The sequence below is a fragment of the Paramormyrops kingsleyae genome, unplaced genomic scaffold (assembly GCF_048594095.1).
Source record: "Paramormyrops kingsleyae isolate MSU_618 unplaced genomic scaffold, PKINGS_0.4 ups93, whole genome shotgun sequence".
Lineage (NCBI taxonomy): Eukaryota > Metazoa > Chordata > Actinopteri > Osteoglossiformes > Mormyridae > Paramormyrops > Paramormyrops kingsleyae.
Genome location: NW_027326031.1, coordinates 1 through 119779, shown reverse-complemented (window position 1 = coordinate 119779; position 119779 = coordinate 1). Strand labels below are relative to the sequence as shown.

General features: G+C 50.1%; 3 protein-coding genes and 2 long non-coding RNA genes across 10 annotated transcripts; 1 reads left to right on the top strand and 4 right to left on the bottom strand.

Moving 5' to 3' along the window:
* Nucleotides 1-23843: 23843 nt before the first annotated feature.
* Nucleotides 23844-37637, bottom strand: LOC140577530 (peripheral myelin protein 22-like). Of its 2 annotated transcripts, none has more exons than XM_072708453.1 (5): nucleotides 37490-37637; nucleotides 29867-29957; nucleotides 29456-29549; nucleotides 25591-25731; nucleotides 23844-24706 (listed from the first exon to the last, which is right to left on the bottom strand). In XM_072708453.1, exons 2-5 carry the CDS (start codon nucleotides 29942-29944, stop codon nucleotides 24546-24548), a joined length of 474 nt encoding a protein of 157 aa, XP_072564554.1. In that variant the 5' UTR covers nucleotides 29945-29957; nucleotides 37490-37637; the 3' UTR covers nucleotides 23844-24545. The 2 variants fall into 2 exon arrangements, with proteins under 2 accessions (XP_072564554.1, XP_072564555.1); XM_072708454.1 differs by lacking the exon at nucleotides 37490-37637 and adding an exon at nucleotides 30935-31181.
* An 8578-nt stretch (nucleotides 37638-46215) lies between these two features.
* LOC111846597 (tektin-3) lies at nucleotides 46216-83493 on the bottom strand. 3 transcript variants are annotated; one of them, XM_072708455.1, is made up of 11 exons: nucleotides 83158-83493; nucleotides 56068-56288; nucleotides 55914-55982; nucleotides 55735-55816; nucleotides 53877-54480; nucleotides 53227-53310; nucleotides 53068-53138; nucleotides 52760-52903; nucleotides 51659-51881; nucleotides 48789-48943; nucleotides 46216-46802 (listed from the first exon to the last, which is right to left on the bottom strand). In XM_072708455.1, the coding sequence occupies exons 5-11, from the start codon at nucleotides 54450-54452 to the stop codon at nucleotides 46586-46588; spliced, it is 1470 nt and encodes a 489-aa protein (XP_072564556.1). In that variant the 5' UTR covers nucleotides 54453-54480; nucleotides 55735-55816; nucleotides 55914-55982; nucleotides 56068-56288; nucleotides 83158-83493; the 3' UTR covers nucleotides 46216-46585. The 3 variants fall into 3 exon arrangements, with proteins under 3 accessions (XP_072564556.1, XP_072564557.1, XP_023672723.2); XM_072708456.1 differs by lacking the exon at nucleotides 83158-83493 and adding an exon at nucleotides 58998-59209; XM_023816955.2 differs by lacking the exons at nucleotides 55735-55816; nucleotides 55914-55982; nucleotides 56068-56288; nucleotides 83158-83493 and adding an exon at nucleotides 55199-55291 and having other exon boundaries at nucleotides 46230-46802.
* LOC140586922 (uncharacterized) lies at nucleotides 57357-66801 on the top strand. Its single transcript, XR_011988714.1, has 4 exons — nucleotides 57357-57480; nucleotides 58025-58167; nucleotides 65977-66252; nucleotides 66657-66801. It is a non-coding gene; the product is annotated as an uncharacterized lncRNA (long non-coding RNA).
* An 8450-nt stretch (nucleotides 83494-91943) lies between the features above and the next one.
* Nucleotides 91944-95938, bottom strand: LOC140586921 (uncharacterized). Of its 2 annotated transcripts, XR_011988713.1 has the most exons (9): nucleotides 95855-95938; nucleotides 95534-95679; nucleotides 95243-95342; nucleotides 95023-95102; nucleotides 94754-94930; nucleotides 94375-94586; nucleotides 93440-93521; nucleotides 93039-93178; nucleotides 91944-92683 (listed from the first exon to the last, which is right to left on the bottom strand). It is a non-coding gene; the product is annotated as an uncharacterized lncRNA (long non-coding RNA). The 2 variants fall into 2 exon arrangements; XR_011988712.1 differs by having other exon boundaries at nucleotides 95243-95679.
* Nucleotides 95939-108233: 12295 nt separating this feature from the next.
* LOC140577528 (cdc42 effector protein 4-like) lies at nucleotides 108234-115098 on the bottom strand. 2 transcript variants are annotated; one of them, XM_072708457.1, is made up of 2 exons: nucleotides 114069-115098; nucleotides 108234-111947 (listed from the first exon to the last, which is right to left on the bottom strand). In XM_072708457.1, the coding sequence occupies exon 2, from the start codon at nucleotides 111741-111743 to the stop codon at nucleotides 110727-110729; it is 1017 nt and encodes a 338-aa protein (XP_072564558.1). In that variant the 5' UTR covers nucleotides 111744-111947; nucleotides 114069-115098; the 3' UTR covers nucleotides 108234-110726. The 2 variants fall into 2 exon arrangements, with proteins under 2 accessions (XP_072564558.1, XP_072564559.1); XM_072708458.1 differs by lacking the exon at nucleotides 114069-115098 and adding an exon at nucleotides 112416-112460.
* Nucleotides 115099-119779: the final 4681 nt, after the last annotated feature.

Below are 119779 nucleotides of genomic sequence, written 5' to 3'. Positions count from 1 at the left end.
GAGAAGACTCCACACCGTTCCCAGCCCCCCCCCCATCTATATCAACCTCGCAAGCAAAGTCAGCAAATGAAATATCACAACAGATACAGCAACGACTTTAAATGAATCAATAAAGTAATAAGTATTTATGAAGGGAGATGGCTATTTAATGTTACAGTAATGAGTCGTTATGGACAGACAGTGTACAGAATGGACTGCCCTTATCACGGTAATGAGGCATTACAGACAGACACTATGCAGAAAGGAGTGCCCACACTGTCACGGTAATGAGACATTATGAACAGGCACTGTACAGAAAGGAGTGCCCTCACTGTCACGGTAATGAGACATTATGAACAGGCACTGTACAGAAAGGAGTGCCCTCATTGTCACGGTAATGAGGCAATATGTAGAGACACTGTACAGAAAGGAGTGCCCACACTGTCACGGTAATGAGACATTATGAACAGACACTGTACAGAAAGGAGTGCCCTCACTGTCACAGTAATGAGACATTATGAACAGACACTGTACAGAAAGGAGTGCCCTCACTGTCACAGTAACGAGACATTAAGAACAGACACTGTATAGAAAGGAGTACCCTCATTGTCACAGTAATGAGGCAATATGTAGAGACACTGTACAGAAAGGAGTGCCCACACTGTCACAGTAAAGAGACATTATGAACAGACACTGTACAGAAAGGAGTGCCCACACTGTCACAGTAACGAGACATTATGAACAGACACTGTACAGAAAGGAGTGCCCACACTGTCACAGTAATGAGACATTATGAACAGACACTGTACAGAAAGGAGTGCCCTCACTGTCACAGTAACGAGACATTAAGAACAGACACTGTATAGAAAGGAGTGCCCTCACTGTCACAGTAATGAGGCAATATGTAGAGACACTGTACAGAAAGGAGTGCCCACACTGTCACGGTAATGAGGCATTATATAGAGATACTGTACAGAAAGGAGTGCCCTCACTGTCACGGTAATGAGGCATTATGAACAGGCACTGTACAGAAAGGAGTACCCTCATTGTCACGGTAATGAGGCAATATGTAGAGACACTGTATAGAAAGGAGTGCCCTCACTGTCACGGTAATGAGGCATTATATAGAGATACTGTACAGAAAGGAGTGCCCTCACTGTCACGGTAATGAGGCACTATATAGAGATACTGTACAGAAAGGAGTGCCCTCACTGTCACGGTAATGAGGCATTATGAACAGGCACTGTACAGAAAGGAGTACCCTCATTGTCATGGTAATGAGGCAATATGTAGAGACACTGTATAGAAAGGAGTGCCCTCACTGTCACGGTAATGAGGCATTATATAGAGACACTGTACAGAAAGGAGTGCCCTCACTGTCACGGTAATGAGGCATTATATAGAGACACTGTACAGAAAGGAGTGCCCTCACTACCACGGTAATGAGGCATTATGAACAGACACTCTACAGAAAGGAGTGGCCTCACTGTCACAGTAATGAGGCATTATGAACAGGCACTGTACAGATCGGAGACACTGCCCATTGTAACAGCTGCTTTTACATCCCGCAGAGGTATTTAATGAAGCATTACGGCTTCCTACCATTGTAGCCTCTGATTCTGATACCCGAGAGCCTAAACCTTGACTCTAGCCAAATCTAGGCCAGACAGACGGGTATCCCTGCCAGCCATAATCATAAACCCACCCCTACACCCCTCCATTCAGGCTGCGTGCTTGCCCGTCCCCCGTCCCCCACCCCCAATGACTGGCTCACCAAGATAAGGCAGTGGCATTTTCATCGGCAGCACTGCATCGGCAGCACTGCGAAAGGGTGGCCAATCCCCACTGTGGCTCCCGCTTCATGTTCAAAGTCCGGGATTAGCAATCCGGCCCACAAATCCCTTCAAACACGACGGCACATGATATAAGCATTCAGCAGATAACAGAGGATCGGGAGGTGGGCAGTCGGAGGTGGGGGGTGGGGCAGGGCAAATTGTAAATGTTTTTGTTGCTTCCTCCGCCCCTCATATGCGCCTGTGCAAACATGGCGGGTCCCCGTGAGCAGTGTGGAAATGCCCTGAGCTGCTCCCGTCACCCAGCTCTGTGCCCGTATCTTGCCGGGCACTGTGCCGTTTAGGTGACAACCTAAATTCAGCTCCACCCCTTTAAGGCCGAGGAAGGCTGCCTATGATTGTACTCTCCTCCGAGGCTCAAAGCCATGCACATGAGTGGCAGGTGGACAGTAGAAACATCTGACCTCATTAAAAGCACAACCACATGCCTGGAAATCAGAAGTGGCCATTTAATTTCCTCTCTGTTTACATAATTAAAGAACTATTAACAACCCTAGTTTCTTTATCCGGCTACCAAAATTCAGAACGCGCCATTATTTGTTTTTAAACAGAAGAAGGAAAGAGGCTCGGAATCGGCTGAGTGACATGGCAGAACACCCGACACCGACCGCAATCGCGACACTGGGGACACCCGGCACCGACCGCAATCGCGACACTGGGAACACCCGGCACCGACCGCAATCGCGACATTGGGGACACCCGGCACCGACCGCAATCGCGACATTGGGGACACCCGGCACCGACCGCAATCGCGACATTGGGGACACCCGGCACCGACCGCAATCGCGACATTGGGGACACCCGGCACCGACCGCAATCGCGACACTGGGAACACCCGGCACCGACCGCAATCGCGACACTGGGAACACCCGGCACCGACCGCAATCGCGACATTGGGGACACCCGGCACCGACCGCAATCGCGACACTGGGGACACCAGGCACCGACCGCAATCGCGACATTGGGGACACCCGGCACCGACCGCTATCGCGACATTGGGGACACCCGGCACCGACCGCAATCGCGACACCTGTCCACCAATTGGGGACACCTGTCCACCGACCCATAGCATTTTGTGGGGGTTCAGGCACTTAACAGGTGCAATGCAGGCTTTTTAAATAAGCAGACATGGTTTTACACAGCCTCCCCGTCTTTGCCCCTTCCCTAATAAAATGGCTGCCCCCCCGAAAGTCTTCATTTTGCTTCTTGGCTACATCTTGGCAGCCTGTCTTGTCACAGCCGCATGTGAAGCAGCGTCAGTTCAACTGAATGTTTTGCTCAAAGCAATTGGCCCATTTAAGACCCACCTCCGCATATTTTTACCCAATCATCTGCTCCACGAGAGCCACGTTGCGCTCTGAGTGCCGGCAGTCATTGGCCAGTTTGATTGATCTGTCATCCTTATTTTAAGCTGCCGTGATCACAGCCAACAAAAGAACGGCCAGAGATTAAACACCAATTTAGAAGAATAACTCCTTAATTACACCCAAAACTCTTCAGCTCATTAAATCTCTGTAAACTGAGCCTGGTAAGAGTGTTACTCTAAAGTGGAACTTGCAAAAAGACTTCAGGGATTTTCCCTCAAATAAATGATAATTACATACACACATATGCATGCGTCGCCCTGGACACATGTAGAAAATTACTGTTCTCTGCCAAGACGGGGGGGGGGGGGGGGGGTTGAAGCAGGAGTGTCCCTACAGGGAACAGAAAGTCCCTGTAGGCAGCACTGAGACACACAACGTCTACGCACTCAGAGGGACTGCCTCTGACACACACAACGTCTACGCACTCACAGGGACTGCCTCTGACACACACAATGTATCCGCACTCAGAGGGACTGCCTCTGACACACACAACGTCTACGCACTCAGAGGGACTGCCTCTGACACACACAACGTCTACGCACTCACAGGGACTGCCTCTGACACACACAACGTCTACGCACTCACAGGGACTGCCTCTGACACACACAACGTCTACGCACTCAGAGGGACTGCCTCTGACACACACAACGTCTACGCACTCAGAGGGACTGCCTCTGACACACACAACGTCTACGCACTCAGAGGGACTGCCTCTGACACACACAACGTCTACGCACTCAGAGGGACTGCCTCTGACACACACAACGTCTACGCACTCAGAGGGACTGCCTCTGACACACACAACGTCTACGCACTAAAAGGGACTGCCTCTGACACACACAACGTATCCGCACTCACAGGGACTGCCTCTGACACACACAATGTCTACGCACTCAGAGGGACTGCCTCTGACACACACAATGTCTATGCACTCACAGGGACTGCCTCTGACACACACAACGTATCCGCACTCACAGGGACTGCCTCTGACACACACAACGTCTATGCACTCAGAGGGACTGCCTCTGACACACACAACGTCTACGCACTCACAGGGACTGCCTCTGACACACACAACGTATCCGCACTCAGAAGGACTGCCTCTGACGCACACAACGTCTACGCACTCACAGGGACTGCCTCTGACACACACAACGTATCCGCACTCAGAGGGACTGCCTCTGACACACACAACGTCTACGCACTCAGAGGGACTGCCTCTGACACACACAACGCCTATGCACTCAGAGGGACTGCCTCTGACACACACAACGTCTACGCACTCAGAGGGACTGCCTCTGACACACACAACGCCTATGCACTCAGAGGGACTGCTTCTGACACACACAACGCCTATGCACTCAGAGGGACTGCCTCTGACACACACAATGTCTACGCACTCACAGGGACTGCCTCTGACACACACAATGTCTACGCACTCACAGGGACTGCCTCTGACACACACAACGTATCCGCACTCACAGGGACTGCCTCTGACACACACAACGCCTATGCACTCAGAGGGACTGCCTCTGACACACACAACGTCTACGCACTCAGAGGGACTGCCTCTGACACACACAACGCCTATGCACTCAGAGGGACTGCCTCTGACACACACAACGCCTATGCACTCAGAGGGACTGCCTCTGACACACACAACGTATCCGCACTCACAGGGACTGCCTCTGACACACACAACGTCTATGCACTCAGAGGGACTGCCTCTGACACACACAATGTCTACGCACTCACAGGGACTGCCTCTGACACACACAACGTATCCGCACTCAGAAGGACTGCCTCTGACGCACACAACGTCTACGCACTCACAGGGACTGCCTCTGACACACACAACGTATCCGCACTCAGAGGGACTGCCTCTGACACACACAACGTCTACGCACTCAGAGGGACTGCCTCTGACACACACAACGCCTATGCACTCACAGGGACTGCCTCTGACACACACAACGTCTACGCACTCAGAGGGACTGCCTCTGACACACACAACGCCTATGCACTCAGAGGGACTGCCTCTGACACACACAACGCCTATGCACTCAGAGGGACTGCCTCTGACACACACAATGTCTACGCACTCACAGGGACTGCCTCTGACACACACAATGTCTACGCACTCACAGGGACTGCCTCTGACACACACAACGTATCCGCACTCACAGGGACTGCCTCTGACACACACAACGCCTATGCACTCAGAGGGACTGCCTCTGACACACACAACGTCTACGCACTCAGAGGGACTGCCTCTGACACACACAACGCCTATGCACTCAGAGGGACTGCCTCTGACACACACAACGTCTATGCGCTCAGAGGGACTGCCTCTGACACACATAACGTATCCGCACTCAGAGGGACTGCCTCTGACACACACAACGTCTACGCGCTCAGAAGGACTGCCTCTGCGCTCTTCTCTTGCTGTTCTTCTTCTCTCCCTCTTTCTTCCACCCCTCTCTTCCCCTCCCCTTTCTCTTCTTCTCATTCTTTCATTCCCCAGTAGGTCCCTTTGGCCTGTATCTTTCTTTCACTCCTCTCTTTCTCTCCCCCTCTCCTTCGTTCATCCTCACCACTCTCTCTCTCTCTCTCTCTCTCTCAGTCCATCTCTCCATCTACACTCCCTATCCCCCGCTCTCCCCAGATGCGGCCGTCTGCCCCGGAGCTGGTATTAATCACCTGATTACCGTCATTATCAGAGACACGAGAGAGAGAGAGAGAGAGAGAGCGACTTATTGTGTGGGAAACATGTGCTCTGCTTTTTGGACCTAATTGGACCCAGATCGGCAGAGCAGGCTGGCAGATCGCGTTTCCGTAAGTCAGCGCACTTAAAAAGGCATTAACATTTTTTAAGAACAAGAGGAAACATGAGGGTGAATCGGGGAACATTCAAGGGGGCGTCTTCTTCTGCATGCTCTCCGCTTTGATTGATTCAAGGTGTTGGGGTGGGGGTATGATTCATTCTTTATTGTTTACACTCCATATCTTTTAATGTCCTTGCTCCTTTTAAGTGCCGACACAATGCAAAGTGATGCCGCTTGTTGGGGGGGGAGGGGGGGGCTGGATTAATGGTTGATTAATGCCTGCTGGGTGCCGCACGCACGCTTGTTCGCCTGCCGCCACGCTAATAGCCAGCCCGCAGGAGCGTGTGCGGACCAGGAGCGGGGAGCTGCATGCAGACAGGCTCCTTGTCTTCTCCTCCACGCTCCTTCATCACCCCATTCTTTCCATTTCTGGCAGGGCGACTCACGATGGCTGTTTATCACTTTGCAGTGAAATATGGCAACTTTTGCACAGGGACACAAAAAAAATGGCAATGGCTGGCAGTGATTGGATGATAATGATCATGTGATTGTGTCACAATAGTCATGTGATCCAGCCATTCCTAATTGGCCACTGATCCACAACACTGATAACAGTGGAGGGGAGGGGGTGGGGGAGGTCAATGGTCAGTAATCTCTCTTTGCCTGTAAATATCTGAATCCCCCACAGGAGGATCCAGGGGCTGGGATTTTCCAGCAGTTTCCTAAGCCATGACTGCTGAAACTCATCACCGTCCGGCTGCCATTGGGACCAGCCTCCGTTTGATGGCCCTCTGTTGTAGAGAAGATGTTCCCACATGGTACCAGGTCCATCAGAAGATGTTCATTTCCGTTTCACCACAGTGTTTACCCCAGACACCTCCAGTTTGACTGCCCCCCCTAAGAGAGCTCTAGCTATTGGCGACTGTCACTAGCAGGAGATCCGTCCCCGTTGCTCGCCCCGCCCCCCTCGATCACCCTGCCCCCGTGAGTTACCCTGCCTCGTGACATTAACCCCAGGCTGTCAGTCTGGATTAGTGAATGAAACGCAGTCCACCTTCACTTCCTGTGCTCACGTGAGCCCACATGCCTGCCCCCTCTCTCGTGCCTTACTTCCTGTTCCCCCCCCCCCCAAAAAAAAAGTTTAGCAGAGTCCGTCAGCACTCTGTGACACAATGGGACCCCCCCCCCATACCCCGAAATGGGGGTGTCTGTCTGCCGGTTTCTCTTTTCTTTTCTTTAAGGACTCATGATAAAACTCCTTCATTCTCTGACACAAAGCTTGGGGTGGGGGGCGGGGGGGCATTAATGTGGGCCACTTCCTTTCAGGGGCGGCCGCATAGGTGGAGGGGCGGGCTCATTGTGGACTCTGTGGGGCGCCGGCGGGCACAAAGGGACAGGAGGCGGGTTCTTAACGCTCAGAGCAAAAGGGCCTTTCTGCGTGTGCACTGAGCTGTTTGGCTCCGGACCTTCAAATGTAACTTTTTTGCCCGAGTTTGGGAGGGTTTAACCCTCAGAAGGAGTCAAAAGTGCGGGGGGAGAGTTGGAGGAGAATTAGGGGTTAAGGGGGTGGGGGGGGGGGGTGTTGGGATACTGTGGGGGCCCCCCACTCGACCTGTCCTGCCTGGTGTTAGGGGGTCTGACAGAAGGTCACCATCTCCTGTCCACCTCCATAAAGGCCCTACAAAGACCTGTCCCCTATCACCCCCCCAAACACGCTGAATCCCAAGGACCTCATCCCTCCGCTCCAGCTAATCTGCGGGGGGCACTCCGCTGCGACCTTTGACCTCACGTCGTGTGTATTTCGGAATCTGCTCACTCAGGTGTTTCATTGCTGAAGGCTCGCACCATCGGCCTGAGTGGGGCTCTGACATCATACCCACCTGCTGCAGAGACTCCATACTGCAGCCCCTCTCCTTTAAGTGACGTTCCTCTGGTAGATAAAGGAAACCCACTGGGGCAGGTGGGCAGGCAGGAGGATCCCCCCCCCCACGTGTTAGGTCATCCATGCATCCCAAGCCTGGATTTGGTTAACAGAAGCCCGGTGCCCGTTCAGGATGGGGGGGAAGCAATATCAGATCAGTCCCTTAGGCCCCCACGCTAAATGAATCCTGTATGGCAGCAAATTCAATGCTGCAAGCTCGACTGGCCCTGACTGGTTTCAAACACTTTGATGCTCCAAAAAAACAGCGGGACGTCACGTGCCGAGACAGATCCCCCGGCGAGTCTGTGGAAGTCTCACATTGAGACGCCGGGTTTCTGATCCTCTCCTTCTCCTTACGTGGGGGAGGGGTCAGTTACCGTGTTACCAGCTTTCGGTGCCACCCTACTGGGGGCTTTTTAGCTGTACCTGTAGCCGAGGCGGCGAGAGGTGGCAGCCATTACGTTTTACAGTAGAGGCAGAGACTCTCGCTGGCTTAATGCACTCACCACGGCTGCCTGCGTACTTTTCCGGAATGTTCCATGACCACGGGGTGAAAAAAAAACAGTTTATAGGGGGCATAAGGTGACACAGAAGAGCCCCCACCGAAACAAAAGCAAATTATGCGAGACATTTGGGTTGGGGTGGGGTTGGGGGGTGGGGAGTGAGTTTGCTTCATGAGGGCTGATTTATGACTCACAAAACCGCTGTCCCCACGGCATGGCAGGAGCAGAGCCAGAAAGGGGCATTAGTGAGAGAATGAGTCTATTAGCCCCCAATCAATCTCACATTATCCAATCTCTGCTTGCAGTTTGGAGAGCAAAGGCCTCTATAGGCCGTAATGACTAGGGCTACTTAATCCCTTTGTTTCCCCCCCTACAAAAGTCCCCAGCAGCTTTACACTATAGAAATTGCCATGGGGTCGGCGGTAGAAATTGCCCTTTTATCTTTAAATGGGGCAGTGGACAATCATTCCCCAGGTCACCCGACCTCACTGAGGCCCAGGCTCGTGCAGCAGGTACAGGCCTGAGCTGCTCTGCTTTCACTCCGCGGGACACTTACTAGCCAAAGAAACAAAAGCAGCCTGTTTATAGGAATTAAGATTCATGATTCTTGATTTCTCATGTGCATAGTTATACAGGTACAACACGCAGTGAAATGTATCCTAAACCGCTCTCATCCGACTGTGCAAGATATAGAAAAAAATAGATTTTTTTTTTTTTATTTAAACTTTAAAGTCTGAAACCGGTCTAGGCAGGAATTAGAGCCCCTGTTGCCCCAACCCCCACACCCGACTGTATCTGCTTCCCATTATTCGAGATGGTATGTTTCCTTTTACAGGAAGGATTTTTACGTCCCTTCAAAGGTAGGTTTCAGCTCATCATCAGGCCTCCTCGGGAACTCGCCGTGGGTTACGCGGCCGTCCCCAGGCCTCCTCGGGAACTCGCCGTGGGTTACGCGCCCGTCCCCAGGCCTCCTCGGGAACTCGCCGTGGGTTACGCGGCCGTCCCCAGGCCTCCTCGGGAACTCGCCGTGGGTTACGCGGCCGTCCCCAGTCCTCCTCGGGAACTCGCCGTGGGTTACGCGGCCGTCCCCAGGCCTCCTCGGGAACTCGCCGTGGGTTACGCGGCCGTCCCCAGGCCTCCTCGGGAACTCGCCGTGGGTTACGCGGCCGTCCCCAGTCCTCCTCGGGAACTCGCCGTGGGTTACGCGGCCGTCCCCAGGCCTCCTCGGGAACTCGCCGTGGGTTACGCGGCCGTCCCCAGTCCTCCTCGGGAACTCGCCGTGGGTTACGCGGCCGTCCCCAGGCCTCCTCGGGAACTCGCCGTGGGTTACGCGGCCGTCCCCAGGCCTCCTCGGGAACTCGCCGTGGGTTACGCGGCCGTCCCCAGGCCTCCTCGGGAACTCGCTTTGGGTTTCACTAGACTGTCAGCCTTCCTTGCAGTGTAGAGAATGGCTGCCTCAAGGCTCATACTGGGTAAGTCCTGTACTTCCAGGTGTAGGCTGCCCACTAACAGGAGACGTGCTCCTCTCTGCCCACAATCCGTCATGATAATCTGCACTACTTGTTCTCTCCTTGGTAAATTTTTATTTCTTAACCTGTCTTAGCTGAGACAGCTGTTGCTGCAAGTTTGGTGCAGTATAAGATGCTTAAACTCCATTTTAAAGGCAGAGTGACTCCCCTGCGCATTCAACTCTTTGACCACTACGCCACCAACTGCCCATAGAAGGAAGCAAGACCTGCTCAAGGACGCCGTGTCCCCGGCAACCATCAGTCGCAACCTGGGTGTGCTGAACAGCAGGGTGCTTGGACAGCTGGGGCAAGGAGAAAGGAGAGTGAGAGGCCATCCACCTGCCCCCACGCCCTCCAACAGAGGGGTGCGGTAGGAACAAAAGCCCCCCCCAACCCACCAGATTCAGCAAGCTGTTGGAAATCACATGAGGGATGACTTCATAAACAAGCTCATTAGCATGGCGGGGGGGCTGGCAACCCCCACAAAGAGAAACCAAGCCCATTCTCTGTGCTCCCCCCAAAAAAATGACCAGAGCAGGAGCACGGGGGTCCCCCAGCGCTGCTGTGTCCTGTCACTCTGACCCGCAGGCTACATTTCCTGACACGCGGCGGAGATGAAAGAAGGCTCATCTGGGACAGCCCTCCCCAGGGCCGGGGGGACGGTGGCCTTGTCAGTGTCTGTGAAGGGGTGAACGGGGGGGGCCACATGAAAGCCCTGCGGAGCATCGACAGCAGGGACGTCCTCTGTGATCCGCTTTAAACATGCCTGATTATACGGGGCAGCCGTATGTATCCTTCCGTATTCATGAGCTCTTCCTGCTCCCTGCAGTCCAGAGCGTTGTTAAAGAGCCACTCTGGGGAGTCACATGCCGATGCTGCCCCCAGGGCCTCCTGACCTGAAGGGGGCAGCGTCTGAGAGTCGGGTTCTCATGCTAGGCCGGTGCATAGCATGTGTGTGGGAGCAGCCTGAGCACAGGGGCCTTTTGGGAAGCGACTGGACAGGGGCTTAAACGGGTGCACCAGTCCTGCTCCTGCAAGAACTTCTTGTTGTACCATTCAGAAAAGTACAGACGCTCCTCTACTCACGAACGAGATACGTTCCGAATGGCCGTTCATACCTTGAAATGTTCGTAAGTCGTTATTCAACATCATTTTAAGGGTATACGCAAGTACAAAGAGCTAGGATGCTCGAGTTTGCACGCTACGCTGCTGCGCGGCGGGAGTAGCGGCAAGTCGTACTAGGCGGAATTGGTGCGCAGGAAAAAATATTGATGCTGCGGACAGGAAACGGGAGGCTAACGAACACAATCTGGACTTACAGTCCTCTCTGTTTGTATGTCTGAAAGTTCGTAAGTTGAAAGCTCGTAAGTAGAGGAGCGTCTGTATTTGTGGGAGCCATTCGTTATTTTGTTTGCGGTGGTGGTGGTTGACACTAGGTGGCAGTGTGGGCATGGGGGGGTGGCATGGGGGCGATAGGAAAAACCTTACAAAGCCACGGGGGCAGTGGCGCAGGAAGTGAGGTAGCGAGGAGATCATACGGTTTTTACCGCTAACATGCCATAAACTATAGTAACCCACAAGTTTATAATATCACTATTAAATGGGAACTTCACCCAAAGATTAACTGGATGTGGCCCTCAAGTTACTTTGCATAGTTATCGGCATAGCGAGTCATCGACAGGATCTAGCCGCCTTTGCAGTGGAGTGGACGATGCTGGATAGTCACTGCAGTATTTAAACTTCTGCTTTTGTGTAAAGTGGGTGGAATTATAAGCTGTTTCGAGTAAATCTGTTCAACCGGGGATGTGTGGTGTAGCGGGTTTGGGGCTGTCTGTGGTTGCTGGTTAAATCCCAGGGTGAGCAAAGTGATATGATCTTTGAGTCCTTAATCAAGCCCCGTAATCCCTAATTAATCCCGGGCTTCACTGACTACTCAGTGCTTTTTTAAAAAAAATTATATTGCTTTTGATAAAAGCACCTGCTACATAAATAAACGCACCAATCAGCTGATCTTCAACCTGCTCCATGCTGACATCCATCATCACAGTAACCTCTGGCCTGATCTCCACAGAGCAGTCGCCCATTAGTCGAATTAGCTGTCCATCCCACCAGGTGATGTTTCTCTGCATCGCTGTCTGTTTTCACTGCGAAACCATGCAGCCCAAATCGCCAGCGAACATGCTGTGCAATCGGCATGCAACAGGATTCCTTGGCGAGCCGTCGAGTGCGAAGGACCGGTGGCAGATTTAAAACATGCTTCTTCCATACAGATGAATCCATTTTCATCTTTAGCCAAGATGCTGATTAAGGCATGACCCTCGTTTATCAGGTTAAAGAAAAGATTTACTGGGTGATGCACTGTCTGCTCCACATACTATGTCAAATTACACAGTCACACTAAGTAAGTCACCCGTGTTATTAAATAAAGCAATTATAAATTATACTGCTGTGTCTCAGCCATTAAATTATAATTAGGGCTCTAATTAAAGGGAAAAACCAAGGGTGGAGCTGCTGTCTAACAGCCAACCCCAGTGGCTACACTCTCTGAGCACAATTAGTGGTAGATTTAGTGTCCTGCTGTGGCCACATGTGTACCTGAGATGAACAATCGTGTAATCTGTTATCAATTAGCTGGCCTGCCTGCCTGCCTCCTGCCAGACAGCCGCCGCATCCCTAGCGGCACGGAGCTGCTTCCCGCTGTCTCCTGTTGCCCTTCAGCCTGACTGCTGCTCCCGAGTTTCCGTTCTCTTCTTGTTTTGTTTTCCTAAAATGTTTCCTCGGTTCCTCAACTCCCACGTGAAAAGCTGGTCCCCGGAGGATGCTGTTTTATCGCGGCCTCACAGCAACGGGCGAAAACATGAGGAAGAAGCAGAAACAATTAGTGCCATGAGAACTTTCTGTCACGCCATTATTTGTTTTTGCTTAATGAGACACTTGCTGATTTGGCACAAAAAGCCTAATTTCTCCTTTCCTCACTTAGGTAGACTTGTTCCCCACCCACCCCCATCACCCCTGAAGTAGTTTGTTCCACATGGACAAGGCCCATTGGATGTGCCATGCTCAGAATGGTGCACCGAGAGAGAAAGGGGGGCAGTATGGAAAAATAATAAAATGTGGCATTTGAGTCATTGACTGAATTCATGACAGGCAGGCAGCACAGACCAGGTGGACGGCTGCCCACCCCCCCCCCCCCAAATTTTACAGCAGCTGTAACTCATGTTGGATCTGCATCTGGACATCATCTGGGGCCCGGGGGTTAACGGAGCAAGTGCTAAACCATGTGGAGACATGGGAAGGGGGGTGGATGTAGAGAACATGACTCTGATGGCTCAAATGCCAGTGTCCTGAGCAATCTGGATCACGGGGACATCAGTTACCCCCCAAGTCATAGCACCTCTGGCTCTTTCAAAGAGTAACGTGCAAGCACACGGATATATAAGTGTGTTTGTGTTCAGGCCTGATCACTGAAGAGTGCTTAGTGCTGTAATTCTGCTAGCTTTTCATGGCTGAATGTAATGACAAAAGAAGGAATGAATGAATACCTGCTATTAATTCCCACAAAGGCTGCAAGCCACAGCGTCATATTCCATGGGAATCCCCATCCCCTGCCCTAAGCAAGGCACCCATAGCCACCCCTCCCCCACACACAGTGACCAGCCCAAACGAGCCAACCCATGCCAGGTAAACACACTTACAGCACAGTCCTTACAAATACATTCAGGTGTGGGCCAAAGCGCTAAAGCTGCCAATGGAATCGTGAGAGTGTAGGGGAGGGCCCCAAGAGTGTGTGTGTGTGTGGGGGGGGAGGTTCCCTAGAGCATGGGGGCAGATCCAAAGAGTGTGGGGGAGGGTCCTGATTATGAAGGGGCAGGTCCTGAGAGTGTGGAGGAGGGTCTCGAGAATGTGGGGGAGGTTCCTGAGAGTGTGGGGGAGGGTCCCTAGAGTGTGGAGGAGGGTCCTTAGTGTATGGGGAGGGTCCCTAGAGTGTGGGGGAGGGTCCTGAGAGTGTGGGGGAGGGTCCTTAGTGTGTGGAGGAGGGTCTCGAGAATGTGGGGGAGGGTCCTGAGAGTGTGGAGGAGGGTCTCGAGAATGTGGGGGAGGGTCCTGAGAGTGTGGGGGAGGGTCCTGAGAGTGTGGAGGAGGGTCCCAAGAGTGTGGGGGAGGGTCCTGAGAGTGTGGGGGAGGGTCCCTAGAGTGTGGAGGAGGGTCCCAAGAGTGTGGGGTAGGGTCCTGTGAGTGTGGAGGAGGGTCCTGAGAGTGTGGGGGAGGGTCCTGAGAGTGTGGAGGAGGGTCCTGAGAGTCCAAAACGGCTCCAGACGCAGGAAGTTGTGCCTTTGAGTACATGTCCAATGCTGTAATCCCTGTTTTTTAGTAGATCTGTATCAGTGAGCATCATCTGGGTGTGAAGGGGTAGCATATGGAGCAGGTCCACTCTATGAGTGAGTGGAGCCTCCGGTGCATGCCCAGCATTCACCAACAGGGGGAGTGCTGGCATGCCTCAGAGTCAAAGCAGGCACCATCGGCTGCCCGGGGGCTGTAAATACGCCCCCCCCCCCCCCCCAATCTAAAGGGTACAGAGTGGCTGTGTTTCTGTGGCCCTGTTCATGGCTGTCCCAAGGTGCAATTTCACCACGGTAATAGAAATAAAATCTCGTTAATGGGTGGACTGTTCTCTGCATGATTTAGAACCACCCCCCCCCCCCCTAACATGCTGCCCCCCAGACACCCTGCCCCCTCGCCAGTTTGGTTAAGGAACGGCCATAAAAACGAATGAGCCGTTCCAATATGTTTGCCATATGGCCTTCGGGCGGGGGGGGCTTGGGGTGGTAAATGGAATGATATATAAAAGGAAAAACAGTTTGTATGTGTGTGCGTGAGAGAGAGAGAGAGACAATGACACGCGGGCTAGTCGTCCTATCCTGCCAAAGAAACCCAGGACTGAGCAGTGGTGACAATGGTGAGGGCACAGAGTCCCGGCTGAGCCAGGTGGTGCCATGGCTGACTGTGCCGGGCAGACAGATGCCCATCTTTCTGCCAAGCTGCCAGTCTGTTACCCAAGTCGCTCTAAAGAAGCACCTCATCTGTGCATCTACCTCTACAGCCACACTACTAGTGTCCCAGGAAGTGTTCGGTACCAGAACCAGGCTGGTGATTCTGCTGCCAGGGCTTATCCAGGCTTTGTGTCCATATCGGCCATGGCGGGCTTTGCTGAGGGGGGGGGGGCTCCTGCTCCCCGTGATTGGATAATAAGGTGTTGCGTATTAACCCTGGGATACGTCCCACAATGCTTATCCCATTAACCTCCATGGCAGCTGTCCCAGCAGAGCCGCTGTGTGATTGGACTTATATATAAAAAGGCAGCAGTTACAGAATGAGGTCCTGTAAGCGCCATTTATTAAGGGTTACTGCTGGTTTTCGGTGATGCCCTTCGGAGATGGAGAGGCCCCGGTAATTAGCTTAACAAACCACTGCTACACATGTTCAAATCCTGTCTCTGACTTGGCTGCTTTTCATCCAGATTATGTTTAATTGCGTGACAGAGTACAAAAAAATGTATAATTACTTAAAATTGCTGCTAGCCAGTTTAGGTATTAGGAGGCTGTCAGTCTATGGACCCAGAAGATTCCCCCATTGTTTTCCCGGGGTTTTCTTTAAATTATTTCTCCACATTCTTTTTCCTTGAGGGTGCACTACCATAGCCGCAGTTCCACATGCTCACCAGGATGTGTCAGTATATAAAAGTGTCCTAGTGTCATTACGCTGTACGCTGAAGTATTTCCACATAGATGTTCCTGTACAGCCACACATCTCAGATGATACAAAAGCTTGCAGATGCTCTCAGGATGCTAATATGTAAACTACCAATTACTGTCTTTAGCAGTCAGTTTTATGTCGTAGTGATATGCATAATTTTATCATTTAAATTAATGATATCATTTATATTAGAAAGCAATCTAGAAAAATATTTTTGAAGTAGCCTTAATGGGCTCAGTCATTGTATTTTACTATCAGTCAGTATGGGGCAGCATGCAAAATCGGACACACAAATCAACAAAAAATACTAATGCCTAAACCACTGCGCCATCTGGTGGACACCCGCTTGCAGCACCAGATTTCCCTGCTTTCAGGAGGTTTTATATCGACACAGATGGAGGGCTGGGCTTTACTGAGAGTTTACTTTTGGATCGTTTAACGCCTTTTCTTCCATCTTTCCCTCTCTTAATGAGCAGAACCCCGAGGCCATTGGCTGGCGGGGGTTGCTGGGGTTTATGGGGGTGTTGGGTGAATCCAGCAGAGTGGCCTAAAATCACACCCTCAGGACCCATGAATCAGGTAGTCTACCCACACCCATTCTGATCCCCCCCCCCCCCCCCCAGCCGACGGAGCATCCGTTCTGCTTTGTTAGATTTACGAGACCAGTCCAGGCATTCACCAGGTTTCCACTGAGCATGTGGGAAGGATCGCAAGCAACTGCCAAACTCAGGCCTCATGTGCGAATGAAGAGAAGTGACTGTTTTGGGGAGGGGAGGGGGTTCTCAATGGCCGTTCTGTGGCCAGAATGCGGCCCCCAGACCCCTTCTGAAAGGACACTCTGTCTGGATTGGCCGCACTCAGTTAATTAAGAGCCACTCACACATCCAAACGGTTCTGTGCTTGTTAAACAGCAGACCGCTTCCAGCCTGAGCCTCGTGAGGGGGGGCACCCAGCATCGTCATGATGAGTACTCCCCGCCCCCCCCCACACACACAGAAAGAGACAGTGTCCCCCGCCGTCGTCATACACGGCGTTACAAATTGCAGCTAATAGCTTACAGAGCTTACATGTTATGTCGCACTGCCTGACAGTATGATCAATCACCCCTCATTTGCATACATATGAAAATCCAGTGGGGGGGGGGGGGGCACAGGATGGAAGTCTTTTGCTAAGCTACCAAATCGTGGCTGCTTTTGGGCCATCTTTATATCTTTTATAAGCTTGTTGCTGCGTACGCAGATGCTCCACGTGCTATTTTGGGCAGGCATATTGGGGTGAGGAGGGCGTGATTGTTCAGTTCGCCATTTGTCACCACTGCCCTGCCCACACCGTGACCCCGCCCCCCTCCCCTCCCCGACTACATGCTGGCTGAAAGCCAGAGTTATTAGCCTCATAAAGAGGGGCGAGATTCCTGTCCCAGCATGTGCGGCGGCTCCTACTGAAATCCAGAAATGGGGTGCAGACGTCGATGACCCCATGCCTGCCTGGTGTTCTTGCGTTCCTCTCCGACTCTGCGGGGTTTCTTTTCTGTCCTACGCTTTGAATTTTGATAGCCTGTTTGGTGAGGTTGTTTATAATTTCACATTTAGATAATATCAGTAATGAAGCACTGTCAAGACAAAAGTGGAAGGACAAGACTTGAGGAAGGAAGGAAGATGTAAATAATATGGATGTGAACAAAATAACAACAACAAGGCTGTATTCCAGACTCAGTCATCCTGAGGCATCATTCCTTTTTATGATCATTATCAGGGCGTATTACAGTCTCAGTCATCCTGAGGCATCATTCCTTTTTATGATCATTATCAACAGTATTACAGTCTCAGTCATCCTGAGGAACCATTACTTTTACAGTCAATATCAGGGCATATTCCAGTCTCAGTCATCCCGAGTCATCATTCTTTTTATGGCAATTATTAGGGCGTATTCCAGTCTCAGTCATCCCGAGTCACCATTGTTTTTCATGGTAATTATTAGGGTGTATTCCAGTCTCAGTCATCCAGAGGCATCATTTCTTTTTATGATCATTATCAGGGTGTGTTCCAGTCTGTCATCCCAAGGCATCATTCCTTTTTATGATGGGTGTATTTCAGAAGCCACTTCCTGAGCACAGACATCACAGGTATTTAGTGCCCACAAACCTCTTATTGCCCCAACATACAGCTCACATAAGCAGACAGCTCTCCTGTTTTAAATCTGACAGCCCCCGGCCCATTGATAGGACCCTGCGTGGAATAGCGACCCCACGAGGCAAAGCTGGAAACTCAATATTTCAAGCTGCAGTGGGCGGGGTGTGAGTGTGTGTGTGGGGGGTTGTCCTCTCCACCCGCGACCAAGAAGGATGGAGTGGCAGACATACCCCTGCGTGTTTGGGGGGGTTGATGGATGCGAGGCTGGGGTTGATTCAGTCGACGGGGTGTCGACTATGACTGATGGCTCACAGCACGCAGGGCGTGCCACTGCGCGGGTGACCTTGGACTGCATCTCGACCTTGAGGACGGCAGACTGTCTCCTGCAGCAAGCCCTGGGCCACCTTCTGCACTCTTCTCTGTTCCTTACAAGACCTACCATTTAGCTGCCATTGGGGCACTGAGGCCAACTCCCCCCTCCCACAGCAGGCCTGGGACAAATCTCTTCCTGGGTCAGAGGTCAGGGGTGGCCCCATATCGGCAGCACTCTCCGATCTTATGTGACCGAAGTACTTCGTCTTTTACAAGCCCGTACAGACGAGCACCCCCCTGAATGGGATCACCTTTGAAACCCAGGTTTAGCCGAGGCCCCTGTTCGCGACAGGTCAGGGTGCGAGCGAGGCCCAATCGGCGGCAGCTGCTAACCGTCCGCTCGCTAACCCTGCCGGCCTGCTCCGTTTTTAATTAAGAGACAAAATTATTATGGGCTACAAATTACAGCAGTATGAGTGTCGCCGTGCAGCAATGGCAAGCAGATGGCCTCGTGCCAGGGGGCCCTCCCTTTATTAAAGGGGCCATTTGCATTTCATGAACCTTAATTATGTCTGTTTCCCCCATCCGTGGTGGGGGGGCTGTCAGTGGAGGGGCAGGCCCCCATGCAGGACAGCTGATAGATTAAGGTAGACCTTCTGCTCGGACCCTCACTCTTTGTGTGAAAATTACTACCTATTACTATGGGGGGGACAAGGCAAAAGACAGTGATCTATGCCCTAAAGCTCAGTGAAGGTACAAAAGTGTCTGGAAAATCTTGACGTAGACTTCAGACAGTATTCAAAGTTAGCAACAGCAGACACAGATACTACAATGATGGAGATGATGGCCTTGGGCGATCAGCATTTTGCGCAGGGAAGGACGAGGGATTTTGTTGGCTTATTCACCCTACAGAACATGGCTACAGTCTCCCAAATCGACGCTTCTTTGCTGATGTCTCACTGCCTGCATTATACGATGTGGTTCCTACACATATTCACAGGATCTTAGGAAGTAACTTCATCAACATCAGTTTCACTGCAGATTTATGAAGATCAGAGTTTAGCTGGTACCAGCTGAAGTTTCCACATCAGTGTAGCAGTAACACAAACCCAAAACAGGTATTGGAAAGCACCTGTCCCATCAACCTCCAGCTCCTGAGGACACTTGGTGCTGCGGGGCAGACCCGACTAGACAATACCCATCCTGATTACAGTCCTCCTTGGCGACTGGGCTGGCTCACTGGGCCAGACCGTCTGAGAAATTAGAGTACTAGCAGCCTAGCCCAGGAGAAGCCCAGCATCTTCATGCTGAGACAAGGCTTTCCCGTCACTCAAGGGTGACAGTGAGGTCTTCCCATCACTGGAGGGGGTGACAGTGAGAAGGTCTCCCCGTCACTCAGGACGGTGACATTGAGAAGGTCTCCCCATCACTCAGGACGGTGACATTGAGAAGGTCTCCCCGTCACTCAGGACGGTGACATTGAGAAGGTCTCCCCGTCACTCAGGTGTCATTGGTCCCTATGTGTCATTGGTCCCTCGGCGGTCCTGCCCTGATTTAACCTGCCCCCCCTCCCCCCACAGCACAGGGTGTTGGTGAGAAGACACAGGTCTCACACATGGTCTCCGGCTGAGTCCTTGGGTACGACGCCCGCTGGGCCGCATGTGCCGCTCGCCGCATAAACGAGGCCATTAAAGTGAAGTTAAGGTCAGCGCGCGTGACCATGGAGTCCCCTCACTGAGCACCGGGAGGCTCCGCCTACTGCCACCCTTCCCACCCAGAGGAATCTCCAGAGACGTGGACTGCGATTCAAAATCGACCCAAACTGTCTCCTGTTTTCTGAGCAGCCATCTGTTTTATTGGTTTCTCACCTGTCTATTGCTTGTTAATTTAAATTTCATGGAATATAAGTGCAGTGATGAATGTAAGTGCATTCTGGGTGTTTTTCTTGTTGCCCTATTAAATACCGCCTATGCACAAAAGAACAAGAAAAGCCAGCTGCTTCTTTCCTGGTCTTGATGACTGTATTATGGAGAATGCATAAAGCATTTTTTCCTATATCACTATCATCTGATCACCGGTTGCATTCTGCCGCCCCCCTCCTGCCATCCTGTTCACTGTTGTGCCATAAAACCCGCAGACCGGGACAGGACAAGACGGGCGGGCGCTTTAAATCAAGGCTCCGGATGCGGGAGGAGAAAAGGGCGGATCCGCCGACAACGACATGCACGGCCCCCACCGCATCAATAACCCCTAATGGGAAAAATGCACAATTAATGATCTCGTGAGCATTTTAATGGGGTCAAATGAACTGTGAAGCCCTTGGGAGGGATCGGGCTTTGCCCTGCGCGCGTTCGATCACGCACGAAAGGAGGGAAGAGCGGCTAATCCTCATCTTCCTTGATATGCTGTTTGAAGTTTAGTTTAGAGGAGACTAAAGTGTTTTCGTGAATTTTCTTTTTTACAGAGTTTAATGTTATGTGATAAAGAAAGTGATAAAGTAACGTTTCGGATACGATGCCTATGCAGTTACGCTAAACTACCCAACAAGAGTTAAAACAACCCAATAACTCAACAGCCTTAACCCAGTGTTTGGGTTGAAAAAAACAATCCAGCATTTTTTGCAGTGTATATAAACAATATCTGCATATTTTACTGTATATCGTGTAACGTATACAGCACAAGTACAACCTAAGAGATGCGCATAACTCGGTGATTTGCCGTGATGCCGTATCTCCGTTATGTACTCACACTAGCCGATCCGTCGCGTGCCCGAGCGCGCTCCCGCGCCAGGCCGCTTCGGCGAAAGCACTCGTCTGCCACTAGGTGGCGCGTTTTTCCACTAGACGGGAAGGCCTCTGCCTTTCACTGGAACAGAGCCGAGTAGATGATTGCCGTCAGCGGCATGATTTTCCTCCGTAGTTTTGCTGTCTAAGAGGTGTGGCCCAGTATAACCGAGTATGTTGTTTAATAGGCTACTTGATCAATTGAGAAATAAAGAAAAAAGATAAACAGGACGTTAAGGAGAGACATGCAACTATTATTGCACAAGTTCACCAAATGAACAGGGATGCGTTTTGTGTTGTTACTCTACTCCAAAAATGCATTTCAGAGCCGCCTGTTACAGTATTATAAAGTGAGGTGACTCATACGTAAATACAGAAGGCAGCGGTAATAACTAAATGTAGCGACTTATTCGCGTCCATGACGCCGACTGGGCTGTAGTTTCCTTCACACTGTGGAGTTGCTGGGAACAGCTTTATCCAATAAAGTATCACCACAAGGCAAGGGGCGCGGTAGATAGGACAGCAGACCTTGGCAGGGCACACAAACGCTCCGCTGTGCATGACTGTCACTTGTGCATATGTGACACTGATCACTTCCAGGGTCACTCTCAATGTTTTACGGGGATCTGGATTTTTGATTAAATTCAGCTAAATGCTGCCCCCTTCTGGCTCTTTTTAGAGTCGCGCATTTATATTAGGCTGTGTTTTAATAGGCCTACAGACACCGAGGTCATATTTTAGTAATCGTATTTACATGTAAATATGTCGTTATTTATCCATATAGCGCGCAGTGTAATTTTCCACAGTGCAAGTTAGATTTAATTAAGTCTAATTCATTCTTTTATCATATGAGTCGTTTCTGCTCAAACGTGGGGCAAAGATTCGAGCATCCCTGCTGAAAAAAGAAAAAAAAAAAACAGATAGAGCATCACACTTTCTGTGCCGGTCTATGCTGGTTAGTGCTGGTGTAGCTGGTGGCCCAGCATAGCTTCAAATGAAACTGGTCCACCACCAGTAAAACACTACACATGCTGCTGTAAGCGGCATGCATTATGCTGGTCAATATAAACCGTTTTTTTTTCCCAGCAAGGATGGACGGTAGGACCATGTCCCTACAGATTTTGTGGGAATATCATGCGTGTTTGAGGGAGGGGGGGGTTCAGGGCTGATTTGGTCTCTACCAGTGTTGAAACCAAACCTCCACCCTTGGCCCTGATGCACTATTTCACAAAACAGTGTTTGTGTTAATAATGTTTAGTAATCGTTACGGAGCCACTTTTGCTTTGGCAATGGCTTCAGAAGCGTCTCATGGGTATATGGGGGTTTTATGAGGCGTAGTGCTTTATTAACTGTCACCCGATGAAGTTTCGTAATCACAATAAACCACAGGGATGCCACGCGCGTAATTAACAGCAGTTTTTTTTTTATTGTTAGTTCACAAAAACCACCAGTTTTTGTATCTTTGGAGAGGAAGAGGTACAAAGTCTTCATCAGGGATTTGATCCCCTTCTGACATTACGACGGATTTGGCATCGTTAAGGTCACATGGTCCTTTAAATGGGCTGAGAAATGTTACTGTGCCGCATTTGCTCCCTGCCCCGTCCAAACTCCAGGGATTTTGGACCCAGATTATTCCCAGGATCCCACTCTAATGATGCAAGAGTAAGCCGCGAATTGCATGTTAACTGTGGGTTCTAACCACAGGACTGGGGAACCGGCTTGCTCCAGTCCCACGTCCGAACCAGGATGCACTTTCCTGTTGCATTTTTTTCCTACAGGTCATTCCATGTTATGCACAGTCCGGGCGGCCAGCCAGGCTTGGCAAACTGGAACTGCCATTCAGCGGCCTGACAGACCCCTTCGGAGGAACCATATCTATATTGCTGGCTGTCAGTGGCCAAGAAAGCACATCACAGATACCGGCACAAGGCAACGAGGCGCCGGGTACCGTGGACTGCAGCTTGTCGGCGTCTCGCCTCCTTTCTGCGACTTGCCTGCACCTTGGAGACGCGCTGATATGCGAATGACAAGCGGGAACGGGAACGTCCGACGGCAAAACCCGCGCAGATCAAACACACTCATGCGAGCAGAAAAATAAGGCTGAAAATCGGCACGCAATGCATACAGGGAGCACAAATTACATTATGCAGCAACGTTCATAGCACGGAATTAATGCAAACACGTACCCCGTTTGCATAATTACACAAAGCTCTCCAAACAGCAGAACTTTCCGCCAATTTAACCGGATCTGACTTTATTGTGCTGTTAAACACGTCCGTTCGCAGCAAGGCACAAACTCTGAAGCACATTTTTATCTCAGGCCCTAGGTGAACGGGCAGAGTCCGCAAAGGACAGTGGTGATTAAATTATTGCAGGATTCAATATCTGCATCAGTAATAATAATTTAAAAATAATTTTGTTTAGCTAATCTACTTTTATCTGAATACTGAAGACTTTAAGCGTAATTTTAACATCAAACCCGCATTTTTCAGTGTATTGGCGTTTTTTAAACTACCTGCTCTTATTAGAGGCAGATAAAATGTAAATATACACACGGTAACCAAGTAGCATCCAGGGCAACTTCTGAACATAGGAAATAAGTGAAAACGTGGTCTTTACAGGAGAGGAAGGGGAAACTACTAAAGGCAAAATTGTAACCCCCCCATCATACATACATACATACATACATGCATACCCACTCCTCAGCCAGGTCTATAAAACACTCAACTTTAAAAATCAGGGCATAGTCAATGAAAATTGCAATTCGATTAATACTGACATAGAAATTCACAATTAATCTGATGTATTTGCTGATCTGAGAATTTTTTTTTCTTTTAAATGGAGTTAAAAAAAATAAATAAAAGTAGCTAAAACCTTATTTCAATGCTTAGTTTAACTTACACATCAGGTTGACATTTTAAATGCTTTTATTAAAAAAGAACTTAAAGAAGCTTTAGTAGAATCCTTTATGTACAAAAGCGATTAGGGACGACTTTTCACTGAGGTCAGCTCCTGTCAATGGTCATTTCCTTCATGGTGTAAATCGTGTTATTTGTACTCTTACACTAAGGACACTCCATATTTGGGAATGGTAAATAACATAGCACCATCTTCTGAAAGGAACAATGTAAAATAAACCGCCGTATCACATACACAGGAAACAAGCGGCTTGCGCTCTCTCACACGTTAGTCGAGCAAATGCATATTATGCCGTTCCAATAAAACTAGATTTCTAGTTTATACATGCTGTGGTTAAAATACTTTTTTTTTTTTGGTAGTTTAGAGAAAATAGAAAAAAAAAACAAACAAAACAAAGGCTGGTTAATTCATCGTAACATTTTAGGCACTTAATTAAGGCTAAAGAAAGCTTATAATGGAACCTTTGTCAACAAAGCAAAACAACAGTCCTATGTACATGTTTGTAAAAAGTGTTATAAATAGGTTTTAAACCATAGATACTATATACATCTTCAAATTATAGCAGTATGTAATGTTTTACGTTGGTTTTTTTTTTCGTCTTGTGCTTCCCACCCCCACGCCTGTGGATAGTGGGGAATCCGTCTATGGGAGCAGTAGGGGGTGGGGTTAGGGGTGAGCGCCCCCCCCCCGCCTCATTCCCGCTTCCTCAGCACCACGTAGATCAGGCCGCTGAGCAGGGCCAGTGGAAACGCCACCCAAGCCAGAATGTACGCGAATCCAAATGAGTCGTTCTTGTGGACCCAATCCGAGCTCCTCACAGTGTAGATGGTGGCCCCGCTCATGACGAACAGGCCTGGGGGGGGGGATAAGGCAGGTCAGCAGCCGGATCTGGATCTCCAAGCTCAATTCCTGTGCGTGTTAAATCTCAGGCTGCACGTTTTTCTGTCCACCTTGGATTGATTCCACATTTTATGGAAGCCAAATGGTACTGTAAGCGGTATGTTTTTGTAAGAACTTTTCTCAATTAAACATAAAACAAACTGACTGGCTAGATAAGTCTTCACCCCCTTTGATTTGATACCCCTTTCTGCAGTCACATCAGCCTCCCCCCCCCCCAAGTCATTTCTGTCACGGAGTGCATCATGGAGATCCTGAAAGATGTGGGGGGGGGTTGCGCGGATGTTTCTGATGCTGTGCTCAGCGCCATCATTGTGGTCACCAGTTGTGTGACTCAGCACGATAGGACGCTGTGATCTGTAGGTCGGTGGTTTAAAACCCAGAATCAGCAGAGTGATGTCACCATTGGGCCCCTGAGTGAGGCCCTTGATCCCTAATTACTCCAGGGAGCGGCTGGCTCTGCTTTCATTTGTACGTCACTTCGGACTAAAGTGTTCGCTAAATAAATAAAATGCGAAATGTTCAGCTGACACATTATTGTGGGGACGGCGCATCGACCAGCATCTAACACTGCGCTGTTCCTCCGACCCCAAAAAACTCCAGTGGATTCTAAAGCTGGTTCATGACATCTTGGTGCTTTGTTTTTAAAAATCCAACATGAAAAGTAACTCAGTTTCAGAACAATCATCCTCTGTTCTAGGGAGATCCGATCCAGCGGGATTATGCATGCACCTCGTCCTTTACATGTGGGGGAGCTCCTCTGCTCCTTCAATACCTGCAAGTCCAAAGCCGCTACTGAATGGGGGGGGGGCTTGGGGGGGCGGCGTCGGCGATACTCACTGGCCAGGATCTGGAAGATTCCGGTGAGGAAGAAGCGCCCACCCTTCTGGAGGGTGAACAGCTGGCAGAAGAAGAGGAAGATGGACAGGAAGCTGAAGATGATGGCGAGGATCATGAGAGCTTGAACGGCTTGAATCCATTCTGCAAGAGAGATAAGGCGGGGCAGGGGGCGTGTCAGCGGCTGTGGGCGGGGCAGGGGGGCATGTCCGTGGCTGTGGGCGGGACAGAGGGGCGTGTCAGTGGTTGTGGGTGGGACAGGGGGCGTGTCAGTGGCTGTGGGCGGGGCAGGGGCGTGTCAGCGGCTGTGGGCGGGGCAGGGGCGTGTCAGCGGCTGTGGGCGGGGCTCAGTAGATATCATGCTTTATGGGTTTGCGTGCGTACCTCGTAAGCCTTGGTGACTCATTTTGGATCCATATACACAAAATCCACCTGAGAGGCAGATTTCAACAAGCAACACGTTCTGAAGGTTCCATACACGCCACTAATCACGGCTGTCAGTTCCAGTACGTCCAAGGATGTTCCTGCCCTGTGTCCCTTTGCCCAGTGAGAGCTACACCGTAACAGTCCCAGGAAAATGCCATACTGGGATGAGACTATGCTCCCAGTTTGCCTGCAAGCTGGAGGAGATTCTGAGCATGAAGGGGACACAGGAAGGAATGTTTAAAAAACGGGGCACGCCTATCTCATACACCGTGCTTCCCTCTCAGTTAACAGGAACGCCAGCGAGGTCAGCGAACGCCGTATCGCCACGTTTCCATGGACACGCCCCGTACACACTAGCGGCCTGTGTGCCGTGTGGCAGCTGGAGGTGTCATCGCTCCTCACAGACTCTGCCTCTTTCTCCAGTACCAGCCTGGAGCCCTGAAATCGCTCCTCACAGACCCTGCCTCTTCCTCCAGTACCAGCCTGGAGCCCTGAAATCGCTCCTCACAGACCCTGCCTCTTCCTCCAGTACCAGCCTGGAGCCCTGAAATCGCTCCTCACAGACTCTGCCTCTTCCTCCAGTACCAGCCTGGAGCCCTGAAATCGCTCCTCACAGACTCTGCCTCTTCCTCCAGTACCAGCCTGGAGCCCTGAAATCGCTCCTCACAGACCCTGCCTCTTCCTCCAGTACCAGCCTGGAGCCCTGAAATCGCTCCTCACAGACTCTGCCTCTTCCTCCAGTACCAGCCTGGAGCCCTGAAATCGCTCCTCACAGACTCTGCCTCTTCCTCCAGTACTAGCCTGGAGCCCTGAAATCGCTCCTCACAGACTCTGCCTCTTCCTCCAGTACCAGCCTGGAGCCCTGAAATCGCTCCTCACAGACTCTGCCTCTTCCTCCAGTACCAGCCTGGAGCCCTGAAATGGCACCGACATGCAGTCGCTTCCTGAAAAGCCTGTTCTGGGGATTCCTGTCATCACAGGAGCTCCACCACTCTCGCTCTCCCAGCTCTCCCTGTCCCGTTACATCGGTCTGCGGTGCTTTTTGGTTTCTACATTTCGGACCATTTTGTTCATGGCTGACAAACTCCCGACTGATGCCCAGTCACTAAGGAACTTACTCACTAGCCAGATGCATGTGGTCAAAACATGCGCTAGATGTCAAGTGAGATGACGAGTGACAGAATCTCGAAAAGCCGCCAGCTCATGTGACACGCTCCTGCCAATGAGGAACCCCCATCCGCAGGGTGACTCACCACGGCCATTCGCCGCACTGCCACAAACAGCCCCTGAGTGTGAGCTCACATTCTCTCTCTCAGTGTACGATTCATCTGTAGGTCTGGTCCTGCCTCACTGACCCTAAAAGCACTCGCTCACCGACACCTCAGTCACGGCAAACATCGACGTCCACTGGCCCCGTATCAAAACTGCCACTTGGGACAATTAATGACAGATGTCCAGCTCTGTAGGGTGCAGTGAGGTCAGGGCCTGGCAATAAATGTGCATTTAATTGACTCTAAAAAATACTGTGTTAATGAACAACACTTTTGTGTTGAAACCTTAACATACCGCCTGTGTTAAATGGATTAATATACTGGTTTTAGTAAAACAGACAAAAGTGTTGTGTTGTCCTTAACAAGTTGCTTGGTGTTATTTAGCACATCTGTTTTTAGAATGGGTAGAGAGAAGCCGCCGTATAAGATGTGTGAACCACAAGGATGAAGGGCCTTCGTGAAGATGAGGGTGGACCCAAAAGGAGTCTAATTTGTGCCCTTAAGAGGGTGAGAAGGTCCCACCCAGCATGAGATGAAATGACAGCCACATCCGCAATAAACTAAGTAAGAACCTAATCCAATTCCACAAATAACTCTGTTTAGACCTGTTAAAATCCATCAAATCGGATTTACCCATGAACAAACAACCGAGACGAGGCAGGTTTAGTGAAAAATCACGCAACGTACGAAAGCTTCGAGCAAACCACCAACAAGGAGCAAAAAAACACATGGAGATACGCCTACGTCTGTCAGCCCAGAGCAGACGCAGCGGCGATGGGCCCCCAGAACACGACACAGACCCTGCACCCGACCCGACCGGACTGCTGCAATCTACCCCCCCCCCCCAACACCTCGAGAATGGCACCGGTCCAGAACTTCCAGAAACCAAAAAGATCACAAAAATAAGGATCCACCCGAACAGGAAGCGAAGAGGCTGTCTGCTCGCTGGCCGCTTTCCTCGTGTGATGTTCTGAGAGCGAGAGGAAGCACTCGGGCTCAGGGAAAGGCGTCCCCCAGAATGCCACCCGTCGGTATCAGAGGAGATCAGCTGCCTTTGCCCCCCCCCCAAATGCAGGAAGGCTCCCCATGACATTTACATACTTTAACCATCTGTGAATATTATGTTCATTCATGCCAGCCAAACTGGCAGTGACAGAAGCCTCCTCCGCCACCCTGGGCGTGTCATGATGGCTGCGGCGCCAGTTTGGGCAGCAGGAGGTGCTGGCGCGCCCGTCATTTGCCAATCACAGCCTCTGGGGACGTAAGATGAGGTCAGCGCCAATGGGTCCAGCCAGACAGGTCCATGTGAGCGACTTCTGGGCCCGCAGTTCCCAAGACAGGCTGCCTCAGGGACGCCTGGGTCAATCCAGGCCGTTAGACACGACGGCAGAGAGACACGACATCGCATACTGACCAGGACAGCTATGGACAAACTATACAGACTACATCTCCCATGCTGCCTATCTACATTAATGCTCTCAAGAAGCTGAATGGCAACTAGAGTGTCTGTGGCTCTTGGCTAAACTATAATAAAAAAGATTAAATATTCACTCAATCCAAATGTCCTTGTGAAATGTAACAGTAACTTCTACTGAAATTCAGACAGCTTACCCCTGCATCATAACAAATGCAGTACACAATGTGCTTTAAATAATCTCAACTCCTGCAGAAACACTCTGCAATCCCAGCACAGCAAACTGATTACAAACATTGAAGCTGTTCTTCACGCTGAGCCTGCTTATTGGAGAAAATCTCTCTGTCCTTGTCGCACCTTCAGTGCCTTGCCTCTAGGCGGCAGCAGAGAGCCAGCAGCGTATACTGCAATGCCCGCTGCGAAGCGAACCCCCCGGAGGGGGGGCCAAAATCTTCCAAAGCTGTACGGGACCCTCGGACTTAACGCGCTCGTAGGCCAAGCCCCTGATGATCGCTACGCGGCCGGGAAAGACCAAATGTATGACGCATTAGAGAGGGAACCCAACGGCAGCGATCCAGCACGCGGAACACTTTTTGGGTCGGGCTGTGTGTGTTTTTTTTTTGTGGATGGGTGGGGAGGGGATGGGTGGAGGATTTGATTTGGCTCCGCTAGGCGGAGAAAGGAACCGATAGACGGCAATGACAAACGAGGCAGGGGCAGTATTTTTTTTTTTTGGGGGGGGGGGGGGATTACTCACCTCCTGCAGTGGCGGAGATGCAGTGAGTGCCGCCATTAGGCGTGGAGCAGTTCAACCACAGGTCCGAGCTGCCGGTGGGGTTCACGACCCAGGCCTTGGGGGCAAATGACACATATTTACATGCAACGGCAACATACTGTACGCTCCTAGCTTGCAGCGTATCTGAATGATCAGACCTCATAACAATGATTAACACTTTAGTAGCCAACACTCTAGAGGGAGGGGTCGAAGTAAACCCCACATTACTTTATATTGGCTTTTTTGCACTTCTAACGGTAAATCACCAAACATCAAATCTACCATCCGTCTTTCAGGTACTGTGCGGAATTTTTTAGTTAAAGGGCGTCCGACTGAATGCGCTGATATTTCCGTGTCATATTCGCTATAAACAAGATGACAGATAAAACTCACGCTGACGATGGTGGATATAAAGAGCAGCACCAGTGCGGCGAGGTGCAGGAGGATGATTCCCAGCAGTAGGAGCAGCATCTTTCAAGCCGATCTGGATGCAGTAGAAAAACAAGCAGGTTGAGAGCGGAGTTGGAGTCCAAAGGGTGTGTCGCCCCTCCCCCATGAACCAGTGTATTTCGACATGGGCACTTCGCAAACTTTGCCTACACACTGGAATGCTTATTTTATTTAAAAACGACAATAGGCGCAGTCTACCGAGTCCATTTACAGTTGTTTTGCTCATGTAAAACCCCATGTAGATATGGCATGTCAATTATTCTCCTGGGACCCCCGGAATCTAATGCTAGTATAAGTGAATTTCCAGTTATACATCTAAATAGAAAAACACGCAGGCGCCTGTGCATATTTTAATATATTTGTTCGAAAACAAAATTCCTCTTTCCGAGCTATTAAAATATATTACCGAAATTAGCTCTTTAAAATTATTGCGCTGATAACGTAAAAAACCAGACGAAGGCAACAAAAAAGAATTAAAAAGTCCGCTTTTTAACAAGCTGGTACTGTTACTCCTTTACAAAGCCAGCATTGAGCCGCTCCGGAGCCCCGGAGTTCCGCTCGCCGCGGCCCAGATTTACTTCCACCGGTCCCGCCGTCTGCTAAAATTAACCAGAACTGCCGCGCAAAACAGAGACGCCGTTTCTGCAAAAGTCTGGTCCGCCTTCGTGCGCCGTACGGCTGGTCACAACCGCGTGGAAGAAACCGCGACGAGCAGATTCAGAAACTTATAGTCATTGATCGTACACCGTTATTACACGTTATTTTAACGCCCATTTCTCCCTGTGATTACATCTGCTACAACATCTCAGCTCGGGCTGGTTTATTTAACTCCGCTATCAAACGCCTTATTATAAATAACTAAATCATCGCTGCAAAGTTTGCGCAAAGGCATCACAATAACTTAGTTTAAGTTATAACAATCCCGCTCCCATAACAAGCGTTTACTAAAAACATGGAATATACCATTCATATAAAAAAAAAAACGATTAGAGATTAATTTCTCCAACTTACTGAAGATTTCTGAAAACACGCTCCAAAAATCAGTGATAACTCAGCGGAATAGTGCAAAAAGTGAGCCAGCGATGATGGTGAACAGTCCAACGGCAGTGCCTGCGCTCCGAGCCGCTCCTCACTAGACGGGCGGCGCACAGCGCAGGGCAGTTATAAAGCGGCCCGTTATGGCGACCAACGCCCAGCGGGAGGCGCTGCGCCGGGGGTCGCCCTGCCCCGGCAGCCTGACACCCGGAGTGTCACCACGGCGTGGTCTGCAGACCGTCCTCATGGAAACAGACCCGTCAACGCCCCCCACCAGCACTTATGCATCACAGGAAAATAAATAAACCCTCGATTTAGGCTTGAAATGCCTGTAATTTGACGTCAGGCTGTTGCGAAACGTCTTTCCTGTTCCTGCGGTATTGTTTTTTTTTTTTTTTTTTTTTTTTTGAGTCTCGTGTTTGGTTACTGGATTGATCATATCAGATAAATATAGAACTGTGTAGAAATCATGTGCTCACTTTATTTGGAGACAATGTATAAAGGTAATCTACACTTTAATCATTTTATCTAGTGCCGGCGTCCCGCGGTGCTTCGAGCTGTTAGCAGTGTCCTTTACAGCTCGGCCCAGGTAACTGCATGGACCCCGTGTCTTCGTGCTGTCCCGGGGGAGGCGTAAATAAGCATGCGGGCGTGGTTTAGGGGAGGGGAGTGGGGGTGTAGCTGTTCGGAGCTGGAGGGCTGCCTGCATACCATGATAACCCACCCCAATGGTCCGACACTGGCAGCGGACAAGAGCTAGGACCTGTGAGGTATGGCTATCAAATCACACATCTAGTTTTTATAACCTAAACGCAACCTGCAGAACGCCGTCTGAAATCCTTATTTTAAACTAACAAAACGAGCTAAACATCCTGCCGCTTCCTCATTTTATTTCAACCCGATTTTTTATTTCTCCTTTTTCTTGGCTGATTGCACTGCGCTGTTTATTCCTGCCTCAGACGTCTCCCTGACAGTAACAGCTGCGCCCTGGTATTTACACACAGATGCCCTCTACCTTCATCCTGTCTGCGTTACGTGCTTAAATTCACACCCCTGGGCGTCGTTAGGTCCGATCCCTGGTGGCTATAACCCAAGCCCAGCCCCGAGTATGTTGCCCCCGATGCCAATCTTCCTTCGAAAACAAAAAAAGTCAGGCCCCGAGTTAAACTTTTTGGTGGTAAATTGCATTTGCTTAATTGATCGTTTCTGTGTACGATCTACGATCCCAGTGGAAGTTCCCCTCCGTGCCCTGGTTGGTCTGCACCCGCATTTCATCTTCTAATATGTATTCTTTGGTGAAGTGCTGGGAGGTGAATCAGCAAACTAGTGATCCCAGTGACAGTAGGCAAAGGGGCTGCTGTGGACGCGTATTGGCCTTCCTATATATGACCGTTTTGCCTTCTGTCCTGTATTATTGACTTAAGTAGCGATTAGCCCTTTGCAGGGGGCTCTTAATGTCATTCTCCAGCGACCGCTTTGAGATTTCTCATGGAGGTTAGAAAGCAAGGCAGCTTGCTTAGTTACTGGGAAAAAACGACTAACAAGCAGTGTTGTGCAAATTACTGAAAATTAGTAATTACAGTTACTAGTTACTTCATTCAAAAATAATGCTATTGTTTTAACAGTTACTGCATATTAAAGTAAATAGTTAGTAGGAAAAGTAACTTTTGTGTTACTTTAATTCTCGTATTAATGCATACCCAAAGAGCAGACCGGGACGTCGGTAAAAGATCGGAATGTCCTGAAATGCTCGCGTTCCATTTAGGCCTATTAACAACATTTAAATGATTACATACGCTATATGGTTTTAAACAGTAGGCCTACATGCGGGATATATGTATGTGTGCCTTCTGGGTCGTTATATTATTTTAGAGTTGCTGCTGTAACAGTGCGAGAAAATACAACTGTCTAATTGTATCTGTCATTGTACCCAATATCACCCATTCGTTGCAGGTCAGATGACATTAGATCACAATCAAGAAATTAGGGGAATGGGCTGCAAATTTCAGTACTTTTAATGGCGGTATTTCATTTGAAAAGGTAATTAGTTGCATTGCTCTGGCCAAAACTAGTGGAATTATAGTAACGCGTTACAACCAACACTGCTAACAGTTCAGTTTATCAGCAGTGGATTATACTGCTGAAGAAATGAGTATAGGTGTTCAGTAACAAACCATTTCACACAACAAATCTGCTTTAGGTACCTTATTAAAATATTAATTTAGCTAAACTGAACCCTCAATCCACTGAGACTAGGTAAGTAGTTATGGAAGATGGATGACGGAGTAAAAGGAAGCAGGGTTAGTATATTGGTCATTAAAGATTCACTTAGAGGTTGATGGTTCAGATCCCACTATGGATCTGCTGTGGTACCCTTGGTAGGTGCTTCACCTGAACTGTTCCAGCAAAAGTAGCCATGTAAGAAGGTCAGATTAAATGCTGCTTTGATATCAGAGAATATGGGAGAAGTTTTAAAGACATAGAAGGGTTAAGGTTAGATATTATACACTGTTTTCCAGTTTAGGGTTGCATTCCTATCACCTGAGGACACCCTGTACAGGACTGACCAAAGAAGAGAGGAACCATGAAGAATATTAATATATTTATATTTGTCACTTAGGGTAACTCCAACTGCTCCAGGGACCGTCTGACCCAGTTTTATCAATGTACCTCTCTTTGCATAAAAGCATCTGATAAATAAATAAATGTAAATAAATATATGTATATTTTATGAGGTGTGGAAAGTGGCTGTTAAGGAGGGTAAACAGGATGCTGTAGAGGTTCCAGAGGTAGTTTGGAGAGCAGTGATGTCCTCAGATGAGTTGGGAAGGTCATGTACTGTGAATATTAGTATATTGACTTGTGGATGGGGCTGTTATGTTAAAAGCAAACCCCCCCCCCCCCCATTTGTGCCTCTGGTTCAACATTAAATGATGTACCTGCCTGGAAATGACAAAGAGCATCAGTTAAGAGCCACGTGGTTATGGGCTTTCATCCCTAGATGACTGCCACGGTGAGGGACTTCACAGTTGCTGCTGTGCATCCTCGCTGCATACCCTACTCTGTCTGCACCCGTTGTCCCCTCCACGCCCCGTTTTGTCTGCACCCGCTGTACCCTCCACGCCCCGTTTTGTCTGCATCCACTGTCTCCTCCACGCCCCGTTTTGTCTGCATCCACTGTCCCCTCCACGCCCCGTTTTGTCTGCATCCACTGTCCCCTCCATGCCCTGGTTTGTCTGCACCCGCTGTCTCCTCCACGCCCCGTTTTGTCTGCACCCGCTGTCCCCTCGACGCCATGGTTTGTCTGCACCCGCTGTCTCCTCCACACCCTGTTTTGTCTGCACCCGCTGTCCCCTCCATGCCCCGGTTTGTCTGCACCCACTGTCCCATCCATGCCCCGGTTTGTCTGCACCCGCTGTCTCCTCCACGCCCCGTTTTGTCTGCACCTGCTGTCCCCTCCACGCCCTGGTTTGTCTGCACCCATTGTCCCCTCCATGCCCTGGTTTGTCTGCACCTGCTGTCCCCTCCACACCCCGTTTTGTCTGCACCCGCTGTCCCCTCCACGCCCTGGTTTGTCTGCACCCGCTGTCCCCTCCACGCCCTGGTTTTTCTGCACCTGTTGCCCTGTCCATGGCCCGGTCTGTCTGCGCCCATTGTCCTTTCCGCGTCTGGGTCTGTTTGTGCCATGACAGGCAAAGCGGCCCAACAACAGGACCTGATAGGATTGGCTGGGGGTATGACAGTGGGGGCAAATCACAGGCTACGGGGCCCCTTATATGCTGATGTTTGTGAATGCCCTGGGGGGTGGGGGAGGAGTATGGCTGGTGATGTAACTGTGTTAAATTTACTCCATCAGAATGCCACCTGACCCCCTCGGCTCACCAAACCCCACCCCTCATCTAAAGCTACAGCTCTCCCCAGCTATACATCCCTGTTGGGGGAGGAGGTCACCGAATTTGGTGTGGGACTGAGGAACAGGCAGTCCCTCCCCCTCAACACACTGACCTTCCTCCCCTAATCAGCTATGAAGACCCCCCCCACTACACTGACATTGTGCCATTTATATCCACACCCACCCTAAATTTCACAGCGACACACTGATCTTATGTGAGTAGAGTCTATGGCAACAAAGGAGCTCTTTTCAGGAAGTTACACGCTCCAGTCTGATATAAATCAGTGCCTATGATATTTCAGTGGAAGTTATTTTGCTTTTTGACAATCCCTGAACAGCCAGTCCTCATCAAAGGGGGAGAGGGGAGGCTGAGGTCATTACTGGCCGTGCCTCCGTAACTGGGTGTGGCTGTTCATTTACGTCATATTAATACATGAAGCCAGTGGTCACCTTCGGGGTCCATGTGGAATCATTCAGCTGTTATCGCATTACTGTACTAATCACAGTCATTTACAGATTCAAGGTCAAGTCCTACAGTGGGGCAGTTTCCATCTCGAGGACTAACTTGCCCTCCACCAGATGGGGGCACTCTAACCATAATCTGGGTAACAAGTCACTGACAAGATGAGGGTGGAGTAAAAATCCGGTCCACTCCGTCATTTATATCTCAGAGTTACTATGGGTGGGGCATCCATGTGCTCTCTGATACAATCAGGCATGTTTACGCCCATGAAACAGACCCCAGCCCAGATGATTTCAGGTACATGTATCCGGGTCACGTCCCTGTCCAGCACTGAGGGCCCACAGGCTATGCTGTGGTGGCTCTCTAACGTGCGGCACGCGGTGCCGTGGTTGCAGGTGGGCTACGCAGTGGCGGCTCTCTAACGTGAGGCAAGCGGTGCCGTGGTTGCAGGTGGGCTACGCCGTGGCGGCTCTCTAACGTGCGGCACGCGATGCCGTGGTTGCAGGTGGGCTACGCCGTGGCGGCTCTCTAACGTGCGGCACGCGGTGCAGTGGTTGCAGGTGGGCTACGCCGTGGCGGCTCTCTAACGTGCGGCATGCGATGCCGTGGTTGCAGGTGGGCTACGCCGTGGCGGCTCTCTAACGTGCGTCACGCGGTGCAGTGGTTGCAGGTGGGCTACGCCGTGGCGGCTCTCTAACGTGCGTCACGCGGTGCAGTGGTTGCAGGTGGGCTACGCCGTGGCGGCTCTCTAACGTGAGGCAAGCGATGCCGTGGTTGCAGGTGGGCTACGCCGTTGCGGCTCTCTAACGTGAGGCAAGCGATGCCGTGGTTGCAGGTGGGCTACGCCGTTGCGGCTCTCTAACGTGCAGCATGCGGTGCAGTGGTTGCAGGTGGGCTACGCTGTGGCGGCTCTCTAACATGTGGCATGCGGTGCAGTGGTTGCAGGTGGGCTACGCCGTGCCGGCTCTCTAATGTGTGGCATGCAGTGAAGCGGTTGCAGCTGGGCTGCGCCATGCTGGCTCTCTAACGTGCGTCACGCGGTGCAGTGGTTGCAGGTGGGCTACGCCGTGGCGGCTCTCTAACGTGAGGCACGCGATGCCGTGGTTGCAGGTGGGCTACGCCATGGCGGCTCTCTAACGTGCAGCACGCGGTGCAGTGGTTGCAGGTGGGCTACGCCGTGCCGGCTCTCTAACGTGCGGCATGCGGTGCAGTGGTTGCAGGTGGGCTACGCCGTGGCGGCTCTCTAACGTGCGGCACGCGGTGCAGTGGTTGCAGGTGGGCTACGCCGTGCCGGCTCTCTAACGTGCGGCACGCGGTGCAGTGGTTGCAGGTGGGCTACGCCGTGGCGGCTCTCTAACGTGCGGCATGCGGTGCAGTGGTTGCAGGTGGGCTACGCCGTGGCGGCTCTCTAACGTGCGGCATGCGGTGCAGTGGTTGCAGGTGGGCTACGCCGTGGCGGCTCTCTAACGTGCGGCATGCGGTGCAGTGGTTGCAGGTGGGCTACGCCGTGGCGGCTCTCTAACGTGCGGCATGCGGTGCAGTGGTTGCAGGTGGGCTACGCCGTGCCGGCTCTCTAATGTGTGGCATGCAGTGAAGCGGTTGCAGCTGGGCTGCGCCATGCTGGCTCTCTAATGTGTGGCATGTGGCGCAGCAGTTGCAGATTTAAGACGGACTATCAGCACACAGTGCGCCCTTTTGTCGGGTGACTAAAGTGTGAAGCGCATATTTTGCAACGGACTTCTGCGTCTGTGACTAACATGCTGTAACAAAGAAGGGGAAGTGTGTGTTTGAATGTGTGGTGCTGCAGGTTAGGCCAGTTTTTCTGGGATCTGAAGGTTGCTGGTTCAAATCCTGTGGCTGGCCATCCGTTTTTATTGTTAGGCCCTTAAGCCTAATTGCTCCAGGAAATGGTTCACCTTCTTTTCCTAAAAAGTAGTGGGTAGATAAATCTGCTAAAGGCTTTTCAGTCACCCTACAGAGGCAGAGCAGAGAAAGGACCCTTCTGGGTGCGCAGTAGTTAAGGAACCAGCCCTGTGTTTGGACAACTGGTGCCAAACCTCAGCACCAGCATGCAACGTGATGACATGAAGGTGGCAGCGAGCACCATCGTCTGCGTTAAATAAGTCTAACCGTCAGTCACATGAAAGAGCCCGCAAAGGTAAATAAACACACTTACGTCAGAAAAGTGCTGAGTCGCAGAGCTACGTCTCCAGAAGGGCTCTGTGTGTGATCTGTCCAGCTGCTGGGGACGGAAGAGTTTCAGCCTGCCGGACGAGTGTGATCCCGTTGTCAACAGCAGCAAAGTGTCAGGCACAGGGGAGGGGCCAATCATATCTGTGGGTCCCAAGCCCCGCCCCTTCTCCCCTCTAACATGCCCACCCCCTGCCGCCTCCTGACACTTGCCTCTGAGACAGGCTGAGGCTGGCACCGCCCTTCTCAAAGCGCTGGCCATCCTGATGTGTGTGGGACATTGAGAAGGGGGGGGGGGGCACCCAGGCTATCTTTGGATGAGCGGGAATGCCAGGCTGAATCCTACACAGGAAGTCCTAACCCCCTCCCCCCACTCCCGGACGTGGCGCGCTTCTTGTGTGCGTGGATAAGCAACTGAGTCCTGGTCCCTGTCACTTGAACCTGCCAGAGAGTGTGTGGCTGCGGAGATAAACGCCTGTCAACAAGTTTTAATCACGTCTAAAGTGCAGACAGGCGGCAACAGGACGTAGCTGAGAAGAGCTCCCCCCCCCGGGCGCTCTGACGGGGGCATAGCACACATCCAGACAGGCCTTCAGTTATCCCATTCACTCCAGAGCAGGGCTCGTGACAAGCTCTTTACTGCCTGTAATTGTAATTGTAATTGCAATTGTAAATGACATACAGACAGTTTCTGGGGTGAGATGAGAAAATCCAGGCTGTGCTACTTTTTTATTCCACTCAGTGTGAAGTTCTACCCTCTGAAATATTGCAACTACTGTCACAATCTATTTTTGGTTGTAGCCTTCCTGATTCATTGCGCAAATGCCGTCTCACCAGCGTGTGAGTAACATGTGGGAACGCCGTGTCCAGCTGATTGTGACTGTCCCCCCCCCCCCCCCCGTAACTCACACACCCATCTGTCCGCTCATTCCCCCTCGCATGTGCCCGTGTTTTCATCCATCTCCAGGGAGACCGCCTTGTAAATAAACATGGCAAGACCGAGGCAATAGCCCTGTGTCCCACAGCGTGAGTCAGTAGGGGGAAGCCGCATGCCTGTCTCCGCCCCCCCCCCCCCCCCCTCCAGCCCACACATAAACGAGGTGCTGACGGCCATCATGCTCTGTCACAGTCAAGTTGAGTTGGGAGGATCCTTTCAGGCTCATTTAGGTGGAGCTGAACTGGCAGTGAAAGGAGGCCTGACTGACATGAGCCACCTCCCTGCATGCATCCTGCACTGCATCTTCTGTGCTGCAGGGGGAGGTTGGCATAGCGGTTAAGGCATTAAACTTCTAATAAGGATTTTAGTTCAAATCCCTCGACCAGCTGTTACTTGTGAACAAAGGTGTTTGCTGTTTTACCAAACAAAGGGGTGTATGAATGGGTATGCCTCTAAATCAGGTCACAGTTTGCTTTCAGAGGCGGGGGTGTCAGTGAATCTCCTGGGGGGGGGCAGCTGCTGGCTCACTTTAACAGTAATGAAGAGAAATAATGGCACTAGATCCATTTAAGCACATGCCTTGGTTTGAAAGGGTCATGCAGCATTGAGCCTTGTTCCCATAGAAACATCTGTTTTGGCTGATAAACACCCCCTTCCGTAAACAACATATCAATGTAGGAGGTGTGTTTAACATGTTTATTTCTCTATTATTTCCCAAATAAATAGAAAATCCCTCCCTCATTCAGGCCACAGATCTGACTTAGGAGCTTATGTTCTTTGATTGTGTTTACAAACGTGACCCATAAGGTCTCCAGTGCTTTTTTTCCACGACTCCACTTAGAGCCCATTACGGCGGCCGATGGCGTCCCGAAAGATGCCGCCTTGTCTAGCAATTTTGCTGTGCACTCTGGGAAAATACATTTCAATAAAATTGAGATGCTGCCAAGAAAAACTCTTAGTTGCATATATGGAGGTGATGGAAGCATGAAGCGGAACTGTATTGATTTTTGTGGAAAAAAATGCACAATATTATGTTAAACAAAATTCTGTAAAGAGATTTTGCGTGGAACAAAGGATGATGTTTTATAGTTTAATCTGGCCTTCAGCCCAGATCCTCTGAGAATCCTCAGATCATCTTCAGAAAATGGATGTGAAGCAGACTGTGCTTATGATTCCGGGATGAAGCAGACTGTGCTTATGATTCCGGGATGAAGCAGACTGTGCTTATGATTCCGGGATGAAGCAGACTGTGCTTATGATTCCGGGATGAAGTAGACTGTGCTTTTGATTCCAGGATGAAACACACTGTGCTTATGATTCCGGGATGAAGTAGACTGTGCTTATGATTCCGGGATGAAACACTCTGTGCTTATGATTCCGGGATGAAGCAGACTGTGCTTATGATTCTGGGATGAAACACACTGTGCTTTTGATTCTGGGATAAAGCAGACTGTGCTTATGATTCCGGGATGAAGCAGACTGTGCTTATGATTCCGGGATGAAACACACTGTGCTTATGATCCTGGGATGAAGCAGACTGTGCTTTTGATTCTGGGATGAAACACATTGTGCTTATGATCCCGGGATGAAGCAGACTGTGCTTATGATTCCGGGATGAAGTAGACTGTGCTTATGATTCCGGGATGAAGCAGACTGTGCTTATGATCCCGGGATGAAACACACTGCGCTTCTGATTCCGGGATGAAGCAGACTGTGCTTATGATTCCGGGATGAAACACACTGTGCTTTTGATTCTGGGATAAAGTAGACTGTGCTTATGATTCCGGGATGAAGCAGACTCTGCTTATGATTCCGGGATGAAACATACTGTGCTTATGATCCTGGGATGAAGCAGACTGTGCTTATGATTCTGGGATGAAACACATTGTGCTTATGATCCCGGGATGAAGCAGACTGTGCTTATGATTCCGGGATGAAGTAGACTGTGCTTATGATTCCGGGATGAAGAAGACTGTGCTTATGATCCCGGGATGAAACACACTGTGCTTCTGATTCCGGGATGAAACAGACTGTGCTTCTGATTCCGGGATGAAGCAGACTGTGCTTATGATTCCGGGATGAAACACACTGTGCTTATGATTCCCTTAAGCACCAAGCCACTGCTTTTGGGGCAAAGGGGGCCCAGAGGTGCAGTGATTTTGGTCCATCCTGGTCCTCAGATTACAGGGTGCTGAGTGAGGTGTTTTGTGATCTTACAATGAGGAGCCTGTCCCTTTAAGTACTGAGAAAGGAATGTGCTTCATTTGGGATGGGGGTGGGCTCTCCCTTTCTAAGCAGAGTCTGGGGGTCTTGCTAAGACACAGCGCTGTTTAGAGAGCCAGGATGATGATCCACCACTTTGGGAGGGAAAATGGAAATGTAAACAGTGCTTTTACACTGTCAGGGAGGGGCAGTGAGTAACCTCAGCATTGTCCCCTCATTTCCACTGTGGCGTGACCTTGAGGAGCTGATGTGCTGGCATAGTGGCTCCCTTCCTGCTCTGCAGACCTCCAGCCTCACTCCTGACAGGTTTCCCCGAGGGACCGTCAGGAGAGGACCTCTGTTTATCATGCCTTCCCCGACTATTTATGGACCCCCCCTTTCTGGGTGGGCGATATGCCGTGCGGCGCTACATCTGAGACGGAAAACTCAAAGGTTATCGGGTTGGAATTCCTTGAAGACTCAGAATGCCAGGGCGCCTTTTGGAAGTAATGCAGGAAACACATGCTGCCGGACAGGAAGTACAGGGAACTCACAGATCCCATTAATCTCTAACAGTGTGTTTGAGCCGGACAGGAACTATGTCCTGCAACACAGCTCCCCCTTAAGAGGCACCTTCTGGCAGCCAAGCAGGTAGAATAGTTGTTAAAGTGCCAGACTCGTGAATGAAAGGCTCATGTCCAAGAAAAAGGGGTGGGACCACAGGGGCACTGGCTCCAGCTAAAAGTTGATTGGCCCCCAGAGTACTCGCTCGCCTGTCATTCACCAATTCAAAACATATCATTGGCTAACAATAAGGCTGGCTCCTCTGCATGATTTATGGCCCCCCACCTTAAAAAAAATCCTAGAATCGCCACTGACCCAGGGGTGCAAAATCTGAAGTGTCCCATCTGTAAAAATGGGTTGTTTTGGGAGGAAACTAGAAAGGAGAAATGAAGACTCAATACACAGTGTGTGTTTAAGACAGACAGACAAGCACCATGAGGTACCTTCAGGACGTCCATGATGGCCCCATGCAGTGTTAGACATGGGCACATTCCCGTGTGGCTGGATGAGCTCCTCATGTGAGAAGAAGATGGCCACCCCTCAGCGACCAAAGGGCCTACTTTTTTGTTTTCACCTGAACCTGCTTTTAAAGAAAAGCAAAATAGCAGGCCTTGTTAACACAGGATCAGTGTAAACAAAACGGTGCGTGTGTGTGTGTGTGTCTGTGTGTGCTTGCGCACAGCATCCTACCCAGGCTGCACAGGTTGCCAGAAGTGGACTCTTGTGCAGATGTGTTCACTCATGACTGAACCTTTCTCTCTGGGACACCCACTGATGTTCACCGCGTGACTGTGATTGTGACTCTGCCTGCCACATGAACACAGTGCCGTTACACACTGCTTTGCCAGCCCACCCAGCCTATCTGTGCTGCTGTGATGTGGACACTGAACATCTCTCTCTCTCTATCTCTCTCTCTCTCTCTCTCTCTCTCTCTCTCTCTTACACACACACAGTCCCTCCTGACCCCTTCACAGCCACAACTGCATTTGACTCCCCAAACAAATGTTTTCCATTGCATAAATTCAAGATTCAAGCTTCTTCTCCAGTTTCTAACTAAAGGTCAGATGGCTCAGCCACTGGTCTGGGACCACATGCTTCCCATGTCCTGGTCCAGTATTTCTGCTTAGTGTTACATTCAAGTTGACTATTACATTATTAGAGATGGTCCATCACTACATTTCTATCTCATCAACATAAACATTCATTCCCTGTAGCCACTTGTCCTGTGCAGGGTTCTGGGCCACTAACACACAGACCATTCACACCTACAATCTGGGAAAGCCAATTAACCTCAGCATTGTGACCTGTGAGGGAAACTCCATAGGGAGAACAGGCTAACTCCACACACATAGAATGGCAAAGGCTTGAACCCAGGTCTCCAGAAGTGAGAGGCAATTGTGCGAACCACAGCACCACCACGGCACCCGCAGAACACACCTAATCACTGTTATTACTATGGTTAGTCTGCAGAAAGCCTGTCTCTGCAGATTTGGACTGGAGAAATCACAATTCCTCAAGAAGTTTGACCGGGTGAGCTTGATTACGAAGCTGCGATCCAAGACGACCTCGTGAAAATGCTCAGTACCGAAGTGGAGAGCCGAGATGGGGGAGTCTCTCCCAGGCCTTGGACCGGGCTCCACAGCAGATGCAGGCGATTGGGAAATCAGTCTTTCCAGCCTGCACTCGCTTTCATAACAGCCTGTGATGTCAGCGACTGGAGCCTGTCCACGACAAACTGCTGGGAACGAGGTCTTTTAACAAGACAGAACTTTGTGAAAAGCGGCACGGACTCAGCCAGAAGGCAACCCATCGGGGAGATAAATTATGAACTGTACGCTAAGTGTTGGATAAGTGTCAATGCCTCCGTAGGAGCCATTGTTAATGAGCTCAGGTGTGATTAGCTGTCCTCCCAATCACTTATGAAGTTAATTATCCTTCATCCATTTCAACTGTAATGATTATGTAGTAGTTCGGAGTATTCAAATCCAAAAATTAATATAAAAAATACTTTCATCAGCTTTAAAGATGCCTTAGACATAGTACAGAGCATCATTAAGAAATTGAGTCGTTTTGGTAGTAGGGAAGTAGGGAACTAGGAGGAAGCTGATAAGAGCAGCCACTAAGAATCCGAGAGTTACCTATAAGGGGCGTTGTGTGGCTCAGCAGGCTAGGCCTCTATTCTTGTAAGCAGAAGGTCATTAGTTCAAATCCCAGGCCCAGCAGAGTAGCCCTCCCATCTGAATAAGCCGTTATGCTCAAAAAATGCTGCAGTGATACTTGATAAAAAGCTAATACTGCACTTTGGCCCCAACCTTTAATCTCTAGATGATAGAATATGTGAAAAGAGACATTTCAGTGTAGCTGTACTTCTTCAAATAAATCTTCTCTTCATTTAACCGAAGGAACTGCAGCCCATTTGGTCAAAGAACAGTCATTCTGTGCATATCACAGTATTGAAAGCTCTGCAGGAAGTCAAGAAGAAAACTTCTGTGCAACAAGGCCCAGAGCAAGGTCCATCTAGGGCGTGCAGCACAGTCTGGCAATTCCGAAGCCTTGTGGAACAACCAAGAACTCTTTGGCCTCAATGTGAAATATTATGTCTTATGAAAACAGCACAGTCCATCAGTCATGATCGCTGTCCCTGTTCAAAGCATTGGAGGTGCTTTCTTAATGGGGGGGGGGACCACGATGGTGCCAGAAATGGGCCTGCCACCCAAAGGCAATGAAACAGAAACTGTTCAATCCTGCAACCCAAATGAACAGCTGGACAGCAAATCGGCAAACGTCTGAGCCTGCTGGCGTGGACCAATCAGAACTCTGGCCTCAAACCAGCCGGAAATCTGTGGAATGACTGGATGGGGCAGTTCACCAACCATGATGCACAGAAAGGCTAAGGACGCCCTTTCCCCCCAGAGAATTCAGATCATTACCAGGGACAGTGTCTAGCACCTACTGCTAAGCAATTCTCCTCTACTGCCTACTCAGCATGTGCATGGCCAGCCTCATATACAGGCCACTCCCACCGTGGCCAGCCTGGTATACAGGCCACTCCCACCGTGGCCAGCCTGGTATACAGGCCACTCCCACCGTAGCCAGCCTGGTATACAGGCCACTCCCACCGTGGTCAGCCTGGTATACAGGCCACTCCCACCATCGCCAGCCTGGTATACAGGCCACTCCCACCGTGGCCAGCCTGGTATACAGGCCAGTCCCACTGTGTAGCTCACATATGGAAATGCTGGCTTATTTATTCGTTGACTCCTTGCAATACCACCTGCCACTTTACCACCAAGTGCACAGTGTTCATGGATATTTATGATTATAGTTTAGCATTTATTGGTTAATGTTTCATTTCTTAATACTCACGACCCCTGTTTCACAGTCTTGGAGCTGGTCAACCAAGCATTTCACTGCATACCATACTGAGTATAACTGTATATGTGACAAATAAAACTTCGATTGATTTATTGACAGAAATTTCATGTGGCCTCAATAGCTTTGAGGTGTTCGGTTATCAAAGCTATTTCCTTTGGGTTTTTAAATATTTCTTGAATGCTGGAGGATTGTAGGCCACATGTGACAATATGTAATTAAAGGCTGAACTCTCTTTATTTGCCTCGTTGGTTCGCTCACTCGTAAACATCGACACCATGTAAGGGGGTGTTGGTATCTATTACCGTATCTCTGAGTGCTTATAAAGGGTGCTCTTGTGTACAGCGTATTATATATATACAGTTGTGTTCAAAATAATAGCAGTCCGACATGACTAACCTGATCAATCACCGTTTTTGGTAGAAATTATATTTCTACATGGCAAATAATTTACTAGTAGGTGTAGCAGAGTAATGGAAAACCAACAGACCCAACAGTCATGACATGCATGCTGCTGATTATGTGTAACAGAATCATTACTTGAAAGGGGCGTGTTCAACATAATAGCAGTGTGAAGTTCAATTAGTGATTGGTCATTCATTCTGTGAAAAAGTAGGTGCCAATTATGGGCCTTATTTAAGGAAGGAAGGCAGCAAATGTTGTACATGCTGGTTATAGTGCATTTCTCTCTGAAATTCTGAGTAAAATGTCATTCCAGACATTGTTCAGAAGAACAGCTTACCTTGATTAAAAAGTTGATTGGAGAGGGGAAAACATATAAGGAAATGCAGAAAATGATAGGCTGCTCAGCTAAAATGATCGCAAATGCTTTAAAATGGCAACCAAAACCTAAAAGACGTGGAAGAAAACGAAAAACTACCATTCGAATGGATCGAAGAATAAGACTCAGCCAATGATCAGCTCCAGGAAGATCAAAGAAGGTTTAAAGTTACCTGTGAGTACTGTTACAATCAGATGATGCCTATGTGAAGTCAAGCTATCTGCAAAAAGCCCCTGTGAAGTCCCATTGCTGAAAAAAGACACATGCTGAAGAGGTTACAATCTGCCAAAGAACACACTGACTGGCCTAAAGAGAAACGCCGCAACATTTTGTGGACAGATGAAAGCAAGATTGTCCTTTTTGGGTCTAGTGGCTGCTGACAGTTTGTCAGATGACCCCCAAACACTGAATTCAAGCCACAGTACACTGTGAAGACAGTGAAGCATGGTGGTGCAAGCATCATGTTATGGGGATGTTTCTCATACTACGGTGGAGGGCCTATTTATCACATACCAGTGATCATGGATCACTTTGAATACCTCAAAATACTTGAAGAGGTCATGTTGCCTTATGCCGAAGAGGAAATGCCCTTGAAATGGGTATTTCAACAAGATAATGACCCCAAACACACCATTAAACGAGCAACATGTTGGTTCCAGACCAACAGGATTGACGTTATGCAGTGGCCAGCCCAATCCCTGGACCTTAATCCAATAGAAAACTTGTGGGCTGACATCAAAAATGCTGTTTCTGAGGCAAAATGAAGAAATGTAGTCCAATCATCCTGGGCTGGAATACCTGTTCACAGGTGCCAGAAGTTGGTCGACTCCATACAACACAGAAATTCTCAGAAACAGTGGTTATACAATTAAATATTAGTTCAATGATTCAAACGAAAGCAAAATCTTAAAACATTTTTCAGTTCATACAGTGAATCTTTGAGTTTGTAAAGAAGAATGTGCACACTGCTATTTTTTTGAACAGTCTAATATTCCCTTTCCTTCACTTTCTGTAAAGGAATAACACAAATGTGATTAATTTCTCTTCTTGTTTTGATTAGGAATAGAATTTGTAGTGTTCCCGGTGCATTTGCTTGTAAGGAAATAAAAACTATTATAAGGATTTTCAGCTTTAATCACTTTTTTAGACGCACTATTCTAAGCACAACTACACCCCAACCCACCCCCCAGCTGGTGCTCTCCCCCCATCAGGATACCCCTCCCACTCTATGTATAGCCCACGAGACGTGGAGTGCTGGGGAACGTCTTCCTCATGCCCATACACTTTTCCTGGTCTAGGAACAGGGAGTTAGCCTTGATGGAGATATCATGTTCTAGGGACACCTTGGTCTTCACCAGCGTCTGGAGGGCTCCCTCCGCTGCCTGCAGCCTCTCCCTTAGCTGGCCCATGGTTTCCTCGATCTCTCTGACCTCAGTGACCAGCCTGCAACGAGGGAAAGGACCAGAGGTATGGTGAGGTTCATCACAGGAATGCCAGAGAAAACCACCCACAACGAATTTCCCAGGAACCAAGTATCTCTAGAAAAATAGCATGTTCAACACAAACATGCGAAGCTTGCCTACTCCCCCAGCCAGGTCAGATAATACTATGGACCAGAGAAAACAGAAAATATAACTTAGCTGTAGTGGACCCAGTTGTTTATTAGTTACCACATTCCTGAAATGTCAGCATGCTGTGGGAACATCATGCACTGCATCTCTCTGCAGGTCTAAGAACACTGACACTGTATGAGACATGCCCGTTGGCGAATGAGCCTTCTGCAGGTCTTAGAACACTGACACTGTATGAGACATGCCCGTTGGCGAGGGAGCCTTCCTCAGGTCTAAGAACACTGACACTGTATGAGACATGCCCGTTGGCGAATGAGCCTTCTGCAGGTCTAAGAACACTGACACTGTATGAGACATGCCCGTTGGCGAATGAGCCTTCTGCAGGTCTTAGAACACTGACACTGTATGAGACATGCCCGTTGGCGAGGGAGCCTTCTGCAGGTCTAAGAACACTGACACTGTATGAGACATGCCCGTTGGCGAGGGAGCCTTCTGCAGGTCTTAGAACACTGACACTGTATGAGACATGCCCGTTGGCGAGGGAGCCTTCTGCAGGTCTTAGAACACTGACACTGTATGAGACATGCCCGTTGGCGAATGAGCCTTCTGCAGGTCTTAGAACACTGACACTGTATGAGACATGCCCGTTGGCGAGGGAGCCTTCTGCAGGTCTAAGAACACTGACACTGTATGAGACATGCCCGTTGGCGAGGGAGCCTTCTGCAGGTCTTAGAACACTGACACTGTATGAGACATGCCCGTTGGCGAGGGAGCCTTCTGCAGGTCTTAGAACACTGACACTGTATGAGACATGCCCGTTGGTGAATGAGCCTTCTGCAAGTCTAAGAACACTGACACTATATGAGACATGCCCGTTGGCGAATGAGCCTTCTGCAGGTCTAAGAACACTGACACTATGAGACATGCCCGTTGGTGAGGGAGCCTTATGCAGGTCTTAGAACACTGACACTGTATGAGACATGCCCATTGGCGAATGAGCCTTCTGCAAGTCTAAGAACACTGACACTGTATGAGACATGCCGTTGGCGAGGGAGCCTTATGCAGGTCTAAGAACACTGACACTGTATGAGACATGCATGTTGGCGAGGGAGCTTTCTGCAGGTCTTAGAACACTGACACTGTATGAGACATGCCCGTAGGCGAGGGAGCCTTATGCAGGTCTAAGAACACTGACACTGTATGAGACATGCATGTTGGCGAGGGAGCTTTCTGCAGGTCTTAGAACACTGACACTGTATGAGACATGCCCGTTGGCGAGGGAGCCTTATGCAGGTCTAAGAACACTGACACTGTATGAGACATGCCCGTTGGCGAGGGAGCCTTCTGCAAGTCTAAGAAGACTGACACTGTATGAAACATGCCTGTTGGCGAATGAGCCTTCTGCAAGTCTAAGAACACTGACACTGTATGAGACATGCCAGTTGGCGAGGGAGCCTTCTGCAGGTCTTAGAACACTGACACTGTATGAGACATGCCCGTTGGCGAGGGAGCCTTCCTCAGGTCTAAGAACACTGACACTGTATGAGACACGCCCGTTGGCGAGGGAGCCTTATGCAGGTCTTAGAACACTGAAACTGTATGAGACATGCCCGTTGGCGAGGGAGCCTTCCTCAGGTCTAAGAACACTGACACTGTATGAGACACGCCCGTTGGCGAGGGAGCCTTATGCAGAGCTTCACAGCTGGTGCTGGTTTTTTTTATTTACAGGCTTAACTCAGTTTTAATCTATCACATAGGACCTTCTTGAGAAAAACTCTGTCAACACTTACATAGTCTTCAGAAATCAAGCCATAAGTGATGACTATTCTGAAGCAGGAGCTCTGCGGCCGGCTCCTACCGATGATGGGGGCTGTCCCGGCACAACTCGACGTTGGGTCGGCGTGTTCTCTCCTCAAGTCTCGTCTGGGCCAGCTTGAGGGGGCTCTCCTTGTCCCGGATGGCCTTCTTCAGGACCTCAATGAGGTTCTCCGTCTGGAAGATTTCCTGGAGGGTCTGGGCATTGGGCAGAGTTGGCGAGCTGGGTTCAGGTATGCTTTTGGGTGAGAGTAAAGGCACAGATACAGAAAACTGGATTCCACTATTTATAATGGTTTCCTGTACAAAACAGTTCTTGGATCTTTGTTTTCTGTAACTCATCTATTGAGAAAGGCATTGCACCCATGAACCGTTAATGTCTGAGAAAACTGCATGCTACTTGTATGTACAAAATTCACTGCAGATGAGTCTCCAGTGAAGTCATGCAATGATGTGGAACTCCCTTCCTATCATTCCCGGCACCACGTCACACTGTGCCACTGCTCTAGGTATGTAATTCCAGTCTGACTAACTGGGGAAATCTAATCCTGCCGTTCGAAGGATTTCAGAAATGTTATTTTAGGCAGTGGCACAGAGCCGGCATTTGGGTTACGGACACAGAGGTCAGTCTCTCACCAAACAAGGACCAGATGAGGCACATAGTGTATAATCAGGGTGCATGCGGTCGAATCAGGACCCGTCAGTGGGTACGCAGTGAGGCAGAGCGAGAAAGCCAGTGGATATGCAGCCAGAGCTGATGGTGTTCCTCACAGCGGTGAATGCCATGCAGAGACCTCAGCGAGTAGTGTATGCTGCCTAACCGCAGACATGTATGAGTCAGCTGGCCGGCCACTGGCCCTTTGCTTTCAGTGACCTCATGGCGATGGCAGCATCATTGTTAGCTGGGTTAGCCGGTTACGTGCTATACAGCATGCGTCAAGGTCACGCCCTCCCAACCCACGAGGCTTTTGACGAGGCAGCATGTCTCCAGTCCCACCCCACGAGGCTTTTGACGAGGCAGCATGTCTCCAGTCCCACCCCACGAGGCTTTTGACGAGGCAGCATGTCTCCAATCCCACCCCACGCGGCTTTTGACGAGGCAGCATGTCTCCAGTCCCACCCCACGAGGCTTTTGACGAGGCAGCATGTCTCCAGTCCCACCCCACGAGGCTTTTGACGAGGCAGCGTCTCCAATCCCACCCCACGAGGCTTTTGACGAGGCAGCATGTCTCTAATCCCAACCCACGAGGCTTTTGACAAGGCAGAATGTCTCCAATCCCAACCCACGAGGCTTTTGACGAGGCAGCATGTCTCCAATCCCAACCCACGAGGCTTTTGACGAGGCAGCATGTCTCCAGTCCCACCCCACGAGGCTTTTGACGAGGCAGCATGTCTCCAGTCCCACCCCACGAGGCTTTTGACGAGGCAGCATGTCTCTAATCCCAACCCACGAGGCTTTTGACGAGGCAGCATGTCTCTAATCCCAACCCACGAGGCTTTTGACGAGGCAGCATGTCTCCAGTCCCACCCCACGAGGCTTTTGACGAGGCAGCATGTCTCCAGTCCCACCCCACGAGGCTTTTGACGAGGCAGCATGTCTCCAGTCCCACCCCACGAGGCTTTTGACGAGGCAGTATGTCTCTAGTCCCACCCCATGAGGCTTTTGACGAGGCAGCATGTCTCCAGTCCCACCCCACGAGGCTTTTGACGAGGCAGCATGTCTCCAATCCCAACCCACTTAAAGCTTTGCCAAGCCATGAAACAAAAAGCGACAAACGTGGATTTTTCCACTGGGCATGAGACCATGCACTGCAAGCCTTCTCCTCTGACTTATCTCGATGAGATAAGGCAAGAATCCAAATGTTTTTATTGCGACCAGACTCCAGGCATGTTAGCCTGTCAAAGTATTGACACTAGTTATCTTAAAGTGACTGTTGAGACTGTAAGACTTTGTTAAATATTGCAGTTTGGTAAGGTTAACTCTTTATTCATGCCTTTCTTGGGGTTTTGAAGGGTGATGCAATTCCACTGATCCAAATCAGCTGTGGTGGCTGTGGGTGAGCTGAGAAGATTTGATCACTGTGAAGACTTTTTATTTCCCCCACCCCTCCTGAGGTGTGCTGCCTGTAGACCCCCAAAAAATCAAAATATTCTGCCTACCCTGTTGCCTCTGATGCCTGTACTTCCTGATGTCCTCCTGGTGCTGCCCCGCCTTCTGCCTCTGACGTCTCTCCTGTCTGCCCAATTACTCTAACACTGTTCATCCTACCATCAGAAGCAGCACCAGTATCCACATGCCATCACCTGCCTACCCCCCACATTTAGACTTGAATCTTAAAATTTGGACAGTGTAAATAAGGATTTTGCCACATTGTTCATTTGACTTCCTCTGCTGGCCCCTGGAGGATGGGCTCCCCCTTTGGGTCTGGTTCCTTCAAAGGTTTCTTCCTTCTAGAGATTTTTCCTTGCCACTGTCACTGCAGGCTTGCTCACTGGGGGCTTTGGGCAGGAATAATGTAAAGCGTTTTGAGATAATGTAATGTTGTGAAAATGCGCTATGTAAATAAAATTGAATTGAACTGATCACTGTCCCTTTAAATATAGGAGACTACACTGGAATGACTGGAATGTGCATGGGGACCTGAGGGATGAGTGGTGCATCAACAGGAACTGCTGTTGTGTCTTGCTGGCAGAGTTGTAGGCTTGAGTCTGGCTGCAGTGGTGAGTTTGCATGGATCTGCATGTTCATCTTATGAGTTTCCTCTTTCCTTATTGTAACACTTACTATTCAGAAAATAACGGATGACCTGAGGATTTCCCTGTGACGTCATACGTGATAACGCTGTGATTAAATGGCATGGTGCAAGCGAGAGGAGCTGGAAAAATGTAATTGACTATCCAACGAGGTGTGACCTTGGCCAGGTGGGTCTGCAGGCTGTTCTTGGCCTCTGCGATTTCAGAGATGCGGTTGGTGAAGGCCACGTTGACGCTGTTGAACTGGCTCCACATTTCATTGGAAGTAGAGCTAAGCAGGAACTCGATGTCGTCGCGGAGCTTGTGGGAGGCCGCCCGCTCGCTCTGGGACCGCAGGATGTTGTCGTCCGTGAATTTTGACCATGAGTCGGGCAGGGACAGCCTGTGTTGCGAAGCAGAACCGGAGGTGGACATTTGAACCTCTCACTAAGTCACAGGGAGTTTCAGGAAAATGGAAGAAGGAAAATAAAAGCAAAAACAACATCTAAAGTAAGACAGGAAACTGGCACCCTACTGTATTGTGTCTTTGATATGTCCTTGGTCTTTCGAGGAGCACAAACTCAGATATGCTGAGCCAGATTAAACCAAACAATGTCAGTGATGGACTTTCATGTATTTCCAGAAATCCTAAAAAAGTCACTCCTCTCACCCAAGACACTATCTCTTCCAGTCTCTACCCAATGACAGGATACTCTGAGCCATCAAAGCCAGAACCTCCAGAAAAGGGGACAGTTTCTGTCCCACGACAGATACTGGTCTTCTGAGAGCAGACCCTTTGCACTTTAGTCGGCTGGGATCTTATACCTCCTCATAACATCACCCCTGTCGACATACAATCGCTGTGTATCTGTTTGATTCACCCACTACTAATTCATTCATTGATTTTTACCCTCTATTCCATCCCATGCTGCCACTAGACTGTAGGCAGGCAGTCTAGTGTTAAAAGTCTGTGTCCATACTTGTAAAGGTACATGTTCCAGTGCACATCAACCAAACAAATCCCTTCCACCCACTTTGTGTACCCGCTTGTCACAGGGTTCCTGAGCCTATCCCAGAGGATATAGGTGCTAGACAGGGACAGGGCAGAAACTCAAACCCGGGTCTCAGAGGTGTAAGGCAACAGTGCTAACCAGTATGTCACTGTAACACACCCTCAACACCGATTCCTTGCACGTTTAATGTACTTGGCTAGTAACAATATTTTTGATAGCTTCTGGACGGGTTCCCTGGCATCGATCTCCTCATGTTGGGCCCACTCACGAGGGGTCCAGCCGCTCGATGCCCCGGTGGAAGCTGATCCCGTCCGAGGTGTTCCTGAGCTGCCGGCAGCGGCTGTCGATGCGCTGGGCGATGGCCTTGTCGCTCAGGTCACGCTCCATCTCGTGCTGGGCAGCCCGGTTGGACCTGGCGAGACACAGCACAGGCACTGGCACGGTCCCGGGAGCCGCTCAAGGCCGGGCCGCCTCTTTGGGCCCATTGTGACTCAGCCCACTCGCGGCATAGCCTGACCGTGAGTCATGTGCCGTGCCGCCCCGGCAGACCCCGTGGCCAATCCCCCGGTGACTCACGCAAGTTGGGCAGCCGCCAAGTCCGCGTGTCGCCTCATCCGCTGCTGACACGACTTCATGAGCTCCACTTCCTGTGAGAACCGCAGGAAATGCAAACGCTCATTCTGTTCCAGTTCCAGTAATGCTCATGGAAAGCCTGACAGACCACTGGTGTCTCACCCTTATGATCTCTTTCTCCACGTTATCATGGACCAGGTCTATCAACATCCTCTTCTCCCTGTGGTACAGGCACTCCTGCGCAACCTAGTAACCAAACGCACAGGTGACAGGCAGGGGAAACCTCTGACAGAGTATTATTACCCCCAAGTCTAGGGTAGAAATCCTGCTGGACACCAGCCCTCCAGGATCAGGGTTCCCTACCCCTGCTATTACCCCTGTTTATTAATATTTATGAAAATCATATTATTGTTTAATGTTTAAGTTAAGTTTTATCTCTTTATACATGTGTCCCCCGTTTTAGTCCTGGAACTGCTCAACCAAGCATTTCACTGCACACTGCACACTGCACAGAGTATAACTGTGTATGTGACAAATAAACTCATTGACTAACTGATTCAATGATGCTTGAATCATTGATTTCACTGAGGGAAACCAAAAATAAATTTCATTGGGGGTCTCCTACTGGTGGGGGGGGGGATCCCCTTGGTACATACTGGGCGATCTGCCTCCTCGAGAGCAAACTAATTTCATGGGGTTTCAGACCCAGAACCTGACTGCATGGCTACATGCCTGCCATCTGTGGATCGGTACCTCATCTAGACCCCCCAGGTCTCCTCACTGCATCTATTGGCTCAAGGTAGCCTGCGTACCTGGAGGGGTCCCTCGGTCTCGGCCAGCGCCCGGTCCAGCCTCCTCTTCACCTCAGCCAGTGCGGCGATCTCCCCCACCATGCTGTCGATCTCGTGGCTCAGCTCCGAGCGCCAGAAGGTGATGTCGTTGATGCGCTCCCCGATGTTGCGGCTGGTAGACTCCTGGCTCCGCCTCGTCAGCTGCTCCTTGTCCTGGATAAGCCGCACCGTGTCCCAGCGTAGCCGCTCGGCGCTGTTCCTCGACGACTCCGATTCGCGGTAGTAGCTCTGGTTGGACTTGTGCCAGTCTTCGGGCGTGTAGCGGGCGGAGAGGGCCGCCCTGCTGGATGGGTACAGCGTGGTCTTAGCCCGAACCAGGTCCTGGGGGGGCGTCTGGAGGGAGGCCAAGGTTGGGACAGTGCCAGAGCTCCTGAAGTACATGTTTGTCCTCCAGGGCTGGTCCCTGGCACTCTGGGTCAGGCCCACGCTGGGCTGGTGCCCTCTGTAGCTGGCCGACATGGTGGAGATGGCTGGGAGGAAGTGGCTGGTTTTAGGCCGGGCGTAAGTCGCCGTCAGCGTGGATCCCACCAGCTCCATGCGTCACTCCGAGCGAGCCGGCTGCGTCCTGGAATGCGAGGGAAGTAACGGCGGCAGTCATACGCCACGGAGCGAGCAGAACTGCGAATCCGGCGGCTTGCTGAGCGGCCTTTCCTGCCGTTCATTTCTCTCAGGCGTGTGCATGCCAGCGATTTATATAAACAGTAATAAACATTTCCACATGCTAACATCACCGGTAGTGCCAGGAAGAAAGCACAGGACTCACAGAAAAGAAAAGACTGAACTGTGTTTGTGTGGTTTTCCTTACGCTCTCATTCCCTCACACTGTAGCCTAATCTGTCACCCTTTAATAACTGAAGGTGCTTCACATTGAATCCCACAAATTCCACTGTAATTCTCAATTTACCGTTAGTTCCAGCAGGAAACATAATTCATTTGTTTTGCATTGTTTCCACTTTCCTTCATTGACATAAATAACGCAAACATCTTTCTTGGACAAACAAGGATAATTAGCTAAATACTGAATAACCCTGTTTTCAAAATAAATGCAAATATTTTAACGTATTTCCATCAAAGCAGCATTTGTACATTTTTGGCATTTTTTTGGTTTTGGTGTTTGGAGGAAAATCCTACTTTGTAATTATGTAATTTAGCAAGCGTCGCACATTACCCAATCTTAATGAGCTGTCAAAACAATCGCATTAATCAAAGCAACCGTATAGGAGACAGACAGATAGAAAACCGTTGCTTTGGCTTAATTTAAATTAACCTAATCTAAAACTTACGTGAAAAGGGGGCTTAGTCAAATATCCTCCCCATTCAACGCTCCCACGCTGCCTCGCCCACTGTACCTCACGCGCTACTTTTGCGCACACCTAAGCTGGACGCTCAAGAATTTAGGAAGGTATCGTCGGCCGAGCTATTGATTGACAGCATCGGTGCCCAATCAGGATTGGCATGTAGGAGCGGTTGACCAATCGCCGAATGGGGAGGGAGTTTTACCCGACGCAAAGTCGTCCAGAGTTACTCCGTTGCCACAGAGGCAGTTGCCCTTGGTAACATCTCTAATCCTAATAGTGGATTGTCGGTGCAAAAAAAAAACAAAAAAAAACGATTTTTTTAAAAGAAAAATTGTATGTGCGTGAACTTCTAAGGACATAAAGAGACACTAAAAGAAAAGAAACGAATTTTTTTCTATTGTTTTATTTCATATGAGGGATGGAGGATGTTCAGCCAATTATGCATGACCATGCTGTAAAACACACATAAATACCTATGCATGTTAGACCGCTGTTAGCCACAGTTTCCCATGGTTTCTTACCTAGTTTTAAGTTTTGTGACGACTGCTATAGTCAGTAGAAACAGCTGCTTATATTTCCCCTTTGTCCATTGAAAGCTAAAGGCTTATATCACCAACATGAAAGAAATTATTATTAAACACTGCAGTAAATATGAGTTATACATTTTTATTGATATGCTGGGATTGGTCACTGCAGTTACCTTATAGCTGTGAGGGGGGAGAGAGTTAGTGGCCCCCAAAATGGGCAGTGACTTCGACTTGAATGGCATCTAAGAGAGACAGGCAGACATCAGCCTGAAGGTGATGAAACATCCTGCTTTTGGTGTCCAAGCGTAAAGGAAGTAAGTCTAATACCTGCATCGCTGGCCAAACCCGAGAAGCCTGGGAGACTGGGGTGCAGCGGTGTCCAGTTTCAGCTCCCCACGGGATGGGCACCAGCCCCCGCCTGCCACCTCCAGTGAGGCTCCTCACACTGGCTGGGCGCCGGGGACGCCTGACGGTCAGACGGTCCTCATGTGCGATAGGGGCCACAGCCCCCTGAATGTCCTGGGTGTGGTAACATCTGGCAGCAGCAGCTGGACAGGAAGGAAGGGGTGGGGGGAGGGGGGGCTGGGGGGGTCATAAATTTTGCAGCTGTGCGCACATGTGGAGCCAAAAACATAGCCATCCCCCCCCACCCCACCCCTCACACACATACGTCCCACAAGGAACCCCAAGCTTCGCCAGAAAATGGGAAGGTTAAACCTCGACGGCAGAGAGGCTGACAGCTGGAGGCGCAGGAGGAGCTGCTCCGTCTGTTTGTGGTCCGAATGGAACCAGCTGACCGGGAATATCGGGATACTGCCGGCCCACGTGTGGACTGGCTGGGCTATCCCCATGAAGCAAGCGCTTCGGGGACAAGATACGAGGGGGCAGAGTCCGAACCACACATCCTGTCTGGCTGAGCCTCGTCTCGCAGAATGTGAGGTGTACAGCCAAATACAGCTACCATGCTATTCTCCTGTGTCCCCCTGCCAAGGAAACACACATTCAGGCAAGTGCTGCCCCTCCCCAGGTCATGTGACTTAGGGATTGTAGCAGGCAGTATAGGCCAGAGTGCTGGGCTACACCCCGAACTGGATCCCAGTCCATTAGAGCACATACCGTGTGGTCATTGATGACAAGGTAGATTTAATAGTATAGCTGATTGGCAAGTTTATTCACTCCAAAAATTCTCCACTAATATTTATGCTGCTTCTGGATGAACCAAGGTGAAGCCTTGCAGTGTCTTAAAGCACTGAAGAGCTCTTTCAATTCAAAAGCCTGAGATTCTGAATGTTGGACACAAGATGCCCCCTGTAGTCTCTGTTGTGGTTAAATTACCTGGGAGTTTTGCCAGGCAGACAGGATGTTCCTCGTGCGAGATTGGGTCCACCAGGAAATACCATGCTACTCGCGCATATATTATTAATTACTTTCCATCAGAACCATCTGACTGCATCTGCGGCTGGATGTTTGATTATTTTATTGGGATTAGCCTGTGTTTATTGTGAAGTCCAGTGCGTCGAGGCTCTCTGAGCTGGCAGGTGAAATCTGAAGCATATCCTCTGCTCAGGTGATTTTTTTTATGGTGTGGAGTCAGGTGACTCTCTTGCCTTCCACCAGTTAGGTTACAGCCGGCCTGATGAATCATTCAGGCCACCGAGTGCAGAGGAGGCAGTTTAACACGTTATAATAATGGCCGTGTCCTGTTACGCCGCATGGAGAGGGATCCCTTACACTAATCTGGTAAGACGAAGCCGCTTTTCCACTCGCTCCGGCTCTCCTGGCCTAGCTGATGACGGCCACCTAGACTGGACACAAAGCAAATCGTTTCGTGTGCTCATGTGCCACCGGTTCTGCTCTGTGGCGTCCGCACGGATGACATGCAGGGGATAGGATGAAGCAAACATATCCGTTCTTTTGGGAGGATGTGGAGGTCCAGATTGCACCATAAAGGACACGATAAAGGAAGCTCCTGCTTACAGCAGTGCCCCGGAGAGAAGCGACGGCTTCATTTGCTCAAATCAAACCCGGGGCTGCGAATCCAGGCTGAAGCTCTCTGTTGATTCATGGCCTGGCTGCACTTTGAAGCAGCATCTGTCTCGTGTTCCAGGCCTGGTGACGCAGAGGGATCCAAATTCCCACAATTCATCTTTGCACCATGCATAAGCCGCCCTAGAGCCAGAAGGATTTATTGCATACATTGTAAGTCTTTTTAACAGATGATTATTAATTGATTAAACCATTATTTACTTTCACTCCTCTTCCATTACTGTATATCCAATGCAAGGCTGCAGCTCCCAGAAAGCACAGGAGGACAGCAGGAAACACCCAGGAGAGGATGCCAGTCCATGAGGGAATCAAACCCACAACCCAGTGGATGTGAGAAGGCAGAGCTGCCCCTGGAGCCACCAATCATACCTCCTGTTTTAGGTCAGTTTACTCAACCTGGATCTGACGCTCAGTAACAAAGCCTGTCTTGGGACCTGAGCTGACGCCTTTCACATCACACTGGTCACATCCTTAAGAACCACGCCACCTGCTGTTGGTTTTCATTAAATCAAATTCTATAGCTAATTCTAAATGTCTAAATCAGGGTTGGGCAACCTTATCCAGAAAGGGCCGCTGTGTGTGCGGGTTTTCGCTGCAACTCCCTAATTAGATTACTAATTAGAGGACTGATTGGCTGAAGAGTCCTCACACCTGGGTTCGAAGAGCTGACTTACAGGTTACCCAGAAACCTGCACACACACCGGCCCTTTGCGGATAAGATTGCCCACCTCTGGTCTAAATGCTTTGCATTTAATGCTAGTAACGCCCACAGTATTGCTATTATCAGTGAGTATCAGTAACAGCACAATGATAATGACAGTGTCATGGTAATTATAAGCAGTGGAAACATTGCCGCTGGTATTACTGCTAACTGCCGTGATCCTGCCGATCGGAGCCACACCAGCTTCTGGCACTTTCCCAGTCAGTTGCTACATTATCCACCAAATTCAGCAACAAAAGCGGAGTTAAATGGCTTGTGTGTTGCAACCGTTCCCCTGTGAGCTGCAATGCAGCAGATACCGTGGTGTTACACCCCTGTGTGTAAAAAGTCCCGGTCCGCAGGCGGATCTGATCCTCTCCTTCTCAGAGGCCAATTACTAACAGGGTTACTAACAATAGGAACAGTATCAGCACTACCATTAGGTCCAGTGTTCCACCATGCATAGTATGGCATCTCAAAGGAACAACAGTCCTTAAAGGCATGGACACACCTCTCTCCTTCTTCTGCTGTTGCAGGGCTGTCAGGGATACAGGGAACCTCGGCCGGACAATATGACGCAGGATTAAGGTCGTGGGAGCAGTATCGATCCACCAGATTGGTGGGACAGATATCAGTCCTTGTGATGGTGGGACAGATATCGGTCCACCTGATTGGTGGGACAGTTCCTGTGGTATCTGGGTGTGAGTTCACTGTCTCCTGACCGTGGGGATGGCTTCTGCATGTTATTCAGACGCATCTGTTTTGTCCCTCAGTGCGGATCGGGTGGTAAGGGGTCTCCAAATAGATAGAGGGTGGGGGTGGGGGTCATTCCGTGTGAGGTATTACTCTGGACTCCACAGAAGCATTGTCGTAAACATGGCTGTTTTTAGCAGCCGTGAAAGGCGGCACTGCGGAGGTCATGTGCGAGGGGGCTGTGTCCGGCTAGGGCCTCTGTGCCGACCTTGCGTGCTTTAAATACGGTGGGGGGGACTGGGAGGCTTGTGTGCTGCAGTCCGGCCTGCCCCTGACAGGCTGCGTGCATCCTGACAGCATCGTCCAGCTCCTGCTTCCGTACCCGCTTGTTGTCTTTCTGTATTTGCAGGTCTCTGGTCTCTGCATTAATGTGCAGACTGCCACTCCGAATGCGAACAATAATCTTAAATAATTAAAATCAACTAACGTGTTTGTGCCCTTGACCTTGTTACCTGACACCCTGAGCGTGTGGCTTTGGGTCCAGTCCCTGCTCCCTGTTCGTGTGGCTTTGGGTCCAGTCCCTGCTCCCTGTTCGTGTGGCTTTGGGTCCAGTCCCTGCTCCCTGTTCGTGTGGCTTTGGGTCCAGTCCCTGCTCCCTGTTCGTGTGGCTTTGGGTCCAGTCCCTGCTCCCTGTTCGTGTGACACGCTGCGTTTGATTGAATTCGGGCATGCCAGTGCTTCTGTCAGTGTGACAGCCTGATGGTCATATGAATATATTCTTGGCTGTTACTCAATCTGTATGGCTTGGTGTGAAATTGCCCCCCCCCCCCGATCATGTGAGATTAACATGACACGGCACTTGCTCCGTCTCCCAGGAGAGGGGACAGTGGTGACATGGAAAGTGACTGGACCATGAAAGTCAATGACATGATCAGCCCCCCCCCCCCCCCCCCCACAGAGCCACCGCCGGGCTGCCTTGAAGAGTTACACGCTGTAGTGGCACGGTGGTCAAACATCTTGCCCTCTCGCCTGAGCCTGTGGGCCACAGGGGGTCTGTGCTTGAATACACGAGTCCCCACGTTGGTTACATCCATTTATTCCCACTCTGTTCTCTATCTGCCCCCCAGGGCTTCTTTTTAATCTTTCACCACAGTAATTATTAGCTTAGCATAATCGCCTAGCACATTAGCTTAGCATATTCGCCTAGCACATTGCTAGCCTTTGACTGGTTGTGCTGGGTGGTGGTAAAGAGCACTGGGCAGTAACAACGACTGAATCGAATCTGGTATCTAATAACTCATTAATGTGATCACTTTGAGTAGGACGTGTTCCATAAGCATCACAGCTGTTGCTAGGAGTCTGAGGCTTGCAGAAGTGGGGGGTGTACGGCCAGGGTGAGTCAAGTGTGTTAAAAGTGTGACAACCGACCCCGTTCAGCAATTGGCCCCGGCCCCCCCCATTCAAAGGCCTTGACTGTTGGTGGCTCTCTGACAGACCTTCACTGTAACTGGCTCTAATCCCGCGGGGAGGGGGGGGGTTTGTTGCCTCGACACGGGTACTAAACCGAGTGTCCAGCTGTATAAACGCGCCAGCGAGGGAGGGGAAGCCACAGCACTGGACGGGAGCCCAGAGGCAACAAACATCACTGAGCTCCATCCAGCCTCCAGGAAAATGATACGCTAGACGGAGATCACGTTTTTATAAGAATCCCGCTGATTCAATCCTGCCATCCTATCCTCTCTCCGTGAGGGGTAAACTACAGCATTAGCTTACAGACACAAACGTCGAACATCACCGGTCCCAGGTATGGTTACTGTCACGTACACGCACAGATTAAGTGTGTGACTGACATACCTCTGTACAGTCAATTTGCCAGCAACAGTGAGCTCCCCCTGGTTGCTGGGGGGGGTTTATTGTCAACCGAACGCTCGATTTCTGTGGTGACAAGGAGTCAAATCTCCTCACTCCTCCTCATGGAGCTGCTACTTTTGCATGGTCTACAAGGCAGGGTGGTTAATGAACAAGGTGCTGGATTCCCCCCCGGTTATGACGCTCTGTTACCGAGTTGTCACATTAACTATGGCCGAGTGACTCAGAGAAGAAACCTTTTTCAACGCTACGACCCCGTCACCAGGCGACCACATGACCCCGGCAGTGTCAGGGCGGCAGCTGATCCTCCCACCGGCCGTGGGGAGGGCGTGTGAGAGCACGGACCCCCGCCAATTACCAGCCGGACAGGAGATCCAGAGCCGGGAAGGACGTCCTCTGCTCCCGGCTGAGAGACGCCTCTTAGCGATACTTACGTTATTTATTATGCTGGCTAGAGTTTTTATACAAACTGCCATTCTCTGCTGAGGCTGTAAACTCTCCCGGTTTTACGGGAGGATGTCGGCCCCCACGCTTGAGGGCCAGAAGCATGGTGCCGTTCAGGAGTCGGCTTTGGCTGCCATCTCCGTGCGTCATCGATCATCGCCCGGTCTAATGCATTTACCGATATGTTATCGGTTTCCATGGATACATTAGTGGCTTGGCCGGGATAAGCGCTTGGTGGCCCCATCAAACTATGGGGGGGTGCAGTCTCCCCCCATGACTGCAGCCCGAAAACATGGAGGGACGCACTGGTGGGACAGCTCACAGGGAGATGATGGTGGGCTTCCAGGATTGGACTATTCTGGAAACCAGACATGCTGTAGGGGGAGGTACTTTCCACCCCTTCCTGTAACCCCGCCCACCCCTCCTTCCCAAGGGGGGGAGTGTAACTAGGTCCAGGTGGGGGCAGGGGTACCCTGCCCTGTCATTTCTGTGACTACCTCTCCTCTCCCGATACGGCCGGCGGCGTGAATGTCGGCTTTGTTCATGGGGGCGGTGACGATTGCATTCCTCCAAGGCCATCGTGGGGGGGTGGAGGCCTCTGAACATGGTTCTGAGTGGGATGGCTGACCAGGCTCGCATCCCAACCAGGTCCTGACGCTGTCCAGATTGCCCCGGGTCGGTGGGTACCCCTCACAAGCCTACGAGGAATGTGGAGAATGTCGGAACCTCCGGCAAGCAGCAGGCATCTCCTGGCCGGAACGCGGTGGGGCAATACCGTACTATGGTGGGAGGAATTCGGGACATGTCCTCACCATGAGGGGCCTATGGGGGGGCGAGGAAGGCCAATGGGGGGGGGGGTGAGGAGGGCCCATGGCGGGGGGGGCGAGGAGGGCCCATGGCGGGGGGGGAGAGGAGGGCCCATGGCGGGGGGGGTGGGGGGGGATGTGCGATGTCACTCACCAATTCAGCAAAAGAGATCCTACAATCACCCATGCTAATCTGTCTGTCTATCTATCTATCTGTCTATCTATCTATCTGCTTGTCTTTCTGTTCATCCAAACAAATATTACTTTCTTCCGTTTCATATCCCAGCATGCCCTCTTCGGATACCTGTTTTTTTTTTCTAACCTTTCTGCTCATACCTGCTTTCACACAGGGCTGTTTGGTGTCATTCTGCCACTTCCTTGCACCCAAATGTGAGATCAGATTCTAAACAGTGCCCTCTCAGGACCACTCAGGGTACTGCGGGCGGCTCCAGCTGATTTGATTGTGGCGTTCTTGGCCTTGTCGTGGTATTAAACCGCCTGTGTATTTTGGTTCCCTGTCTGGAGGGGATCCAGTGGTGGAAGGTATGAGTCACGCCATGTATGTGTGTGCGTGTGAGAGAGTGTGAGTGTGTGTGTGCGTGTGAGAGAGTGTGAGTGTGTGTGTGCGTGTGAGCAGTGGGATATCTGTAGCTGACGGACACGCTGAAATTCAAACTGGCCTTTTCCCTTTTTTCCGCCCCCCCCCAAGCGTGGCTTCTCTCCATTAAAGTCACGCTCCCCCCATGGCCCAGATCTTCCCTTCCGCCTTTCGCTCACTGCCTCCCTCTTCCATTTCGGGGGGGTTCACCATAATAACCAGCGACTGCTGACCGTGGTGCGAACCTCGGCGTGACCGAAATGCAGACCCCCCCATGGGTCAGTGTGACCAGGTAGCTTCACGCCGCGGTCTGTCCCCACCCCCGTGGGAGAGACGGACGGATGCGTGCACGCTCGTGACCCGCAGTGTCCTCTTCCTCACTGTCACCGGAGTCATTTTAACATCCGGAGTGGAAAAACAAACTGACATTTGTCATCTTTTGAGGTTTTTGCTCCTTGAAACTGCGAGAGGAGCAGACGCAGGGAAACGCCAAGCTGCCAGTGCACTGACTCAGCAAAACAGGCGTAACTAAAGTGGGAGTCGCTATGGTGCTCTGCCGTGTCCTGCCCCCCCGCCCACCACGGGGCTGGCCGTTTTTCCGTGTCTGTGAAAGGTCTGCTGGCTTTTCATTGAGGGGGGTGTTCATGGAAGACAGATGGGGGGGACTCATTTGCACAGACGTGCTGTTTCACATAGCATATGCTGGATTCTAATGTGACCGTGTCCATGAGTGCTGAAGATCCTTATAGCTATCGGCCGTTACTGTTCACACCGTGTTGTGTCTTCATGCTGCAGGTGTCGCTTAGAGGGTTTGGGTTCTGATCCAGGACGAGCATGTCAGGTGTCTGGGTCAGAGTCGGCGTGAGTCCAGTTTCCCCTGATCCAGAGCTGCTATCAGGTCCAACAGCAGCAACCTGCTTCGGCTCCTGTACTGCGCAGTCCGACCGGAAGGCCTCTGTACCAGAACACTGGGTCCATTTCTCCACAAAGAGGTCACTGTACATTTCACACTGTGTTCCAGCACATTCCGACAGCTTGATTCACTCTTCCATGTCACTCCGGGCCTCCCCAGAACCCTGGGCCCTTGGAAATGCCAAGGGTGGCAGGCAGGAAGCTGACTCCCTGTCCCCCACCCCCCCCACAAAGAAGAAAAGGCCAATTCACCCCCAGATCGACAGGCACTGCGAGCCAAGCACAGATTGGAACAACCCCCTACCCCCCAGCTCCCACTCCAGATAGATTCGGGCGGTGGGAGAATGTCCCACCCCCCTGACCAGACCTGCCATATTTAGAAGGGCAAATTTTAAGACTTTCCATTTGCTCCGCCCATCAGCATCACGCTCATTGGCAGCTGGGCGGTCAGCTGAGCCGAGGGCCGTCTGTGGGTGGTTAGAATGTCAGTCGTGTCCATCACGGATGCCAGGAAGTGGGCGGAGGTATGTGGCAAAGCGCCGGCTTCACTGCCCAGCCGGGTGACAGACAAACTGTCACCTGCGTGGGGGTTTAAGGTAAATAACGCTTCAAGCAGCTCTGCTGGGGAGGGCAGATTAAAATATAGTGCATGTTTGTAATATGTAATATGTAATATGTAATATGCATGTTTTTCCTACATAGTAGCTACAACGCTGCAGCTCCCCTCACTTTAAGGTGCCACAGTTATCCCCCCCCCTGCACCCCCGTGTCTTTCCCTAGCGCCCCCCCCCCCCACACCGGACACGGATTCCACGGCTGGGGCTGTTTTTTCTCTCACGTGCTCCAGCACGCGAGCTGGTTTGCTGAGCGGAACCGAACCTGGGCTCAGGGATTGGCCAGCCTGTGCTGTCAGTCATCTGGGTTTGGAGCCCGCCCCCATGGCCTGATGGGGGAGGGCCCAGGGGGGAGGGGAGAGGAGCCAACCACCACGTGTTTTATATGGCTGCTGGAGCCATGCACGCCTGTGATTTGTTGCATGTGTTTCTGCAGAATCCCTGCCCCCCTCCCCACCGCACACACACTGAGCCAAGCAGCATATTTGTTCACCCCTCCCTCCCGCTGGAGCCCCACAACCCCAGCCCAACTGTCACATGTGGAGAACTGAACTCTTTATTCGCAGATGCCCCCCACACCCCCTGGGCCAGTAATATGAGTCATCTGTCGGCTATGATGTTATGGAATATAAGACAGCCTCAGAGGCTCCCGTGATGTCACAGCGATCCTCCATCTTCCTCTTTGCTGGGGGGGTGGATGATGTTTGTGCCATGTCTGCATTTGGCATGCGTGTGGTCCTTTAATGTGGCGGCTGCCTTGTGGCTGGATGCTGATTGGTTGATGCCAAGGTGGGCGTGGCTATATGTGGGTGTGAACTTGTGTTTCGACCCCGCCTCCCCCACTCCCCAGCAAACACAGGCTTTTTTACGGTCCTTCGCTGTCCTGCCCCAAATTGGGACTGCAGCGCCCTTTGTGTGAACAGCAGTCTGCTTGAGTGTCATTCACCTCCCTTGGATGGGGGGGGGGGGTACTTTCGCATTCCTCGGCACTGAGGTCCCAAACCGGTGGTGAGGACCTCTCTGCTGACCCTCATGCCGCCATACTGATTAGCGTCCTGCCCCAGCAGGGTGCCAGCGTGACCCCATCTGCCCCGAAAGGCCAGCTCATGACATCGAACGTCTAGATCACAGACTGGCGGTGCTGACAGGACCCTGTGCTGCAAACTCCCCAGGAAAGATCTCCCCAGGAATTCTGCATGCAGTTTCTGATGACTGTGCTGCCCGATCTCCAACTTGCCCTGAAACGCCATCCCATGATCCTCTGTCCGTCTCACTGACCTCATACTGTGCTCATTTGCTTGATACTATCTAATGTCTAATATTTACTTTTGTTTAATATCATTTAGGACATTAAAAACTAATGTAGTTGTCTACTCAGCCAGTTGAGTAATGGTTACCTGTAAGTGAAGACTGTATGCCCCCCCCCCCAGCTTTTGAAGCAGCCACATTGCCTCAATGCCCCCCCCCCCCCCACCTCACCACCTGGAAGAACTGGAATCCCCCTCAGCTCATCCTCTAAAGGGGCTGGTGTTACAGACTCACCTGTCCACTTAGGGTCGTAATTGTGGACATCAGGAGGACTAATGCTGGAAAGGCACCCAAACGGGGGGGGGGCATGTTCCAGGCCAGCGTGAGAACAGCTATCTGATACGCTGGGGTCACGTGACACCTGATCGGGGCCAGGCCAGCGTCCGCACAAGGCTCTTTCCGAAAGAGAGAGAGGCAGCCGCTGGGAGAAGGCAGCCAATTAGCATGCAGACATGGGAATGGCCACCCCCCCCCCTCCTTCTCCAATCAACACGGAGAAATCCAATATAATTGTGGAATAAGGTAAGCGCTATAAAACAATGTTGGGAAAAAGTGTTATACATCCATCCGTTTTCCATAACCACTTATGTTACGCAGGTGTAGAAGGATGCCAATTAGGGGCTTTACCTTCTCTGGTGATTGGTGGCCTAGATTAGATAATTAGCCTGTGCATAATGGTTTGGGCCTTATAAAGGACGGGAACGGCAATAGTGATTCATCCGTGGTAACACACGCCAGGGGGTTTTGGGCTTTTGCTGTCCATTTTGGCAGTCTTGTATCCAGAGTAAGGGAATTAGCCTTTGCAGTCCCTTTGTCAGAAAGCAGCGACTTGACTTCTGCTTGGTTGAACTGGTAGGTAGTATCTCCTCTCTCCGGTGGCCCAAGCGGGGGTTGTATACCACACGTGATGTTTTTCATTTTTCTAGCGAGTGGCTATGAAGCTGACATTGGCAGCACTGTCATCCTGCGCTTCTCTTACCTGATACCTGGTAGGTGCCCGTCGCTGCTCTTTCTCCATCTTTACTGCTTTCAGGGTAACGTGTTTGTATTCCCTTTAGGAATGGGGCTGTCGTCATAGCGCCAACGCTGCTGTTTTGCGTTTTTTTCCTTTTTCGGGGGGTTTTTGTTAAATCGGGTTGACAGAGGCTGTGAGGTTCTAGCCGGTTGGTCGGATTGGCCAGTCCGGGAGGGAGCCTGGTTCAGCAGTCCCCCGGACGTCAAGCTGCGCCATCGCGTCCCGACACGGAGCGACGCCAACTGGCTGTTGCGCAGACTCATGTTGATGGTTGTTGGTATTCTTTTGATTTTTTTTTTTGGTGTTCAGTTTGATTTGGGGGGTTGTTGTGTGCAGTGGGTGTTGTGTGGAATTGCCTGTATATTTGCTGTGATGTTAGTGTTGTAGTAATTACATGGGATATGCGTGTGTGCGGCCCCCAGATTGCTGAGTTGCATCCTCCTTGTGTGATCAGCCCGCGGTGTCGGCCTGGTGGGCGGTCACACAGGTTCGAGGGGGTCCGGAGCCTGACCCGGGAGCTGTGAGAGCAAGACCGGGAACAACCCAGGATGGGGCGCCGACCCATCAGAGAGCACACACACACACACACACACACACACACACACACACACCTATTTGGCAACTGCAAGTCACCTCTGCCTGTTTTTTTTTAGACTGTGGTGAGAATCCAGGGCAGCCAGAGGAAACCTCACAGCGACACGGGGAGAACATGCAAACTCCACACACACGGAACCCCGGCAGAGACTTGAACACTGATCCCAGCGGTGGGAGGTGACCACGCTAACCGCTATGACAAACGCCATATGTATACAAGCCCCTTTCCACTGAGCAGTTTTATAGTCTCATGACAAATACGTGCTCAATTTGAATTTGATGCCAGCAACACTTTCAAAGAAGTAAGGATGCGGCATATTTATCACCGTGCTGCATCAGCTCTTCTTGTAACAACACTCTGTAAACGTTTGGGAACTGAGGAGACAGGTTGCTGTAGTTTTGAAAGTGAAATGTTGCCCCATCTTGGCTGATGTACAGTTTGGGGTCTCCTTTGTCGTATTTTTCTTTTCATGATGCGCTCACAGGTTACACAGTCTCCCAACTTTTTGGAAACAGGTTTGCAAACTGAATGGAGATAAGTATGAATGGCTGATGTGAGGGACTGCAGTGCTGATACTCAGGATTTCTGAGAGGTTCAGTCAGATCAAAGATCATGAAGTAAGTCTGTCCAACTTGGGGGGGGGGGGGGGCTTCCTTTAAGAGAGGAGATGGGGATGGACGGGGGGGGGGGAGGTATGACAGGCTTGTGAAATCATGGCTTGAATGGTGTTGGGATTGCCCCCCCGCCCCCACACACAGACTGTACATATTTGTGTAGATATGAGCTCACAGCCCAGGCTCAGGCTGACACCGCTGGACTCCTCCAAGAGCCCAAAGGACCACCTCCCACACCAACCCCCAGATCAGCCCCCCGCCCTTACTCACAGCACCGTGAGCCCCCCCCATGATGCCCGCTGCCTGGCAGCCCATGACTGAGCTTACATGAGCCCTTTCAAACCGCCAGCTGCTCCGATTACCCTGGACGCCAATGGCTGTGTGGCCCGTGGTTAAGGACTCGGAACATGGAAGGTTCTGGTCCGCTTCCAGGCCAGGCTGGGCCAGCGGGCCGGGAGCCTGAAATGATTTAGCGCAGGGACAGTTCCAGCTGAATATGTGTTTATTTTGGGTAAAAGTGCGGAGCGGGGATTCCATGCAGGGTGTCCCCTGTCCTGCACATCAGGGGAAGGGTTCCAGGTACTTACGGAACATGGGCAGATGCATGGATCTGCCTGTCTATGTATCTTTGGATACGCCGACATTTGGCTGTTTTCACAGATGTGTTTTAATCAGTATTTTTACTTATTTCTGAATTAATGCATTGTATGATGACTGTACATCTATGAAAATTACATCTATTAATTGCATAAATGTAAATTGTATGAATTGCATACAGTTTGATTCTTACACATAGTCTATGACTCCTGCTATGTACTGCCCCCTCCACCCCGCTGGGACAGTACTGAGTACTGCCCCACTGCGTACTGCCCAACTGCGTACTGCCCCACTGCGTACTGCCCCCTCCACCCCGCTGGGACAGTACTGCGTACTGCCCCACTGCGTACTGCCCCCTCCACCCCGCTGGGACAGTACTGCGTACTGCCCCACTGCGTACTGCCCCACTGCATACTGCCCCCTCCACCCCGCTGGGACAGTACTGCGTACTGCCCCACTGCGTACTGCCCCACTGCATACTGCCCCCTCCACCCCGCTGGGACAGTACTGCGTACTGCCCCACTGCGTACTGCCCCACTGCGTACTGCCCCCTCCACCCCGCTGGGACAGTACTGCTACTGCCCCCTCCACCCCGCTGGGACAGTACTGCGTACTGCCCCACTGCGTACTGCCCCACTGCATACTGCCCCCTCCACCCCGCTGGGACAGTACTGCGTACTGCCCCACTGCGTACTGCCCCCTCCACCCCGCTGGGACAGTACTGCGTACTGCCCCACTGCATACTGCCCCCTCCACCCCGCTGGGACAGTACTGCGTACTGCCCCACTGCGTACTGCCCCACTGCGTACTGCCCCCTCCACCCCGCTGGGACAGTACTGCTACTGCCCCCTCCACCCCGCTGGGACAGTACTGCGTACTGCCCCACTGCGTACTGCCCCACTGCGTACTGCCCCACTGCGTACTGCCCCCTCCACCCCGCTGGGATTACTGCGTACTGCCCCCTCCACCCCGCTGGGACAGTACTGCGATGCCAAACTGGCCCTCAGCCACCCAGATCAGACTTCTGGGGAGCGAAAGTGACACCGACAGTCTGCTGAGGCATCAAGGACACACCAGTGACATGCAGACCTGTCAGTGTACACACACACGCACGCACACACACACACACACACTGTGCTCTTCCTGTTGGGTCCGGTAGCAGAACCTAGCTGTCTGGTGTGCTGGTCCTCTAGAGCTGAGGTGCACCTGGCCTGTGAATGAAACAAACACCGCAGGCAGCACAGAACCCTCCGTGGTGCAGTCCAGACGAAACACACCGAGCCCAACGCTTCTTTGCATCAGCACTTTCTGTTTGTGTGTAGATGTTCTCCAAAGTTCCTTGATTCACTGAGTTCCTTGTGTCTGGGTGTCTGCTACGTTATGTCTGTGTTCTCCTATGTTCCTTCTTTGTGTCTGGACGTTCCCCACGTTCTGTGTTTTTGTGTGGATATTCTCCTACATTCCCTGTTTGAGTGTGTACGTTCTCCTACGTTTCACATTTATGTGTGTGCATTCCCAAACATTCCTTGTTTGCGTTTCGATGCCCCCCTACCTTGCCTGTTTATCTGTGTACATTCTTATATGTTTTTTGTTTGTGTGTAGATGTTCTCTTATGCTCCATGTTTGTGTTTGGAAGTTCTCCCACGTTCCTGGTCTACACAGATAGCTTTTCCGCGCCACTTGGCATGCTGTGTTTTCTGACTCAGAATGGTGGGGGGGGGGGGCATCACCCCAGGCATGATCAGGCAGCAGCAAACAAAAGGTTGTTGTGTTAGGAGATCCCCCCAGTCCAGCACCCCCCCCTCCCCACCCAACCCTGTGCTGAGCTGGGAAAAAATCACCGCTTACATCTTCCTGCCTACGGTCCTCCCTCATGAGGCATGGACATCATTCCACATCATTCCACATCATTCCACATTCCCACCACAGGCTTGCCAGCCGGCCAGCGTCTGAAGCCGCATCTTCACAGCACGACTCGTCAGCAAGGGGGGGGCGGGGGGGGTAAAACAGACGTGTATGTGCTGTGGGCCCCCACATTGACTCTGTCTGCCCAGGCTGATGCTGCACCGTATCAGCGCCTTACCCCCCCCAGCCCATCTGATCCACACCATTGTTTTTCAGATAAACTATTCACATCATCTTCCTTCCTCCACACACCAAAAGCCTTTAATTACAAATTAATATTCACAGCTTTGATCAACAGCACAGTGCCAGTGGGTGTGGAGTTACAGACAACTCAGTTCATTGATTTTTTTTTTATATGATGCTTTCACAACGTAGTAGCCCCAAGGTACTTGGCAAGGGTGTGGGGCAATCACTTACACAAAATGGTGTGTGAAAGCTGGGAAAAGGGGAAGAGAGAAAGAAGGAGTGAAGTGCTCTTTCTAGTTACGCGGCACAAGCAGCATGCGGGCCGTGTGGAGCGTGTGCGATGCCGTTCGGATTCCCAGCAGCACCGGCGGCCTCTCCGACACCGAGCCTGGTTCGGAAACCACATCCTGATGGAGGCTTTGCCTCTGAGGATGATTTGCACCCGACGAGACAGCGGCTGCTCCTGTGGCTCTCATGTGGCACATTTATCCAGAGCCGGGCTGAACTCTGAAGCAGCTTCCGTGAGGCTCCTTGCCCAGTGGCTATACAGAGAGCCCCACCCACCTGTTTCAGAATGACATCCCCCCCCCCCGAAACAAAGGGCTGGTGGAGATCTTGTTGATGAGAGCCAGGGATGTAAAGCTGGCAACCTGGGTTTCCTGGCACAGGACACTGTGTGTTAATGTAGAGGGCTGGTGCTGGGGGGCACGGGGGGGGAGGGGGGGCATGTCTGTAACAGCATCCAGACAGTAAGCAGACACAATGTCAGTCTGAACCTCTGCCAGATAGGGGTGACACTGAGTCACGAACAAGGGCACGCACGGGACCAAACCGGCCTCAACATGCTCCTCCTCACACACACACGCACACACACACACACACACACGCACACACACACACAATTGGCCTGACTACATGTCTACATGTGCCTGCAAGTCCTATCCATTCATCCTCTTAACAACTGCTCATGGAGGAAGGGCTGACCTTGTCCAGCAGTCTCTGAGAGGTGACAGACTTGGAGAATATTCCTTGAAATGTATTTTTGTACTACATTACCCATGATGCTTTTGGGCGGTCACGAAAATAACGAAGTTCTCCTGGAGCACTTGCACCTTCATTCCCATCATCGGGAATGTCCTATGAATTCACGGGGGCCAAATTATGCCCCAAACCACAGAAGGTGTCGGATTATAGCGGAACACGACGCGACTCCTCAGAGCCTGGGGAGAGATGGTGGCTATCTGGGCGCTGACCTTTCGGCGAGGATTCCCGTAGGCGTGCGACGTGCCCGCCGGAGGCTTGACATTAACGCGGGCGACCTCAGCCAGAAGAAGGCCGCTTTCATTTTTGATTTCACAAGAGGCCTCCTGTGCTCGACCCGCCCCGGGCTGCCCACCCCAAAAGTTCAGATGACAAAAACGCCATTGACGGGAGCCAGAAGACTCTCTTAAATTTTGTTAATTCCCCCCTCTGTCTTTATTTAAAGTCACGATTCCCCTTTTTCAGGGACGCAGCCTGGTCAAATCCAACGGCTGTGAAGCAGCCGGCCTCTCTGTCAGCAGGTTGGAAACACACACACACACACACACACACACACACACACACACACACACACACACACACGAGTATTCATGTACCCACTCAGGTCAGGCCTTCATACCAGTGATCAGAAGGTTGCCAGTTCAAATCCCAAGCTTGGCAGAGTGACCATATCACCATTGAGTGCTTGACCAAGACACTTAACCCCCAGAAAAATGCCTCAAGGGCAGTGAATGAATGGGCCCCCTCCTCTCTGACTCCGAGCTTCGCTCTCACCTCTATGTGTCTTGAGAAAGTTGGGATATGTGAAGAAGGACATTCCAAAGTACCTGTTCTTGCACAAATGGCAAATAAAGGTTCATGTCACACTAACAATGTTTGGGTTTACTGAAATGGAGTCCAGGTGTGAGTCACACAGGAATGAACAGCCAAAGGGCAGCATTAAGAAGAAAAGAAAAAAATGAAAAGACACAGGGAATGATTTCACGTGTTACTGAGGCATGACCCCAGCGGGGCCCCCAGGCTGTGGGGTCAGGATGAATCAAATCCCTTCATCATCTCCCTTTGCCTTATGCCACTTTCTTCCTGTTCAGGCTGTGCTCTTTTTGCTGGTAAACTGGCATGATCTGGATTAAAAATCATAATGCTTATCAATCTGTAGGAAGCCAAGAGTCATATAAATTAGTTAGCAGGGAAAGACTAAAATAGATGTGGTATTTTTATGGTACATAAATTTAGGCCTCACATGCAGATATACACGCAGAAGCATAATCTGCAGGTAACAATTCAGAACTTCCATGAAGATAGATGCCGGATGTGCAGGAATTCCTGAATGGAGCGGGACCAGTGCTGATATTTCCCAGTGTGACTGTCCTTGTTGGTCGTGTGGTGTCCTTCTGCAAGACCAAACCGCGATGCCACGCCTGAGCGAGAGGCCTGTGGGGGCGGGGGGCACTCTGGGCATATTCACACACACTCCTGCTGCAGGATCTCGCAGCTCCACCCACCCATGCTCCCTCTCTGTTATTTCCTCTCCTTCCCTCCTCCTCTTCCCTCTCCCTCTGTTCCTGCCATTATCCATCTCATTTTTGACTCTCCCATCTCTCCTGTCCTCTTTTCTCTTTTTCACCCTTTCTCTCTTCGATGGGAACCGGATCTTACGGCTACGTTCCTTTTGAACGGCTCATCTTTATTTTTTTCTTAGAGGGTGGGGGTTACTTGGTGTATCTGTGAAATAATCGCTGAGATAATGAAAGGGTGAGATTTGGATCAGATTTAGACTTAGACATCCCACCAAGTTCATTTCATTTTGCATGTATGGACTAAGTTTAGTGGCACCAAATTACTCCTATTGCCAGACATAATATCAATGATCTGCACTGTAAACATTACACAAGGTGACGCCCTATCCCTCTGCATGAAATGCGTTATGTAAATAAAGTTGCCTTGCTTTGAATACAATTCATGTAGCACTTAATATTAGAAAACAAGTATAATTTGTGCAAATCAGAGATATAAACTGTTATCAGAAAAACATCTCTGTCAGTTGTTGAGCTGCTGAGTAGGAGGTCACACTCCTCGAAAACGGTGTGTTGACAAGCAGCGACAGACAAATCCTGCTCATTCTGCTTTTATGGAACCTAAAACGACTACCTCTTGTGACTGACTGGTTGTCACTGTTCATGTAAAGGGGGGGGGGGGAGAAAATCTAGGGCAAGAAGTGAAATTTGGGCACAATAATGAAAATAATGGTTCTCAAGTACCCCCCCAAGTTACCTTTGTTCGTACCAAAGAGCCCTTCAAAAGAATCAGAAAGAAACACCTCACCCCCCCGGTACCCTTCCCTCTTCCTCAGGCCCCCCACCCCCCCAGACCCCTGACATATGGGCTTCTGCTCCCCCCCACCACCCCTCCCCGGGGCTCCATCTTCCTCTGGAGCCCACAGCCTTAAACCTCGCCTGAAAGCCCACTGACCCCAGAACAGCTGCTGAATGCAGAGGCGCAACACCATCTGCATTAAATATTGCAAACGCTGCGCTGTGACCCTCTGCTCCTGTGCCTTCCCACACATGCCCCCCCCCCCCCCCCCCCACCCCCCTTGAGGCCGGGCACTCTTACTGCATCCTAAGCCGAGTTCTCTGTTCCAGCATCTGGTTCCTCCTTTACAGCAGTAGGATCAGGCAGCATATGGGGCCTGACATTCCAGGGATCTCACACGAGCGTCACAAATACAAACCCATAAGATGGGAACCTTATTCGACCATAAAACACGCCGCTGGAAGCCCAAAGCCAGAGTGTATGGCCCAGACATCAGTGTCATATTCCCAGGAAACGGGCCATAGTGAATAAACATCACATAGTGCCACCCTCCCCCACCATAAAAAAATATACATACGCTCCACATTCTGCCTGTGATGGGGCCGTATTACAGCCGGCCCTCTCTGAGGGACCCCCGCCCTCTCTGAGGGATGTACGCAGCTCTAATTGAAGCCAGGGCCTGTTTTTGTTTGAATTTCGACGGTCTAAAGTTACACGGACTTGGGGCTGTCATTACGCGCTGGCCAGGCTACAACCTCGCTTGCGGTGGGAGGCGGGGTCTCCGCAGTCACGGCATGCTTAAGCCGGACTGGGAGACCAAGCTCTTCTGCGTCCTGACAAGGACAGATCCTGGCATCTCCAGCACTTCCCAGGAATCTTTGTGTCACTACCTCCATATACTAAGATACCTTCAGTCAGCATGTTACACTGTTTGTTGTTTTCAGTTGTTAAAATGAATCAGTTCTGTTTACGTTTTATCAACGACAGTCAGTGTAGTTCCAGTTGTATACAGTGTTCCCTGAGACCGGATCCTGGTAGGGACAGGCGACCCACCCTGGATAATCGCTTATGGAAGGTGGAGAGTCAGAATGTAGATCCTGCCAGTGAAGGTTATGTTCCTGAGGTTACTTTGGTGATGCTCTTACTTACTGATAGGGCCCAAATGTAGTGTTGGCAAGGGTGGAGGTTTGGGGGGGGGACAGCGGGGACATTTCCGTACCAATTCTGTAGCAGAACTGTTTAGGGGGGAGGGAGCTTCAGGGCTGATTTGGTCCCAACGAATGCTAAAACCAGACCTACAGGGCGAGGGGGTAGCGGGGCTGACGGCCATGAGGGGTGAGGAGAAGGAACTGGGATTATATTTGGGGGTGGAACAGGAGATGGAGGAACATGCACAAGACACCCCCATTCCGGAGGGTGGGTCTCTGTCATGAATAAATGCTCTCGTCACCTGACTTTATCCCACTCCTGTCTCATCGCCCCCCACCCCTCCATAATTCGAAAATATGAAACTATTATACAATGAGCACGGCGGAGATACGCCCTCCTATTTTCACAGCGCCCCACCCTGACCCCAAAACCAACAAAGTACAAGGAGTTGATTGTTTTTAGCACAACGTTCAATAACAGGGCAAAAACAGAGCTGCCCCCCCCTCCCCCACCCAGGAGGGGGGAACAGCTCCCAGACCCAGCTCTCCTTACTCTGTTCCCACTTTCTGCAGATGTCCTTGGGACTGGCCACGGCCACGCCCCCCTTTGCCTACCAACCCCCCCCAACCCCCCACCGGATGCACCGCATGGACCGTGGGGAAGGAGGGGTCAGCAGTGTGACCTGAACGCCACAAAAAGCTGCACAAACGCACCGAATCGGAACGAGCCAGGAATCTGGAAGAATTTAACACCCGCTGGATGTGCACACAGAGCATCTGTGTTCGGGACAATAAACGGGACACCCCCCCCCCCTCATCCCTCAGGAATGTGCTATAACAGCCCCCCCCCCCCCCCCGACAGTCAGCAGCTTTCAAAGCCAGGCCTCCGTTCCTCAGCTTTAACTTTTAGGAGTTTATGGGCTATTCTCTCTATATATCATCCATTAGGGATGAAACGGTTACCAGCTTCATAGTAAACCATGAGTAAAATCCCCAGCAGTGAGTATTACTGTTTCAAAATGTCATCATCATTAAGTCTGTGGTTGATTACCGTGCTTTGAAAAACGTTAAATACTGTCCAGCATCAACCAGTGACCAAGTTAGTGACAGTTTCCCCGACACAGCCGCAGCGAGCAACACGGCTTTGTTTAGTGTTGGTAAAAACATGGAGATTTTAAATGTTACAGTTTTTCTCGATTGCTTAAACACATTTGCCCACTCTGACATCACATTTTCAAAACAGTTAACACACAGGATAAAACTGAAGTTCAATGGCCAAAATGACTCATTTTGTTAGCAAAATGCTCTAACACTCACAAAACATTAAAAACATGCAACATAAGCAAATATTTCCATCAAACACCACAACTTGTGGTCAAATTAATTTATTCTTTCAATCAATCATTACACGATGGACAACAAAATTCAAAATGCAGCGCTCAGTGCGAATCAGTGCACCATTGCTTGTCATTGTAGCCTATTACATAGCTGTCATTACCAGTGCCAACTGTTATCTTTCTACATAGGCTGTGTCAAATTTGACTTCTTGCAAAGAACTGGATCCAGAATCAGAAATGCTTTGATGCAAATTTTATTGATTCCATGACATTCTTTTTTTTCAAACTGTGGCCAAAACCTGAAATACTGTAAATATTACAGAAAATACATGTAAACCAAAATAACATCTATCAGATGCTAAGAAAATAAAAATAAAATCTATTACAATAAAGTATAAATAAAAAGAAATATCCACTATTGATACTCAGTCTCTTCTGCCTTGACGATGGGGCCGCATGGCTTCATCCACATCACATTCAATATCCTCTCTTGCACCCAGTGAAAAACCTTGATATACACCTTGATTTATAGGTGTACAGACTGATTGCTGATTGAAGAGTTGTGCAAACAAGTTTCACACAGGTACATTGGATATTCATAATTATGCAAGTACTTTCTATCAGCTGTTAATAGATGTTTTCCTTTTGTTCAACACAGTGAATCCAATGGAGTTTGGGATCTTTCAATGAGATCTGTGGTGACTGTTTTGACAAAGGGTGTGAAAAATGTGTGAAACAAATGAAAAAGTGTTAAGGCATTTGAAAGAGAAGACTTCTCCTGTGCTAAGAATGTGATTATGAAGATCAAGTGAATCCCAGTTTCACTGAGCGTGTCTTAGCAAATGAGAAAAACTGTAATGCACATCTGATACATTTTACATAAGCTGTTGGTTATTCTTTAAATGTTCATGCAAACATAAAGCGCACAGTGCTGGTAATTATATTTATGGTTTTCACTTTAAAACTTAGTGAAATAATTTCAGCTTTTGTATTAGTAATTTTGAACATTTTCAGCAGATTTGAACAATAGCATAATAATACTGATTCCCATGATAATTCTGGTCACTATAATCGTTGAATGTGATTCATGTAACTTAATATTAGAAAAAAAATGATTGGTGCAATAAAAAGCAAGTATAATTTGTGCAAATCACAGACGTAAACTGTCATCTCACATTGTTATATTAATTTTTCTATCCATCTATCTATCTATCTATCTATCTATCTATCTATCTATCTGTCTATCTATCTATCTATCTGTCCCAGCATTGCACAGCATTGAAGCAGCTTAGGTTGCCCAGGGACAAACTGTCATTCAGTGGAGCAGGTCTTCCGATGGGGATCCACCACCCTGCTCTCGCAGAGTAAGAGCCTGAGATCGACCTGCAGCGCGATGTCGTGTCACCCAGGCTGACACTGAACAGCATCGCACTCACCACACTAACCACCCAGCGTGGAATTTACTACAGGCAAACAGCAATCAGACCCAGCTGATTAGCATGTCTGATTGGAGACACAAAGGACACCAAAGAGCCATAAAAATGCCTGGGATCACATAGGAGGCCTTGTCTACCGGCAGATCAGCATACATGGCTCCTGGTCCGGGGGGGGGGGGGGGGGGCTGTGATCACGTAGGAGGCCTTGTTTACCGGCAGACCAGCATACATGGCTCCTGGTCCGGGGGGGGGTGGGGGGGGCTGTGATCACGTAGGAGGCCTTGTCTACCGGCAGACCAGCATACATGGCTCCTGGTCCGGGGGGGGTGATTACGTAGGGGGCCTCGGCAGACCAGCATACATGGCTCCTGGTCCGGGGAGGGGGGGGGGGGGGGGTGATTACGTAGGGGGCCTCGGCAGACCAGCATACATGGCTGTTCGCGATTCGAAATTCAAGAGAAGCACAAGCATCTCAGAGCCACGCAGACAGGCCGCTGGTATTTCGACTCAGCCCAGCTCCCGGAGAAGGAGACAAAGATGCAGAACATGTTTTACCGGCAGCACGGCGTAGTGACAGCAGGATGACCAGCAAAGCTGAGCCTCAGGAACCGCGAGGGACCAGGGCCAGTTAAGCCCGCGGTAACTTTAAATCTGCAAAGAGAAACAAAACCAGGAAATAAAAGCAGCTAAAAACACAGCCTGTCTCAGCATTACTGCAGCAGTCTCCTGAACTGAAAAGAGAATGAGTTTCTCAATTGAAAAAACAAAACAGTTTTTCTCGATTGCTTTGGCACATTTCATGCAACATACTTAACATTCTCAAGACTATAAGGGCATTTCTCAAAACAGTTCATGCATATAGCACCATGGTTTAGCTGGAAAGTGCTGTAACACCCAAAACAATGATAGTTTTTTCCCAGTAGCTGTGGGTTAGTGGTTGTGTTTTTGTTTCCCACGGTACACGGTTTTGTTGTTCTTTTATTATCATTTTGCTGATTTGTGTTATACAGTGACATGTGACTTTATTTGCCACTGTATTGTGTCCTGAGATCTGAAGAAGTTACGTGTGCAGTAAAAGAGCTTTCGCTTGTCAGTGAACCTTATATAATGCCGTGTTAAAACTGGTGTGTTTGACATAAATAATTATTAGTTTGCTAATATGAAACCAGTGATCCGGCAGTGAGAATGAGAAAGTGGGAACTGACTGTCCTTCAGAATTGTGTAGAATGGAGCAGACTTACACCGACATACTGACAATATATCTAAATATTTTGACTCTCACAGAACTGAATATTGTGCCAAAAGATGACAATTGAACAAAACCATTCGCACATACAGCTCAGGAAAAAATTGACATTTTTAGTCAGGTTATGGGTAAGCTACTGCGTAAAATATACATTTTTTGTAAACTTCAACCTGACTCTTCTCTGCTTCTCATTAATGAAGGGCTTCTTCTTGCGTTATGGGACCTCAGTCCTGCTTCTAGCAGCCTGATACACATTGTCCCAGCAGTGCACTTCACACCTGCACTTAATGTTTCCCATTCCTTTTGAAGGTCACTTGATGTCATCCTCCGATTCATGAGAAACTGTTGGATAAGTTAACAGTCATCTCTGCCATGCAAATTCTTAAAAAGTACAGAGTGGTCTCTTAATATTTTCAAGAGCTGTATGTACAAATCATTTAGAATTTTGCGTGAAGCAATGAGAAATGACATTCTGCTGTGCAGAAGTGACATTGTAATGTGGGGATTATACTTGTTGTTTTTGCAAATGTAAATGCTTCAAAGCAATCGAGAAAAACTGAAATTGTTTTGTGTGAGTTATGATGCTTTGCAGCTGAACCATGGCGTTGTGCTTTCTGCATCAACCATTACGAGAAATGTTTTTATGGTTGTGAGAATGTTAATTGTGTCTCATGAATTGTGCCAAAGTTATTGAGAAAAACTGTAAAAAAAAATCAGCAAGCAGCCTCTTAACGCACTAGCTCCGTGCTGGCACACAAACAAACCTTCAGATGTACACAAATGTGCCGTGCAGGTCTGTGTGTGGTCCCCCTTCTAAATTTCATCCCCCGAAAATAAATGAGCTTTCGGCTGTGGTCTAGTAATAGTGGCAACATACTGGTTCCTGTAGTGCTTTCCCAGACAGCCAGGGCAATGTCTGGTACAGTCCCCAGTTCTCCATGGGTCCTGGTATTGGGATTCCTACTTTAAATTGAGGACCCACGCGATGAATTGCTGGTGGCTCATTCTTTTTTGCAGAGCAGTAAAGTTTAAAAGGGATCGTTTACACCAGAGGGCCTGTGTTTCCAAGTCGGACATTAAATCCTCTTTATTCAAATGAGCACACTTTGTCTGATACTCTGTTTAAGTACTGGGGTCATCTCTAACTTTATCTACCCGGGTATTTCTATAACTGCTATATCTAAAAACACTTCTTCACAAATAACTTCTTCTCCAAAACACAGTTCTGTCCAGGGGGGAGGCATACAGCTGTTAATGGTTAGTTTTTAAAGTATAATTATTGAAACAGTTATTGGAGGAATTCAGCTGTTGAGCAAAGGGCCAGCTTGTCTTCTGGTTTAATAACTGGACACCTTTTTTTTAGTTCTCACACAGTGGTTGCAGTTACATGTTGTGGATCTGGGGGGTTGGGACATGGAGGGGGGGAATGTAACAGCCAAGGTGACAGGAGACTGAGCCGCCTGAGAATGGCCAGAGTAGGTGGAATTGCCAGGATTGAGTGGGGTCACCTCTCACCCCCATCTCAGACACAGGTGATATTCCTGCCCCCTGTCGATCTACGCAGGGCACGTGCTCCCTGTCGCTCACTCTTCCCATAATTCCATCTCCTGGGAAAAACGACACTCTGTCTAACGTGGAAGCAGAGGCCACGCCTCTCTGAGGCAAACAGAAACATAGGTGGCTGTTTTCATTACTTGAACACACTGAGCGTGTGCGGAAACAGCTGCCCGCATGCCTGTCTCCCAGCCGAGACGCGGCGTGCCCTGTGGCTGTGGCTCTGCCAAAGCCCCCCCCCCCCCCTACACACCACCCACTGGAAAACCAGTGTCGTTCTTTCCCGCTGCTTGCCTGCATCGCCAGCTTTTCCATTCCCGCCAGCCACCGCTATGTGAGCCCTGAGAGCCAGGAGGGCAAATTATTATGTCAAAGGTTAGAGAGTGAGCCTGGAAACATGCTGCTGTGTGACTCCTGACAGACTCCCATCCGGGGGGGGGGGCTATTTGTTTTTCTTCAACTGCATCACATACGTACACTGCTGTTGTACCCAAGAGCGATACACTCAGCCAAAATGACCTCAAAGGAAACCTCCAGGCATGGAGACAGGGGCATTAAACTTTTCTTGGTCGTGGGGACCCAAAGCATACCCTGCTTCATCCTGCTTTACCCCAATCCTAACCCTGCTTCATCCTGCATTACCCCAATCCTAACCCTGCTTCATCCTGCTTTACCGCAATCCTAACCCTGCTTCATCCTGCATTACCCCAATCCTAACCCTGCTTCATCCTGCTTTACCCCAATCCTAACCCTGCTTCACCATTTTAGCCATCCAAAACATGAGGCTTCATCATGCTATGTACCAGCTACTATATACCAGCCGTTGCCATTAGTTACATGCTAGAAAAAGACACAGTAACTTAAGCTGCTTCATTAAAAATAATCGAATGATATTTTCGGATGTCACATTCCTCAAAGTGGCGTTCTTCGGGGCTGGGTCTGGCTTAATGAGGATAGTGCTCATGACGGTCCCCGCCGGCCTGAACACGCCTGACTCGGACCCTGGGGCCGCTAGACCCCATGAGCATTCCGCCTAATATGGGTAGCTAACAGCCAGCCTCCCTGTCATAATCGTGGCGGGGCTTTCCTTTACACGCTGATCCGCGCTCTGCTTTGCTGCAATTCACGTCTGTTTGTGACGCGCTAAGCATCTGGTGATGCCGAGGTGTCACCCTCCGCCTCCGTAGAGAGAGCTTTCACTGCACCGCACAGAGTGTGTTTTATGAGTTCTCTGGGGTGACACACCCGGAGCACTCCCACTGTCACACCAAGGGGGCACTTCCACTGTCACACCCGGAGCACTCCCACTGTCACACCCGCAGCACTCCCACTGTCACACCCACAGAACTTCCACTGTCACACCCGCAGCACTCCCACTGTCACACCCGGAGTACTCCCACTGTCACACCCGCAGCACTCCCACTGTCACACCTGCAGCACTCCCACTGTCACACCCAGAGCACTCCCACTGTCACACCCACAGAACTCCCACTGTCACACCCAGAGCACTCCCACTCTCACACCCGCAGCACTCCCACTGTCACACCCGCAGCACTCCCACTGTCACACCCACAGAACTCCCACTGTCACACCCAGAGCACTTCCACTGTCACACCTGCAGCACTCCCACTGTCACACCCGCAGCACTCCCACTGTCACACCCGCAGCACTCCCACTGTCACACCTGCAGCACTCCCACTGTCACACCCATAGCACTCCCACTGTCATCAGTGACTTTGAGTAAATGTGAACTGTTCGTTGCTCCTGCCTTGGGCTTGGGATTCCCTGAATGGGATTGTGGTCTGGAAACTGGGACGCTGTGTGTTCTATACTCAGCCATGGACTGGCTTGACCTCACTGTCATCCCTGGGTGTTATCCACCCCGCTCTTTCAGCCCCCCTGGGGGGAGGAGCCATGGAGGTTCCCCCAGAGCAGGCTCCTGTTAACTCTGCGTCGCTGGAAGCATGGAGTAGCGCGCCCACTGCCTCCTCTAGCCTTTAGCCCTGGAGGTGCCAGGGAGGGAGGACCGATGCTCAGGGACAGGTTTGTCATTTCTGGGGGGGGGCAACTCACAGTCACTTTGCCTCCAGCCAATTGTTTAAAAAACTAAATAAATAGTTAGTGAGTAGAATCAGAAGCTTGAAGCTAGCTAGCTGGTTCGCAGAACATGCTGCTTCAGCAACTACCAAATAAGGAATGCATTCGTTTCATATGTAATGTAATGACTATTTATGGCCAACAGGGGGCCACATGCAAATGTGTGGTTTGAGTAGTGGTGAACAAAAACAGTGTCGAGCCTCCTCCTTGCTCAGCGCCATTTTGCATTTGGGGTGTTTCTCCTTTCTAAACCCCCTCATGCATCACGGTGTCGCCCCCTTCAGGTCGACAGTGCTGTCCTTGCATGTGGACGTACTGTGTACAAAGTGAAATAACCTACCCTTGACTCCTGTATCTTGGCTTCCGGAACCTTCCGTCTGCCGTGGCTCTTCACTTGCACACATGGCTGTCAGACCTGCGTGTTCCCCTAGGAGAACAGCTATTAACACAAACTTCTGAGTCTCCTGCCTCACCTAGTTGTCTTCACTATGGGACTCTCTCACTTTAATGGGTTCTCATACGTAAAGGAAGGCAGCTCTCCCCGGTATTGTGCCGCATTACTCTGCGATAAATCGATTCCCCCTCCGTCTCTCTCCCTCTCCAGATCTCTTAGCTCCGTTGTTCCTCAGCCAGACCATCTGCAATATTACATCACAGACGTTCAGACAAAATTCATAAAACATTATCAACAAGATCAAAGGTGACAGCCCCCCCCCCACCCCCCTTTTGAGCTAATCAGGAGCCGTTTCAAAGGTTCAGGTTCTGCTTTTTTAATCAGCACATTTATTGCACGTTGTGGAACTTTAAATAGGCATCTTGAAGAACTTAACAACATTTGCTCATGTGTACGGATTCGTCACTCTGTCCCCAGCAGTTACGGGACGCCAGAGATGAGATCATTAAACACGCCCAGAGGATTATATCAAGGAATTACCTAAAACTCATCAAATACAAACTGCAAATTCTCTGACTATTTTTAAAATGTTATTATTGTGGTTCCCAGCAGTCACAAGGGAATGTATACATTCTTTTCGTAAATTAGTGACTTTCACCCAAATTCACGTGCACGGCTCAAAAATGTGCATAATTTTTGGGCTGTGATGTCACTGATGTCATTCAGGATTGGATTACCACTATTGCTCAAGGGGCTGGTGACTCACTCTCCATAACCACATCTCAGGTGCACTTCTCACAGCTGGAATTTTAACTTAACATGCAGATTTTCTGGAGAATTCCATGTGTCAGGTTAAAATGCAGAGATATTTCCTAAAGCTGGGTGTCTCACAACCACCCCCATGTAACTTCACTGTTGCTCATCCTTCATTTGTTATTTAAGCCTGTTGTTGGTGATCATATGACAAGCCCCCATGCTGCTAATTTAGGTTGCATTATCTCACATGTGCTTGTGAGAAACATATGTGCGAGGAAGGTGAGATCTCATTCTCCATGTGCGAGGAAGATGAGATCTCACTCTCTATGTGTGAGGAAGGTGAGATCTCACTCTCTATGTGTGAGGAAGGTGAGATCTCACTCTTTCTCCTTTGCTGCCTGCCAACTGAAAGGAATCCATCACCCAGCATGGGAAGAGGGGGGGGCGACATCCCTCAGTTGTCTCGGCTGGGAAAAACACTAGAGTAGCTTCCCTTACACTCTTCTGGACACGTCTCACTCCATCTCACTCCCGACTCTCCCTGGTGAAACATTATCTCTGCAGTGGGAGGGGGGGATTCTAGATCCGCGGCGTGGTCTGGCACACATCAGTGCTCAGTTTACGCTGTTAAAAACGAGAGTTTCCTTCTGTTTTCCATCCCTGCTGCCAGCACCACCGAGGCATGAAGCCGTGTGAGACCGAGAGAGAGCGTATGCTGACTTCTGAGGCGTGACACAGTGGTTTGAGATGGGCACGGCTCTGACCCCGGGAGTAATGTCTGGGGCCACTCCTGCTTAGGGAGCAATGTTAAACAACCATGTCGGTGCAATGCAGCATGGGGCAGTTTTACGGTTTTAGTGCAGTTTTTAGGCAATAACCCATAACACAGAAGCAGCTTCTGCCCTAACTCTCACCTACAGCATACCCACCCAGATGCCACCTTCCTGGGGGAGGGGCCACCCAGATGCCACCTTCCTGGGGGAGGGGCCACTCATATGCCACCTTCCTGGGGGAGGGGCCACTCATATGCCACCTTCCTGGGGGAGGGGCCACTCATATGCCACCTTCCTGGGGGAGGGGCCACTCATATGCCACCTTCCTGGGGGAGGGGCCACTTAGGCATCACTTTTCTGGGGGAGGGGTCATTCAGATGCCTCCTTCCTGGGGGAGGGGCCACCCAGAATGTCACCTAAAAGAGTGCCTTACAGATAGCTGATGTGAACTATTGCCTGTAAGTTAATCACTCATGTGACTAAAGTGGAGACTAAGGTGGAGACTAAAGTGGAGACTAAAGTGGAGACTAAGGTGGAGACTAAGGTGATCTCTTCTGGTGTAGAGCAGCCGAACCCCATTCTCTGCAGGTCATTCCTGACACTGAACTCCAAACCAAGGCTGCTTCCTCGCCCCCTTAGGATTGTCTGGTTTGAACAGTCCCATCTTCGGTAGCCTCTTTCTCTGTTTTAACTCCTAATTCCAGGTTACCTCCTGCCTTTTAGTCTCACCCCCGGCCTCCAGCACCAAGGTGAGGCACTGTACGGTCCCCATGACAACCGCAGGAGTGCTGGCAGCCCTGTGCAGCCACTTTTTGGGATGCAGTAGGCTGGCAGATGCTTCTCCATCCTTGCATTATAATATGTTCCATCACTAGGGGGCAGGCATGAGTATTTCTTCACCCCTGGAAGGAACCTCAGTAAAGCACCATGAGCTTCTGGTGCAGTACCAGCATGGGGGCGTCTTCCTGCCCAGGGGAATGTGGATGTGTAAGAGTTTGGTTCCACCACATGGAAAACCTGATCAGCAGCCTTTTCACACCCTGCTGACAGAACAATGGGTGGAGGGAAAAGCTGAAAATTAGTCAAGGGAGTGGGTCTACATTTTCCCAGCTGAGGTGGGGAGGGGGGTCTGGGTCATGAGTCAGGGTCTGGAACCCACTCCGGGAAATTGGTGGGGTGTGACCTCATGCTGTGTTCCATTTATCTCAGAGGTCGGAACGCAGAGCTGGGAATGATGGCACACATGAGTTAACAGCGTTGCAGTACAGCGAGTCAGAAAGCCATTTAGCAACCCCAGAGACCTGTTTCAGAAAGCAGGATATCTTGCTTAGCCAGATAATTTGCCAGATTTAAGGTATCCCAGTTTAAATGGCCTTTATCTTTGTTCATTACATTTAGCCCAGACTACCTTAAATCCTAACCAAATTAACAAGTCACAAATAACATGTTAAGTGCTAATAAACAGTATAAAACTACAGCTGTAACTTCTGCTGATGAAGGGCACAGCCATCTTGAATTCTGAGGTCGGGTTTACGTAGGTTCCTCTGACTTCACTAGTCAGAATTCTGACTTCAGAGGGCGCTCCAGTTGAAGTTTCCGATTAGAAATTTCCGAGTCACGAGTTCAAATGGAACACAACATCATTGTCTTAACCTAGAAACTGGCCGTTTATCTGGAAGCCAAGGGAGGGTCATCTGGAATCGTGGCTGAACTGAAAGTGCAGATGGAGCCTCAAGCCCAGCGGCAGGTCATCTTTGAAGAAAAAGGGAACATTTGATGGGAATTATAAAGAACAAATGTAGTCGAAACAAGGTTTTCCTCAAACGTGTGATACAAGCAGAATTGCAGCTGCTGCTTCATTTCTCATGAATATGACTTTGTATTGGCTAACCTGGGATACTTTGTATTGGCTAACCTGAGATCATGTGACACCACTTGAATTCCTCACAAATGGCTTTGTATTGGCTAACCTGAGATCATGTGACACCGTTTGAATTCCTTACAAATACCTTGCAGCTTTAATAAGCACATAGTTTCTTTAAAATGGGACCTGAGGCACTGACCCCTGACATACCAAAGCGAACGTGGGCTGGGAGGGACCCTGCTTCCTCTTAACTCCTTGACCCGGCACAGTCCTGGCGACGTGGGGGCCCCAAACCGGCCGAGGAATAGGGAGATAACGGGCAGGAAAGGGACAGGAAGTGACGTCACGTCGCCCCACGCCCTTCTGAAGACGGAGGAGGAAGACAGCAGAAGCCATCTTAGCTCACTGGGGTCTTGCTGGAGGGGGGGGGGGGGGGGGCTCGATGGGCCGTGATTCCTTTCATTCCATCTTTCATCTTGGTGAAGTTAAAATTTCAGGGTGAGGGGTTTCCCCCCTCCTGTTCATCAGGAATGGGCCCTTCCGCAGAGAGCCCCCCCTCACAATGGGCCCCATTTATAACTCTGTCCTCACCTGCTGCTCCCCCCCCCCCACCCAGCCTCTGCTTCCGGAGAAAAAGAGGGAGAGAGTTAGACAGAGGGAGAGAGAGAGAGCCGCAGTGCCAAGTGAGGAGGGGTGCACCATGTGGGGTAAGGATGTGGGATTGGGGGGGGGGGGGGTTCGGCTGTGCATTCACATGGCTATTCAAAAAAAAGTATTTTAGCATTACTTGACATTAACGTTTCCCCGTAAATTAAAATTCCACGTTAGCCAAAATTCCTAAATTGGCTGTCCTCCCCCCCACCTCAGTCCATAACATACAGACTTTGGCTGCAAGCCTTTAATGCAGAACACGTGGTTACATGACCGAGGATGGCAGCCTTGCAGGTTCATGCAAATTCCAGGGAATGAAGCAGACTTTTTGCAAATCACCCCAAACTGAAATATGTTTGAATGAACAATAAAATAAGGGTTCACACCCTCATGAATCAGCATTAATAAGAATGAAGTGTTATTCTGAGCATTCTCATGCAGTGGGCCGTGAGCACGCTTGACCCAAGACCAGTTCATTTGACTGGTGCGATCGCTTCGTACCGTGCAGATTGGATCATGTTCTCATGTTATCGTAATCACCTCTTGTAAGGCGTTCTAAAATTTTTTGAAAGGGTATATCTATCCCAACACCTCTTCCTTATTATTATTAAAAATGCACATGAGAGCTGCACAGATGAATGGAAGAAAATACGAGCACAAAAAAACTGTAAAACATATTTCTTCTGTGATCAATGTTATCATCATTACTCTCCACTGTAAAAAAAATAGTGAAAATATAAGCCCCCCACGACCCTGAATAGGGTAAGCGCTTTCAAAAAATTAATAGATACACTATATTGCCAAAAGTATTGGGACACCCCTCCAAATCATTGGATTCATGTGTTCTAATCACTTCCATGTATAAAATCAAGCACCCAGGCATGCAGACTGCTTCTACAAACGTTTGTGAAAGAATGGGTCACTCTCAGGAGCTCAGTGAATTCAAGCGTGGCACTGTGATAGGATGTCACCTGTGCAATAAGTCCATTCGTGAAATTTCCTCACTACTAAATATTCCAGTCAATTGTTAGTGGTATTACAACAAAGTGGAAGCAATCGGGTCTAACAGCAACTCAGCCATGACGTGGTAGGCCATGCAATATCACAGAGCGGGGACAACGCATGCTGAGGCGCACAGTGTGCAGAAGTCGCCAACTGTCTGCAGAGTCAACAGCTACAGACCTCCAAACTTCATGTGGCCTTCAGATTAGCTCAAGAACAGTGTGTAGAGAACTTCATGGAATGGGTTTCCATGGCCGAGCAGCTGCATCCAAGACTTACATCACCAAGTGCAGTGAAAAGCGTAGGATGCAGTGGTGTAAAGCACACTGCCACTGGACTGTAGAGCAGCGGAGACGTGTTCTCTGGAGTTTTAAATCTGTGTTCGGCAGTTGCCAGGAGAACGGTACTTGCCTGACTGCATGAAAAACAACAACAACAAAAAACATGAAAAACCCGCACACACATACTATGGAACTTGAGAACAGCCATGTTTGCAAGTATTTTGTTATATTATGTATTGCACTTGCTAACATACTGTAATTTTACACGCCACAATCGGGAACAAGTATTACCCATAAATACAATAACAGCACTACAAGGGCTATTTACATTACACAGTCACAGGGCTATATACACGAGGGCTCGCGAGGCGCGCTGGGATGCGCAGGTCTCACCGCCGCTACAATACTCTCTTAGCAAATAGGGCATCACAGTAGCGGAATTATTCTGATTTAGGATGCTCTTGTGCCACGTAATTCTGTGTTAAACAACAGGATGTGTCACCTTACAAGCGTTACAACACGTTACTGCCTGAGTCAGATGGGAGGCTTGTAATACGGTCAGACAAAAGCCACGCAGAAGTCTCAGGTAGCGTTTTCAGTAGAACGGGGAACGTTCTGATTGTGGCAGTAAGAAGGACAACTCAGCTAAATTGGCAGCCCACGCGGTGGCACGATCTGATGAAAGTGGAGAGAACAGCGGCCCCCTCCCCCAAGAAATGCAGCTCCTATGGCCTCCCTCAGTTTGTTTTGTATCTGCAAGAAAGAGCAACCTTTTCTGGAAATGACTGGAGCACAGGGCAGAAGGAAGTTTAAACTAAGGGTCACATGGGAGAAAATGTGCAGGTTTAGCATCTGGGGGAGACCCATGGCATGTGTGTGTGAGTCTGCTGGGGGGGAGGGGGATAAAAAATGGGGAAAAGCAGCCCCCCCCAGGACTCGCATACCCCTGCAGGCAAGGTTAGGAACGCCTGTGTACGTCTCACATCACATTTGTCCAAAGCAACGTTTGAGAGAACAGGGTCGGCCAATCCTGGAGCAGTCGGGGTTAAGGGCCCGACCACCCGCCCTGGGGTATGAGCTGGTGACCTTCTGATCACAGGCACAGCACCCTAACCTGCTGAGCCCCACAGCGCCCCCCGCTGGGTCATGGCATTCCCTCTGGCCTCCAGCCTTCCCCTGGGACTGGACCCTGTGTTGGACTGGCACTCCTACCCCGCCAAACACCCCACAATAAGCTCTAGAAGTTACGGTTGCTCCTCTTGTAATGGAAGGCCCTCCCCCAGCTCACCACCCCCCCATCCCCCCCCCCCCCCCAGTTAAAACATCACCCCCTGACCTCATCTGCTTGACTGCTCTGTCTCACTCACAATAATTAATGTCATACGTCTTTAAGCCTGCAAGCCGCACTCGGCTAAATATTTCCATCTTTTAAAGTGCATTTGTTCCCCTGGGTGACGCCCTGGGCTGGATGCTCCTCCTTTGGTACCGTGGTCATTATGCCAAAAGCTGCCCCCAGATGGGGTCTCGCTCCCTTCACCCCAGACCCTCATGTTTCTTGTAAGTTCCTGGGGAACAACCAAGGGTGGGTAGCCATGCCGTTCCTGTCTGACCTGCAGGATTCGGCAGATGTGTCTGTGCGGGGTGATAGTGTCTCAGGCCTACTGTGGGTAAATGATTTCCTGCACTGATTATCACAGACACACGTCGGGCAAAGCGGGGTTCACGGCCTGAAATGCCCTGTTCCTTCGTTGCCTTAGGAGTTTGGTCCAACTGCCCCCCCTCCCATCAAGGCTTCCCTTCATTGTATGCATTTCAGTCACACATACATTACATCTTATTCAACCCACTCAGATGTTCTACACCAGCCCACTAGTGCAAGGAACTCAGTTTGCCAGGAAGATGTTTCCACCTGCGTGTCCAATCCCAAGCCAGTGGATCTGCCTTCAGGGCACCAGCAATAGCACACTGACTTGTTTCCCGCAGGTTGTTGGCTCAAGTCTACCAATGTACCGATCAGATTGTTCAGTTCCGATACCGATACCAGTACCTGGATTTTGGGTATCGCCGATCCCGAGTACTGATCCGATACCAGTATTTCATTGATAAGCTGTTTGTCACACTATGGGAAGGAGACTGAGATTATTCTGTCATGTTTACAGAAACATCAGGCTTAAATACTTGAATTAAATTCTGTTTTCCTAACTTTGTAAGACATAATAAACACATAATACATAATACACACATACATATATATGCTGAATAATTTATTATTAACAGTCAGCCAGCTAATGGTTACTTTTAATCATTAATTCATATTCGTATAACCTAGTTGACACCGTGTGTGGGCTCCAGGCCACTAGCAAACATAACATGCCTGGTACGAGCCCTGGTATGGACGTTCCCTCAGTGTTTCCACAGATTGCTTGTGTTATTACCCTGCAAAAAGACATGTTACTTGCGTGTTGTCAACATCGACTCCAGCGAAATGTAATTATACTTTTGAATGATTAGTTCTCTCCATCACCGACACTAAAAGCACAGTGTCTGTGTGCAATGTGTGTTGCTGCACGTGGTTTACCTTATCTGTGCTACTAGTTGCTGTTCCAAGCATAAAATACTTCCAGATCGTTACTCTCTTATCTCATGTTCTCATGCTCCCCCTACTGCGAAGGGTATGCGCGTGACATCACAGCAGGCGGGAGTCACTGCACTCACACACACTGAGTGGCAAATAGACTGAATGACAGCGTTGGTATTCAGCTCGAATGCCACAAAAATAAGAAAAAGCTGTCATGCAGTTGATTGTACAAATCGATTTAGCAAGAAATAGGAGCTTTAACACAGACTGATGAAAACAATTCTGTGAAGCGGTCACATACAGCTGATACCTGATCCATCTAGTTAGGTACGGATCTGTGTCGATACTGATCTGAATATCATCTCCAGTGCATTTTATCCCTCTTTTTGCCTGATGCCTGTAGATGGTCACCTGTTTCAGTTGCAGGCTAAGGGTCTCCAACTTTGACTCATTACTGCAGATGAATATTTTCACTTAGGGGACTGTCCTGTAACAGGGAACCCATTAATCTGCATGGTGTTTTACCACAGGATGGGCTATCTGGGAAAGGTTACAGGTCACAATAAACCCAGCAGGCAGTTGGCTGCGATGTGCTCAGACTGAGGCGCGCCTGAGAACGCTGTGCCAAACCATACCTGAAATGCAGAGAACCCACCCAGAACACTCCATAAGTTCTCTGTGGAGAAAAAGAATGAGGAAGGTATGGAACTGGGGGGTTCTGCAGGGGACAAATCTTAGAGCAAATGGGGTGGGGCCAAGCATTCTGTTTCAACTAAACCCCATAACACCCCCCCCCCCGCCCACCCCGCCCCCAAATGCTTCAACTGTTCCCACTGGCAGGTTCACTAATGCCTTCCAGATTTCCTGATTACCTTCCCAATGGGCTGCCAGACCCTGAGCTCTGGAATCTCAAGGCAAAAAGTACCAGAGATCAAACATCGCCCTCTCCTGTGGAGGACAGTGAACTGCAATTTCCAAAAAATGGATGTTGAAATACTGCAAATGAGCCTGAAGGGTTGATGATGTCATTCCATCACTGTCACTCTCTCGCATCCTGCGTATTGTCCTGGTTCAGACACCGAATAGCTTGAGGGAAGAAGTTTCTCCTCATTCTCTCTGTGTGGCCTTTAGGGAACAAAATCGCTTCCCTGACCTCAGCAGGGAGAAGACTCCAATATTGGGGTGGCTGAGGTCTTCCATGATCTTCCTGGCTTTAGTTCAGCACCGTTTGATGTAGACAGACTACAGGTGAGGAAGCTCTCTAATAACGATGCGCGCGGCTGATCGCACCACTCTCTGGAGAGCATGTCTGTCCTGCATTGTGCTGTTCACAAAACAGGTGGAGATGTTTCCCATCAGGATAGTATTTTGTATTACTGAAGTCCATTACTGAGTATTATAGTATTACTGAAGTCCATTACTGAGTATTATAGTATTACTGAAGTCCATTACTGAGTATTATAGTATTACTGAAGTCCATTATCTCCAGCTGATGGTGATATTCAGTGCACCGTAAACCTCCTCCTCTGGACCTCCTCCTCTGGACTTCCTCCATGTCCTTCAGTACCTGTAATTTGACAGTTACTGGTACCATGTGACTCCTCCTTTGGTTTGACAAAACCTGAATTCTCGGGGTTTGCCAGATTTTTAAGGTTAGCTCCTCCATATGGAGGCATCAGGACCATTAGTGTCAGGATTCCTGCAGTATAACACGTATTTGACATTACATATGCATCAAGTGGTACAGCCAACAGTCTTTTAATAGTGTAGCATAAAATACAAAGCATTCAATCTTATATTTCGGTCAGTCTGACATATTGCAATGAGGCAGGTGACTGTGTGTCTGAGTATAGCTGAGTATAGCTGAGTATAGGAAAGGTGTCTGCTGTCTGCATTTGGCTGCTGGGTGTTTCTCTGGTTACCTGCTGGCTGTAAAACAGCACATACACACTGGTGGCCCTCGTTTTCAGCACCGACGCCTCATCTGACCGCTTCACCTGATGGTCATTAAACGACAGCCAGCCCATTTCCTCCTCGTGAAAGGCGTCGCTGACATAGTGACCTACAAGAAAGACAGGTAGGACATATGTTTTAAAATATGTCTTCCAGGTCACATGACTATTTAGCATCTTAAGTGTATAAACATTCAGGCGGCTCTCATATAAGCATTTACCATACCTGACTGTGTAGCTACACAAATGTGTATGATAGTGAGAGTAGTGGGTGACACTACAGCACTCGCATGTGATTCTTTGCAGTGAGTAAAGGTCGACTTAAAAAACAGAACCTGTCTGAGGTCTGTGTGAGCGTACATGCATCTTACCATAGGTGGCGCTGGAGCCTAGGTGGCTCAGAACGTAGACGAGCCGATAATCCTGAGCAGCAGGCTGTGTCTCTGTTCCTCTCTGAAGAGAAAAGTCATCGTCAACTTCACCTCCCTCTAAGGAAGCTCCACCACTCTGCATCTCCAGTCTCTCTCACTCTCTTTTCTTACTCTGCTTCACTAATATTCTAACGTCACTCTCTCTCCCTCACGTATCTTCCTCTATCTCTCCCTACCCTCAGCAGTGCAGCTGTACGCTGCTCTGTCACTGTCTCTGCTCTGTCACTGTCTCTGCTCTGTCGCTGTCTCTGCTCTGTCACTGTCTCTGCTCTGTCACTGTCTCTGCTCTGTCGCTGTCTCTGCTCTGTCGCTGTCTCTGCTCTGTCGCTGTCTCTGCTCTGTCGCTGTCTCTGCTCTGTCGTTGTCTCTGCTCTGTCACTGTCTCTGCTCTGTCAAAGTCTCTGCTCTGTCAAAGTCTCTGCTCTGTCACTGTCTCTGCTCTGTCAAAGTCTCTGCTCTGTCTGTTTAAGGGGGACGGGAATCATAGGAGAAACCAAACACAATCACATGAGAGGTGAAATGACATTTGCTCCTGTAGTCATAGATAAAATAAGTGGTCTAACCAAAATAACGGAGAGTTGCTAGTCAACATTCTCCCAGAGACCCTGGACTGTCCAGGACCATCCCACTGTTGTGGGGATTTAATCCACTCTTGCTGGTTTCACCACTATTACTTTCAAATTCTTTGAACGGTAGTAAATCCCTCTATATAATTTGCTGTATAATACACTATGTCATGGTTACATATAATGGAAGCATACCCTAAATTTCTTATTCACTTCTCTGTGATGGTGTTTATCAGTGCATCTGCCACAACAATCCATAATGTTAAAATACTGTTATGTGTGTCAGCCCAGTCATTTCCCCAGGTGTACCTGAAGGGGGCGGTGACTCCACTTTCGATGCGCTCCTGCAGAATGTAACACTCTCCTCCGTCACAGGAGCAGCCCCATCCCTGCCGAGCATCCTCAGGGAGTCTTCTGGTACGTCCGCCGTCTGGTCCTGCGTTTTTGGGGGCTCGATTCCCCCCATCCTGCACCTGACGGCTGAACCCCGATGATCCCCGTGATCTAGACCTCCAGCTGACCTGCAGGAGATCCATGCAATCAGACTATTGTTCATACAAGTACAAATGTGTATAAGTACTGTTGGTCTATTTAATCCCATTGTTTTTAAGAACTGACAATGTGCATGATTATATGTCTGCACTAATTTTGGCATTTACTGTATGTCTCTATGCAGATGCAGACTTACAGATGTGCTTCTTTCAGTAGAGGTTCCACTGTCTGGGGAGTCACCGTCAGCTGGGAGATCTCCTCACTGAGGTGGGGGAGCAAGGTGACCTCCCGACAGAGGAGAACCGGGTCCTGCACTTTCTTCAGCTGGTATTGTGCCGTAATTCTGAACCTTTTCAAGTGCAGGACCAGGACTCTGCAGAAGTACAAGGACAGATACATTACTGAACAACTTGCACATATAGTGTGTTCTTGTTATTGATTTCACTGGAAAAGCATCCAACTCACCAAGGCAGTGTGACGAATGCCCACGAGAGCACAGCCTGGCTCCCCCTGCAGGCAGCACATGTGAACTCCACCTCCGTATCCTATAACAGCACACAGCAGTACTCAGTGATGAGCGCCTTTCACCAGGACCATTACAACACAACACCTCTAAGTATCAGTGCCAGCTAGTATAGGATGATAGTATCTGTGAGTGATCCTGTGTGTGCGGCACCACAGACACCTTGAAGTAGTGCTTCAGGAGGTCTTGCACAGACCAACGGGGAAGGACATCCAAGGACAGATTATTTAAATCATTTGTCCTGGAGGTCTGTGCTCCACAGCTTCCGGAAACCAAGGGAGGAAAGAGATACAAAGAAACTGAATATTTCTAATATGCCGAATCAATAACATCTGGACCTTCAATAAGAACTGGATCCCTAATGCAGGTCTATCAATAGTTTAGGTCTTTGTGGCAGCAGCACGCAAGGCATTCAGACAGGTGTGTAAAACCAGTGAAACCTGCAGCGTTTACCTGGTACAGGTCTTCCGACAGAGCATCTCAAAGGCCAGGTTTGCCTCGTCCGGACAGAGGTACATTGCTGTATTCTCCTTGGCCTGAACTGATACTCTCATGTCAGTTAACCAGGATATCAGGTAACTGAGAAACTCATGGGCATCCTAGATGACAGGAGATAAGCAGAAAATGTTTATATAGAGCAGTATAAGGTTTATATAGAACAGTATAAGGTGCTTATTTCATCACTGTGTTCTCCTTAGTCAACCACACTACCCTAAAGACTACAATCAGAACAGCTTAGTGATTCTGTATTCATGTGTAGAAGAATTTTCTTACACTCTGCTCGTCTTCAGAAAACTGGTCTGAAAACGTCCCAATCAAACTTCTGAATAACTGCTCCTTTTTGCTTCACTTTCGTGATTGCTTCGCTTCGTATGTTGAAGCAAGAAGATCAGATTCTATGGAGGTAATACTGAAGCAGCAGGGAATGATTTCTATGTTTCAATGTATTTATTAAACTTCATAGGAGCATTTTTAACACAATAACAGAAAAGTAAGGTTAAGTTAGGGTTAGGGTTAGAGTTAGGGTTAGGGTTAAGATCAAGCACACACCATGAGGAATTACTGTAGCTTAATCAGGGCAGAGGGGTCTCAATATTTCATAGCAGCCATCAGATCTTGTGACCGCAAACAAACAAACAGGGACTATGCAGTGAAAAACACTTCATTGTCATTGTACATTATAATACTGAAAAGACTTCATGATTCGTTGCGCCAGTCAACTTCAGCAGAGGAGTCACATTTCTTGATAGGAGCACCTTTCACATCAGAGTCGAGCCAAAGCGCTTTACATGCTTCACATCAGATCTTGTAAACTACATGGTTAATGCATCAGTATCGGCTAAACTTGAAAATCTTACTGTCATGTATTAATTCCTATGAAAAAATATTTTACGTTCTCAATAATGTTAATGGTTGTTTGTGAGGATGTTCTGTATACCTGAAATAGTTAAGATGGGGCAGAAATAGATACAGACTTCATTAATCTCAGAGGTGAAATTATGGTGCAAACAGTGTCTTCTTGGACCATGTTGAAGCATTAAAACCTCCAAATCATTTTCTCAATAAATTATACAAACTATTTGGAGGCAACTGTCAATTGACATAAAAAGTCCATGACTGCCCCCTAGTGGATACTGCGTCCATGCACTGCTCAGCCCTTGAGCTCCAGCATCATTGATAATAAAAGATACTTTATTGACCCCCCCCCAGGGAGATTCTCTCTTCAACTTCCCCATCTTGTTATTCGTGAGAGCAAGCAGGTCATCTAGGACAACTGCTGCACTCAGGTATCCGGGGTCTTAATGGCCGTGCTCCATGACCCATAGACGTGCCGAAACCAGGCTTGAACCAGCAACCTTCCAAATACAGGTACAGGGGCTTAGCCCACTGAGCCAATACAAAGTGCTCTGTAAAGTACGTGCATTCTCGGTAAGCTAAGGGTCGACATGCTAGCTGTGTTTGTGGAAACTTGCCCTTTAAGAAAAACTGCACTTGTGTTGTGGGTTCAGATCCCATTGACAGTAGAATAAGCATATCATTGTTGAGTCCTTCAGCAAGGCCCTCAACCCCAACTGCCGCAGCATGCTGGCTGACCTGCTTTCTAGCCCCAAGCTTGTTTGAATGTTTGAACAAATGTATCTGTACCTTTCAATGGTACCTTTCAAAAGTGTTTTCTGGTTTAGGGAAACTGACAGAATTCCACAGGCAAACCATCTTAATCTGCAAAAAGCTTGTGATTCTGAACACAAGGGGAAGTCGAATGTGGAATCATATGAGAAGCCCAGTCAAAAGTCTGATGAGAATCCTACTGAGAAACAGAACACAAAAATGCTCTGGTGGGATTTGATTTAATCGACAAGAGATCTGGCAAAAATTTGCCTTAAGAATCAAAACTCAATCTCCAGCCTTATAGAAAACAGAATGTTTCATTAGATAACCCATCTGAAGCAGAACCCAAACTGGCCCAGAGGTGGCGCCATCAGGAAGGGCATCACATTTCTGTGACAATCAGGAGACTCAGTGTGGCAATGAAATCCATCTTCACCAAAAGAAAAATAAAACTTTTCTGCTGTACAGCAGGAATAAGAGGTGTTGGGTGTCAGAGACTAAACCCTTTAATTAGTGATCTGACTTTACCTGGAGAACAAGGTGGAGTTAGGGTACATAGTCGGGGGGGGTTTATAGACACGCAGTATACTATGCATTTTCTCACACAGTGTTAGAGCAATAGTATACACTCACCTAAAGGATTATTAGGAACACCATACTAATACGGTGTTTGACCCCCTTTCGCCTTCAGAACTGCCTTAATTCTACGTGGCATTGATTCAACAAGGTGCTGAAAGCATTCTTTAGAAATGTTGGCCCATATTGATAGGATAGCATCTTGCAGTTGATGGAGATTTGTGGGATGCACATCCAGGGCACGAAGCTCCCGTTCCACCACATCCCAAAGATGCTCTATTGGGTTGAGATCTGGTGACTGTGGGGGCCATTTTAGTACAGTGAACTCATTATCATGTTCAAGAAACCAATTTGAAATGATTCGAGCTTTGTGACATGGTGCATTATCCTGCTGGAAGTAGCCATCAGAGGATGGGTACATGGTGGTCATAAAGGGATGGACATGGTCAGAAACAATGCTCAGGTAGGCCGTGGCATTTAAACGATGCCCAATTGGCACTAAGGGGCCTAAAGTGTGCCAAGAAAACATCCCCCACACCATTACACCACCACCACCAACCTGCACAGTGGTAACAAGGCATGATGGATCCATGTTCTCATTCTGTTTACGCCAAATTCTGACTCTACCATTTGAATGTCTCAACAGAAATCGAGACTCATCAGACCAGGCAACATTTTTCCAGTCTTCAACTGTCCAATTTTGGTGAGCTTGCGCAAATTGTAGCCTCTTTTTCCTATTTGTAGTGGAGATGAGTGGTACCCGGTGGGGTCTTCTGCTGTTGTAGCCCATCCGCCTCAAAGTTGTGCGTGTTGTGGCTTCACAAATGCTTTGCTGCATACCTCGGTTGTAACGAGTGGTTATTTCAGTCAAAGTTGCTCTTCTATCAGCTTGAATCAGTCGGCCCATTCTCCTCTGACGTCTAGCATCAACAAGGCATTTTCGCCCACAGGACTGCCGCATACTGGATGTTTATCCCTTTGCACACCATTCTTTGTAAACCCTAGAAATGGTTGTGCGTGAAAATCCCAGTAACTGGGCAGATTGTGAAATACTCAGACCGGCCTGTCTGGCACCAACAACCATGCCACGCTCAAAATTGCTTAAATCACCTTTCTTTCCCATTCTGACATTCAGTTTGGAGTTCAGGAGATTGTCTTGACCAGGACCACACCCCTAAATGCATTGAAGCAACTGCCATGTGATTGGTTGATTAGATAATTGCATTAATGAGAAATTTAACAGGTGTTCCTAATAATCCTTTAGGTGAGTGTATATATATATACACACACACACACACACACACACACGTACATACAAACACATAAGCACATACACAATACTACACTGCTCAAAAAAATTAAAGGAACACTGAAAACACATCAGATCTCAATGGGAAAAGAATCATACTGGATATCTATACTGATATGGACTGGGTGATGTGTTAGGAATTAAAGGATGTCACATCGATGATTGATGGGAATTGATGGGAATGAAAATTATCAACCTATAAAGGGCTGAATTCAAAGACACCCCGAAAATCAAAGTGGAAAAATGATGCGGCAGGTTAGTCCATTTTGCCGAATCTTCATTGCAGCAACTCAAAATCATACTCAGTAGTTTGTATGGCCCCCACATGCTTGTATGCATGCCTGACAACGTCAGGGCTGCTCCTAATGAGACGCCGGATGGTGTCCTGGTGGATCCAGCTACAGTTTTTTACATGGGGTGGCCAGGGGGTGGCCACTGCTATTTCAGGGGGTCCACACACACACGCATTGTACTCATAAAGTTCAAATAATAAATTTGAAAGGAATTGAAAAGTTTTATTTGCAAAAACAATGCGGAGTTCATTTACAAAAAACATTAGCATAAAGAAAAAACCACCAAACAAAAAATACTGTTGCAGCTGGAAGGGGCTCGATGACATCTTCTGTCAGCTCTGGCTCACTGTCTCGCTCAGAGCCAGAGGTCTCTGTGTCATCCTTTGATACATCTATTTACAACACAATCCATTAGTTCTCATAGAATAGTGAAAATACACACACACACACACACACACACACACACACACACACACACACACACACACACACACACGTTTTTGTGAACTGTGAGGACATTCAATAGGTTTCCATTGTTTATATACTCTACAAACTATTTTCTATTGCCCTAATCCAACCCTGTCACACCCTGCTCCGTACGATCCCGATGTGTGCCACGCCCCCCTCATTACCTCGTGTTCAACCCTGATTGTGCTCGCCTGTGTCATATTAAGTCTAGCTTGTCTTGTGTATTTAGTCCTTGTCAGAGTCAGTCATCCCCAGATCAGTCATTGTTGTAGTGTCACGTTGATGTCCGTGCCCGTCCCTCCCTGAATAAATCCTGTTTACCTGACGTCCTGGCTTGCGCTCCTGCTTCCCTGCTTGCCTCCGTCTCCGAGCGTGACAGAATGACTGATCTCTCCGAAAGCACGAAGCAGCAGTCCGAGCACCACCGGCTCGGACTGCTGCAAGCCTTTGTGTATTGGCAAGCCCAGCCCGAGGTCCAGGAGGACCCGACAGCCCTGGAGCTGGCCACCCGGGGCGCGGACCTCCTCACGAAGGAGCGCCCGCCCGGGCAAGAATACCCGCTCACCAGAGCCAGGAAATGCCTCCGCCGCTTGCAGCTCCGGCTCGCGGAGGGAAAAGCAGGACGCGTTGCCTGGAACCAGGGCGACGTGCAGGAGGCAGCTCTGCCGTCCACCGCGGACGACGCGGAGGAGACCTCGTCGCTCTACCTGGGCGCCTGCTCGCTTTTCCCCGCCTGGGAAGACACCGCTGCCGCCTACCCGCTCAGCCCTGCCGGTAAGCCTCAGCTTGCGGAGAAGCCACCTCCGCTGGAGGCTTGTTTTTATCGGCCGGAGCGCCTGGGTCTAGGCGGGATACGCGCCGTAAGGGACGCTATTCCCCGGGTCCCTACAGCCCTTAAAGGGAAGGCGCCTACGCGCTCAGCACCCCTCCTACCTGCTCCGGACCTGTCCGATCCGGACCTGCATGTGCCGGATCTGCCCGCGGCTGCGCTGCCTGCTGCCGCCGCCGATCTGCCCGCGGCTGCGCTGCCTGCTGCCGCCGCCGATCTGCCCGCGGCTGCGCTGCCTGCTGCCGCCGCCGATCTGCCCGCGGCTGCGCTGCCTGCTGCCGCCGCCGATCTGCCCGCGGCTGCGCTGCCTGCTGCCGCCGCCGATCTGCCCGCGGCACCGCCTTACCCGCCTGTCCAGCCTGACCCGCCTGCTGCAGCTTCCGCCGCTTTGCCAGCGGCACCGCCTGACCCGCCTGTCCTGCCTGACCCGCCTGTCCTGCCTGACCCTCCTGTTCTGCCGGACTTGCCTGCAGTCCCAGTGGCTGGCCCCGTTCGGTCTGCTGCACTAGCTGCGGCTGCGCCTCCGGCTGGCCGCGTGATGGCGGCGCCCGCCGCGGCGCCCCCTGCTGACCGCGTGATGGCTGCGCCCGCCGCGGTGCCCCCTGCTGGCCGCGTGCTGGCGGCGCCTGCTGTGGCGCCCCCTGCTGGCCGCGTGCTGGCGGCACCCGCCGAGGCGCCCCCTGCTGGCCGCGTGATGGCGGCGCCCGCCGCGGCGCCCCCTGCTGGCTGCGTGATGGCGGCGCCCCCTGCTGGCTGCGTGATGGCGGCGCCCCCTGCTGGCTGCGTGATGGCGGCGCCCCCTGCTGGCTGTGTGATGGCGGCACCCCCTGGTGACCAGGAACCAAGGGTGCCCGCTGCAGCTCCGAATGAGGTGCCCGCCGAGGCGCCCCCTGCTGGCCGCACACCCGAGGTGCCCTCTGAGGTGCCCCGTGCTGGCCACGTGACGGCGGCGCCCGTCCTACCAGCACCTGAACTGCCTGTCTCGCCTGTTCTGCCGGCACCTGAACTGCCTGTCTCGCCTGTTCTGCCGGCACCTGAACTGCCTGTCTCGCCTGCCCTGCCGGCTCCTGTCCTGCCTGTCTCGCCTGCCCTGCCGGCTCCTGTCCTGCCTGTCTCGCCTGCCCTGCCGGCTCCTGTCCTGCCTGTCTCGCCTGCCCTGCCGGCTCCTGTCCTGCCTGTCTCGCCTGTCCTGTCCGGCCAGCCCTGCTCACCGGCAGTCGCACCGCCGGAGGATGACGCCGCTCTGCCCGCGGCGCCCCTTGCTGGCCGCACGCCAGCGGAGGATGACGCCGCTCTGCCCGCGGCGCCCCCTGCTGGCCACTCGCCTGAACTGCCTGAGGTGGCGCCCACCGCGGCGCCCCCTGCTGGACACCTGCCCGCGGCCGCCTCTCCAGTCCTGCCCGGCCCGCCTGCGGCCACGCCCGCGGCCCCGGCTGCATCACCTGCAGCCACGCCCCCTGCTCTGCCCGAGTCTACACCCTCGGGCACCTCCTTCCTGACTCCCTCGCCCTTACCCCGGCAAAGCCGACGCCCCCCAGGACCCCGCCTCTCCGTCTCCAGCAAGGGACGGGGACATAGGCGTAGGGCCCGGGTCCCGCCCGCCCTGCCCCCTGGCTCGCCCGTTCAGCCCCTGGCTGTGGCTCGGTGGCTGCCTGCGGGTCCTCCGGCTCGGGGTCGGCGGTCCCCGCCGGGCCCCCCCCTGGATCCTCGGTGCCGGTCCTCGGTCCCTCCTCCGGCTCCGTGTCGGTCGCCTCCGGGCCCCCCTGCTCCGGCTGGGCGTCGGACGGCGCCTTCGCCGGCTCCGGCTGCGCCTCCGCCTGCCGCGGCTTCCCCCTTTTGCCTGCCTGCACCGGTGTTCCCTCCTGCTCCCTCCGTGTCCCCTCCGTCACTCCCTCGTCCCGTTCCCTTGGCCCCTGGGTGGTCCCCTCCTGCTCCCTTCTCCCTCTCCCCTGCGGCCCCTCCGGCCGCTGCCTGTCGCCCGCCTGGGCTCCCTCGGGCTCCCCTGTTTCCGCCTCCCTTTCCTTTGGTCCCGCCTGTCTCTGCTCCTCGTCCCTTTGTTCCTCCTCCGTTCACTCCTGGCCCTTTTGTTCCGCCTGTCTCCCCTTCTGTGTCTCCCTTCCTTGTCTGCCTGTCTGCCTTCCCTGTTCTGTGTCGTCTCTTGTCCTTCCTCTCGTCCTTGTTCTTCTTCTGTGTCTCTGTTCTGTTCCCTGTTTTTGGTTGACGTTCTGCTTTGTTTTCCAGGTCCTGTTTTCCCGGTTCGTCTCGTCCGTCGCCTCTCCTCTGGCGCGCCCGGTGTGCGCGCCTTTGGGGGGGGGTTCTGTCACACCCTGCTCCGTACGATCCCGATGTGTGCCACGCCCCCCTCATTACCTCGTGTTCAACCCTGATTGTGCTCGCCTGTGTCTTATTAAGTCTAGCTTGTCTTGTGTATTTAGTCCTTGTCAGAGTCAGTCATCCCCAGATCAGTCATTGTTGTAGTGTCACGTTGATGTCCGTGCCCGTCCCTCCCTGAATAAATCCTGTTTACCTGACGTCCTGGCTTGCGCTCCTGCTTCCCTGCTTGCCTCCGTCTCCGAGCGTGACAAACCCTCACAGGGAACATTTAAAAATATTTATAAGCCTTTTGAAAAATGGGGGCATGGGCAATGTCCTCATAAGTCACCTTCTCCTGAAATACCTGTCATACTCATTCCATTATACAAATTTGTATCCTGATATGTCACAAAGATGCACACACACACAAACACAATGAAAGTGTTTAGAAAACCCAAATCTATTTCATTACCAACATATAATTCAAAATATGAAAATATAATAATTTACTCATCATCTACTCACTTTGTTGTGAGTTAATAAATAATGACAGGATTTGATTTTTTTTAGTTGAACTTTCCTGAAGCTCAGTTTAAATTCTAACATTGTATGAAACATGTGATTGCTTGGTAGATGCTCTGACCTGCTGGTGGATCTGAAGTCTGACCACACTGACTCTAACTAGTCTCAGGTATGGAGCTGCTGTGGGATCCAGTGCAAAGGGTAGGGTCTGTTTGAACCTGATCTGCCTGTTTGTGCTTCTTTATAAAGAAGTCTGGTATTTCGCCCTTTCTTTTCATGTTTAATGGACCCTTTGCAAAAATATTACAGTCTGGTTACATCTGATCCAGTTAGAAACATATTTATCCTAATTAAAAATATCAATTATCATACCTGCACATTAAAATCAGCAACCGATCTAAATAACATTATTCTGAAGAAAGTATATCAGCTGGCTATTCCATTTCAACTAAATTTAACTCACAAACAGCTAACCTAACATTACTTCCCCATATTAGCAAAATATCTGAGCATCGTAAATTAAATATAATAACTTAAATACATGGTATGTGCATGTAATACTAGCACAGATGAAGTATAGCGTTAACTGTCTAAAGTGTGAACTGATCTCTCTAATATCATTAAGTTAACTGATGTCATCAGCGCCTCATTAACTTACACAGCGGATAATAAACGTTACTCAGCAAACAAACCTTATAATAAACTATAAAACGTATTTCAAATATGATGTTTTGTTATTCGTCTTACCTTGAAACCATGCTATTGTCTTCGGCTCGTCTTTGATTTGAAAATAGCTTGAGCAGCGTTGCCGGCAAAATTCAAAAACTTCTTTAGACAAATGAGCATCAGGAACTGCCAGCAGCAAAATACATTTTGGGGTGGCACCCGGGGTGGCCAATCGGATGTCAGGGATGTCCAGTGCCACCACTGGGTGGATCTCCTCCCAGTTCTGGACCAGGGCATCACCGAGCTCCTGGACAGTCTGAGGTTCAACCCGGCGCCGTCGGATGGACTGAAACATAATGTCCCAGAGGTGTTCCATTGGATTTAGGGAACATAGGGGCCAGTCAATGGTATCAGTTCCTTCATCCTACAGGAACTGCCTGCATACTCTCGCCACAAGAGGCCGGGCATCGTCGTGCACCAGGAGGAACCCAGGAACCACTGCACCAGCGTAGGGTCTGACAATGGGTCCAAGGATTTCATCCCGATACCCAATGGCAGTCAAGGTGCTGTTGTCTAGCCTGTAGAGGTCTGTGTGTCCCTCCATGGATATGCCTCCCCTGACCATCACTGACCCACCACCAAACCGGTCATGCTGAACAATGTTACATGCAGCATAACGTTCTCCACGACTTTTTCAGACCCTTTCACATCTGTCACATGTTCTCAGTGTGAACCTGCTCTCATCTGTGAAAAGCACAGGGTGAAAGTGGCGGATCTGCCAATTCTGGTATTCTATGGCAAATGCCAATCGAGCTCCACAGTGCCGGGCAGTGAGCACAGGGTTCACTAGAGGACGTCGGTCCCTCAGGCCACCCTCATGAAGTCTGTTTCTGATTGTTTGGTCAGAGACATGCACACCAGTGGCCTGCTGGAGGTCATTTTCTAGGGCTCTGGCAGTGCTCATCCTGTTCCTCCTTGCACAAAGGAGAGGATACCGGTCCTGCTGATGGGTTAAGGACCTTCTATGGCCCTGTCCAGCTCTCCTAGAGTAACTGATCTCCTGGAATCACCTCCATGCCCTTGAGACTGTGCTGGGAGACACAGCAAACCTTCTGGCAATTGGCATTTATTGATGCGCCATCCTGGAGGAGTTGGACTGTACTGTGCAACCTCTGTAGGGTGCAGGTATCACCTCATGCTACCAGTAGTGACTCTGACTGTAGCCAAATGCAAAACTAGTGAAAAAACAGTCAGAAAAGATGAGGAGGGAAAAATGTCAGCGGCCTCCACCTGTTAAACCATTCCTGTTTTGGGGGTCGTCTCATTGCTGCCCCTCTAGTGCACCTGTTGTTAATTTCATTAATACCAAAGCAGCTGAAACCGATTAACAACCCCCTCTGCTACTTAACTGACCACGTCAATGTCACAGAAGTTTAATTGACTTGATGCTATACTCTGATTAAAAAGTGTTCCTTTCATTTTTTTGAGCAGTGAATATTATTTATTATATTTTATTCTAATATTGCACTGTTGTAATCTCCCATCCCATAACTGTCACACATGAATATCCCAGTGTTCCCCACATATGTGACCATACAAAAAAAAAAAAAAAAATCTTGTAACCATGGCTGAGTAATTTTGAAGTAATTTGACATCTCTGCTGCAGGAAGCCCACATCTGCGGCTCGGCCCGGTACTGTTCTGATTATTACCTGCTCTGAATATGTCTCTTTTACAATGAAGTCACCAGATGTACTGCCTAGCAGGCCAAAACTAAAACCAGAAAATCCACCAGAATTACAGTGAAACTAAGACAAAGGCCATATGATATGTCTTAATACAGTAATACTGATTCATGTTGATTATACAGCCTGTCTTTGGGGACATTCTAATTATCGCTTCGTTTTTTTGAGCCCAAAACCAGCACCACCCTACAGCCCCCGGCATCTGCAGCTCAGCGCCCCCCCCTGGATGTTTCTGCTTGCTACATTGTTATAAGTCCTGGGGGGGCGGAGCCCAGTGTAGCTTAGTTCTTTCCCTGTTCCACCATAAATGATTCAGCTCAAGAGCTGTGTGGTAATTAGCACAAGGAGTTGAATCAGGTGTGTTAAATGAGGGGAAACCCAAAAATGTGCAGGGCTCTGGCCCCCCTGCACTGGAGTTGGGCACCCCTGTTATAAGCAGTCAAATTTTGTCTTTTTCTCAAGCAACCACCAGGTGGCAGACTTGAGTATGACAATCCCAGGCCAGCTAACCAGGAGGAAAGTTACCATAAGGCTGCTAGACACTGAGGTGCCATGTGGTTGATAAAAGGCGCTATATTTCTTAATCCACAGCTACATAGTCTTAATATTTCATTACATACTTTCTTAAAACAGCATCTGTATGATGCCAGTAATATCATCAAGCAAATAAAAAGAGGTGAAATAGAATCTGATGAGCTGAAAATGCGACTGGGCGGGTTGAGGGCCGCCCCGTCGAAGTGAGGCGATGCTGCGTCTCTGCGGTGACAGCTGAGTCGGAGGCCCTGACCCACAATGCACTTCAGCACCGAGCCCTGAGGAAAGGCTGAGCTGACCGAGAAAAAGGGGGGCTGGGAGGAGCGGGGGGCTACTAGCCAACCACCTGCCCCCTGACTCCAACCCAGCTGGGAGAATCCAGCTCAAACATGTATTTGCAGCCCTGTGGGCAAGTCCACTTAGGGTGGGGGGGGGGGGGTCCCAGCATCTGGAGCCCAGCTGTGGAGCGTCATGGATCTCAAATGAGCGCCGGCTGCTCACCGCTGAAATGCCCCCACCCCACATCTTTTACCACTTGCTGGAATCAGGAACGTCCTCCGGTACTGGGAGAAGTGGGAGGTGCCTATGGTCACAATACCTCTGTGAATAGCAGAAACTTAGAGGAGCATCTGGGGGAAATCTGCCCGGGACCCCCCCCCAGGCTAGTCTGTGTGAGAAGGAATGAGGGGAGGGACACACACACACACACACACACACACACACACACACACTCTCATCAGATCATCAGATGAGCATTCCCAGCACCCACAGTTACTCATCAGTATTCTGTATTCCCGCACCCTCCAGCCTGTTGCCCCCCCCCCCGCCAACCCCAGTTCTGTGAATAGTCATTATAGCACCACCAGTAATATTTTAGACTCTGCGTGGGACTGAAAACATTCTGGCCGCCAGAAATGACCACGTCATGGAAATATAAAATGAAACAGGCAGGATTTAGACAGTTCGCCTCTGTATCATGCTGTCCAAAACGGTTAAGCAAATCCAGCCGTACTCCGTCATCATGTGTAAATCTGACACCCCCCCACGCACTGACTGTTATTATCCGTCGTCTCCAGTAGCCAGCCCAGTCTGGGTTTGCTATTCTCACACATGGGAGTTGTCCAAAGTTGTCCTCCTCTACCCATAACACAGTGAGCTCTGCCCTGTGGGGGGTGGGCACGTATCATTTCCTACTGTTTGATTAAATCGGGGGGGGGGGGGGGGTTGTGTTTGCTGAGCCTACCTTCATCATGGAACACCTGGCTATCATGATGCTTTCTGTGCACAAAGACCGCAAAACACCTGCCCCCGTAAGGGGAGACACCCCACCCCACCCCATGGGTATGATGCTCCACCCTACCGCCAGACCTGCAGCTAATAGCCCCCATACCCCCAGGGGTGCAGAAAGCTGACCTCCCACTTCTCAATTCCAGCCTTGCCCCACCCAGCACCGCCTTTACAGGAAGGTGGAGGGGAATTCCGCTCTATGCTATGGGCATTCCCCAGCCACTCATCTAGGTGCACACCTGCCCTTTCATTTAAGGCACAGATCAGTGCAACATGTAATGTTTTAATGATGCATGTCTTTTTTTTTGTTAAACCAGTCTGTCGACACTTCAGAGCGGTGAACCCAAACTGAAAGTCTGGCCGAGGGCAGCCGTGCCGATGTGACGATAACCGAAATGAAAATGTGGGCCATGTACATACAGGCCTCAGCTGAATCCGGGGCTGTTGCCACGGTCCACCGACAACAACGCAGTAAGGGGGGAAAAAACACCACGCGACAGAGCTTTTGTCAAGATTACCAGGCTTATCTTTTATTGAAAAATACAGCTGTTATTCGAAAGTAAATATAAATCTTTACATTTTAGTGTGAAGAAACAAGAACTTCAGAACAGAGCAGAGGCAGAAGAATCACCACCATAAAAACCTAAGTCTGACATCTACTTTTCTTCATGTTCTGCTTAACCATCTGCACCACTGGCTTTAATCATGGGTCCCTCATTCCAGGTGACCCAACATCCTTGTGCCAAAAGCAGCAGACGACTCCTTAGCGAGCAAAGGCACAGCCCGTGCCCCAAGATGCAAGAAGTGTGTGTCCATCGTGTGGTCCGACAGAGAAAGAAGCCCCGAAGAGGCTGGACCTGCATCTCACACACCGCGGAACCTGACATGGGTGATCTTTAAAACAGGGGTCTCCGGTCCTGGAGGGCTACTATCCAGTCAGTTTTTTATCCTACCTGGCTTCTGATGAGCCACACCTGTTCTCAGGTAAATACCAGGAGCAGGTGTGGCTCATCAGAAGCCAAGTAGGATAGAAAACTTACTGCAAAGTAGCTCTCCAGGACCAGAGTTGGAGACCCCTGCTTTAAAATAACACACTAGGGTTTAATTTGCGTGGAACAGAGTAGTTTACGGAGCAGTTTGTGCTGGCTGATCCAAGGCTCCCAAAACAGTGTTAGCTAAGCTAAGCTAACACTGAACATGTGTATTGGAGGTTCTCGATGCCATCACTACAAACCAACTCACATTAACAACCCAGAAGTAGAAGACCGAAAATTTGGCACATGAGTATTTAGATCATCTGTCACTGGGTAGCCCCCGCTCTTGACAATAAAAAAGACGAGACGCATTCTGCCGCCATCTTACTTCAAACTCAAAGTGATGTTAAGTTCTGGGCCTCCAACACCCAAGGGTCAAGGCAACCTCTGAAACCACTTTTCACGTTCCAAGAACTCTCGTTAATCATCGCAGGTTGATGACCTCATAGGCTAATTATCCATTAGAAAAGAATGCTTACAAAAACACCCCCAGCCTCCCCCCGTCGTGTGGTTAGGAAGGACAAGCCAGCACCTTCAAGCAAGACCCAAAGCATGCCAAGTGGTGGGAGGAGAGGAGCTCCGTGTTCCCTTACAGTGGCATCTAGAGAGACGTCTCTCCATCCAACGTGACTCTATCCTTCTACAAACCTGCCAATCCTTCTCTGCCCCGCGGTGACAAGGTTGGGTCCTCAACTGGCAGGTCAAGGCTCCAACAGAAGCCCAACGCAGAGATGCAACACGGCATTCCAGGCACTCCCATTACAATCAGTCAGTGGTACATAGGTTCTAAATATACATGTCATTAAAAAAAACACACACATAAAACAGACTGAGTGTTATGTCTATTTATATGGGGAAAATAAAACTGAGAAGCATGAAATGATACATTCAACTACACATAGAATTTGTAGAAAAGAGAATTAGTGTCTTAGAGTCTTTCCAGCTACAGGTCAGTATTATGTCGACAGCAGCTGCCAGGGTCTGACCCAAGAGCGGGTGGTCCAGTGGGCAGACCCAGAGCAGCCACAGGTACAGAAAATAACCTCAGATCCAGCTTACAGCACCAAAGCCATAAAAGGATGGAGCTGAAGACACCACTGAAGTACCACAGCTGACAAAAAAGTAAAATCAAAATGACATGGGGAGGGGGTGCAGAACTGTCTCCTCTACCATTAGAAGCAGTAACTGGTCGCTGAATGACACCCCAGCTACACATGACCAAAGACTCAAATTCCCATAATGCAACACACCCACACAGCTCCTCCCACTGGATAGTCAAGCAGAATAACTGCATAAAATGGTAATAAATGTATGTTCTGCAGATGAATGTGTCCACCAACCCAAAAGTATCCAACAGTTTATTTTTTTAAAGTAGCATTCATTTTGGACGAAAAACACACAATCCTTTCCCTGGGATTGTGAGAAACTGCCAGTCAGCCTGTGACTAACATCTTCCTCTGATATGACGGCTCTGGGACCGGCCAAATGACGGTCTGTCATTAGGCTTACACCGTTGAAACATCCAGTTGCAGAAGGTCGGTCCTTAGAGCGTCTCCGTCATGCAAGTGTTCACGAAACCAGGGACACAGAGCTACCAACATCCTCGATGGAAAAAGCATGAAAACTGTACAAATCCAAAGTAGAACATTCACTGTCTAAAACAAGGAAAATGCAAATGCATGTTACAGTCAATCAGAGGCTTGCAGGACTGGTCCTATAGGACAGGCACTGGCCCCCACCATACAGTTGCAGCTGTCAGGGGAAACAAGGCAGATGGTGTGATAAGGGTTTGTTTTTCTAGAGCAGGAGAATTCTCCAGATGAAGAGGGACTGGGGCTGGAGTTTGGAATGGTCTGCTTTGGGAACTCTAAGCTTCATACTTTGCCAGCATGCCTTAAATGCTACTAAGTTCTGTCATTTTAAGAAAAAAAAATCCAATAGTGGCACTTTAGTCTTCTCCCTTTAAACACGAATTTCATCATCGTCCTCATCCATGAAAGAGAAGTCCTTCTCATCCTCCCCCCGTGGTGAGCTAAACTTGGCACTATCTGTGTCTCCCCCGTGCGAGAGGCCCAGTGGTTTCTCCTCCAGGGCAGCAGAGCCCGAGCTGGAGATGGAGCAGCTGTCCAGGTGCTGGTGGTACTTGGGCCATGGCTCGGGTGTGTAGGGGCCCGGTTCATGGTTCTCCACATCCACGGCACGAGGTGGACGGAGTGGAGGCTCCAGAAGCTCCTCCGCTTCGCCATCTTCTTCAGCATCTGCCTGAAGGCCGAGCGGGGATGGGGACGCATGCCCCTCGCTGCTCTTTCCTTCCTCATAGCCAAGGTCGTCATCGTCCCAGCCTTTCTTGTCCATCACACTGAGGATGTCCCCGAGCATAGAAGGACCCAGGTCGACGTGGAAGGACATGATGGACTCTGCATGCTTCATGCCCCCACGCCCAAAGCCAGCGAACGGGGGCAGGTCTGTCAGCTCGCCAAAGCGCCGCTCATCCAGCTCCAAATCTGATGCCTTGGAGGCCACCGCCCCATTGAGGGGCCTGTTGTCCACTTCCGGTAGATTCTTCAATGGGGTGGAGGAGAGGCTCTTGGGCACCTGGATTCTGCCGTCCCCACCCTCATCGGCGAGATAGGGCAGAGATACAGCATTTTTCACCAAGCAATCTTCCGGGGATGCCGGTGCTTGCTCCTGCTTGTCGGCCCGGTTGACGGACTGCGAGCGCTTGCTGCTGCGGAAGGTGCGAGACAACAGGCCTGGCTTAGACCCGGGGGAGCTGGGCTGGGCCCGGCCGTTCTGAGGGGGCTCCCCAGTGCGTGTGCTGAGGAAGGAGGTGTCCCCAAAGGCGTCACCACCCCGGCCCACGTGCATGGTGTGCCGGAAGTCACCGAGCGGGGCGCTGATCATCTCCGCTGTTAGGTCCGCCCGTGAGCGGCGCTTGGACTGCGATGAGCCAGAAACCAACTGCTTCAAGATGGGCATTTTGGCGGCTTTGGAGAAAACCCCAAAGAACTGACAATGGGGGTCGGACCCGAGAGCAAGTGGCAGATGAGCCAAAGCTTCAGAGTGAGAGGACTCGAGTTCAGGTCAAAGGGCACACGTATACAGGTGGCCTGACATCAAAGCCATTGCAGGCCTCTGCAGAAAACAGCAGTCGTCCTTGGTCACACACACGTGCGGCACCACCTAGGAAGAAGGAGGCAACAATACATTAAAAAATGACTGATTTCAGTACTAGGACAGACAAAGCAGGCAAACCGTTCTCCGGATTCCACAAAACCAGACATTCCTCCCAAGCAGTAAAGTTAGGAATAGGGGCCATTTTACATTTTCCAGACACGGATCCTTTGGAAAGGAAGGCATCAAGCCAGGAACAGAGACACATACAGGCCTCCCTCTTCAGCAAGTACCTCATTTGTGGAAGACCGGCTAACCTAACAAGACTGTCACCAGTCCTCACTGCTATCTGACCGCAGACCCCCCTCCTCCATCATTCCCAGTGTACGTCACACAACTTCAGTTTTTAGTACAACAGAAGTATCCCGGTGCCCCCCCTGCAAAGGATTCAGGTGACACCCCTCTGTCCTCGAGGACTATCAACTAAATCTGTGACGATTCCTAAGAATCTATATTCCACCCAGAGAGATACATCACCGCAGTGCCTTGAGCAGTGATCTGCAGAGTGAGAGCGCTCGCAGCCGGCCTCTCCGCTTCCCACCCGTTCAGACACAGGTGCTCTGTGTGTTACAGGAACTCTCCCTATCAATCCTTTACAGAAAGTTCTATTGGTCATGAAATGTCGAAGTCCATGATCCGAAGGGGGGGGGGGGGGGGGGGGGGGGGATTCCGTCATCCCAGGTGCTCAGTCACACTGGGGGACTGAATCCGGGACATTTCCACCCACAAGCTGCTCAGTCTGCCTTGCCGACGTCACCCACAAACATTTACATCCCCGTCCGCTCCATTCAAAAGGCAGCCGTTGTGGGAAGAACAGAGGGGCACTTGATGGATGACAGGCCGAGCCAGATTCAGAGGACTGCCTGTTCCCTGTGAGGAATGTGATTCTCTGGTCTGCTGTACCGTAACTCTGTCTAATGTCCCAGCAATCTGCATGTGAAAATGCGCCCACAGAATGAACCCCCGTTTATAAAGAAAGAAATGTCACAGAAAGGAGAAACACCGTGAATTAATGAATTGCTGTACAGACTACGTCAGCCACAGCAGTAGTGCTCATTCAAAGTATTACCAACTACATCACTACATCTCGGTCTCCCAGAATCAAAGGAATGGGTTTTTTGGCTATTAAAAATGTAGCCAAACAACAAATCCAGTTCATTTTCTATCCAATTACACTGATCTCTAACCACCTAACCTCCCTGCCAGCAGGTGGCACTACAGTGCTGAAGCTAGAGATTTACATGATCTTCCTTCCTCCCACCGAGAATAAGGGATTAGCCATCCAAACAAATGTATATGAGCCAGCCCCAGCAAGTCTTTCAGCAAATTCTGAAACAGCTTAGGTGAACCCCCCCCCCCCATTCCCTTCCAGTGCTAATGAGTGGTAACTAGCCCATTTGCACAGCTAAAACCCAACTGGGAGACCCTCCTGTATAAACCATCTTCTGTAAACCAGCAAGCTTTGCCTATCTATAAAATGGTGTGCAATATGGATCAATACACACTGTAATACATGTAGACATCCAATCACTACAGTACAGGGCACCTTACAGTACAGAACCATGATTTAATGCCTATTTCTCCTTGTAAATCACCACATCAATAATATGTGGTTCATATCAAGAACAAATGGCCAGTTCCAGCAAACTGGATGAATCATGGAAATTATGCAACCGCCAGTAATCATAAGAAAACCCAAGCAGTTGCAAGCAGGTCAGATGTTTCACTCGTGTGTTACCGTGAAACAGGAAGCAGATCCAGTTTGCCGAGAGTCCAGCGGACATCCACATCACATCAGCCCAAAGTCCACAGCGAGGCGGGGAGGAAAACTTCCCTTTTACAGGGGATGAGTCTAAGGGAATACGTTTATATGGCTAATTTCCAGAGTTACCCACGAGAGCGCGACACAGCCGGATGTGCAGAAGGCCAAGTCAACACGGTTTCGGGTTTCCTCCGCACTGGGCGCTGATGGCCACCCCTCTTCAAACGAGTGAAATGCCCAGGAGATTCACCTGGGACTGAAGAGCCGGGGGAAGGCTGGTCCCACATTAGACAAGGGGCTCTGTTAGTGTCAGGGGACAGACGACAACCGGAACAGCATCAAGACCAAAGACAAAACAAAAAACTCACAAGGTGTCGGACCACAGGCCCCACGGTTCTCATAGCATGACAACGGCAGGATCCCTCCCAGGACTCCAGTTCAACGCCTACTGGCAACAAAGCTGGCTCTCTTCGGCACCTCCTGAGGCACCCAGCAGGTATCATTTACATGCCTTTGAAAGAGTGGCACCAGGACGAAGGTCACTGCAGTGCGCCTGAGGAGAACACTGGGGTCTTGCTCCTGGACAGAGGTTAGAACAATGACCGCGTGCATGCATGCATGCGCAAAAACGTGAAAACTGTGTGTGCACCCAGTTTTTATACTGTAAAGGAACCCAAAAAGCTTTAAAAAGGTTAGCAAATTTCAGGAAAACAGATGTAATCATAGAAGTAATCCCATACTACTCAAAGAGCATAACTGATGAATATAAAGTAAACATTAAAAAAAGAAACTGGTTCAGATAAGATGAGGAGCCAAGAGGAGTGTTTCATACACCACGCCCCTCCCCAGAAGACCCTCTAGGGGTCACAGGGACCCATGAGCACTGGCATATAATCGGCTATGAATGAAGAACATCCGGCTATGTTGACGAATCCTAAAACGACATAATCTGATATAAACGGCCTTAAGGAGACTCATTCACGCCGGATTGAGCTTGTTTCGTTTCAGATGAAATTCCAGGTAGAAGTTCACTTAGAATTGTTTGTTTCTTCCATGAAAGACATGTATGCAGCAGCAGCAGCTCCCCCCCACAACACCCACTGACATGCGATCTGGGCTGAGTGTGCTGGCCCTGGGAACAGGACCGACCCGTATCCATAAATGGCATCTGCAAAACAAAAATGTGGAAGGATTAGCTGCGAAATTCCCCAAGCCTGAGATATCAGGTTACTGTTGGTTGACTGAAAAGCCAGCTCCTGCTTCTAACTCACCTCAATTTATGTAATGAAAATGTTGCTTTGTGTCGAGTTATTACATCATTACAGCGTGTGACAATGCGTCACGCAATAACGCTGCGTCATATGACGAACATGCATTACATTTTGTCAAGTTTTTACATATTGCTTTATTATTACTTAATGCGTTGTTACGGCCCAAACAGAGGGCCAGCTAACAGACCAGAGATGTCCAAGTTGGATTAAACAGCATCCTTGCTGATACAACACAGGTTCCGCCCCTCCCCCCTCCACAGATAAAGCCGTTAGCATGGCCGTCCGAAGCACCATGCTAATTTGGGAGGAACCCAGGCAGACAGACAAAAGGCTAATTATGCAGCAAATAGCCCATAGCTCAATTAGCATGTGGGCCCACCTACACCTAGCTAAGGGAGGGAGGGGGGGGGGGGGCTCTTAACGCGGGGATATGGTCATGTTACAGCACAATGTCACCCCAGCAGGGGGTACCTCAACGGGACAGAGGAATGGCTCCAACAAGTCCCACCAGTGCAGGAGGGTGTGTTTGTGTGCGTGTGTTTGGGGGGGGGGGGGTCCAGTTACATGGAGTTAGAACCCCCTGCAAGATATTTGATTCACTCTAATGTAAAATGAGCTTCACTTACATTCAAGCTTCTCCTCACCCTCGCCCCATGCCACAGTGTGAAGCCCCTCCGCCCCACCCTGCACCAACCAGCCCCCCCGGTTCACTCACTCACTCACACAGAGATCACAGGGACTGACCGGCTGATGCCGCCCCCGGCTGTGAATGCCATCGCCTGTCTGACACCTCTCCATCTATCCTAGATTTCCCCCCCCCCCCCCCCCCCACCAGAGACAAAGGGTACAAAGCTCACAGCACCCCCCCACCCCCCTTAGCAGATCAAAGCACAGCCTTACCCAGCCTCTTCATTCGCGTACCAGCACGTGTTGAGTGCCTACATCATGCAGCAATGTTTCACACTGATCTGGGATCCGTTTAGCCTTACCCCCTCTTCTCAGTATTGTTCAGTCATGTGGCATTTCTGCTGAACCTCATGTCCTCTACAGAGACCCACGCTCATCACCTACTTCCTGTTGTGGGTGTGGCCAAGGACCAGCTGAGTATGACTGGGCTCCACTACTGTGAAAGGAACCTACCGAGTCAGGAACCACCTTCTAAAGGAGGATCTATTATCACACAGCAGTTAAAAACGACAGGATTCTGGGACTTTCCTCCAAAAGGGCAGCAAGGGACTGAGCTCATGGCCCTTAGCTCACCCAATCAAAAAAGGCCACAAGATTTCCTAGTAATGGGACAGAAGGTGGTAGGGGCTGAAACAAAAACGCAGAGGAATACGAAACCTAAGGCTGCATCTCGGCGACACAGATGACGAGCGGAGGCTGACTGTGACAGTAAGGGGTGATCCGGTGATCCGTCTTCCCTTTCAGACAGCACCCCTGTCCAGGTCTCGTTTGCAACCGGAACATTGTGTCCTGACCTTATGTAGCACTCCAAATCTTTATGGGCATCTAGATGATCTTCTGCGGTCACCCCGACGGCGGTGTCTGGGGGAGGTGCCAAAAGCCCCGAGCTTTCGTCATGCCGGCGCCAGGCCCCGAGACAGAACGCCAGCCCTGAGGGTGACAACGAGACAAGCGACCCGCCTCCAGGAAGCTACACCACCCCTACATGTATACACCTAGCCCAGATACCCCCCAGGGCAGCTCCAGTCAGGGTGGCTGAGGAGGAATCTGAGTGGGCGGCACATAGGACGGAGTCATTCACCCTCACGGGGAGCCGGTCTGTCCTCCCCGCACAGGAGGAATTCACAGGAGTGCCAGAACGAAGAGACAATGCGTCGGGTCTTTAATGGCACCGCACAGGGACACTGCACCGCACAGGACACTGCACCGCACAGGCACACTGCACCGCACAGGCACACTGCACCGCACAGGCACACTGCACCGCACACTCTGCTGTCGGTCCAGTTACCGCACTCAGCAGCATAGATCCCACACCCACCCCAATACCGATCGCAGTCAGTCATCACTCACTTTCTCATCCTCCGCACGGGCACTCATACGAAGGGCAGAAGACGTTTGCCCAAAGGGTTAGACACCTCTGCCATGCGGTGACCAGGCTGAGTAAACAAACCTGTTGAGCCACCTCCGGGACTTTCACACCCCCTGGATTCCTGTGGGCGGACACAGGGTCCCCAGGTCTCGGTACCCAGACTGACCCAGCAGCCCTTCTAGCAGAAACAAGACTCTGGGCCAGCTAGAGGAGGCCTGTGTTTCCAGGGGCAAATGTGCCCACATGCAATTTGAATGGGCCAAGACTTTACACCGCTAGCCCACGAGCTTGTGGGGCACCAAAGGGAACGCCTGTTGGACCATATCCCTCAACAGGCCATGCTGCACTGTGTAGAAGGAGCTGTACATGCAGGTTCTCATGCCGGTTCTCATGCAGGTCTCACACACACAGATATTAAACCGCATTACAAGACTTTTCTGTACTGAGAATGCAGTGACACCTAATGCTGTTTGACCAGTGTTCTGAAGGACAGTATTTTTAACTGACATATTAGTCAATATCTATATTAAACTGCACAAAGCCTATTAAACATATTTACTTATTGATTCATTGTATATAGTTACATTCTGCTCATCAAGGGCATGCACACACACACGCACGCACACACACATACACGCACACACACACACACACATTTCCTTGCCCACTGATGGTATTGCCAGTTCACGCTCCCTTTCCAGTTTACAGGACACATGCTCCTAGCCACCGAAGTGTCCTTACAGCAGAGGGGCAGATGGAACACACAAGGACAGGCTGGGTCCTCATTATCATCACACAAACTCAGTCACTCAGCCATACGGCGCGGTGCTCAGGGCTGACGGCAAACCAGTGACCCTGCAGTCCCTGAATACACACAGTACACTGCACCCTGACAGGATACCAACCCCGCCCTCTACCCCAATCCCAGCATGCAGCTCATGTGGCCCAGTACAGAGAATGACATGAGCAGGCACAGTGAAACCTTCCCCCGGATGCCATGCCAACTTCACTGGAATTATTTTTGTGTGTCTTTAACAGAAATTACCCAACAGTAAATGGGGGGGGGGCACCTAAATATTAAAAAATTCAGTGTGCTAACCTTACGGGTATCCCAAGTTACGGGGCTGTATTGCCCCAAGTTACGGGCCTGTATTGCCCCAAGCCACGGAGCTTGCCTCTACATCGACTCCCTTGTTTAATATAGTTACACCATTACCTCCTGCTGCTTGGCCGGAATTCAGCTCCAACTCACAGCCCCCCCTTCAGCGAGGCTCTTAAATGCTCTGGATAAAAAGCATGACCCTGTGCTCAGACCCCAAATTTCATTCTCACCTGTGAGGGGATGCGTGAAAGGAAGCGTTCCAGTGAACCTGAACTTGTGCCAGCAGCAAATAAAGCAGGTGCTATTCGCAAATTATGTCAACGGTGGGGATTTATTCACACGGCGGTAGAGCAAGACCGGGGGGGAGGAGCGGAGAGCATTCCTGCGCCTGCGATCTTCTCGCACGATCGTGCGTCTGAGCCTGTTCCCTTAACAGGAACCAGACTGGCGGATCTGCCACCTGCCACAGACGTATGCAGGTGTGGGGGCACATGGGGACACGGGGCGGGGGGAGGGAAAAAGCAACAGGCACATGCAAATTGCCCTTGAATTCAGATAACAGTCATTCACCTCCCCGAGAAAACAACCTGGCGACGTCCTGATAAGAGGCCCCTCTGAGCGGGTCAAGTTAATGGCCAAACCGGCTGTAGGAGAACGGACACGTCAACCAGGGCAGAGCCAGACAGACACCCCCCCCCCCCCAACCTGAAGGCACTCCACCAGCACAGCCATCAGCTTGCTCTGCCATCCCAACCCCGGGCTCCTCCATTGAGGGCTCGGACGGTCTACCGTAAAATCCACCCCCTCAGCTAACTCCCGGAATATTCCACGTCAATTATTCTATATCCAAGAACATTCCTTTTTTTTTTTTTTTTTTTACTTTACATTTTTGAGTGTAGGAAAGCGGAAAGGGACACGGTGCTGTTGAGAGAAATCTGCCAGCAACGGGCAGCCAAAATAAAACGATCTGCATCAAATTACAAACATAAAAGCGAGCAACACTACAGTGGTCGCAGGAGGCAGAGACGGCCAGGATCCGTCATCCGTCATTGACAGGGTCAGGGGACCGCAGATGGAGTGAGACAGACATGGAGCACGCCACAAAAACAATCTCACTCCTCATCACTAGCAAAGATTCAGTGAAAATGCTGTAATCACACCAGTTGAAGAAACTCACTGGAACACCGGGAAAAACCCAAAATATGACCAGCATGTCTTCTGGGTATCAGCGATACTGATACTGACAGCCAGGCATAGCTTCGGGTTCCGGGAACTGGGCCCAGAAACCTTTGGAATGTACAGCAAAGAACGCGACACTACAGGAAGTACTCATTTTGGAAAAGCGGCTTGTGGAAACCATTCTTCAAGACCATCCTCGGCGTCTGAATGCCATGACAACATCACAGACGTTTATAACTAGAAAGCAAAATGAAGCGACAACCTTTTGTAGTTACACAAACATCTAATACAACTGTTAGCTGTCCTGCCTCTGAGATTTTAAACCATATAAATCAGAGGGGAAATCCAGGCATGAGGCAGAACTGGTTCTTTGTTGTTCTACGGAACGATTGCCACAAAAGGTATCCAAGGCGGGGGCCGGACGTGCCTGCCCCACAACGCTCTGGCACCGGACAGCAGCTCTCTCAGCTT

Coding starts and splice junctions, on each gene's coding strand:
- LOC140577530 (XM_072708453.1), bottom strand. CDS start 29,944: ATGCTGCTCCTACTGCTGGGAATCATCCTCCTGCACCTCGCCGCACTG. Junction 29,550..29,866: donor TTATATCCACCATCGTCAGC/GTGAGTTTTATC, acceptor TTTGCCCCCAAG/GCCTGGGTCGTGAACCCCAC. Junction 24,707..25,590: donor AATCTTCCAGATCCTGGCCA/GTGAGTATCGCC, acceptor CCCCCCCCCCAG/GCCTGTTCGTCATGAGCGGG.
- LOC111846597 (XM_072708455.1), bottom strand. CDS start 54,452: ATGGAGCTGGTGGGATCCACGCTGACGGCGACTTACGCCCGGCCTAAA. Junction 53,139..53,226: donor TGGAGAAAGAGATCATAAGG/GTGAGACACCAG, acceptor CGGTTCTCACAG/GAAGTGGAGCTCATGAAGTC. Junction 48,944..51,658: donor TGCAGACCCACCTGGCCAAG/GTCACACCTCGT, acceptor CCCAATGCCCAG/ACCCTCCAGGAAATCTTCCA.
- LOC140577528 (XM_072708457.1), bottom strand. CDS start 111,743: ATGCCCATCTTGAAGCAGTTGGTTTCTGGCTCATCGCAGTCCAAGCGC.